This window comes from Rattus rattus, chromosome 12 (genome assembly GCF_011064425.1).
Source record: "Rattus rattus isolate New Zealand chromosome 12, Rrattus_CSIRO_v1, whole genome shotgun sequence".
NCBI lineage: Eukaryota > Metazoa > Chordata > Mammalia > Rodentia > Muridae > Rattus > Rattus rattus.
This window is the reverse complement of record NC_046165.1, coordinates 58828029-58972207: the sequence shown is the minus strand read 5'-3', so window position 1 is coordinate 58972207 and position 144179 is coordinate 58828029. Positions and strand designations below refer to the sequence as shown.

Below are 144179 nucleotides of genomic sequence, written 5' to 3'. Positions count from 1 at the left end.
TAACATAACACTAGAAATAACTCATGCATATGCCCACAGGGAGATGCACAAGCCATGGTGCCCCTACTTAGTAGTATTCTATAGCATCAGACAGCAGAAATAACAAAAACAAAAAACTAAAAAACAGAAAAGAAAAAAAAAAAAAAAAAACCAGACAAGTGAACAGATAGCCACATATATCATCCTGAAGAAATCTCATAACCATAGTGCTGAGTGTGGAAAGCCAGAGGATATGTGCATTATGCTACCATTTATAGGAAGATGATTACCATCGCTTAGGGGTTTGTGCATACGAAGTGAAGCATTAAAGATACACAGCCAAGAGTTGCCACTCCGGGAATTTAACTGATTTGTCACTCATCTGCTTGGAAGCTTTTCTGTGAATTCTCTGTGCCTTAACTTTTGCTCAGTAAATTCAAGCTTTAGAAAATGTTATTGCCCGCCAGAGACGTGCTGACCTTTCCCCGGAGTTCCGTCTCATCGGGACCAAGGGACACCAGTGCATCCCAGTGCAGAGTGGGCGTTGGGATGGCAGCATTGTGGCCATCACCCTTTGATTAATGGGTCATCTGTGACATATGGGATGCCTAGCTCTCTGCCCTCAGCGCTGACCCCTTCCCTTCTTCTAGAACTTTGTTCTGGTGCACTTCATCTTGCTGGCAGCATCGCCTGGGCTTGTGCATCTGCTTGGTTCTGTTCAAAGGGAGGGAGGAGTGTGCTGGGCAGTGGATTTCCACTGCTGGGTCATGGCACAGCTGGGGGGACTGAGGAGACAATTGGTGGCACTTTCGGTTTATATAGTGGGAGATGACTCTCCCTACTAAAATTAAGAAGGCTGAAAGCAACTCAGATGTTGGGCAAAGGCCCCCTTTTGGGGTGACCCTGAACAATGAGAATAATCTAAGAGAAACCTTAACTACTCGCGATCAGATATAACAAAATAGGTGTTTGATGTAGAAGAATTAGAAGACACGAAAGCATTGAAATGATTCTTTTTTTGAGAGCATGGGTGAGGTGGGGGAAAATAAAACTGGGTACAAGGAATGCTCTTGTGTTTGGCGTTCCTGATTATTTATTATGATGTTTTATTAAATAGAAAAGATGTCTTTTATTGGCCCACAAACTTCTCAAAGGGAGCGGCCATCCTTTTCTTGTAAAGATGCCATGTTCTTCAGCAAAGTCCAGGAGGAACAGGACTTCACTCCTGGGTTTGTTACAGCAGCTCACTAATGTGTTGTATCTGTGTGTTTGTTTGTGGCTCGCTGAGGGTTGAACTAGGACCTCGAGTTTCCCGGCGTGTGCTTTGCCATTCGGTTGCAAACCCAACCTGACCAGAAACAATTGCCAATGGCCATGTCAGGTGCCTATGGTCACATCTCTGTAAATTTGAAGTTAGAGCTGAGGTGTCCAGCAGCCATCCCCCCACCCCCACCCCAGTCTGGAAGCGCTCACTGTCCCTCACTGCCAGTTCTGAGCTCAGAAGGCATTCGCCGTGTTTGTGCTTGGATTCACTGTGTTGCCTGCAGACATCAACTTGGTCCAGCCTGCTTATTGGCAATTCTGTCAGCTTGGTGCCATCCTTGTTCACAGTCAGCCTGTAGGAGACTTTTACACGCCAGCTGGACTTCACAGTCATTAGTTTTCCACTCATAAAGCAATTTGTTGGACAAATGGAATATCAGATGTGAGCTCGCCATCAGGGTGACCGGCATGGATTCCACTGCCGCGTGCTGGCTGTTGCTAGCCGTAGGAAGAGACTTGTAACTCATCCAGGAAACCCAATGGCTGAGTGCGAATAGGCGTCTCTCCTGCTGTCTGTCCCAAGAGTGTAGCATCTGCCACTGTCGAGTTCCTAAGGCTTTCTTAACAAATGAATGATCAGGTAATGACTGCTTTCTTATTTGAATAGAACACTTTGAGGAGACGAACATTCCCTACACACAGTTCCTGACGTGGCCAAGCCATGGTTTTCTTTTGACTTTCCCTTCACCTCTTCTCAGTGGTCTTTCGAGTTAGATTAGTTAGGTCCTGTTTCAAATTTCCTGTTCCAGGTTGTTTTGAAAGCTCCCACTTTTCTCCCCTTCTTCCTACTGAGAAGGATCATGACTAACACAACTTCCACTGAGAACTAATTATGAAGATGGCAGTGAAATGACTATATCGGTAGTCTCATTAATCCAGCCACTCGGTACAAACCCTGGTGGAGATGAGTCAAGGCTGTAATGTTGCAGGGGATGGGTCCACTGGAACACCAGAGGGACCGGAGGGACTGCTGGGTCCATCTGGCTTCAAAAGCTGATGCTCAGTTCTGAGGGGGAAGAATGGAAGGAAGGAGCTGGCTTCTGGCAGTCGGAAAGAAGAGTAGACTGTAGATTAAACATCCAACGGAGGGTGGAGCTGATGGGCTGGGTGTGACAAAACTCAGCATCACAACAGAAAGAACAAAAAGCCAGCTCTAGGATGAGATTTTGAACTCTGCAAAATAACTCTGTGTGATATTTACATGTGCCACATCCAAGTACCCAAATTGCTAAGTAGGAACATACATGAAGAATTCTGAATTCAGGGTAGGGAAAAAGATAATTCAGGTTGAGGGACTCAACTATTGCAGTGTTGAACTGTAATGAAGGAGGGAATATATATGGAGAGACACATTAATAGTCAACAGATACAGCCAAGGCCATAGAGTGGAAAGAAATGGCCTGGTAGAGAAACTTCCTAGGACCGCCTGCACTATAGCTGATTATGGGGACCCTGGATAAGTCTCACTGACATTCTCTGGACTTCTCTCCATGGAACAGAGAAAATCTGGCTTATCTCTACTGCTCCTGGAGGGTTCCTGCAAACATTATTTTCTGTGAATGAATGAATACTTGATCATGTTGGGAGTTGTCCCAGTGAGGGATTCCTTTGAGTAGATAACATATAAGCTTTTTAATATGATAGAGCTATAGAAGATCTTTTGGGGTAGCCATGGTTGAACTTTGTAGGTGTGGTTGAGGCAGAGACAGAGACATAATCAAAGCTAGAAGCAGCCTCTCCGCGGTCTCTGCAGGGCCAGGGCACACATTTTCTTAGCTACCTCTCTAGCTCATCCCACCATGTTTTTTCTGCCTTTACCTATTTCCCCTTCTTCCTCCAGCCAGACTCTGCTGCTGCTGTCTGCACAAACGTCCCCCCTTCTTCTATCCTTTTCTTCTTTCCTTTAGTGACTATATTTCTTGGACTATGTCTGCCTGTTTCTCTCCTTTGCGTTTCTCCAGTGCTGCCTATGGGCTGAGGTAGACAGGAAATACCTCAGTTGCTCTGTTGCTCCTCTTCTTACTACTGCTTCTTCCCTGTCTTCCTGAAGGAACAGACTTGGCCCTGAGTGGAGTATAGCAAGAGAGAGATTCTGCTTTTTTAGGGAAGCTCAGCCACCCCAACTTCTACAAGATGACAGAGTGAGAGGCCATAGCTGGTAGTGCTGAGACACAGCTAAGAGAGTTCCTTTTAGGGAAGCAGATCCGAAAAAGGAGTCACTGGGTGAGCAAGCTGACCTTGCAGCTCAGATATGATTCTATTTTGGAAATCGAGAGAGCAGCAGTTCAGTAGAGAGAAAAATCCTCATTTCAGTCATAACTTTTTACTGTAGCATGTCTTTGCCAATGGTATCAAAAAGAAAAATAAACATCAGGAGAAAATAGCTTGCCTTTTCCCAAAAGGTCTCTGTGGTCACTTTCCGAGGCTGAGCTCCTTCTGCTGGATTGGGGAACGAGCCCTGGGTTTTCTTAAGCTGGTGGAACTATCAGCACTCCCACATGGACAGAGGCGTGGGCCAAGATGCTGAAGAGTGAAATAGATGTGTTTTGGTGCAGTTGTCCTGAGGGCCGGTCAAGGTATCGAGAAGAGCTGGTGTTTCCTGGTGGACTAAGGGATCAAAAGCATTAGAAACTGGCTTATAGGTTGTGAGTCTCTGCATAGACAGTGGGTGTGTATGTGTGTGTGTGTGTGTGTGTGTGTGTGTGTGTGTGTGTGTGTGTGTTTAGGGGGTGAGTGTGGGTACGCACGCATGTATATGTACATGTGTAGAGGCTGAAGGACAGCCTTAGGTGTTGTCCTTTGGAAGCTGTCCGCCTTGGGGTTTTTTGAGGCAAGCTCTCTCACTAGTCCACATCTCACCAAGCCCAAAGAATCTAGGATTACAAGTGTGTTGCTATGTCTTTTTTGTTTGTTTGTTTGTTTGTTTGTTTGTTTTTAAACATGAATTCTGGGGAATTGAACTCAGACCTTGTGACATGTTAACCTTTATTTTGATCCACTTGTATAAGAAGTTTTTCTTTTCCCTTCTCTCACACACATATGTATTCTATGCAGAGTGCAGACTGATTCCCTTCCCTTCCCTTCAAAAATGGCTTCACACTCATCTCGTGTGGGCACTCGGTTTGACCCTTGCTAACCCTTGCTGTTTCTGGCAGCCCTTGTCTGCCAGATTGTACTCTGGGGATCCTGACCCACAGGTCTGCTGTGCCAGTGCATTCTTGCTATTCTGCCTGAGTTCGAAGCCAGCCTGAGCTACATCATGAGACTCTGTTTTAATATAAAAAAAATTTCTTTTCGGTCTGAATATTGTATTTTCTTAACTTGTAACTATTCAAACAAGACCCAAAGTACAGAAGAGTGAGAACGGAGACTGAAGGTACAGAAGAGTGGGAACGGAGACTGAAGGTACACTTGCAATGAGCCTTGACTGTGACATCACCAGTGAGTTGGCTGTGAAGATTGCAGAGAGATAGGGTTGTGATAAAGACTATTCTGGAATGGAGAAACATAGGCTTTTGTGTGGAAATGTGTGAGGCTACAGTGCTTTGGCATCTGCATTGCAAAACATGGTGAGATTGGCTCCAAGAAAGAAGTAAAGAAAACAGCAAAGAGCCTTTTAGGTCACATTTAAGCACCATGGCTCAAAATAGGGTTGCAAGACCAGCTGTGTGAACATCACATCAGAGATGCTGACTGTGGGCACGAGGTGACTCAGCTGACGAAGGGGCTCACTGCCCAGTCTGGTGACTGGAGTTTGGAGCCTAGACCACAAATGTGGCCAGAGAGAATTATTGTCCTCTGACCTCCATATACCAGGGGGCTCATATCCATGTGTGTACATGCACCTATGGGGAGGGTTAGGGGGAACAAGAGAGGCAAACTGTCAGCATCTACACAAAACTACTAAACTAGAAGCTGAGGACAGTCCCAGTACAGCTTTTCTTTCTCCATCCAGTAGCCCTTCAGGCGTTACACACGTTACAAATTGAAAAAGAAAGTAGAAATCACCTGAAGCTCTGTCCCCATGGGATGACCACTTCATGCAGCTCTTGTATGCACAGATGTGGTGATTGAGAATCTCCTGGAAGTTTGTAAAGCATACCTCTGAGGGCATCTTCAGCGTCGTCTTCTAGATGATTAGGATGGCTTTGGTTAACGGAAGGGTCACACCTGCGATGGGTTCATGATACAATGGCCTTATTGGGTGGCAGTGGAAGGTGGGAGGGAGACTTACATGGAGGAGGTGTATCCTGGATGATCTATTTTGTTTTCAATCTTCTTGTGTTCCTTTTCTTTGCTTCCTGTCCACCATAGGTTGATCACCCTGCTCTTCCCAACCCCCCCCTCTTTTTTTTTTTGGACATGTGAAATTTTATTTATTTTTTTCCCATCTTTATTAAATTGGGTATTTCTTATTTACATTTCAAATGTTATTCCCTTTCCCGATTTCCAGGCCAACATTCTCCTAACCCCTCCCCCTCCCCTTCTATATGGGTGTTCCCCTCCCCATCCTCCCCCCCCATTACTGCCCTCCCCCAAGAATCCCATTCACTGGGGGTCCAGCCTTGGCAGGACCAAGGGCTTCCCCTTCCACTGGTGCCCTTACTAGGCTATTCATTGCTACCTATGCAGTTGGAGCCCAGGGTCAGTCCATGTATAGTCTTTCCCAACCGTCTCTTACATAAAAAATTAAGCCTCTGAAATCCTTACTTCTTGGAGTTGTTTATGTAAGGGACTCTGTGACAGGGAAGAGAAATGGAGGTAACACAGCTGCTACTATGACCAGAGGTTGGGGTAGGGTCACAAATAGCTTCCTTGTGGGGGTTGTTGTCCTGAAGCATTATAGGTCCGCTCCTAGCCCCTCCTCCAGCCCCACCCCCAAGTGCTGCATCTAACCTTGCTCTCCTGGTCCCTTCCCTGCTGTTTCTATTGTTACTGCTTAAAAAAAATGAACTTGCCTCATCCCCCTCGGCCAAAGACAAACTTTATTGATTCAAAGAATACAGCTATGAAAGGAAGAGTAATATAAGGAAAACCACCCGCAGACACATAACAGCCTTCATCGTCTCAATGTTAAGGCACTCTTGGCTTAGCACTCTTTAAAAGAAACAACACATTGCAGCTAAGCTATCTAGGCCTCCTAGTGCTCTTAGTGGATCTTCTCTGCTCCCCAATTCCCTCCCTCCCCAGAGTGGATCACATTCATGCATTCAGAGCTTATCAGTTCCATCCACATTTTAGTATAATTTTTTTAGTTACATATGCTATGTGTCCATAAAAATTCTAAAGCATTGCTTTTCCTCTCTCAAGTGTTCGTATAAAAAGCGTTTTGTTGTAAATGTCCCTTTCAGTCACCGTTGTTTGGGGGATTTCTGTAAAGCTGATGGATGCAGCTTTTGAGCTTTCATTTGTAAACGCCATAGGGTGTTCCCGAGTTGGATTGTGGTACAATGTACCCATCCATCCTCCTGTGGATGTGGGTTGGGCTACTTCTGTGGTGTGAGGAGGGAATGTGAGTTTTGCTTTTATTACATTACAACCAACATTCTGGCTCATGTCTTTTTGTGCACGAGTGCAAAAATGTTTTGTGTCTATGTGTGTTTGTGTCCATGCACATACATACGTGTAGGTGCACATGAATGTGGAGGCTACAGGACATTGGGTATTGTTCCTCAAGAGCCATCCTTCTTCTTTTCGTTATCGAGACAAAGGCTTTCATTCATTTGGAGTTTGCTGATCAGGCCAGTGAGCCCCAGGGATCCACCCATCTCTACCTCCCTGAGGCTGAAATTACATTCACACACTACCAGGCCTAGCTTTTTATGTGGGTCCCTGTCTCAGTTAAAGTTTACTGCTGTGAACTGACACCATGACCAAGGCAAGTCTTATAAGGACAACATTTAATTGGGACTGGCTTACAGGTTCAGAGGTTCAGTCCATTATCATCAAGGTGAGAGCATGGCAGCATCTAGGCAGGCATGGTGCAGGAGGAGCTGAGAGTTCTACATCTTCATCTGAGGGCTGCTAGCTGAATACTAGTTTCCAGCCAACTAGGATGAAGGTCTTAAAGCCCACGTCCACAGTGACATACCTACTCAAACAAGGCCACACATACTCCAACAGGGCCAAACTTTCTAATAGTGCCACTCCCTGGGCCAAGCATATATAAACCATCATAGTCCTGGAGGTCAAGTTCAGGTCCTTGTGTTTGTGTGATAGTTTACTGACTGATCCAGCTCTTCATCTCTATTTCCTTATGACATATGCATTTTGAACTGGCCTATAAAGAAGGCACATTTTCAGCTGAACTGGATGGAGGTTGCCTGAACACCCTCTGGTCATAACCACTTACACCCATGTTCTAGTTCTGTTCCATTTCTGTTGTTATGATAAAAATAACCTGACAAAAATCAAGGAAGAAAAGGTTTAGTTTATAATTTTATATCATAATCCATGATAGCAGAGATGTCAAGGCAATGGGAACTTCAAACTGCTGTTTACATCACATCCACAGTCAAGGGCAAAGAGAACAGAGAGCATGGAGATTCACTTTTTTGCTTGTGCTCATCTCCATTTCTCCACCTTTATGGAGTTCAGGATTCCATGACAAGGGAATGGTGCCGCCCATGGTGGATTAGTGAGAACAGCCCCACAGCCATGCCCACAAGCCAGTCTAATGACAACCCCTCATTGACACTCCCAGTTGATTCAAGATTGTGCCAAGTTGATAGAGTTGTCACAACTCATCTGCACTGTGGGGTTTCCTGCTTTGCTTCAGCCTCCCCAAGCTTTGCTTGTTCCAGTTTTCAGCATTTGTCCAGGAGAGTCTGAGATGCCTCAGTGTTGATTTCCTTTGTATTTTCCTCACTCCTGGAGACAGCACGTCTTTCATTTGTCTCTTGGCTACTTGTATTTTCTCTCCTGAGAATATTCTTCATATCTGCTCATATCCCCCATTTAATGCCCCTGGAATCATCCCCATAAGAAAGATGAACAGCTCTTGGCACCCAGGAGCTGGCGTGGCACTGCCAGGGAGGTCTGTCCTTTGAAATCCTTTGCGTTCCGTACAGTATCAGCCTCAGCCAGGACTACTCTATGACCATGAAGAATTTAGGTGTGTGTTAGTTTTCTCATTGCTGTGGCAACACACCTGATGAAAGGAAGGAAAGATTTTGGGGGGGTGGTGTCAAAGTTTGAGAGAATGCAGTCCATCACCATGGAGAAGGCGTGGTGGTGGGAGCAGGAGGCGACAGTGCATGAACACGAAACAGCATTGCACCTACAGTCAGGAATAGAGCAAGATGAATGCTGGTGCTCAACTCGATTTCTCTCTCTTTCCCCCTCAGTCTGGGGCCCCTGCCACAGGATGGTTCCACTCAAATTCAGGGTGGATCGTCTCTTCTTAGTTGAACTTTTCTAAAACCTTCAGCACAGACCTGCTAGGGATAATTTAAAACCCAGTCAAGTTGATAGTGAAGAGACAATATCACAGGATGGCTATCCAGGTGGGCTCAGTCTTACTCCATGAACCCTTTAGAAGCAGAGTTTCCTCTCTATAGTCATGGAGGAGGGACACTGTATTAGTTGCTTTTGTTGCTGTGGTGGAATATCAATATGACACATCGAGGGGAAGGGGGTTTTCTCTTGGCTTATGATTTCAGAGGATTTGCTCTATTGTGGTCATGAGGGCATAGTGGGACAGAGTAGTGTATATCCCAGCAGGCTGGGGAGTAGAGATGGGGATGTTGACATCCCGCTAGCTTCCTCCTTTCCTCACTCTTCTTCTGTTTAGCTCCCCCAGCCCATAGGATGGTATTGTATTCATTCAGGGTGAATCTCTCTGAGGACATTGTCACAAACCCAGTGATACACCTTAGCCTCCTAGGTGACTTTTTAATCCAGCCGCCCATCACAACAGACTCTGGCTGCCCTGGAAGAAAGGAAGGTACATATTGGGAAATGTCCACAGGAACCAGGTGACCTTCATGGTAACAATCTCTTGGAGATGACAGTCTCCCTTGGCTACATGGAAATGATCCCACCAGTTGTCCCTGTGCAGTCCCAGAGTCTCAGAAGAGGACTCCAGAACAGCCAGAGAGACCCTACCCCCAAAGAGTGTCAGCTGTGTTGTCCTAGGCTGCTGGCCTATAGAAATGAGAGATAATATGTTTGTGGTTATTTTATAGTTAAGTTTGTTAACTTGCTATTGATAGATTATTTCTCTGCCGCCAGTAAAATGAGCCAATTTAAGCCAGTTTAGATTATATTGAGGGCAGGTTTATTGGGAAGCTGCCTTTGGGTGGGAGAATTCACTGGCACCAAGACTGAGGCCAGGGAAGTCACCAAAGGGAAAGGGGGGAGGGGAGGGAGAGAAAAAAGAGGGAAAGGGGTCCATGCATGAGAAGGAGGAGAAGGAGGAGGAGGAAGAGAAGGAAGAAGAAGAGGAAGAGGAAGAGGAAGAAATCTGGATTATACAGAGAGGAACCTCTGGGAGAAGGACAGCCTGGAACCCTGGGCTGGAAAGTTTAAGGTTGGGGGCAGGGTATTCCAGGTAGGGATGGAGGATGCTGGGAGAACCTGGAGGCCAGGTCTGCTTTGGTTTGTAAAATATACACCTCAGTCACTTGTGCCGGGTCTGAAACCAAAGAGTTATAAAGTCATAGAAGGATAAATTCTGTTTTGCTTACAGCTTTAGCTTCATCTAGTTCTTCATTAAGACCCTCCCCACCAGGGTCTGTGCCCTGACATTATCCATCCCTAGTGTAGTGGCTATTCCTGGTTGTCAATGTGACCATGTCTGGAATGAACTACAATCCAGAATTGGAAGGCTCATCTGTGATCCTGATCGTGAGGCTGGGAGATATAAGTTTCTGACCTGGATCTTGGCACGGAGATCTTGAGGCATAGTGGCTATGAATTCCAGGAGACTAAGGCAAGGAGATCTCTGAGTTCTGAGTTCGAGGTCATCTGGGGCAAAACAAGTCCCAGATCCAGGTGTGGTGGTACACACCTTTAATCTGGGCCACACCTTCTTCTAGAATCCTACATAAGGACATTGGAAGGAGGAAGACTCTTCTTCACCTGCTTGCCTTGTAGGACTGAGTTGGATTACAGACCGTAAGTCATCAACAAATCCCCTTACTATATAGAGACTACCCATAAGTTCTTTGACTCTAGAGAACCCTGACTAATACACCTAGCAAACTAGAAAAGCTCTATTGGATTAAACCTTCCCCAGACCACCTTGTTATATGCAAAGACCTCTTCAGTTCCTAACACCAGCATGGCCCCAATTCTCTCTGTGTCTGCTTCCTCTCTGTAACATGACAAATTTATATTGTTCAGCCACAGGTTTGTCCTAGTGGTTTATGACTGGAGCACATTGACACCCAGTGTAGTGGTTTGAATATGTTTGGCCCAGGGAGTGGGACTATTTGGTGTAACCTTGGAGTGGTTGTGTCACTGTGAGTGTGGGCTTTAAGACCCTTTTCCTAGCTGCCTGGAAGCTAGTCTTTTCCTATTTGCCTTGGGATGAAGCTCTCATATATACAGAGAGGCATCTTACCATGTGGAATCCTGGCTCATAGTGCTGTAGCTTCCAGTTCTACTCATGCTGCTCTGAGCTCTCACCAATCTCATGAGGAGGTGATGCGGCTCTCATGCCTTAGTCTTGTGAAAATCTTATTTTGAATGCAAAGGAAGGCTAGTAAAAGGAGTGACTGCTGACTACTCCCTCATCATGCATCCATCTTAGTTTATCACAGATCTTCCTAGGAGGATGCAATTGATGCTAAGGTGCCTAGGTTCTTGGAGGACAAGCCACAACATCTCCTTTCTACCCTTCAAACATGCACCTGTTCTGGGTTCAGCTCATCTTCCTGAGCTGTGTTAGTAAAGTGCCATCAGAGAAGCATAACCAATATGGTATTTATTGGGATCAGCTCATGTGGTTGTAGAAGCTAAGAAGAAAACTTGGGACACAGGAGAACCAACAGCAATGGTTTTATCTTACTCTAAATCTGAGGAGCTGAGGCCCAGGAGATCCAAGGTGTAGGACATGACAAGGGGCAAGAGGGGCCTAATGAGCAGAAAGAGGGAGCAGACATGAGAAGATGGGAGAGAATGAATTCTCTCCCTGCACTAACTTGTTCTATTTAGGCTCTCAAAGGATTGCATGGTGTCCAACCACACTCGGGGAACAAACTGCTTTGTTCACATCACCAATTGAAATGTTACTCTGTCTCAGAAAAATTTGTGTCTAAGTCCATCTGTTCTGCTATAACAGCTTTGAAGGCTGTGATGCTTCAAATCAAGGTGCTAGCAGGTTCAGCATCTGGGGAGGGATGTTCACTGTTTCCAGTGTGGGCCATTCCTGCTGGATCCCACACAGTGGAAAGCTGAAGGCAAAATCAAAAACCAAACCTACCAACCAACCAACCAACCAACCAACCAACCAACCAACCAACCAACCAGTTAGCCAACCAACCAAACAACTAGCCAGCCAGCCAACCAGCCAGTCAACCAAGCAGACAACCAAGCAACCAGTTAGCCAACCAAACAGCCAGTCAGCCAGTCAGCCAGCTAACCAAATGACCAGCCAGCCAGCCAGTTGGCCAACCAACCAGCTAGCTAACTAACCAGCCAGTCAGTCATCCAATCAGCCAGCCAAACAACCAACGAGCTTAACCAACCAACTAGCCAGCCAGCCAACCAAGCAGCCAAACACACACACACACAAAACAAAGTAAGTTGCTCTCTCCTAAGAGGACCTACCTCTTTCTCTTCTCAGGGAACTGAATTTTGAAGGAATACATGTGGTTTAAACCACAGCAATTGTGGTAGTTTGAATATGCTTGACCCAAGGAGTGCCACTAACTGGAGTAGTGTAGCCTTGTTGGAGATATGTGGTGTCTTAGGGTTTTACTGCCGTGAACAGACACCATGACCAAACCAAGTCTTTTTTTTTTCTTAAGATTTCTTTATTTATTATTTTATATATGTGAGTACACTGTCTTCAGACACACCAGAAGAAGGCATTGAATCCCATTGCAGATGGTTGTGAACCACCATGTGGTTGCTGGGAATTGAACTCAGGACCTCTGGAAGAGCAATCAGTACGCTTAACCGCTGAGCCATCTCTCCAGCCCCCAAAGCAAGTCTTATAAGAACAACATTTAACTGGGGCTAGCATAGAGGTTCAGAGGTTCGGTCCATTATCATCAAGGTGGGAGCATGGCAGCATCTAGGTAGATATTAAAGCCCACACCCAAAAGGCCACAGCTACTGCAACAAGGCCACACTTCCCAACAGTGCTGCTCCTGGACCAAGCATATAGAAACCATCGCATTCCACTTCCTGGTCCTCATAGGCTTGTTCAAACATATGAGTCTATGGGGGTCAGACCTAAACATAGTGTAATGTAAAATATATTTAGTCCAGCTTCAAAAGTCCCCATAGTTTATTGCAGTTTCAACAATGTCCAAAGTTCAAAGTCTCTTCTAAGATTCATCCAATCACTTAAGTATAATCCCCAAAGCAAGACAGGAAATCAGCTGGGCAAACTCCAAACTCTGCTTCTCCATGTCTGATGTCAAAGCAGTCTTCAGATCTTTAACTTCTTTTTCATCTTTGTTAACTGCAACAAACTTCTTTCTCCTGGGCTGGTTTCACTCTGTTAGCAGCTTTCCTCTGCAGAAATCTCATGGCTCTGGCATCTCGAACATCTTGTGGCCTCCAAGGCAACTTAAATGTTACAGTTCCAATGTCTAGGATCTACATGTTGGGCTCCTCCAAAGGACTGGCATCACTTCACAGCTCTGCCCTCTGTAGCACTCTAAGTTCAGGTTGATCCACTCCACTGCTGCTGCTGTTCTTGGTGATCATCATGGTACTGGCATCTCCAATACCCTGGGGTCTTCTGCTGTAACTAGGCTTCACCAATAGCCTCTCACACACTCTCTTCATGGTGCCGAGCCTCAAATCCTTTGCATGATCCCTTCAGCCCTGGGCTGTCAACTGCAACTAAGGCTGCACTTTTCACCAATGGCCTTCCATGGTCTCTCACAGTGCCAAGCCTCAGCTGCTCTTCATGACCCCTTCATGCCTTCAAAACCAGTATCACCTGGGTGACCCTCGCACATTACCAAGTCCAGCTGCAGCATGAGGTACAACTTTGGCTACCTCTGGAACACAGCTTCTTTGTGCTCTCAGAAAACACTTCTCAGAATATTTCACCTCGATGATGCTGGTCTCTTCTCAATCACTGCTAATTTCTTAGCTCCAGTTAACCAGCATCCATTGTCCCAGTAGTTCCTTCTATTTTTTTACTGTAAAGCCTGAGCCACATGGCCAAAGCTGCAGTGTTCTGCTGCTTGCTGGGGCTGGAACTCTCCCAGCTTTCTACTCTCTGACTCCCTCTCTGCCTAAGCTTGGCTTTCCTGGATCTTGCTTTGTAGATTAACCCTGAACTCAGAGATCTGCATGGCTCTGTCTTCTGTCATGCTGGGATTAAAGGTATGTACCATCATGTCTGGATTTAAGCTTTTCTTCACCCAGAGCCTGCTTTGTCCCAGGCTGACCTTTATCAGAGATCTGTTTGGCTTTGTCTCCTGGGATTAAAGGTGTATACCACCATGCCTGGATCTAAACAGCTAGGTAGGATCTTGCCCCCAAGTCCCTTAATCTGTTATCTCCTAGAACACAGGATTTAGTTCCATTTTACTTCCTGGTGCCCCTTTAATACTCAAACCATATATTTTATATTTTTCCTTTCTCAGCTTGCTACACTTGTTTAAAATGCTCTCCATGAGACTTAACCAGAGAACAGTCTCTGCTGGGCTTTTTTGAGTCTTCCTTTGTCAATGCAATTAATATAAATCTCTTTACTTTAGAATCAGGTAGACTCTTCAAACAAGGGCAAAAAGCAGTCACATTCTTCACCAACATACTACAAAATTTCTAGGCCACGTACTGAAATTCTTCTCCACTGAACCAACTTGGGCCAGGTCTGCACAGTTCAAACCAATCTCAGATGCATAGTCTTTCATATTGTTACTAGGATGGCCCATTAAGCACCACTTAAAGCATTCCACTGCTTTCCAAATTCAAAGTCCCAAGATCACATTCTTCCAGACAAAAGCATGGTCAGGCCTATCACAGCAATACCCCAGTCCCTGGTGACAATTTCTGTCTTAGTTAGGGTTTTACTGCTGTGAACAGACACCATGACCAAGGCAACTCTTATAAGCACAACATTTAATTGGGGCTAGCATAGAGGTTCAGAGGTTCAGTCCATTATTATCAAGCATGGCAGCTTTCAGGCAGGCGTGATACAGGAGCTGAGAGTTCTACATCTTCATCTGAAGGCTGCTAGCAGAAGACTAGCTCCCAAGCAGCTAGGCAAAGGTATTAAAGCCCACTCCTACAAGGCCACACCTACTTCAACAAGGCCACACCTTCCAACAGTGCTGCTCCCTGGGCCAAGCATAAGCAAACCATCACATGTGGCCTTGTCTATAACTAAGAAACTGGGGGGGGGGGGCGGTTAAGACTTCAACATATGGACTTGGAGGAAGGGTGTTCCTCCTCAGGAACTGTTTGGATTTCTTTCTGTGTACAGCTGATCTGATTGTACAGATCGTGAAGACTAGGGGGACACAACAGAGATCACTGGCATTTATGGCTTCAAGAACACGGATGCTTATTCTCTTATGCTTTAGTTTGGGGTAGAGAAGCAGTTAGCACATTATGGCCTCGCTGAGTATGTCTAAGTTGTCCGTGCCACTCTCAAAAAGTCACCTGAGAGCTGTATGTCATTTATCCTCTATTCCCATGGAAGAATCCATCCCCAATTACCCAACCAAATATCTAAATAAGAAAGGAGAAAGTTTGGGGAGAGGCATTCACCTGGCAGAACCCCATATTTTATTTTTATTAGGCTAAAGAATACACACTTTTGTTTTTCTATGACCCCTCTGTTAATATACTTACCTCTTGCCTTAGGAGGCACCCATGACTGTAAATCTATCCTATCCTTGGAGCTAAGGCTTAGGCCGAGATATGGGAAGATTTCTTCATGAGAGGGGGCTTGCCAGGAGATCTTAGCTCAGAATCCTGGCTCAGCTACTGAGGGCTGTAAGTTAATTGAACGGAAACAATGAGTTAGTCAATTGTCATTCGAGTCAGACCTTCTGTCTGACACACTGTATCATCAAAGCCAAGGCATTCTGGGAAAGAATGATTATCCTCATTCATTATGCTCAGATTTTCCAGACAGTTGAAAAATGCTAGATTACAGAGTTGCTGGGGCAGAACCTGGGAAAGATAAAGTTATAATTGAAAGCTACGTACGTGATATATTTTCAATGAGTTTGACTTTCTACTTCTTCCGGGAATGTTAAGAAATCTCAAGTAATTGTTTTTGGCCGGAGCTAAATTTAGCACCTTGGAGATGGATGGTTCTGTCATACGCTTGGTGAAATCATGTTAATGATTTCCTGTTGTTTTGTTAAGTGCCACGACTGAGCGCCTACTGTGTGCATGTCACCGACAGAACCTTGTCTTCATTTCCTTTCATCCTCTTAACACCCCTGGATATGGTACCAGGCTGAGGGAAAAGTCAGCACATGCCCAGTTACATTTGAATTTCATGTAAATAGTAGAAATTTAAAAATGTCTTCCAAATATTACATTGTCTGGGTGCAAATATAAACCAAGCAGCCTGCACTCTCTCTGGTTATCCACCTGGGAAGAAGGAAGAGCCATCCCCAGTCTTCAGAGGAAGGGAGGGAGATGGGGAGTTGGGTCTTGCAGCCAAGGGGAACATGCATAGTCTGAAGCATTGCGAAGTTCCTGGTCTCGTTCTTTAGAGGCTCCTGTCCAACACTGGCAGATCAGTGATGCTAAGCATCTCATGCCTTTAGTTCCATGTGGAAGATACCACAGGAAGGAGAAAAAAGCATGTTTAATGCCATCTCCCATGGCACCCCCACTATGACTGACCAGCACCTGTGATGGAGGCAGAAATCTATTCATGATGGCGGAGTTCTCCATCCTTAAGCAAGTCCCCTTAGTCCCACCTCTTAATGTGGCTACAATGGCATTAAATCTCAACATGAGTTCAGGAACAGACAGACACGCAACCATGACGATTTCAAGTATTGTCTGTTGGAGCTGCTCAAGGAATTAATTTATCCTACCAGACAGTCTGCCCAAGACTGCAGAAGGCAGGGGTCATATGAGATAATCCCAATCAATCAATCAATCAACCAACCAATCAATAATCAATCAGTCAATCAAAAATCCAGACATCAAAAAGAAAGGGGGAAGAAGAGCATTCTGGGAATAGAATGTAAAACAGTGAACCATTGTGTGACCTGGGACCTGCAGAGTCCCAGGGTCCCAGTGTCACCTGGAGCTGGTATTCAATTCTGGATCATCACATAGTCCTAGGAGCGTAGGTTCACACAGGTGGGCTCTTCACTGAAACTCCCGAGAAACAACTCCAGGGCCCATTCAACCAGGGGAAAGGATCTTCATGTTCCATTGGCTTAAGTTAATATCTTATTTTAATTTAAACACAAATTTAGATGCTCTTAAGAAAAGATTAAGTCTTCCAACAATAGAGGGATTTGGGAAAGTATAATTTTGAATGACATTAGAGTCCTGTTGACAATTCAAATGGTGAGATAAGATGAGAGTATTTCATGCATAAATCTGGGACCAAGATAAAAACCGGAAGACAAATTCGTAGACAAGAAAACTGACTAGCTGGGTATGTGAGCTGGTTAACGCTCTCTCTCTCTCTCTCTCTCTCTCTCTCTCTCTCTCTCTCTCTCTCTCTCTCTGTCTCTCTCTCTGTGTGTGTGTGTGTGTGTGTGTGTGTATGTTTAGAACCCAGGACTTCATGCATGCTAGAAAGTGCTCTCTGCCTCTGAGCTACTCATCCAGCCCCTGATTGACAGACGTTTGACTTCTGTCTGTCAAAGGGTTAGAAAATACGGGGGTTTTTTTTTTTTGTTTTTTTTTTGGATGAAATACTTAGCTGATAGTGCCAGGAAACTAGTGACCGATTCTTTTAGGTCAAAGGCACCAGCCTGTGAGCCTTAGGAACTCACTGAACAGAACTCCACAAATGAGCATATTATTTCTGCTTTCTGACCTAAGCGTCTAAAAGTTAACTTTATTGCAAGTAATCAGACACTTATTTATAAAAGTTAGGAAAACATAAAGAGGTAGGAGGGAAAATAAACAGATCACGCCTGCTCTCATTTCCAAACACAATCCATTACTTTTTTGCTCTAATATAAAAGGATTTATTTTCTGATGGTAGTTCTAGTTTGGACGGACTAAAAATGCAAATAGCCCCTAGCTTATTTAAGTGACTGTCACATTTCCCTCCAACAACAGACTTGAATAATGAGCTAACTCAAATTACATTCGGCTTGAAAATTACCTGTTGAAAGTCTCCCGCGTGCATGGTGCTGAGCTGGCACGTGTGGTGGTCACACAGAGTAATAAGGCACAGCCCGTGACTTGAGAAGGCTGTAAGCCACCGATGGGGTCAGACCTGTAGAAATCAAGATGGAAGCTTGACAGAGGTGTCACCCGAGACAGTCGCTGGTGGCAGCTGAAGTGTGGGATGGAGCATGGGAGGGGGTTTCAGAAGGAGGCATCTGAGCTGGGGCAGAGAGGCTGGTTAGCAGATGTCGGTGACAATGTCAAAGTCAAGAACTGACTTACTTGGGGCCCCTCCCTCTGCCCAAGTCCCTGTGGTCATACGACTAAGAGCAGTCACTGTGGCTTCTGTGTTTGCTCCCTTCTGGCTTTTAAAACTAGAGTCTGCTCCATGAGTGTGCACCTCAGATACCACCTACTGTTTCTGAGTGGATTGCTTGTTTTGAGCTTAATCAATGATGGACAGGAGGCTCCCCTTGTGTGCCCGAGCTTCCTGATCCTGACAGTTTGCACCCATGACTTTGACTTTATTCTGGGGCAGTACTTTTTGTCTTTGAATAGCCTTGGTAAGAAGGTCTGGAGCTCAGGGCTGTTAGTGTCTCTCTCCAAAAATGTACAGTCAGGAAAGAGAGTGTGGTCCAGGGACAAGTGTCCCTGATAGCAAAGTATCAGAGGACTGGACAGGCTGGGTCTCCGTGACTGGCAGGTTTTAGCTGGGGTGACAGGACCGGCATAAGGAAGCTGAGCAGACTATCCGTGAAGAGACACACAATGGCGTAGTGAAGACTCAGTGGGAGAAGGGGTGGCCTGCACGGGCTGGGCTGCGCTGGGCTGGGGAGCCCTCCCTCCCTAAGGAGGGGTCATCTAAGTTGTCAGGCAAAGGCTATGGGAAGTGCTCTACAGACAGGTGGAAACACCTGCACAGATGCTCAGAGGCAGAGGTGAACATGGTGCAGTGTGTGAGGAGAGATCTTCAGGCCTGGAGAACAGTCATCCATGGAGAATGAGCCGTGTTCCTGTACGTGCACCTTGGAGGGCTTAGCTGGGGGAGCTCCTGATTTGCATTTTTCTAGTTCCTCTGATTGCTGTCTCCAGTGATTGTAGGGGGCTTCTTTAATCAGCAACAAATCCTTGCTTTTCTGATTGAACCCTTAATCCTTCAACTCAATCTGACATCCAGTGCACTTTGGCCTCTGCAGCCTCAGAATTAAAACCGACTTTGAAGTCGCATCACTGACGCCTGCTGCTGAATTATTGGCTTTTCCTTATCTCTTTTCTGTCCTCCTGCCGGGTTCCATGGGAGCTTATCTTATTGGGTCCACTGAGGCTCCAGACCCCAGGGCAGGGCTGCACACTCTGTAGGATAGACAGGAGGAGCAGGCGAGACTTTGAGCCCATGGAGATGTTTGAAAGCGCCTATCTCTGTGCTGTCTCCAACCGGGATGAAGCCCGTGGCGTTGATCTTTGAAAGTTAGCAGACAGCAGTGGTGAGCATGAGCCTCTGCACTTGTTCTGAAGGCCTGGTTAAGATTGAGTTCACAGGATTCGGGGGAGGGAATATGAGTTTGGATGCTTCATCACAGTGTCCAGCTCTCTCTCTCTCTCTCTCTCTCTCTCTCTCTCTCTCTCTCTCTCTCTCACACACACACACACACACACACACCTTTGAGGGTCTCACACGGAGCTCAAAGTGTGCACAGATTTTCGCATGCTGTATGGCAGCAAGGCCAAATTCTGCTTTATTATGTTTTATACATTCTTGAACATTCCTTGAAACTATCTTTTTACAAAGTAAAATTGCCTGCTTGCTGTCCTCTTTACTTACCCCCTGGTCTCAGCCCCTGGCATCTACGCCAGCCCCAGAGAAGAGCAGTTACTTTCTGATGCTGTGAGCAGGAGCTCCGGTGGAGTAAGAAGAGGTGGGCAACCTTGGCTGGACCCCAGCTCCTCTCAACAGTGGGATTTGGGCCAAGCTTCACCCTCAGGAGTCTATGTAAAGACTGAAAGAAATAGTACAGGTGGTTTAACAATGCACTGGGGTCTGTGGGAATCACATGGGTTAGTGTGTGTGAGGGGACAATGCACTGGGTCTCTGTGGGAATCACATGGGTTAGTGTGTGTGAGGGGACAATGCACTGGGGTCTGTGAGAATCACATGGTTAGTGTGTATGAGGGACAATGCACTGGGGTCTCTGAGAATCATGCACTGGGGTGAGAATCACATGGGTTGTGTGTGAGGGGACAATGCACTGGGGTCTCTGAGAATCACATGGGTTAGTGTGTATGAGGGGACAATGCACTGGGTCTCTGTGAGAATCACATGGTTAGTGTGTGTGAGGGGACAATGCACTGGGGTCTCTGAGAATCACATGGGTTAGTGTGTGTGGGGACAATGCACTGGGGTCTCTGAGAATCAACATGGGTCTCTGTAGAATCACATGGTTAGTGTGTGTGAGGGACAATGCACTGGGGTCTGTGGGAATCATGGTCAGTGTGTGTGGGGACAATGCACTGGGGTCTGTGGGAATCACATGGTTAGTGTGTGAGGGTGAGGGGACAATGCACTGGGGGGTCTCTGTGAGAATCACATGGGTTAGTGTGTGTGAGGGGACAATGCACTGGGTCTCTGGGGTCAGTGTGTGTGGGGGACAATGCACTGGGGTCATGGTCGTGGTGTGTGTGAGGGGACAATGCACTGGGGTCTGTGGGAATCACATGGTTAGTGTGTGTGAGGGGACAATGCACTGGGGTCTCTGAGAATCACATGGGTTAGTGTGTGTGAGGGGACAATGCACTGGGGTCTGTGGGAATCACATGGGTTAGTGTGTGTGAGGGGACAATGCACTGGGGTCTGTGGGAATCACGTGGTTAGTGTGTGTGGGGGACAATGCACTGGGGTCTGTGAGAATCACATGGTCAGTGTGTGTGTGGGGACAATGCACTGGGGTCTGTGAGAATCACATGGTTGTGTGTGTGAGGGACAATGCACTGGGGTCTCTGAGAATCACATGGGTTAGTGTGTGGGAGGGGAAAATGCACTGGGGTCTGTGAGAATCACATGGGTTAGTGTGTATGAGGGGACAATGCACTGGGTCTCTGTGAGAATCACATGGTTAGTGTGTGTGAGGGGACAATGCACTGGGGTCTGTGAGAATCACGTGGTTAGTGTGTGTGAGGGGACAATGCACTGGGGTCTGTGAGAATCACATGGTCAGTGTGTGTGAGGGGACAATGCACTGGGGTCTGTGAGAATCACATGGTTAGTGTGTGTGAGGGGACAATGCACTGGGGTCTGTGAGAATCACATGGTCAGTGGGTGTGAGGGGACAATGCAATGGGGTCTGTGAGAATCACTTGGTTAGTTTGTGTGAGGGGACAATGCACTGGGGTCTGTGAGAATCACATGGTCAGTGTGTGTGAGGGGACAATGCACTGGGGTCTGTGAGAATCACATGGTCAGTGTGTGTGTGTGTGAGGGGACAATGCACTGGGGTCTGTGAGAATCACATGGTTAGTGTGTGTGAGGGGACAATGCACTGGGTCTCTGTGAGAATCCCTGGTTTAGTGTGTGGGAGGGGCCAATGCACTGGGGTCTGTGGGAATCACATGGTCAGTGTGTGTGGGGACAATGCACTGGGGTCTGTGAGAATCACATGGTTCAGTGTGTGTGGGGACAATGCACTGGGGTCTGTGAGAATCACATGGGTCAGTGTGTGTGAGGGGACAATGCACTGGGGTCTGTGAGAATCACGTGGGTTGGTGGGTATGAGGGGCAAATGCTCTGGAGTCTGTGAGAATCACATGGTTGGTGTGTGTGAGGGGACAATGCACTGGGTCTCAGTGTGTGTGAGGGGACAATGCACTGGGGTCTGTGAGAATCACGTGGTTAGTGTGTGTGAGGGGACAATGCACTGGGGTCTGTGAGAATCACATGGTTAGTGTGTGTGAGGGGACAATGCACTGGGGTCTCTGTGGGAATCACATGGTTAGTGTGTGTGAGGGGACAATGCACTGGGTCTCTGTGAGAATCACATGGGTTAGTGTGTGTGGGGACAATGCACTGGGGTCTGTGAAAATCACATGGGTCAGTGTGTGTGAGGGGACAATGCACTGGGGTCTGTGAGAATCACGTGGTTAGTGTGTGTGAGGGGACAATGCACTGGGGTCTCTGAGAATCACATGGGTTAGTGTGTGTGAGGGGACAATGCACTGGGGTCTGTGAGAATCACATGGTTAGTGTGTGTGAGGGGACAATGCACTGGGGATCTCTGTGAGAATCACATGGTTAGTGTGTGTGGGGACAATGCACTGGGGATCTCTGTGAGAATCACATGGTTAGTGTGTGTGAGGGGACAATGCACTGGGGGTCTCTGTGAGAATCACGTGGTTAGTGTGTGTGAGGTGGACAATGCAGGGGGATCTCTGTGAGAATCACATGGGTTAGTGTGTGTGAGGGGACAATGCACTGGGGATCTCTGTGAGAATCACGTGGTTAGTGTGTGTGAGGTGGACAATGCAGGGGGATCTCTGTGAGAATCACATGGGTTAGTGTGTATGAGGGGACAATGCACTGGGTCTCTGTGGGAATCACATGGTTAGTGTGTGTGAGGGGACAATGCACTGGGGTCTGTGAGAATCACATGGGTTAGTGTGTGTGAGGGGACAATGCACTGGGGTCTCTGTGAGAATCACATGGGTTAGTGTGTATGAGGGGACTGCTAATGCTATTTTCTTGCAGCCTGCTGAGTCCCCCTTCTCCCACAGCTAAGGCCTGTGGGGCTTCTTGTTTGGAGGGCCTTGTGGCGATCCTCTCGATCCTCTCATTCTTCATCTGAGGGCCTTACTGATGGCCGTTGTTTGCCAGTTAGCTTTACCCCATGGGAACCTCATCTTCATAATTTGGGGGAGCCCCTATATTGTCGATCCTGTGTTGTCATAGCTAAAGGGGATGATTTTTTCCATGTGATATGACATAGGTGATGTCTTGGAAAAATGAACCCCCCCCCCAAACTAAGTTATGGTGAGTGTCTGGCTCCGGCTTCCATACCTCTGGCTTCTGGGCATTCTGTGCATTGGCATAGCAGTTCATTGGGGGAGGGGCTCAAAGTCACTCTGTCAGCCGAGAGTTGGTATTACCTCTATTCTACAGTGGAGAACAAAGACTTTTCTTGTCTCTTCTTATAACCAGAGAGGGGTGCTGCTGGACCCTGCTGAGGATTGTTCCCACCTTCCCTACAGGGTCAATAGGGCCTGAGGACGGAGCCAACTCTGAAGGTTCTCTGGATGTTCGAGGAGTGAGGTAGGTGGGGGAGACGATGCCCTCAGTCACAGCTCTAGTTTGCTGTAGCTTCTTTGCTGTGCAGACCCCTCTGCCTGTGCTTGCCTCCTCCTCAGATCTGTTGGTGCCAGAGGTGAGGAGGAATTGGGGGTCCCAGAGGGACACTCAGTAGGAAAGACAGGTCACTCTCTCTCTCTCTCTGCCTCCCTCAGACAAGTCTCCTCACCCACCTGTCTATCTTTTGTCACTGTCCCTGAGGGCCTTGGCACTGCTGGAGGCCAGTACCCAGTCACCTCTGATATAAAGAGAGAGAGCTACAGAGATCTTTCATTAAGCGTTGATCCCAAGGATCAGGTCAAACCTGTTCAGATGGGACACTTGTCTCATAAGAAGAGGTTTGTGTTTGCTTTGTGGAAGGAGCCTCAAGCTAACACGCTACACATTTTTTAAATGAAAATGAGTCTTGGAACAAATCCTCTAATTCATCTTTCAAAAAAGCCCTGCGGGTCCTTATGTCTAATGTGTTTTGAAAGAAGCTTTTCATGCAGAAAGTATACCTTACCTGGCCTCCCAAAGCCTTTCTGCTTTCTTGAGTCTTCTCAGTCCTGGGGGGAGGAGGGTAGGGAGTGGGTCAGAGACCCGAGGGGAGGGAAAAGGCCAGTTGGGCAATGGAATGGGGGCATACAGGTTTACTGTTCAGCCCAGTGTCTCTTTCCCTTTGCTAAAGAAAAAGTATCATTTGAGTGAACACAAGTGAGGCATGAGGAATTAAAAACCCGATCAGGGATGATGGAGGGGGAAGAGGGGAAGAGATGAGACTGGGCTGGGAACTGTGTCTTCTTCTCCATGGTACCAAGTACCTTCTCCATTCTTCTATACAGCAGACCCATCAGCTGGATGGCTGTCCTCGTTTGCTTGTGAAGAAATGAAATCTTCAGCTTGGAAAACCTGTCCTGTGCCTCAGGCCAAGAGAATTTAGATTCAGAGTGCAGGTTGTCATGGTCAATTATGTCTACATAAGGGGCACATTTAGGAAAATTCTTACTCTTAACTTAGCCACTCTGTGTAAACATATTCTCTTCGGATGTTTTTTTGAAGGAGTGAGATGCTTGGTCTAGAACTTTAGGTCTTGGGAATCATGGCGGAAGAGAAGGCTCAGCAGTTAAGAGCGTCTGCTGCCCTTCCTAGCACTTCTGTTGCACACCTTACACCTGTCTGTAACTTCACATCCATGGTCTCCTACTCTCTTCTCAGTGGGCACCTCTATCTGCACATACAATGGTGGTGGGGAGGGGAGAAAAATAAAATGAATTAAAGGAACGAGACCCGAAAGCAGCAACAGGAAAAAGAACATTGTCTGGATAGATGTAGCCACTGTCCGTGGGTCCATTCTTCATATCTGTTACTCTTTCCAACATATTTCCACGAGTTGACATTGCCTGTAGCTTTGGAGAGGTCTGGTGTGGTGGCTTGTCCCCACATACAGGCCATTGTGTAAAGCTGTGACATTGAAGCCTGGATTGCCTTGATGGCCAAGATGTTAGAGATGCCAGAGTCATAGGATAGCCCAAGGAGGGCTGCTCACAGAAGCAGTACCAGCCGAGGTGAGAGAAGTGTGTTGCAGTCAACAAAGCTGAAGGCAGTTGGAGACCTGGAGACTGCTTTGGCATCAGTGATGGAGATGTGGAGACTGGAGTTTGCACAGCTGGTCTTTGGTCTTACTTGGGTCCAGGATTTCCTCACTGTGTTTTCCTCCCCTTTGGAAGCTCCCTTCCAAAAGTATATCCTGTTCCCTTTCCTTTCCATATTGAAAGTATGTGACCTGCCTTTTGACTTTGATCTTACAGGGGGTAAAGTTAAGAAATTGCCATGGGTCTCAGAAGAAACTGAACTCTGGACTTTTAAATGGTGTCGAGGCTGCTCAAGACTATGGGGACTTTAAAAGTTGGACTGAATGCACGTTTTTGCTATAATAAAGTCACAAGCTTAAGGGGGCCAGGGAGTAGAATGTGGAAGCCTGAGTAAGAATGACCCCAGAGGCTCCTAGATTTGAATGCTTGGTCACCAGGGAGTGGCACTATTAGGAGGTATGGCCTTGTAGGAGGAAGTGTGTCACTAGAGGTGGGCTCTGACGTTTCAAATGCTCAAGGCCCAGTGTTTTCTCTCTTCCTACTGCCTTTGGCTTCAGGTGTAGAGCTCTCAAACTACTTCTCCAGCACCATGTCTGCCTGCATGCTGCCATACTTCCCACTAAATGGACTAAACCCCTGAATCTGTAAGCCAGCCCCAGTGAAGTGCTTTCCTTTGTAAGAGTTGCTGTGGTCATGGTGTCTCTTCACAGCAACAGAACTTTGGCCAAGACACCTAGTGTATTTATTTTCAGTTCCTTTGCCACTGTCCCTGGCTTTGGAGGGCAGAGAAGGTACATGTGCAGGGCAGTGTTTGACTTATTCTCTGTGTGAAGCTTTCTGTATAAATCAGTTTTCTTTGGATTTCCTTGGAGGTTCTTCCCCAAAGAGGAATTACTAGGTCAAATACAAACACCCGCACAGCTCTCTGTAGCTTCTAATATTTGGTCTCACTCTCTTCTTCCTTGCCCTCTCTTCATCCAAAGATAGAAAGTCTTGTCCTATAGCGGAGCAGCCTTGTTCCACACTGGGAACTTCATTAGAGAAACAGGGCAGAAACCTAGATTCTTTCCTCCTTATGGGCTCTGTATCTCATCCAGATCATTCGGATCCCCAGTCTCTTTATAAAGTGAGGTCATAATTCCCCTTCCTATAATCACTGAATATCGGTTAAGTGAAATCTCGATGGAAAGGCCAGGGGGTTTGCTCAGCACTCCTGACAAGAGCATTTTCTGCTCTTGCAGAAGATCTGGGTTGAAGGCCCAGCTCCCACGTCAGTCAGCTGACATTGCCCTGTAACATCAGTTCTAAAGGATCTACGTCCCTCTGGCCTCAGAAGATACTGCGTGCATGTGGTGCACATATAGACAAACAGGCACACACAATTTGCATAAAAATACTTTTAAAAGAGTCACACGGAAATGTGAAGATACATCAGAGTACTTAGGACTCCACGAATGAGGAGGATATCTGTCTACCTGGGAATACACAGTTATCGTGATAAGGGGTAGGAAGCTAAAGCCCAACTGCTTTGTGCACATCAGATTTGCCATGAACTTCATCTCAGTTAATTCTTCCTTGTGCAAGCCTTAGTTCACCCTAAGGGTCAGGGTCTTCCTCTGATACTGGAAGAACCTAAGGTTCTGAAGCAAAAGTCAGTTTCCAAGGCACAGCTAGGGTCTGGCAGGCACCAGTTTGTAACTCCATGGGGTTGGACTCCCAGTCCAGGTTATGTCCCATTTCAGGTCCTGGGATACCATTTGTTGGCTTCCAGACACCAACAATCCAACCTGAAGACTTTTCACTGGGCTGACACAAGGCGTTGTACTGGTTCATTAGGAACACCATTGTGAAATACCACAGCGTGGGTGGCTTAGGTGGCAACCATTTGTTTTCTCCCTGTTGTGGCCTATAAGGGTCCCAAGCTAAGGTGTCAGCAGGAATGGCTCCCCCTTGAGTCCTTGCCTTGCAGATGACCTTCATCTCAAATGTCCTTACATGGTTTCCTTTGCGTGTCTTTCCTAGTCTCTTAAGTAGAATCCGATCTTATTGGGCTAGCAGACATTCCCATGACATCATCGTACATTAGTTACCTCTGTGAAGACTCCATCTCTAATGAAAGTCCTTTCTGAGGTACTGGAGGATGTGACTTGAATATATGAGTGTGATGGAACCATAACTTAGCCCAGAGCCATAGCTAAATAATTCCCTACTCTGTCAATCTATGCCAATAAAATCCCGTAAATTGATGGCACGAAACAGAAACCATGTACAATCGCATACGACATTGGCTTTATGGTGGGTTTGTGGATTTGAGGCATCTTGCCATTTTAAACCTCATTTAACAATGTGGTGAGGCAGAGGGGAGATATGTCATAAAGTTTAGGGAGAAGTGGAGCTTTAAATGACTCATTGATGGACAGATTATCTTGGGTGTCATTGTTGCTGTCCTTCTAATACGGACTAAATCCCAGTGTTTGCATGGAATGGCAAGAAATATTGACCCATTAGCACAATGCTGCCTAAATACTGCAGGCAGATTGCTGAACACAAAGAGATGATAACAGTTTTACATTGTTCAAAAATTCAGTCTCTAGAGTCAACTCCAAACAGAAATACTTTCCTTTGTGGTCTTTGCTTGTGTTTTTGCATAGCTCTAATTGTTAGCTTGATTATTATTATTATTTTGTATTATGTGTTTCTGTTGTGGGGTTCTTTTTTACTTCTAATTTTGATATAATTTTAGATTCATATGCAGTTGTAAGTAACACAAAGAAATGCCATAGTCCATGTATAAAACTGCTCTATAATGCAACAGCCATCATATGGTCATTGATGTAGTCAGGGCACAGGGCATTTCCATTCCGACAAGAGTTGTTCTGTCTGTCTGTCAGTCTCTCTGTCAGTCTCTCTGTCTGTCTACACACATGCACACACCTCAGAGTATACCTCAGAGTATACATGTTGGTGCTTACATGTATGTATGGATACCATGCCTGGTACTCTCAGAGGCCAGAAGGGTTCCAAATTCAGATTTTCACACTTGCACAGCAAGCACTTTACCTGCTACGCCATCTCCTCAGCCACTCTATAAAGATCTCTGTTTTAATGGTAGATTTATCCAGGCTTAGTGGTGCCCTTTAACCTAGCACTCGAGATGCAGAAGCAAACAGAGTTGTGAGCTTCAGGCCAGCCTGATCTACAGAGTAAGTTTCAGGACAGCAAGAACTAAACAGAGGAACCTTGTCTCAAAAAGAATGTGTGTGTGTGTGTGTGTGTGTGTGTGTGTGTGTGTGTGTGTGTGTGTATAAATTCTTTGAGAATATTGTGTAAAATTCTTTAAAATTGTACATATACTCATCTAGTGTGGTGTGTGTGTGTGTGTGTGTGTGTGTGTGCACGTGGGGGGGCACATGTGTATCACCTGGTATAAATATGGAGCCCTTTTGGAGCCAACCTGGTCCCACTGGTCTAGCTGCACTTCCACAGTTTTATCATTCTAAGAACATTGTATAAATGGATCATGGATCATGAAACACTGAGTTTAGTTTTTTTCACACAACATAATTCATAATAGTCATCCACAGTTACCAAACTTGCTATTTTCATCGCTGAGTAGAACTACTTTGTAAGGATGTACCACAGCATGTTTAACCATTTACCTGCTGAAAGATATCCGAGATGTTTAAAGGTTTGTGTGATTGCAAATACAGCAATTATAAAGACTCCTATGCCGAGTTTTGCAGGAACGTATGCTTTATTTCCCTTAGATAACTGCTCAGGAGTGAAGCTGACGGGTTGTATGGCGCTTGAGTGTTTAGTGCTCTTTAATTGTTTCTTAAATTTTTATGTGCATTGGTGTTTTGCCTGCATGTCTGCGTGCAGGTGTCAGTGGAGTTACAGACAATTGTGATCTACCATGTGCATGCTGGGGATTGAACTTGGGTCCTGTGGAAGAGCAGTGCTCCGATCTCCTGAGCCATGTCTCTAACCTGAGTGTTGAGTGCTTTAAGAAACTGCCAAACCTGTCTTCTAGAGTAGCTGCATTGTGGTTACTCACGACGGCAGGGGTCCAGCTTCTGTGCGCTGCGGCTGGGTTTGGTGCGCTGGTTCAGTTTTATGGCTGTGATAAACACCTGAGAGAAGTGAGTGTTTGGCTTCCTTTCCAGCCCGAGGTCATCTGATCCATCGCTGTGGGTCTGAGTTGGAACTATCATGGCAAAGGGAGCACGTGGTGGGCTCAACTACTGCAACTAGGAGGGACATGGAAGGGTGGGGTAGAGAGGAAGGAAAGGGGGATGGTGGAGAGATACCGATCGCCTCCCAAAATAGCACCACTCGATGGGGGGCCAAACCTTCAATACATGAAATTGTGGGGGACATTTTGTGCTCAAATCATTAAAGTTATTGTAACTATTTTAAAGAAGTTGTTAATTTTATGTGTATGGTATCTGCCTGAACGTAAGTCTGTGCTGTGCACCACATGTATGCAGTGCCTGCCGAGGTCAGAAAAGGCCGTCAGATCCTCCAGATCTAGAGTCACAGATGGTTGTGAGCTCTCATGTGGGTTCTGGGAGCCAAAGCCCGGTGTCACGTGCTCTTATCCACTGAGCCATCTCTCCAGTCCAATAACATTGAAAAGTTTTAGTCACTTTAATAAGTATACAATGTTAGTATCATTGTGATTTTATTTAGCACTCCCCTAGTAGTTTACAATTTTGATTATCTTCTCAATTACTATATATAGCAAATGCATGTATATGACATGCATTATATAAATAAGTACATATATGCATGCAATGTATGCATATAAATATGAATAATGTATGCATATAAATATGTACATTAATGTATATAAACACACATAAACATGTATGCACAGCATAAATATGTGTATGTGTGCATGTATATACATATGCGTGTAAATATTTACATATATACAACTTAGTCTTTTTTCTTTTGTGAGTTCTGGTGTCATCCAAGACCTCATTGTCTGGAGGCTGAACATTCTCCCATGTTTTTGAAGAGCTTTATACTTCTTCCACACACTGAAGTTTGTCATCCATTGGGAATTTTATAGTTTTGTGTTGTAAGCTCCGAGGCCGAGGCCAGGGCTCAGTTTTAAACCCATGGATATCAATGGCTCCAGCCCCATATGCTGAAGAAGATACCATCCATGTTCATCAGACCCACTCACAGTTTTGTTGAAAATCAAGTGTGCCCATTTATAGGAGTTTCCTTCTGGTTTTTGGTTGGCTGGTTGATTTGGGTTTTTTGAGACGGACTCTGTAGGTCAGGCTGACAGTCACTTGTACCACAGTTGTCTTGCCTTGGCCCCGCCCCTAATGCTGCAGTGTGATCCACCCGGCTGGGCTGGCTTCTAAGTCGGTTATGCTGTGTCCATTCGTTTGTGTGTCAACCCCTTCACCAAGTACTGCAGTACTGACTGCTAACTACTGAGCAGTCTGACCCCTTCCCACTTTACTCCTGTTTTCCAAAATGGCGTCACCCACTCTGTTCCTTTGCTTTTCCCTGTGGATTTTATAATGCTGTTGGTGTCTGTGAGAAGGCTTTCTGGCATTTTTGTGGCGATTACATCAGTCTGGGGAGAACTGATATTTTATTGCTGTCCTTGGTGTAGGAACGTGGTCTGCATCTCGTTCTGTTTACATCATCTTTTCTCTTCTCAGCATTCTGAAAACTTTAGCACGCCATTTGATACATTTTATTGGATTATATATAATCTTTCATTTTTTTAAAGATTTATTTTTATGTCTCTGTGTGTTTGTGATTTTGTGCATGCGCGTGCGTGTGCCTGTGCATGTGCGTGTGTGTGTGTGCGTGTGCATGTGTGTGTACCTGCATGAGCCTATGTCACAGAACTCCTGGGAGCTAAACGCAGGAACTCTGAAAGAACAGCAAGCACTCTTGACCACCGAGCCATCACTCCAGCCGAGCATTCGCTTTTTCATGACTGTAGTGTGTAATGTGTGTGTTTCCATTGGGTGAAGGTGTAATCTATCTTTATGTCTTTATGGTGTGACCTATGACCTGACCAAACTCACGTATTTCTCCTCCATTTCTTTCTTTAAACATATCCTTTGTGGTCTGCAGCGTAGACAGTCACGCCATCTGGTTTCTCCTCTTCCTTTCTGATCTGTGTGTCTTACTTCCTTTTCTGACCTCGATGTGCTGCCAAGAGTTTCTAGAACCATTCTGAGTAAGAGTGGAGAGAGTAGGCACTGTGGCCCTTCCTGGATCCTGGGCTAGTAACGTTTACCATTAAGTGTGAAGGATGATGTCTGCTGTGGGGTTTTCTCTTCCTTAGATCTTTATGTAGTTAAGGAAACTCCCCAGTCCTGTTTTTCCGACCTCTAAATGAGTAGGTACTGCACTTTGCCAAATGCCTTTTCTAAATGGGCTTGACCTCATACATTTTCTTCATCAGTCTGTTAATTAAGATGGTTTATATTGACTTAGTTTTGAATACTGAGCCAGCCTCACATCAGCCCTGAAATAAACCACAATGTCACAGTGTCTAATTTTCTTTTACGTTGATAAATGCTATTTCTTCTTCTCTTTTTTCTTTTTTTCCTTTTCCTTCCTTCTTTCTTTTGGAGGGGAGGGGGAGAGGGCGGGGTTCTTCCGGGTAGTCCAGGCTAGCCTTGCTATGTAGCCTCTGGTAATCTCAAACACATGGTTCACTTGTCTTAGTCTTTCAAGTGCTGGAATTACATAATACCAAGCTCTATTGTGAATACTTAGGTATAAATGTTTGAACCTTCAATTGAGCAATATGGCTACTGGTTTGTCATTTTCCTCTTTTGTACTATCTTAATTAGAAATGACAACTTAACATAAGAAAATAAATTTTCTATTTATTGGAAGGATTTGTAGAAAATTGGTAAATTTATAAAACATGTTTTAGACATTTTTTTTCTCCACAAAACATTTGGGCCTGGAGATTTCTTTGTTAGAAGGTTTTAGACTATGGATTCATTTTCCATTAGTGATTCTAGAAGCATTCAAAGACCTGCTTCACATGGGACCAATTGTGGTAATTTTCTATTATTTCCTAATAGTACCACCTTGAGGACCAAACCTTCATTTCCAGGGGACCCTTGTGAGATGCTCAAATTAGGTAATGAAATGATGTCCAACCACAATGCTCCCCATCTCCTGACTTATTTTCTCCCCTCCCAAGGGAGGTGACACACACCTTTCTATCTCTATGTCCATCTGACTTTGGGGAAAAGTGCAATCCTTTAGGAGGCAGACAAGTTTGGGTTTTAATCTAGGCTTCATGATTTATTGTGACTTCAAGTCATGTGACCTCTTAGAAACCCATGTGGCCCATCCATAAATGGGGACAATAATACTTGGCCCTCAGGATGGTTTATGGGGTGAATGACATAGTAATATGCTTCTACTTAGTCACCTTCCAGCTTTTGCAATAGGTAATTTGCCCACCACTTGGGAGATTTCCCAAGGCTTTTAAAATCTATTCTTCATTCGTTTCCCTTACTCCCACCTCTACTTGTCCCCAAACATCCAGGAGAGAAGATGCTCCCACAACCCCCTGAGAAGAGCCTGAGAATCCACAGATAAGGCCGAGACTTCCTGCATGCTCCCCGGGGAGACAGAGGACAACAGGCTCCTTACACAATGTGACTGTCAGAATGCTATATTGTGAAACAAAATCTCTCCCTCCCAGGGAGAGGACAATGTCTCCTTGACTCTCTAAGTGTTCCCTTCCTATTCTCAGCCCCGCCTTCCAGGATATCAATACTTTCACAGCAGAACAGGAGTGGAGAAAAGGTCCGATTTGCCCAGCCTGGTGAGAACTAGGTGCAATGTCATCAGATAATAAATAGTTTTCGTTTTGTTTTTATTGTCACAGTGGTAGTAAGATCAATTTTTTGAATCCAAGACTGTCTGTGGGATTTAAAGTTGTTTGACCTTGAGCTCTGGTTGAAACAGGCTTCAGATGTTAAAAACGCATGAACTCCATTCTCCAGGGTAATTTACACACACACACACACACACACACTCACACACACACACTTACACACACACACTCACATACACTTACACACACACTCACACACACTTACACACACTCACACACACTTACACACACACACACTCACACATACACACACATACACACACACGGATCAATATTCCCTTGTGCTAGCCATGAGCAACATTTATGTCATGGCCTCTCTTTATTCTTGGGGTCTGCTGATCCCATGTCCTTGGCCAGTAGAGGTAGATGAGGCTATGCACCCTATAAATAATCATCTTTTCAATTTAAACATTTTTACGTGTTTATTTTTTTTTTAGATGGGGTCTTATTATATTATATGCCTGGCCTAGAACGCAATATGAAGAACAGGCTAGCCCTCAACTCCTCTGTCTCTACCTCCCAAGTGCTGGATTAAAGGTGTGCATCAGCACCCCAAGCTAGATAATCATCTTTTCCTGTCGAAGGCAGGAGGATGGGTCGGAGTCCTGTGTCTGCCACAGCAAAATATTGCAAACTTAGTGTTCTAAAACCACTCAGTATATATATATGTGTGTGTGTGTGTGTGTGTGTGTGTGTGTGTGTGTGTGTGTGTATACACACACATTTTTTTTCTGGAAACTAGAAATCTGAAATCTAGCAGGGCCCCCATCCTGTTCCAGCTTTTCCTGGCTTGTGGTAGCTGTGCCACAGCCTTGGCTTCGGTGAACCACTTCTGGCCCGGCTTCTCCTCTGTATCAGCCTTGCTCCGTCTCACATCTCCCTCTGCCTGCCTTGCAAGGACACTTGCCCTTGGATTCAGGGTCCACCTGGATAATCCTCCTCTCACTTCTGCAAAGGTCTGTTCCTAAATAAAGGCAGTCCCAGTTCCAGAGAGTTGATGTAAACATGCCTGGGCAGGGACGGACGCTCTGTCCTAGCACGGACGGTGACAGCAGGCACTGGGTGGTAACTTGTAGATGTTTCTCTTCAGCTTCCTAGCTGGGTGTTAGGTTGTTTCTGGAAAAAATGCAGAAATGCCTGTGGGGCTTTGTATGTGCTTTAAAATTCTTGCTCACTGCTGTTGGAGTCTCATTGATTCTAAGTATTTTCTAATAGGGGTGACTTCTAACATTCAAATACTCAAAGAGAACCCTCAACCCCAGTTGTCACCCTATACTGTCTGTCTCAAGTTTCATTTACCTAATAGTAAGAGTCAAATCAAGTTTTTTTGTTGTTGTTTTGCTTTGCTTTTTGTTTTTTAAGGCTCACATTATTCAGTGACTTCCCAGTCCATTGGGATTGAAAGTTAGTTGAGGGTTCCCTCTACCCCTAACCTTTCCCTTGTGCTCGTTTTAATTTTCGGCACAGATGGACAGCATTCTCAAACCTAGACACACCTGAGGAGGAGGTGTCTCCTTTGGGGAATTGCTTCCATCGGACTGGCCTGAGGGCATACCTGTGGGTTGTTGCCTTTACTGCTAACTGATGTAGGAAGACCCAGCCCTCTGTGAGTGGTTCCTTCTCTAGGCAGGTGGGCCTGGCTATACAAGAAAGGTAGCTGGGCAAGCCAGGGTGAGCAAGGCAGTAAGCAACATCCCTCAGTGGTCTGTGTCAGTTCCTGCCTCTGGGTTCCTTCCCTGAGTTTCTACCTTGGTTTCTCTTGATGACAGGCTATACTCTATAAGCTGAAATAAAACTCTCTCTGCCCAAGAGGGTTTTGGTTAGTTGTATCAAAGCAACAGAAGAGAGAAAGTAGAACATAAACTGGTACCAGAGAGTGAGAGACTGCGATAGGTCTGACTGTTACTTTGGGGAAGATTTTGGAACTTTGGGCTGGAAAATCTGCTGAATGTTCAGGGCACAGTGGGATGTTCTGTGGTATCTTAGAGATAAGAAGACTGAAAGCAGTGCAGACAGTGAGGCCTGGCCTGAAAGCTTCAGAGGGAGCAGAGACTACTGGAACAGTGTGATTTTTTTTCCACTAAAAAGCTGCTCTGAACTGGGACAATGGATGTCAGCTGGGGCTGAAGAATCACTTGTCATTAATGAGAGACCAGCATCATTGAGGCAAATCTTTGAGAAGTATTTCCTCAGGGTCAGCAGACACAGAGGGCGAAGACTGCATCTCAAGTTTACAGCTGAACTTGTTATGTGAAGATCTCCCATATGGTACTGGTTTTGAAGTCACAAAGGGGTCATGGAGAGCAGTAGAGGCTTGGCATTGTGCGGAAGTGTTGGAGTCCCAGAAAACAGGCTGGGAGAGGCCATTGGTGAAGACACAGCCTCAGTGATTGACCTCGGAGTTGAAGGGGTCATGGAGAGAATCTAAGGTTTGGCATCATGGGGAAGGATCAGAGTCCCTAAAGAGCCAGAGGAGGATGTTGGTGAAGGTGGGACCTCAGTAGCAGTGAGGACCCCTGAATGTTAGAGCTGCCAAGAGATGGTTTGACAGTCTCGGACAGCAGTAGGTGTGGGCTGGAGCTGGGCTAGAACTGGGCTGAGCCTATGAAATAAACTGGATGCTGTGGATGGCAGAGCCAAAGAAGTGGGAGCTACCTAAGCCCCTCGGAGCCTGGAAGATCATAAGTGAGTCCCAGATGCCAAATGTTGAGTTATGTTTTGATTTGCACAGCCGGATATTGCTTTTGCTATGGTCTGAATGTACCTGTACCCTGGTTCTTCCCTTTTGGAATAAGAAAGCACATAACTTGATTTTGACTTTATACGAGCCTACAGTTTGGGTTTTTAAAGAGATCTTGGACTGTTGTGTGGAAAAATTTAAAGATGGTGGGACTCTTAATAGTCTTTTATGCTGTGATCTTAGAAACAAGAAAGGGAAAGGATAGGGCTTGAAGTGATGTGGTTTTGTGTCAAAGTTGACAAGGGGTGGGATGTCACAGTGGAATTGAAGTGTTCAACTGTACTTGAGCCTGGAGATCCCTGTTTCCCATCATGCCCTGTACCTTTCCTGCCAGCTGTCCAGTTTCGTGAGGTAACTGTACTATCCTGGTTTCCATTTCTCCCAGCCTCTCACTGCCCAATCCAGTCAATGCATGTGGTTCACATTTGTGTGTGTGTTGTATGCACACATGTGCATAGGGAGATCAGAGGTCTTTGCTCAGGAACTATCTACTTGTATTTTGGAGGCAAGATCTCTCATTGGCATGGAGCTCACTGATAGTCTAGGCTGTGTAGTCAACAAGTCCTAGGGACCCAGACGTTTCTCCTTCTCAGTACTAGGTTAGTGTTGTGTGTTATCCTAGACTCAGGTCTTTGTGTTTGCTGTGCCTGACAAGCACTTAACTGACTGGGTCATCTCACTAGGCCCTGTCCAGGTATTTTTCTTATAGTTTTAGCACAAAAAGTAAATCTTGGAATGAGAATTTGGCTCAGGTTTTCTAAACTTCAAAAAGAATTTTTTTCTTCTCTAGTTTCTCCAGAATCCTTTTTCAATGCCAACCGGGGATTTTTTTTTTTTGCCTGAAAAGCAAACTCTGAAAAGGTCAGCAGGGATATTCCTCAAACCTGATATTGCTTTACAGCACCCCTGTCTGCCCAGGACGCTGCACACAGAGCGCCTCATCTTCAGGTTTATTCCTTCACCAAGGCAGAGACACAGAAGGTTGTGTCAGGGTCAAATTCATTTATCTTGGCTTTGTTTGGTGGAGGAAGTTGTCCAAACACACACACACACATGCAAGTCCTCTGAGGAAGAGAACTGCTCAATTTCAACAACTTGAAAACCAGCCCAGGAGGACCCAGCATTCTAGTGGCTCTTTTCTCTCCAGAAACACATTCACCATGCTGGATTCCATTCTGCCTGGGTTTCCGGGTCTCTGCCACCAGGCATTAATCTTTGTAACGGTGAAGAAAGATGCTCAGACTGGCTCCCCATAAATCCTGTGGCTCCTCAGGTAAATAGGCATTTAGGCTCTTTGTTCTGTCCGCAACTTCTCTGGAGTGTCGCTCCTGTTTGGAGGTAAAACCCTCAGCTGCCTTCAGTTATCACTGTCTTCATGGGTGTTTTAGTGCCGTGGACCTCATTGAGGTTTGCTGACTGCCCATGCTGCTTAAAGTGCTAAAAATCCCACTTTCTACCCAAGCTGAAGCCAAAGCCAGTCAGCAGCAGCGTGTGTGTGTGTGTGTGTATATGTGTGTGTGTGTGTGTGTTTGTGTGTGTGTGTGTGTGTGCGTGCGCGCGCGCGCGCGCGTGCGTGCTGTTTTGTTTGAGATAAGCTTTCATGTAGCCTAGGGTAGCCTCAGATTCCCTAGGTAGTCAAGAATGGCTGTGAATTGCTGATCCTCCTACCCCAGCTCTGAAATGCTGGAGTTAGTCATACCCCATCGTGCCTGCTTTATGCAGATGAGGATCAAGCGTAGTGTAGGCTGGGTAAGCACTCCTCTGCCTACTGAACAATATCCTCAGGCCCCACTGCTGTCATTAAAAGAATTTATGGGCTCTAAGAACAGGTCTGACGTTATATTGAATATTTAAGGTTTTGGCTCTTATACATGGCAGTAAACAGGCCATGATGTAAACAGGTATGAATGTCTGCAGCATGGCCATATAGAAATGCTAGCTAGGCACCTCCTTTAAACTTGCTTATACTTCCTACCTAGTTACAATTGTGTGAAACATGATTTAGTTTTGGAGAATACATTTTAAACATTCAATAAGTACTTCGTTTATGAATCGGCTTTGCTGTGGGTTTTTCGGGGTCTGATTTAGGCCTCCTGCTCGACAGTCTAAACCATAAATGAGTAATTCAGCCCACAGATGTCCACAGTTCAGCTTTTGCATTATAGTAATTCCCCTACCTCTCTCTCTCTCTTGTGTGTGTGTGTGTGTGTGTGTGTGTGTGTGTGTGTAAAAGTAAACCTACTCTAGCACTTAAGCTAGAGTGCTGTAATAGAATAAAATATTAAAATGGGACAAACACTAATTATTGTGGTTAATTTTTCTTAACCGTTTTAACCAAGTGGAATGTTAGATCACGAACAATACACCCAGACTTGTGAAATCCTCCCTAGTAGTGAGCTTGTATAGTTACAGATGCAGGTCAAAGGTCTTCAGTGAGGACAACTGTGGCCAAGTTTCCTGTGCCTGAAGCTGAATCTGGTGAAGCCGACTGGCTGCTGGCAGCCAGATATGTGTCTCAATACCACTGAGGTTGCGCCAGCCCGGGTTCTGATCGTCACAGGTCTTAGATGAATAATTCGAAAATTCCACTTCATCAGCTTTTTAAGGCTTCAAAGGGGAATTCCTTTGGCGGAATTTACTCCAACTGCACACCCCCTTCTACTCCCCAAGGTCTTAAACTCGCAATTTCTTGCATCAGCCTTCCGTAGAGCTGGGGTAGCACGCTTGTCCTACCATGCCCACCCACCTCCCTTTGCAGACATTTCTTCCTTCTCCCGGAAGGCCTTGCTACATATTTCCTCACAGCACCACAGCACATGCGCAGTGCTCTTGGCTAGGATTGCTACGGGAAGTGTTATAGTCTGCGTGGGAAGCGTCCTTCGCTGGCTGCTGTGTTTGAACAGTTGATTTTGATCAAGTGGCGTTGTTTTGAGAGTGTATTCCTGACTTTAATTGCTGTGATGAAACACCCTGACAAAAGCAACTTAAGGGAGAGAAGGTTTATTTGGGTTCATAGTTGTGGAGGAGGTCACGGTGGCAGGAGAAGCAGTGTGTGACTGTAACTACAGTCACAGAGAGCTGTGAACATCTGGAGCCAGTTCCCTGTCTCCTTTTCCCTCAGTCTGGGACTCTGGTCTGTGGCATGACACTACACACATTTAGGGTGGGCCTTGGCACTTCAGTTAACCTAATCCAGATAACCCTACGCAGAGAAGCCCAGAGGCTCTTCCCCTGGGTTATTCTGTCACATTCCAAGATTAACGGCCCCAGAGAGGTTATGGACCCTTTGGGAGGCGGGGCCGGTAGATTTAGGCCACTAGGAGTGGATGTAAAGGTTTCACGTACACTTCGCTTCCGGTCCTGTCTCTTCCTGTTCCTCCAGTCCCTAATCTTCCAAGATGTAACCAGAAGCCTCCTCAAACTGCTGACATGGAGCTGCTCCAATTTGTGACCCTACCATGATGAACCGTTTCCTCCAAAATCCTCAACTGAAATAAATTTCTCTGTCTTGCTTCTGTCATGCGTTTGTCACAGCTTTGACAAAAATAATGAATACAGAGAAGTTGTCACGGTACTTGAAAGTGGTTTTTCTCTTCAGGGGAAGAATTTTTCCAGGAACCGTGTTCATGCTGTCTGTCCATACTGTAGGTAGGTGAATCCAGAGGCTCTGAGCATGGTCAACCGGAGCTCCTAAAAGGACATGTGTAATATTCAGCTGTAAAATGCCCACACATTGACTGCATGCCTAGAGGAAGTAAGGATACTATCTTAACTAAAAGTTTATATATATATAATACATAGATATAATAAAAATAAATATATAAATATAAAAGACACATTGATGTATATAAGCTACATAAGTATAAATTTATGTTTAAGATATATATAAATATAATTTAATATGTTATAAATGTATATTTATATAATATAAAGCATAAAATTATAAATTCTGGGGTTGGTGAGATGACTGAAGGGTGTTTGTTGTCAAGCCTGATGACCTAAGTTTGATCCTAGGAACCCATGGTGGAAGGAAGGTATGAACCAAACCCCATGAATTGTCCTCTCGTCCCTCTGGCTTGCACTAGCTCAATTGCACAGGATATTTTAGTGGCCAAAGGTCCTATTTGGGGAAGGCTTACAAATGGTTAGAGTCACTGAGTGATTTCTGTAATATTGAGAACAGTAATATTGACTATACTCACTTCAGGTTAATATCCTAAGTGACCTGCAACTAACTGGGCGAGAACCAACCCGTTTTAATCCACATCCGTTAGCATCCATTTCCATTCAAGACTTGACCATCTCAGGTTGACTTTCTATGCACACTGCTTCCCCAAGGAGACAGTCGCTCATGGCTTCAGATGAGCTATCCCATAGACACCTCACGAGTCCTTTTAACACAAGTAGCTATTTTCACATTTGATGCTTAAACACAAGTTCCCTGTGGACACTGAGCTGATGACCCCAACATGTACTTTAATCAGAGGTAGCAGTAAAACCTTGACATTTTGTCTTCCACTTTGATGACAACCTCTATGGTACTGAAGTCTAGGAAGTAAACAACCATCTAGCTCCTGGATCCGATGCTCCTGGATCCGATGCTCCTGGATCCGATGCTCCTGGATTCGATGCTCCTGGATCCGATGCTCCTGGATCCGATGCATGATGCCGTCATGTACTAAAGCGGTCGCTGTAAGGCTGCTGCTGTTCACAACTGCACTGACACAGACAATTCTTGTCTTGGAATCAACAAGCCCATAGACATCTGCTAAGGATATGTTTGTGAGACTCTTGGAGGAAAATTACTTAATTACTTTGTTTTATTTTCTCTCTAATAATGATTTCAGCAAGTTGTCAAACAAACAGTTTAGTGACTGTAGGAGATATTTCATTGTAATGGGGGCTGGCTGAGGCAGTGGGTGCCCATGGCACCACGGATGTCTGTACTAAGTTTATGTATATGATCTAGGTCTTATAGGTAACTCTGTTGGATGTTCTCAAATACATTTTCAACATGGTTTCATCCCTGTGGTGGTTTGAATGAGAATGCCCTTATAAGTTCATATGTTTGAATGCTTGGTCCTCGTAGTGGAACTGTTTGGGAAGTACTAAGGGGCATGGCCTTGTTGGATCAGGTGTATGACTGGGCGTGGGCTTAAAGATTTTAAAAGCCCACGTTAGGCACAGTTGTTTTCTCTCTTCTCTCCTTCCCTCCTTCCTTCCCCCACTTTCTGTTGCTTGCAGATCAGGATATAAAGCTCTCAGTTACTTCTCTAGCACCACGCCTTTCTGCCACCATGCTGTAATGATCACAGACTGACCCTCTGAAATTGTAAGCGAGCCCCCAATTAAATGATCTTTTTAAGAAATGAGAATTGCCTTGGTCATGGTGTCTCATCACAGAAATAGAACAGCGACAAGAATAAGCTCAGAAAGCGACTTTATTTGTCTGCACCTTTAAATCATTCTTAGGAATGAAATGGAACACACTCCCACAGCTCTGCCCTGGATCAACAAATCTCTTTTAACAAATTATAGAAAATAAGAGCTGGGTATATGAGCCGCTTCTGCAGGTGCCAGATACTGACTCTGATCCTCTGCAAGAGCAGCAAGTGCCCTTAACTGCTGAGCCGTCTCTGCAGCCCCTCTCTCTTGTCTGAGCGTGACATGTTTCTAAAACCAGAATATAAGCAGGGGTTGGGGGGCGATAACTTTACAGCTGACAAAGCTGGCAGACACAGGCTTCCCCAAGGTTCAGGTTGACCTCATCAGGGAATAATCATGCCAATAGGGTAAATCTCTTGATGGAAGGTGACTAGGAGATCATCTTGCTCTATGGTCCTCTTGTAAAGTCCACCCCAGTCCACTGACCAGAGAACATCAACTGAACATGACTGGAAGGGATGCGCTCCAGGACAGATCCCTTACTGCTCTAAGAACTCTCAAAGTCACAAAGATAAGAACAGGTTGAAAAATTGTCCTCTACAAGAGGAAACCAGGGTGAGATGGTGAGTGATTTCAAAGCACAGCCCTAGACTGTAGAGCAATGTTAATGGATAAATTAGTGCAATCCACAGAGGATCTACAGTTTAATTAACTGTATTGTACCAGTGTTGATTTCTTGCTTTTGATAAATGTGCCTCAGTACGCAGTACAGTGTGACCATCGGGGGAGGGAGGGTAGGCGGAGCGTGTATAAGGGCTCTGCAAACTCTCTCTTTAAAATCTTTTTGTAAATCCACAAATCATTGGAAAATAAAATATTTATTGAAAAATATAAATAGTTTTCCTAATCAACCCAACGATCACCCCGATGACTCATTTTTCACTGGTGAAGGTGCTGTAATTTCAGGGTTCTGAGTTCATCAGAAAACCATTTATTTGCTTGCTCTTTTTAAAAATCCATTTGTTGCAGTGCTGGGGATCAAACCTGGAGCCTCAAAAGAGATCATCTACCCCTGATTATCATGTGTTTGACGTGGGTTTTCAAAAACTTTCATTAAATGATATTAAATGCTCAATATGTCTCTATCTCTGCACCAGGCTTAATAATGCAGAGTTGAACGGTACCAATGGCCCACCTCACGATGAAGGAGCAGTGCTCCTACCTCCTGGACCAGAGGTGAACAGGGTCCTGGGGCTTAACTGTTGCAGAGAGGGCCCTAGCAAGACTTCAGAAGTGTCTACACTGGAGCTACAGCCAGACCACTGTTGTTAGTTTGTTTGTTTTTTGTTTGTTTTGAGGTAGAGTTTCTTGTGAGCATGCCTGAGGAGTATGTCCAGTTGAACAGTAGAAGTATAGCTCTCCACCTTACTCCCTGGAGACAAGATCTCTCACTGACCCTGAAGCTCACCTTTCCCCTCCAGGCTCATGGCCTGCAAGCTTCAGTGAGCCTTTAGTTTCAATCCCCACTACTTCTGGGGTCATAGGCTCTCACAGACACACCTGGGTGACAGTCACACTTGGGTGCTGGGATCAAGCCTCAGGTACTCTTTCCTGCTGGGCTGTCTCCCCTGGCCCACAGAATCTTACCGTACTGGCCACACTGTGCTTGTATTCCTGGACTCCATCGATCGTTCTTCTCAAGCTTCCTGAATCGTTATCACTACTGTACTGAACCAACACACTTGGATTTCTCTTATAAGTCTTACGGTTGCAAAGGTAGAGCTGAGATTTGGCAAACACATGTGGGTGCAGGAATAGTAAGATCTCAGCACACAGAGCAGGTACACTGTCTCTTTAATTTTCACATTGCAACATTACTGCTTTGCCATATCAAGCAGTGGCTCATTGCTACTTCTGACAATATGGGCAATGGGCTGGAGAGATGGCTCGGTGGTTAGGAACATGAACTAGGACCTGGATTTAACTCCCAGAGTTGTGTCAGGTGGCTCACAACCTACCCATAACTCCGAGTTATCTAATACCCTCTGTCGCACACACACTCACCATCAGACATACATAAAAATAAGTTAAAAACTTGTCACAGATATGATAGTGTATGATTTCTGAAATTTATTTCTTTTTCAAATTAAAATTTTTAGTCCAATATGGTGGTGCATGCCTTGAATCCCAAGGACTTAGGAAGCAGAGGCAGGCAAGTCTTTTAGGTGAAGGCTAGCCTGGTCTACATGTAGAGTTCCAGGCCAGCCAGAGCTACATAGTCAGACCCTGTCTCATTTTTCATGACATTATTTATTTCTGTGTGTGCCTGTCTGTGTGTATGTGAATGGGGGCATCTCTTCTGGTCTCTGTGAGATTTTCCATGAATGTTGTACACATAAACTCACAGGGCCACACATGCACATAAAAACAAGAAAGGAAGAAAGGTTAGGCCCATATTATTTTTCTAGTGGGAATACAATCCCAAAACACTGTCATATTAACAAAAATGATGACAGCCACCATCAAATCATCAAGGGGGTGTTATCTTTCGAGCCAGGTCTCTGAAGTCTGGTGTTTATATTTTCCTGATTGTGCGTCTTAACTCCCGGGAGCCACAGTGCCGGTGCTTGGTCATCTGTGAACCGGGGGTCTCATGGTTGCGAACACAATTTTCCAGCCTGCCTTCTCCATCGCCCTCACCCTCAAGGTTTTCTGCTTTAATTTACTGAGAGCTGACTGGCAAATAGGATGTGCAAGAACCTCCCCTGAGTAATTAAGACTTGCTGGTGAATCGTGTGAACTCTCACCCTCCATCTCGCTGCTTTATCTATCTCTTTGTGTCTGTTCTCAAGCCCAGCGTTTCTGTCTTGTACTGAATTCTCTGCAACACCTGCCAAGGACAGCAAATAGGAATCGACACCCTGGCTCACGCAGTGTTTGTCAGACTGGAGTGGGCGCACAGCCTTACCTTCCAACTCACTGCAAGTGACAGTTTTACCGAATGACTTGCCAAAGGTTGGCTTGGCCTATGACATCTATTTTCTCATGGCTTGCCCCGCGACTGTCAAGTAGCCATCACGAACACTTGGTTTTTATTACTGAAGGCCCTATTTCAAACGAGCGGCTTCAGATTAAGGATAATGCTAGCTGCTGAGACAGATTCGCCCCCACTCCATGGCTTCATACAATCAGCTAGATCTTCAGGGTTTTGCTCTGTAACAATCTAGTTCGTGGTGATCAGGTACTATCTGTTTTTATGGCTCTGGGGCACATCCCACCCTCACACCTGCCACAACACACACACACACACACACACACACACACACACACACACACACACACGCACGCACGAACCGAGTGCACCCCAGAGCCTTTAGATCTCCCTATTCTGTTACGTGGACAGAGCTGGAGAAGGCAGTGGAAATAGAAGCTCACAGAAGCCTTGATCTGAGGGTTAGGGTGAAGGCTCTAGCATGAGGAGCTGAGTTTGGATCCCCAGAACCTGTGTGAAAACCAGACAGGTACTGATGACCCCAGGGTTGGAGGTTGGAGGGAAGAGACAAGGAGGACCCCTAAGACTTGCTGGCCACTTTAAAAAATAAGTGACTGCTGGGTTCAGAGAGAGACCTTGTGTTAAAACAAGGTGGAGAGCAAGAGAAACATCAGCACCAAATGCTGGACTCCACACACATGCCCAAAGGGACTCAGAGGCACAGACGTCCCCTCCACCGTCCCTGGCCTCAGGCTGCAGGCTGTATTCACACACACTGGGCAGAACACAGTCCGCCAGCCACACGAACGTGAAGGGCCAGACGAGACACACGAACGTGACTGATCAGAAAGAGAATCGGTGAACTGTGCTGCACATGTCCCTACCATCGTGTTTATAAGAGAAAGACTGGCTCTGATTTTGTTCATTATGTGTTCCTTCCCTGGGGTTTGATGTTAAGGTTAGACCAGATTACATCCTAGATAAATGTATATAAATTCAGGCGCACTTGTCCTTTTTCCCCTTTCAAGGTGTTTGGATAAGATAACATTTATCTATTTTTAAAATGCTGAGTGGATTTTTTTTTTTAAAAATTGATTCAATCTGGCTGTTTCTTCTGGAAAAGATTCTTATTCCTGTTGATTTGGTTGCCAGTCATGGGATGCTCCAGTTTCCTTCTTATCAGTTTGGTGGGCCTCAAATCTTTAGGGAATCAGTTGGTTTCAATGAAGTTTTTCTATTCCTTTACCCTTTTTATTTTTTCTGAAGTTACCCCATGGTATGTTCCAGCAAAATTAAAGGGTAAACCAGGAAAAGAAACACACAAACAACAAATTCTAAGTCTAGGTGACAGGGCAGGAGAGTTCTGAGACGGTTTCGTAGGTGAGGAACCACTCGCTGTCCAAGACTAATGACCTGAGTTGGCTTACTGGAACTCACGTGTAGAAGGAAAGGATTCCCTCCTGAAAGCTGTCCCGTGATCTCTGTGCCCGTGACATGGCATGCGCTGACACCTACACTTCACACATACAAATTGATAATGATGATGATGATGATGATGATGATGATGATGAAAACTTTAAAAATTATGCTGAAAATTCCTGTCACAAGAGAGAAGAGTAGAAGTCTCCAGAAAAAAGGAAGGGGCAATGTGACAGTTTGTGTATATGCTCAGCTCGGGGAGTGGCACTATTAGAAGGTAGGGCCCTGTTGGAGTGGGTGTGGCCCTGTTGGAGTGGGTGTGGTCATGTGTCACTGTGGGGTGGGCTTTAAGACCCTCATCCTAGCTGTCTAGAAGCCAGTATTCTATTAGCAGCCTTCAGATGAAGATGTAGAACTCTCAGCTCTGCCTGCACCATGCCTGCCTGGATGCTGCCATGCTCCCTCCTTGATGATAATGGACTGAACCTCTGAACTGTAAGCCAGCCGCAATTAAATGTTGTCATTATAAGAGTTGCCTTGGTCACGGTGTCTGTTCACAGCAGTAAAGCCCTAACTAAGACAAACGGGGAGGATGGGACCACGGAATACGGAGATAAGTAAAAGGTTGGGAAAATAGGAAATAGAATGATTGATAGTGAAGTAAAAAAGGAAAGGAAATTAGAAACGAGAACAGAAAACCTAGCCAGGAAATGAAATGTGTACGTTAACCTAAAGTGTGATGTATTTTTAAGGACCTGTCTGTCCTTCTGGAGATGCCCTCTGTCAAGGGCCTTGGAGTAATGAACTGGATCCAGAGAGAAATAAATGTCATTTTGAACATACAAGTGGCCCAACACAGGACACAATTTGGATAAAATAGCAATAATTTTTTTTGCATGAGTTTTGACTTGTAAAGGGCTCATATGCTCTGTGAAGGTTGAAGGACAGGGGTTAAGCCTGGGAACATAAACAAATAGAAAACAGGAAGTGCAGAGCATGCATCTTTGTCCATATGTCCCTCCTCCCTTTAGGAAGAATCCCCAGCTTAGTGGGCGACTGCCAATCTGTGTGTGCACACTTATAATTAATAACGTGTCATATTGCCCCTTGGGAAGTGAAGTCTGTTTAAACCCTGCTGGTCCATTTCCCTGCTCCCATCTGCTTCCGCTCCCCCAGAAGTCCTTGAGCTTCTCACCACTTACAATGTCCTCCTCCAAGGTCTGGCTCAGCTGCTGGTGCGTCCTCTGCATTGCTGCTTACAGATCATTTCAAAACCCTTTTGCTCTGGAGGGAGAAAGCACATGGCCTCAAGTTACTCTCTTGAGAGACTGGAAGAGATGGCTCAGTGGTTAGGAGCACATTCTTCTCTTGCGGAAGACCCAAATTTGGTCTCCAACACCCACGCTGGGTGCTCACAACCCTCACTATCTAAGGGATTTGACGCCCTCTTCTGGCTTCTTCAAACACCTATACTCAGATGCACACACACACACACACACACACACACACACACACACACACACACACACACACACACAGTTAAAGAAATGCTTTTAAAATATCCTCTTGAGACCAAGGGTCTCCTGACAGATGTTTTTATTTTTATGCATATGAGTCTTTTGCCTACATGTCTGTCTGTCTGTCTGTCTCTCCGTCTGCGCATCATGCACATGTGTGGTGCCCAGGAAGGATCCCTTTGAACTGGACTTATAGATGGTTGCAGGCCTCCATGTTGGTAAGGGAATGGAGTCTAGGTCCTCTGCAAGAGTAGCCAGCAATCTTCACTCCTGAGGCATCTCTCCAGCCCCTCCTGATAGATTTTTAGATTATGACTTCCTCCTGGATTATGAGAGTAATGCACCCTCCTTGCAGAAACAGTTGAAGCACAGAAAATGTGTAGCGGCTGTCAGATTTGGGGAGGGCTGAAAACCCTGGCTACATCCTTTCAGTGCCTGATCAGCCAGAACTCGGGAAGGAAAAACAACAAAAATGCGTTTCTCGTTGTTGGCTGTTTGAGAGACAAGGCTCGGGTTTGCTGTGTGATTTTTCTCAAATGGAGCCACAAGGCTTTTACCAGGGTGTGTTTGCCCTCGCTGGCACTGTTACCATGTCATTTTCTGTAACATCTTGCCCACCCTCACTTTTGCCATTGAGCATCCCGGAAGTCTCTTGGGACCCACTGTGTGCTGCTTCTTCATTGCAGTGAGGTCACTCAGCTGTTTAATTTGAAACCGTTAACGACCTAAGGATCTGTGGGGAGAGTATGCCACACTGATGCTGGGCCAGCCAGTGCCACTCCACGGCCCCCAATGTGCAGGGGTAAAAGAATGCTGCCAAGCCATCTCAAGCCAGGCTTCTAAACGCCAGATGTCACTGGGGTGCTCCCCTGTACCCCTTGAAAGCTATCTGTGTTAGGGTTTCGAATCTCTGCCCGTGCCCAGACAGAACACACCCAGCCACCATGGTTCCACGTGGAGAGGCGGCCGGCCATGGGCACGTGGAGGTGGGCGGGTATGGGGAAGGGGGCAAGAGCATCGAAGAACAAAGAGCAAGAGGGGGTAAGAGAAGAGTAAGAGAGAGTAAGAGGAGGAGGAGGGGCAAGCAGCCTCTATATAGTCAGGCACAGCTGGCTGTTGCTAGGAGACTGTGGGGCGGAGCATACCTGGCTGCTGCCAGGTAGCTGTGGGGGTGAAACTTGAGACAGAATCTGACTCTAACCCAAACTCCTGTCCATTGCCAGGGCCGCTGAGCTTCCTCCCACTATGCACCTTACTTTCCTGTCCTGTCTTGGGCATGTGCAACCACCCAGATGCATACATGCAGCCAAACTCTTACACACACACAGGAGAAATAGCTAAAATAGAAAAAATGGGGGAAAAACAAAGCCACGCCTGTCAGCTTCCAGATTAATGGCTGGCTTCCGAATTTTGAACTTGTCAGTCATACAATCAAAAGAGTCAATTCCTTAAAATAAATCTCAGCACATTCATGCATCTATACACATACAAACACATATATTAATATATCATTGATTCTCTGCACGTGCGCATGCATAGGGGTTTTTTGTGTGTGCACATGATTGCATGTATGTGTATCTCCAATTAATCCTGTTTTCCTGAGGAGGGAAACCCGTGTATTTTTTTTAATTACATTTGTATCTTGTGTATTTTTTAATTACACAAATAAAACATAATTTAGGAAACTAAAACTTACAATTTACAAGGGGTTGGAGAGATAGCTCAGCAGTTAAGAGCATTCCTGGAGGACCCAAGTTTGGTTCCCACCATCCACATCAGCTGTCTCCATGTCCTCTTCTAGTCTTTGCAGGCACCTGAATACACACACACACACACACACACACACACACACACACACACACACACACACAGTGCTCAAGAAACAGAAGTATTTATTTTCTTTAAAAAATGACAGCTGAAGCAAAAGTAAAATCTTAGAGCAATCTCACAACATTTCAGAGAGACACCCTGTAAAATTTTATAGATATTCCACTTATGTCATGAATAGCTACACAATAGGTATAGATCTGCATAATGACTATTGAATATTGATTGGGGGTTATCTCACGGTTCCTTTAACCCTTCCGTTTCTGTTGGAAGGCTCCATCATTGTGGTTTTGCTTTTGCAAACAACACTGTAGAGAACATCTTCCCTCGTACCACCTTGTGAGTTTGCCTACTGCTTATTGAGGGCACATTCTCCTGCCCTCCCCGTTGTAGTCCCCACCCCACTCCCCCATCCTCACAGATGAGGATGCCTTTGGGAAACTAGAGTGATGGCTCAGCTTTTTTTTTTTTTTTTTTTTAAGATTTATTTTATTTATGAGTACACTGTAGCTGTCTTCAGACACACCAGAAGAGGGCATCAGATCTCATTACAGATGGTTGTGAGCCACCATGTGGTTGCTGGGATTTGAACTCAGGACCTCTGGAAGAGCAGTCAGTGCTCTTAACTGCTGAGCCATCTCTCCAGCCCTTTTTTTTTTTTTTTTTTTTTTTTTTGGAGCTGGGGACCAACCCAGGACCTTGCGCTTTGCTAGGCAAGTGCTCTACTACTGAGCTAAATCCCCAACCCCGTGATGGCTCAGCTCTTTTTTTTTTTTTTTTTTTTTTTTTTTTTTTTTTTTGAGCTGGGGACCGAACCCAGGGCCTTGCGCTTCCTAGGTAAGGGCTCTACCACTGAGCTAAATCCCCAGCCCCGATGGCTCAGCTCTTAAGAGCACTTTGCTGCTCTTGCAGCGGACCTGGGTCCAGTTCCCAGCACCCATATTAGGCAGCTACAACCACCTGGAAATTCAGTTCACTGCCCTCTTCCGAATCCTGCAGGCGCTGCATGCACACGGTCCACACACAGACCAGCAGGCACACGGATGCATATAAAGTGAATAGAGCTTCTTTTAAAGAGGATGCCTTCTACACAGCAATTACTTCTGAGGCTGTCAGCCTCTTTGAATGAGGTTTGGGGCTTGTGAATGGCAGAAAGGCCTTTAGGACCGTGTTGAATTTCCTCTCTTTATAGGTAAACAGAAGCCATTCCTAGGGGAGATGATTGTTCTAACATAACACCATCAGCTGATAGAAGGGAAGGGCTCAGAACCCAATTTTCAGAACTGTGCTTTAGATGCATTGAATCTACGGCTCCATGCAGATTTCTTTTCCTGTCAAGTTCTACATTTTTATCTAGGCCATATCCTTCTGCTTGTCAAAGGCCAGCATCCAACATCCTGCCAGTGTCCCCTCCCCAGCATTTTGCCTTCTGAGGCTGACTCAGCCACACACCAAAGACGAAACTTGGAGGCTTGGATGCTTCTGTGTGTGCTTGACTTTCGGATATAGAGAACTATCCTACAGGTAGGAGAGGTAACTGCCACTAAGAAACTGAACTGTCTCAGTTCAGAGAAACTGAACTGAGAAGCAGTAGCGGTTATTAACAACAATAACATTTTATTTGAAGCAAAGATTTGGTAATATATATTGTGGCCATTTCTTCCAGGCAGACCTGACCAACACCATCTTAAATCAATGTGGCTGTAATTGCCTGCTGGAGACCTCAGGAGACCGTGAGCAGTCTTTCACAGGGGGAGGAGGGAAAGAGAAGATGGAGGGATAAAAAAGAAGAGGGAAAAAGAGGGAGGGGGAGGAAGAAGGTGAAGGGGAAGGGTAAAGAGGGGGAGGGGAAGAGGGGAAAGAGGACAAGGGGGAGGGGGAAGAAGGGAAAGAAGGGGAGGGGGAGGGAAAGAGAGGAAGGAGGAAAAAGGAGGAATGAGGGGGGAAGGGGAAGGAGGTGTAGACTCAAAGGATCCATGATACTCATAAAGCCTTCTGGAGAGCGCAGGATTGCCTCAGGTGGGACTTCTCTGCGGTAACTTGCCCCATAACACACCCAAGGGACTTTTCAGTGATGCAGTCACCCAAGAGTCACTCATGCCCCTGTAAGTAGCCCTAGTGACCTGGACTTGGCTGGAATCTTCTCTTTGGTCTGTCCATGCTTTCTCTCTTGAGAGTAAAGAGATGTTTCTTCCTTTCTTTTCTCTTTTCCTTCTTTCCTTCCTCCTCCTTCCTCCTTCCTCCTCCTTCTTCCTTCCTCCTCCTCCTCCTCCTCCTACTTCTTCCCCTCTCTCTCTCTCTCTCTCTCTCTCTCTCTCTCTCTCTCTCTCTCTCTCTCTCTCTCTCTCTCTGTTGTTTGTTAGTTTGTTTTTTAGGACAAGGTTTCTGTGTAGCCCTGGCTGTCCTGGAATTCACTCTGTAGACCAGGCTGGTCTCAAACTCAGAGATCCACCTGCCTCTGCCTCCCAAGTGCTGAGATTAAAGGCCTGTGTCACCAGCACTATTTAGCCAAACAGATCTCTACACTTCCTTAGGAAAAGCCATGCACAACACATTATGGAAATAACAAGTAGTTTTTAAAGCCAAATATTTTAAGCAGTTATGTTGTGCCCTGGCAGACACTGTGAATGCCCTTGGGAATTTCCTTCCAGGTTTTTCTAGTTCTACTTCCTTTATTACAACGTCTTGACCAGGGTTTCTGCACAATGATTTCCTTAACACCCCATTATCAACATCACATGTGCTACTGCAGTTTTCATACCTATCATTTTGGAATGTGAAATAAGCCATCATGTTAACCTGACAGCTGAAAATCACCCTATTACTGAGAGGAGTTGGCTCTGCTATTGCTACGCCACTGCCCTTCAGCAAACCACACCTCCTACAAGTGAACATTGGAGGGCAAAATTCTAGATGATGTGATTGGTGCTCACTGACGCTCTTTGCTCCTCGTAGACAGGACCAGAAAGAGAGTCCCTCAGTGGGCATATGATGTATTCGGGGAAATAGTATTTCAAGGCTGGTGGATGTTGTTAGGGTGAGCCTCACTTTAGTGGAATAGTCAGATAACACCCAGAAATAAAATGATCAGGATAATTCTAACCTGCTAGCAATCCTAAGTATCTCCAGGACTATCTGAAGGAGAGAGTCCTAACACACCTGCATTTGCTTTCTCAAAGGCGTTCAGAATGGTCACTCTTTCTGTGCACTGAATTTGCGTAATCATTCAGAGGCTATAGAAGCCTTCCTGCTCCATTTTGTCAAGGTCAGTCACCCAGTCAGTGTCAACATCCACACTCCCAGCTCCACATGCAGGTGTGTCTGATGCAAGGACAGCCTGGTGACCTGACTCCGGTGGGTACATGAGCTGCATAAATGGGGCATATGGGTGGGTGTGGACCTGGCAGTTTAATTCTGTTCTCTCCTGATGCCTTAGCATCCAGTGGTGAATCAGTTCAACCTCTCCCACAGAAACAGACGTCACAGGAGCTCATAGTTATCAAAGTTATGGGCACGTGACACTAAAAATTACTAGCTACCCCTCTGGTGGGTGCAAATTTTTAATTTCTTTTCTTTCTTTCTTTCTTTCTTCTTCTTTTTTTTTTTTTTTTTACAAAGTTTGCTCTACTGAAACGGAAGGTTTAAGACCTTTTATTTTGTAAAATTAAAGCTACTATCCCTGGCATCAGACTCTATTCATGGAGTGATTATGCAGTGACTAGTTCCACCGGTCTCTGGCACACAGGGTGATTATCTATCTGGATGCTGTTTCCAAATGACGTAAGAATGAGAGATGGTGCATGCTCACTGCACAGTCAGGGACAGCAGGGTGGCAGCCCTGATCCAAACTTGATGGGTCCATGTCACTCAGTTATGACATTAGGGCTGTGAAGTTTTAACTTTGTGCTGGCTGGTTTTATATCAACGTGACACAAGCTAAAGTCATCTGAGAGGAAGGAACCTCGATTAAGAAAACGCCTCCATAAAACAGGGCTGTAGGCAAGGCTGTGGGGCATTTTCTTACTTAGTGATTGATGGGGGAGGGCCCATTCCATTGTGGATGGTGCCACTGTTGGGCTGTGGTTTGAGGTCCTCTAAGAAAGCAGGCTGAGCAAGCCATGGGGAACAGGCCAGTAAGCAGCATTCCTCATGGCCTGGGCATCAGTTCCTGTATCCGGTTCCTCCCGTTTCTGAATTTCTTCAGTGATGAACAGCAATGTGGAAGAGTATGCCAAATAAATCCTTTCTTCCCCAATTGTTTGGCTATGGAGTTTCATCTCAGCAATAGTAACCCTAACCAGGAAAACCTGTTTGGCTGAACCCTACTAACAGACGTAAGACCATTGGGCTGAAAATCTTACTAAAGAAAAGAATAAACTCCACCAAAGAACAGCAAAGAGCCTGGCTGAAACGGGTGAAGGACCTGTATAGCCATTTCCCCGAAGAAGTCGAGAAGCACGGAAGAGATGCTCCGTGCCTTAGACTGACGCTAAAGGGAGATGCGGTCTTATATCAGCAAGATGGCTGCAGCTATCCTACCGGAAAAGGGAAGGAACAAGTATTGGTGAGGACATGGAGAACATGAATTGGTCACTGGTGGGGATGTGCCCTAATGGAAAAACTGCTTGATGATTCTTCAAAAAGCCAACTACAGAATTTCCATGTAAGGCAGTAATTCCACTCCTAGGTGCATACCCAGAATTGAAATACATACTTGTATGTCTATGTTCATGGCAACATTGTTTATAATAGCTAAATGGTGGCAAAGCCCAAATGTTCGTGGACAGGTAAATGACTAAACAATATGATATATAATGGAAACTAACCCTATGTACTGATGTATGTTCCATTGTGGATAAACCTCAGTTAAAAAAAGACCACCTGCTACCTATTCCACACAATATGTCCAGACTAGTCAAACCTATAGAGGCAGAAATTAGATCTGTGTCTGCTTAGGACTAGAGCGGACATGGGAGATGTGTGTTACTAACTCTCCACATTAATTTTTATTGTTAACTCCAACCACCTAGAGTCCACACAGAGGAAACCTCAACTGAGGATTGTCTCAACCAACTAGGTCTGTGTCTGGGAGATGTCTTGTGATTGATCTGGGAGGGCCCAGCCTACTGTGGGCGGCACCATCCTTAGGCAGGTGGGCCTGGACTGTGTAAGAAAGTCAGCTGAATATGATCCAATGAGTGAGCCAGTATGTTGTTGTAAAAATAGAAAAGTAAAAAAAATATATAGTTGTCTTTTACCTCGCTAGGTCCAGCACCGCGGTGCCCCAAGACATCTGCTAGATATCTTGGCAGAAACTCATCCCAACTGTTCGGTGGCCCAATGTCTCCTGCTGCTGCACACTTTCCTACACTCAAACCCTCACATAAAAGAACACACAACACAATAATCTTTGACCCAATTGATAAGATATAATTGCCCTCTTAAACATACAAAGCCCGGTACCATCCATCCCTTAGGAACATTGATAACAACCTGTAAATACACAGAGCGAGATCTTTACCTCAGCCTCCATTGTCCTACCACGGCTTCCCCCCGCCCCTCTCCCTCCTGTCTCTTCCTTTTTGTTCTCATCTCCTCCTCTTCCTTCAAACTTCTCTCCCGCCCATCCTTCCTTCTCCTCCAATGACAGGCCTCCTTCTATCTTGTACCTGCCTTCACCTGTATTTTACAAATTCTATGGGGAGAAGGTTCTGGTGAAGTCCCCTGCGTGACTAGGCTGCTGTCCTTGGGGCAGTGGAATTAGCATCAGAACACAGATAACTTCAGGGCAAACCACAGCACCAGTAAGCCTCCTCTTCCACGGCTTCCTTTTCCTGTTTTTCTTTCCTGACATAGTTTCCACTCCACATTTCTGCCTTCAAATGTCTGCACTGACTTCTCTCGGCGATGGATTGTGACCTGGAAATGGGAGATTAAATAAACCCTTTCCTCCCCAAGTTGCTTCTTGTCATGTATTTATCATAGCAACAGAAAGCAAACTAGGACAAGAGCTAAAGGCTACGGGTTTTCTGAACTGGATTGTGCTGAACTGGATTGTGCTGAAGGCCACACACTTGGAATATACTAAAAGCCACCGGACTGTGCAAGTCAATGACGGAATTGTATGGCAGTTAAGTGACATCCCAGCAAAGCTGTTTTTACAAAAGAAAATAAAAAAATTAATATAGACGCAGTTGTAGGTTACATTCCAGAATCTGAGTGATTTGTAGGTTCAGGCTAATTAGTCACAAGGCACTCGGTCTGATTTTACACATAGCAACAAATTCATCAAGAGAGCAGAGCAATAAAAACCTCTGCGACGGCGGCGTGCACGCAACTGTCACCCAAGAAACGGCGCTGACACTGTGCTGCATCTCTTTGCTCATAAATATTCATGTGCTGAGAACCATGGGGGAGGTGTAAGGTATTTGCATTCTGTCTGAAGGTACACACCCAGGGGGCATGTTTTCTAGTCTTCTCTGTCCCTGTGTGCCCATCAGTGTTTCAACGTGTGCTGTGTACGTGAACAGCCATGTGTATAGCCATGGCTCATACCAATGTGCACAAGAGTGTGTGACCCTGTGTGGATTTTATTCACATGCATATATCTGCCGTCAGAGGCTCTGTCTCTCTCCCATGGACACCTTGTTTGCATTGCTCACCTTGGCCGTGTGGTTGATCTCTCTGATCATAAGGATTCACACAGCTGCCCAGGCGATTCAAACATATGGTTAGAATCGGAGTCCTCGGCTCCAGGTGTCCAAGAAGACAAGACTCGTGGCCTTGGAACCAGAATTCAGCCCTTCCTACCTGTTGCAGGAGCCAATCAACGGAGACAGGAGTTGAATTTTAAAACTGCACTTTATCAGCAGGCTGGCAGTCTGAGAAGACAGTGGGTTCATTTTCTCCAGCTCTGTCTGTTATCCTAAACCGGCCAATTATCTAGGGAGGGGCTACAGAGGCTGTCAATCATCGCAGTCTAGTTTTGTCCCTCTGGCCAGGTGGTCGGTCTTGTCTCTGAGATTCATGGTGTGATGTTATGTTTTTTTTAAACCACCTTTCTCGGTGTACAGGGTTTTGGTGTACACCATAGTTACCACCTTTGAATTCCTCATGAGCCCCTGTCTAGATTACATCTAAATCAAAGGTTAACTTAAAATAGTTAAACAGTAGTAGTATATACACATTGGTTACTTAACTCTGTGTGTGTGTGTGTGTGTGTGTGTGTGTGTGTGTGTGTGTGTGTGTGTGTATGTGTGTGTGTGTGTTTGTGTGTGTGTGTGTGTGTGTTTGTGTGTGTGTGTGTATGTGTGTGTGTGTGTGTGTGTGTGTGTGTGTTTGTGTGTGTATGTGTATATGTGTGTGTATGTGTGTGTGTATGTGTGTGTATGTGTATGTGTGTGTATGTGTGTGCAAGTGCTTTTTCACAAAGTGAAGTACCAATGTGTTCTCATAACCCAGAACACGGAGTGGCTCCTACCTGCGTCTTGTGCACAGCATGTTGTGACCTCTGGGTCTTACCTTCTGCTTCCACATGGTTTCCTTAGTCTGGCCAATGCATTTGCTAATTCAATAAAAAACCTGGGGTTGAAGGTTTATACCCTGAGACCAAGAATGGGGCTCATGAGCCTGACAGAAGAGCAGGAAGAAATGTAAAGAAAGAGTCAACTTTTCAGAAACAAAGACTGTGCCCCACATTGAAGGTTTGCACCGAAAGACTGGGGTAGAACATGCACACACACACACACACACACACACACACACACACACACACACACGCACACGCACACGCACACATGCACACGCACATGCACATTCATGGGACCGAGACAGTGAGGATGCTCTATTTGCATGGTGAACAGCTGTACTGTTCCTGAGACCTATCTGTCTCCACCCCAGTACTGTGGTCCAGGCATGCACAGCTATGGCTAACTTTTTACATGGGTGCTGGGACTTGAACTCAGGTCCCACCCTGGCTCAGCAGCACTTGCTCAGGAGCATTCTTACACTGAGTCGTCCTCTAGCTTCCTGTTGCCGCTCATGCCTACCAGCAATCGTTCCTGTTCACGTTTTGGATTTGGGCCACAGTCACAAGTATGTGGTAGCATCTTGCCATTGGAAAGTTCTTTATGGCTACCCATCCCAGGGGTGGACACTTGGGATCTTTGTTGGAAAGACAAACAGGGCAGGCGAGATGGCTTAGCTGGTAAAGATGCCTGCTGCAAAACCTGATGACCTGAATTTAATTCCCAGGACCCACAGGGTGGAGTGAGAGAACCAGCTCCTTTAAATTGTTCTCTGAAAATACTCAAACACATACGCACGCGCACGCACGCACGCACGCACGCACACACACATACACACACATACACACACACACACACACACAGATGTACTTGTCCCCCTCACCTACACATACCATCCTCATCCTCATCTTCCTCCTCCTCATCAATAACAACAGCCAACTCTCTTTAATGGCCCCATTCATTCTTCCCAACCCTCACGGCTGGTAACTTTGACATCTCCTTTGACCTGTGTGCCCTTGTCAGTGTCACGGAGTCAGACTCCCACCGTATGCAGTCTCCCCGGTTCATGTGATGTTCTAACACAGAGCCTCTTCATTCCCGCCAGCCCCGAACGAGCTTCCCGTTGCTTCCCACCCGCGTGGTCGGCTACTGTCTGTGTTTTGGATTCTGGCTGTCCTCGCGGGTATGTGATGGCACCCACTGCTCTTCTCATTTGCAGTTCCCAGGGGACCCATGATGCTCAGCATTCTTTCCTGGGCTTATCTGCCATCCGTACATCCAGTCTGGCGAGGTGTCTGCTCAGGACTTCGCCTGTATTTTAATGAGGTTCTCCCTTTGCTTGCTGCTGGTAGAGTTTGGGCCTAAGTCCTTTCTTTATCTGCAAAATGTTTCCTTCCCATCTTGAATTATCATCTGGACATTATCTTTGGCAGGCCAGAAGTTTTTAATTTTAGCGAAGACCAGCTTATCAATTATTTCCTGCGTGGACTGTGTTTTTGCTGACGTACTTGGGAAGCCAGTGGCGTGGTGAAGGTTATCTGCGTTATCTCCTCAGCCTTCCTTTTGTGTCTCGTGTATAGTTCTGTGATTCATTTAGACCTCATTTTTTTGTGGGGGGTGGAAGGTCTGGATTAGTTTGTTTGCGTGTGGATTGCTGGGCATTCTTAACACTCATCTCTTCAAGGGGACTTGCGCTTCCCCTGCGTGAGCCTTTCCCAAGTCGCCGGGTTCGATTACCACTCCGAAGCAGTTTTCAGACAGTTAGAGAAAGGCTTTGCTTCTTTGCCTAGCATGTCGGTTGAAGGGACATTAACCACTCTTTCTATCTGAGGACACAGCAAGGGGCTGAGCCCACCCAAGTCTCCAGATCCGTTTTACTTTTTTTTTTTTTTAAATCTAATTTTCTTCGAATCTTGGTCAGTAGCCAGGGGAGGAGTGGCATTTATCAGTGACAGCCACATGAGTTAGAGAAAAGGTTAGCGTTGCTTTTTGGGTAGGTGACCGAACAGAACCTAAACTGCCCTGGACGGCAGCCACAACAGAGGGCACCCAGCTGCAGGAGCGGCTCTGGGTGAGTGAGTGGTTTACGGCTCCTTCCCTGTGAGTCATCTGCAGAGGCAATGGAGAGCACCTGGGAGAGAACAGGACCTGGGAGGTCAAGATGAGCCTACTTCTGCAGAGCTAATGACACCCAGAGCAGCTGAGCCAGGGCAGAGCCCCTCCCTGAGGCTTGGATGAGTGGCACCTAGAAGAGAGCTTGGGGCTGTCCCATGGTGGGCTGTGGCTAGCAAAGCAGCTTGATTTATTTAACCAAGTCCACGTTTCTCTGCAGGGTCCTTTCTCCATCTTTACCCTCTCCATCTTGACTAAGGTTTACCAGTCCTTCTTAGGCCAGACAATTGAATACCTATGCCGAGTCTGGGACCTTAGACTAGCGGCTGGGCCCTAGGGAGACAGAGAGAGAGAGAGAGAGAGAGAGAGAGAGAGAGAGAGATCTTTGTTTTTTATTTTATGGGGCTGGGAGGGAGACACACTTTTAATCAGAATGTTGCTTGGGTACGTGGCTGGGCTCTTGAGGCAGCATTTGGATATATAGCCCAGGCTGGCCTCCAACTTGAGATCTTCCAGCCTCAGCCTCCCGCGCACTGCACTGTTAGGTGTGCACCACCCGAATCAGCTATCGGGATGAGTCTCAGTCCTTAGGTGTTGATCAGCACAGTGTCCGAAAACACACGACGATTGTACACGTTACTGTTTTCCCACGAACTGAGCAGTTCTGAGAAGATGAGCAGGTCGGGGAGCAGGTCGGGGTACACAGGGCATATAGGCGAGCGTGAAGGGGACCTTCCATGATAAAACTGTGTTGTCTTTGGGATTCTGTACCATGTACATTGGTATTAACTGCTTTTTGATTGCGGAGACAAAGTACCCAACCAAAACAGCTTAGCAAGAAAGGATGTATTTTGGCTTCTGGTTTGAAGAAAAGCCTCCTGCTGGGGAGGGCGTGGCCATGGGTGAGGGCGGCTGATGATCACATTGTCAGTCAATAAGCCCACGGGTAGGACGAGTCTTCCTCCTTAGTTACTCTAATCTAGACTATGCGTCACCAACATACCCAGAGCTTTGAGTCCAAGGTGACTTGAGATCTTGCCAATTTGACAAATGACATCCACGATCACAAAATCTAAGTGAAAGAAATCGCTCAGGAAATAAAAAGACGGAGCCCTGAGGGCCACGGCCCTGTTCTATCCTGAGAACATCAGCAGTGTTCACAGCAAAGGAAGGGATGGAGACGGTTCTTGGTCACTAAGAGTAAGATAAACATAAGAAAGAACGAATGTACTACATTTTGATATGACGGCAGCCTGCCGCCCTAATGCGTCACAGTGCCGTGTGAATGGAAGAAAGGAAAGAAGGGGAGGAGGGAGGGGGAGGGAGGAAGCCAAGCAGCATGTGCGAAAGGTTCTACACGGCCAGATGACTGGACTTAGACACTACGTTAGTAGAGTGTAAATCGGAGTAAGTCATCTCGGCTACTACCCACTTCCCATCCCTGGGTCTGACATAACATTCTCACGACCATTAAAACCTTACAATGGATTCTTAGCCACGCTGGCTGGTGCCAAGTACTGACCTAGAGCAGGGTTTCCCCTGCCTCGCTGTAGCCTGCCTACCTGTGGCCTCCACCCATGTATTTGGGAAATACTTTGATTTATGACCTTTGTCGTTGTTCCATAACTGATGAAGACCTCACGTAGCCACTTCTGGAGTAAAGAACATGTTACTTAGGGGAATATTTGCTTTCAAAATAACTCTCTCTTCTTCCCTTTGAGGTGAAAGTGTGTCTGTTGTTGACAGCCATGCCTGAATGCCACTGTGCCTCAGTAGAGGAGGCTCCACGCACCCCCGAGGTTCTGGGCAACACTGAGGGTGTGGCAGCCGTTGGTGTCACTCACATATATGCAGCGGGAGAATGTGCCTCTGGGTGCGTGCTCCCAAGGAACACCCCCAAGTGTAGCCATCTTGTCAGCTAACAGGAAAGGGGCCTGACAAATGCATTAGCGGGATTCACACCCACCATTTCTAAATCGATGGGTACGAATCAACTTGAGCAGATAAGACTCCATCCCAACTCCATAGATTCTTCCCATGATCTTGAACGGCTTTATGTCTGCTCCAGTGGGACCCAGTGTTTTGGGCATGCCTGCCAAGAGGGGACAGGAAATGGAAGGGTTATTATTAAATTGCAAGACAAAACCCAATGAGAGATGGGAGGCTGCCGTCGGCAACTCAGGTATCAAATGTACTATGGAGCCAAGGTGAGATTCCATGTTTGACATAGTGAAAATTTATAACTCCAGACAGCAGCCATGTGCTACACCTTCTCTATGAGTTTCACCTGCAAAGAACAACTGTATGGTCAGGGGAGGCAGAGGTCAAGGTGAGCTCAGCTGGGACCCGAGAGGCGTGAGTGGGCTGGATTGAGTTGTCCTTACAGAGGAGGACAGGGGACTGGGAGAGCTGGGTAGGATTAGTGCAGCCTGAGTGTGAGCCTACGTGAAGACATATTCGAGGTTATACAGTTGCCATTCACTACTCTTACCAGAAGATGGATCTTAAAGGTGAGAGGAAATGGGCAACTGATCAGCGAGGAGGAGCAGAGCTAATGGAATAAAAGCTGAAGTGAGAAGCCAGAGAAAATGTGAGTTCAGGAACTGGCCACCCACTCAGGGAGGGCGAAGCAGCAGCAGAGCTGAGAAGTCTTGGAACTTGGGCACTGGGTGGTAGGAGGAAGTTAGAGCCATTAGCAGCAATGGGAGCCATAGAGGGCAGTGAGTTTGTGGGGGCGGAGGGAGCAGAGCTTAATTTTAGATGACTTTGAGGTGACAGTAGGACATTACGGTAGAAATGTCAAATGTGCAATTGGAAATGGGTGACTGACACTCGTGCTGAGGGGACAGAGCTGTCACTGACAGATGGACGACTCATCTCAGGGTGGCATCATCCAGGTAGAAAGGAAGGCAACCTCCTGATGATGTGGAAGGGAAGTGGGATAGAAGTAATGAGGAACAGGAAGAGGGGGAGGAGGGGGCAGAGGAAGAGAGGGAAGGGGAGGAGGAAAAGGAAGCCAAGGGGCAGGAGGAGAAAAGGGAGGAGGAAAAGGAAGAATAGAAAAAGGAAGAGAGGAGGGAGAAGATGAGGGGAGGAGGCAGCGGGGTGATAGCTAGTAACGTTACAGAAACCAGAAGGAGCTGGGATACTTGGGCTCAGATGCCCACGAGAACCAAAAACCAAAACCAGGAGACAGACCCTAGGGTTTTAAGCATCAGGTTGCTATCGAGTTTTAAAGTACAGAAAACTTTCTTGTTTCGACATTTAAGGTGAGGACACCAAAGGCACGCTAACAAAGTGGAGTGGGGTGGGAGGGGAGGGGCCACGGTCCACACCGCACTTCCGGTGCTCAGCGTCTACCTCCGAGTTTCTGTATCCCACCGCAGGAGAATATGGCATTTTCTCTAGAGCCTTCCGTTCTTGCTGTCTTCCTCCAAGCTTTCTCAGAGTGCCTGATGGAATCCAGAATCAGGGGGAACAGCTGAGGCCCAGGCTGGAGCAGTTGCCACAAAAGGCCAGCCCGTGGTCTGTCTTGTGTGTGCTACTCTGTGTGGCTGGCCATGCACACCCTGCCATGCCCACCCCTGTGCTGAGGTCTAGCAAACCAGGCTTCAAGACATTGCCCGCTGCGGGGTTCCCCTCTCACCACCTCCCCTTTGCCCATTTGCTTCCCTGTTTTGTACCACTTGGAGGTCCCATCGCCTCTCATATCACCATACAAAGCATCTACCCATCTAGCCACATGTCTTTGGGACATGGAAACCACAACACCGGTCTTCCCCACAGAGGGCTTCAGGTTCCTTTACCGAGGGTACCACTTCCGTTCTGTACTTTCTCTTGCTATGGTCGGTTCTGGTCATACCTGAGTGCAGTCTGAGCCTTCATGGAGCAGGTAAGTCATGTGGTTTTATCTGGAGGTGGCTAGCCTGAGATGCGTAACTGTCACCGGAGCCTACAGTGCTGGGGTTCCCAGCCTTCCTTAGGCTTGCCATGGGTTTAAGCATGCGTTAAAAAGCAGGCCCATCCTCAATGTAGTTAACAACATTTCCTTGACTGCTTCAAAGCACGCTAGTTGATTCCTTTCCCTTTATATGCATGGTCTTGTTTTTAAGCACTTGAGATGCTTGGCTGGGCTTTTATGACTTCAGTAAGCAAACTGTTTCCCAATAGTTTTTCTCAAGCCTTATAAATCAATATATCAGCATTCTAAATATGATGAAAGTCTCCTTTCTTTAACACCCAGGCATTGTTTACAGATATCAAAATCTCATGGATTTTTTTTTTTCATCATAAAAGTCCAAACTCCACTCACAATGCTTGTTCATTTTAAATTGGAATCACGGTGCATTTGTAGGAGCTCATTTGTGGGGCTCAGAACTCCATACCCAAAGCACAGTGTTCTGTAGGGTGAGGAAGGCCTCTGAAGTTGGCCTTCCCTTACTAGCCTCTCTCTATTCAGAAGCAAGTTGTAGATCACAGTGTCACCCTCCCAAGGCAGCTCATAGGTGCCAGCACCCCCCCCCCACCCCCCCAAGCAAGCCCTAAAGGCCTGTCTCTCTCACCACTTGAAGACTTTTGTTTTGAGAAATCACACTGAGGCTAAGAAGAATCTATAGACAGTGTTTCTGGGGCCCACCACCCTCCTAGCAGAATGTCACACCACTAGCCTGATTATGTCTACAGGGCCGCTCATCTCCTGTCCAGTCTAAGTGTGCGAGCCTTCCTCAGTCTGTGGATCTGCCCTTTCTGCTCAGGTGAGCTGAGCTCCTCAGGTGAAGGAAGCCCATGTCTGCCTCCCACAGGCGAATATCCAAAATGTCAAATGCCATGAACTTTATTTGTTGGTGGCATGTGTTTGTGAGTGTGGGGGTGTACCTGTGTGCGCACGCACACACATGTGAGGTACATGTGGAAGCCAGAGAACAACCTTTAGTATCTTCCGAAGCTGCCTACCTTGCTTCTGTCAGGGTTTCACTGTGGCCTGCAGCATAGCCACCCCATGGGTCCACCCGTGCTCTGCTTCAGAAGCTGGTATTGAAGACATCATCCTCGCACCGCACCTTTTAATCTAGGTCCTGAGACTTGAACTTGGATCCTGTGATTGAGCGACAGGCACTTATGGACTGAGCCGCTTCCCAGCCTTTGATGGACACTTTGAGCAGTCACACACAGATGTTCTCTGTGTCTTGTGGGAATCTCTGTGATGCTGGGAAGTTTTCCTCATTTATTCCAAACTTTCCTAGGCTGAGAACCTCACCGACTGCAATGCCAGGTGAAGGCAGACAGGAGTTTCAGCCCCTCTAGTTCCCCCAAGAAAGAAATATCAAATCCCAAATCTCATCTGCATGTGAACCTGAGCCTTCAACTGGGGTTACACACTGTTAAGACAACAAACGATTCAGTATTATGTCATTGATTCTCAGTTTAAAGTAGACCGAGTATTACTCACATGAATGCTATTCACTGCGCAGGCTGAGGGGATGGAGGGCACACAAATGTCACCATTCAGAGACTCAGCCCGTGCTAGGCTCTGGACTCCACCTGCTCCCTCACACGGAGACCAGGCCCCTGTGTACTCTGGGAGGGAGCAAAGGGAGATGTGCATTCAGTTCCTGGAAGTGTCCCTCAGCCCGAGACAACTGGTTCTCTGACGAGGCCACCTCCTCACAGCCCGGCCTTCTCCGCATCATTCCCTCCCTCCCACCTGCTGCACTCAGCTGCCTCTGTTGGTGCGAATCTTTATGGAGGAGCGTTTCAAAGGACTCATGGCACAGAGTGTGCCAAGTGGGGTTTGGGCAGGGGGAAGGGGGGCCATCTGGCAGGCCAGCGTAAACTTCAGACCAACTCCTTTCTAACTCAACCCTTGTTATTGTCAATTCTAAAGCCATCATGGATCACACGGGTGGGTGTTGCCTCCATACCAAACTCCTTTGTGACTAGTTTTGGGGTCTCAGTAACTGATTTCCTGTTGTGAGTGGCAGGTTCTCCTCTGTGAGGGAGACAATTCCTGTCGAGCAGACTCAGCTGCCCAACACACCTCCTTAGGCCCATCTCCCTCTCATTTTCTCTCTTCAGGTCAACATGGGTGGGCCAGCAGTTTGCACACCAGGTTGCTCTTCCAGGAGTAGGAGAGGGGGTCCAGGTGATGAGAGCCTGTGTCCTGCTTGCCTGGAGGTGGCTGCTAGTACTGTCAAGTCTCTCTGGAACTCAGTTTCCAATCGTGCAGACAAGGGGGCTGGGGGGCTTGAGACAGGATGAGGGCTGTCCCTTCAGGGCCTCAGTTGGTGTGGACTCTTCCTCCCTACAGCACCTTACATCAGGCTGGGAGAGGCAAGGTATGGTCACCTCCGACCTCAATAACGGATGTTCACGCTCTGGTGCCTCCAGCGAACAGGGCGCTTGACATTTTGTCTGATGGGATTGTTCACAATGGAATGTACGCTTACTGTGGAATGGAAAAGGCCAAACTCTAGACAGGCTCCCCCCATAACCTTCACAGGGTGGCTCATCGGTGGGAAAGTGTGGTGGCAGAGCCGCTGGGGGAAAACCATTCAGCCCCATGTTTAATGTCCACTTCTAGGTATTAGTGAGAATCCAAAGGATTTAAGAGGAGCATACAGAGATCATGGCACCGCGTCCCAGTTTGTTCTGTGTTCTGTAACAGAAGACCCAAGGCTGGGCAATTTATGAGCAGCAAAGGTGTATGTCAGCGATTCTCAATCCATGTGTCATGACCCCTTTGGGGGTCAAAGACACTTTCACAGGGGTGGCCCAAGACCATCAGAAACAGATATTTACAAATATGGCTCATACCAGCAAAATTGCAGTTATGAAGTAGCAACAAAATAATTTTATGCTGGGGTGTGTGGGTGGGTGGATTACAACTGTACTGAAGGTCACAGCATTAGGAAGGTTTCGGGTGGTGGTCGGGATCTAACCCAGGCCACACTTACATGCTCCAGCACTGAGTCATATCTCTGTGCCTAGAGGTATCTTATGCTTCTGTAGACTGATATGCCCGAGGTTGCTCCTGAGGGGGCTCTTTCAGGGAGTCCCATGTGAGAGAGAACCACCTGTGTCACTAGGAACCTTGTTCAGGTGCAAACCAGGGCCATCCTGCTTGTTCCCAGCATTCCCAGTGAGCAGTTCAGTTGGAGGGGAGATTTTGTCTTTAGTTTGGGTTTTACTGCTGTGAACAGACACCATGACCAAGACAACTCTTACAAAGACAACATTTAACTGGGGCTGGCTTACAGGGTCAGAGGTTCAGTCCATTACCATCAAGGCAGGAGCATGGCAGCATCCAGGCAGGCATGGTGCAGGAGGAGCTGAGAGTTCTACATCTTCATCTGAAGGTGCTAGCAGAGTACTGACTTCCAGGCAGCTAGGATGAGGGTCTTAAAGCCCACACCTATAGTGACACACCCACTCCAACAAGGCCATACCCACTCCAACAAGGCCACACCTCCAAATATTGCCACTCCCTGGGCCAAACATATTCGAACCACCACAAAGTATAACATTTTTTCAAAATGGAGACCTCAGTAGCCCCCTGCCCCACACTGCACCGAGGACCCTTGTTACTGTCCAGCTCTCTGTTCCCTGCAATGCACTCAATATGACTTGGTTTTCTTTCTACCTTGGCTTACAAAGTAAATTCATTCACAGCCACCCAACTTTTTCCCCACAACCAAAGTGGCCAGTCTACATCTACAACATAGAAATATGCATGTTCTAACCACAAAAGGCTGTCACACTCAAGGAGCTCCTCAGTGTGACACATCAGCCAGTTGCACAGCACACACCTGGCTACTTCCCCGACAGCCCTCAGAGTGACAGCTGCACTCTCAAATGCTTCTGTTGCTCCTCTAGTGTCCCCTATGGGATCATGTGAATGGAAGGGAGGGTGCATCTGGACAGCAGAGGTGGCAGCCTGGATGCTGGACACACATGTAGAAACTACTTTGTGACCTGTGGAGAACTTCCAGCAAAACACTGGAGTCTAGTGTCACGTAGGAACCTTTCTTGCTGGGGATGTAGGCATGACAGTGCTCCTTGCTAGGTATTAACAGTGCCAGCTGTTTGTCCTTGTGCCTTGTCACACGGGTGTGGTTCTAAGAGCTTGGAGAACATGGGCTCATCCGAACCTTGTAAGCACCACTGGAGAGAGGCAAATTATTCCCACTGTGGTTTCCTAGTTCAAGGCACCCATGGGGCTTCATCGGTGCAGTGACTGACCTCACGATGCCTGGCTGCTATGACAGGCAGGACCTTATCCTACACCCATGCTGTCCTGTGGCAAACGGCTGCTTATTTCATGTTACACAGGAAAAGCAAACCTCAAAAAGTGGAGGAGACTCGCTCGATCTGAGCTCTGTAAGGTCTTCAGCCATTTCCAGACCTGCCTAGCTCCTCCCAGCAACTCAGGCTCTCTGTGAGTCAAGGACAAAGTTTGTGTTTCTTATTGGGTGATAACCTTAAAAAAATACCCTGTCCACCTTGATTAAAATGCATTTTTGAGTACATTTTGCTCAGTAGGAGAAACAGCAAAGGGACTCACTTTTTCCCAAATTAAAGAAACAAGCTGTGACAATGAGCTCTGATGTGTCTCTCTGGAAAAACTCGGCATGCTTTAGGTACAGCTCGGTTTTTAAATGTGTGGTCATGTGTGTTGTGCAGTGCATGCATGCCATGAACACGTGTGGAGGTCAGAGGACAACTTGGAGTTCTCACCATCCGCTTTGTTGAGATAGGGTCTCTGATCTCGGCTGGGTTAGGTATGCCAGGCTGGCTAACCTGAGCTTCTGGGTGATTCCTGTCTGTCTCCCAACACAGTGGGAGTATGGAGTTACAGCTGAAGGACACCACAGATGACTTCATACTGTGGTTTTTTGTTTTTGTTTTTTTTACAACTCAGAGATGCCAGGTTTGTACAAGTGTTTTACTCTCTGAGCTGTGACCCTAGTCCCCAGCTTGATTCAACCCTAAAGCTGAAGTCAGGAGAGCCACCTGAGTGCACTCAAGCCATTGGCAAACTGTCCAGTCCAGATAAGAAACGAGTCACAGATCGGGCAGGCCTGTGCCAAGGTGGCAGGCGCAAGCCAGCTCATCTTCCTCAGGTGGCCTTGGCCTGAACAACGGAGGTCTCTCAAAGGCTAAACAAGTCACAGTGGCAACGTTGCCAAGTGCTACATAGGCCAGGAACCCTGGAGGTCACAAGAGAAGCTAGGTCAGGAGCTGTGACACCCGGTGAAGCTTAGCACCTTCTGTGGACTTGTGCAGCCTTCAGAGATGTGTGCCAAGGTGGGCTGATGGAGACCTGGGAATGGGAACCTTGAATTGTGAGGCCGAGTGTCCAAGTTGGGCACTGAGGGAAGGGTTGGGTGTCACAGGCCCTGGGCAGTCTTGTTTTAAATTTTTTTTTTACAGATTTATTTATTTATTATATAGAGGGTATCAGATCCCATTACAGATGGTTGTGAGCCACCATGTGGTTGCTGGGATTTGAACTCAGGACCTTGGGAAGAGCAGTCAGTGCTCTTAACCACGGAGCCATCTCTCCAGTCCCTTGTTTTAAATTCTTGCTTTAAGTGGCCACCTTTAAAAACATTGTACGTTTACCTTTTGATAGCTTCGTTATGAGATTTGACTCATTTGAAGATTATTCATCCTCTGGGTGAGAGATAAGCAAGGGAGACCCAGGAATGTGTGCTAGGCGTGCTGCGGGTAGGAGTCCTAGCCCTCTGCTGGCCCAGCACACACCGACTCCAGTAATAGGGCGTGTGCTCCATCAACTTAACACCTTTCTATTTTATGGGGGAAATATGTAACTAAGAAATAGCTAAATTCCCCGAACTACGTTTTTGGAAAGTGGCTGCAGTGCCACAGTGCACCCTCCAAGAAGCTGCTGCCACTTGCTTTCAGCAGCATAATGAGATGGGAAATGGCACCTGGGGGAGACAGCCAGTGTCACAGGCCGGGGAGCGAAACCTGTAAATTCCTGATAAATGCCATCACATTTACAGGACGAGGGAAAAAAAGCACCACATAACGACTCTTCTTTTGTGCCAACGACTTTATTTTTCAGACCTTTTAGAGAACAGCTTTCACTAAACACTGCTGGAAATGACAGATGCCCAGGCGAGGCAGGCTGTCTCAGAGCCTGGTCTCCTCAGTGGACAAGCTGGATGGTGAAGAAGCCTCTGAAGAGCCCACTGGCCCTCCATGCTCAGACAGGCCCACTTTCACACACTAGCCTAACTCCTACCTTCTTCATGCAGCACCATCACCACTACCAACCTCACAGAATTAACATGCAGAGACGTGTCTAGGATGGACTAGTCCTGACCAGGGCCATGAGGCTCTAGCTATGCACCCTGGACCATGATGCGCAGGACAGATGAACTGGCTGGCACAAGCTAGCCCAGCACACATGAGATAGTGCACACTGCCCTGCAGTGTCAGGGGTATGGACGCACAGACTTTCACAGATATGAGACAAAGGAAAGGCTCTGAGAGGCCTGGCTCAGGGCAGGTGAGACAGCCGGCATCAAGCTTAACACTACCCACTACCATAGCTCTTCCTTCCCCAAACACGGCCATTTCAAGACGTGGCAGGGCCACGGAGACTCCCACTGCAAAGCTCATCTTCTCCGTCTCCGGGTGAATGTGCACGTGGTTAAAGGGCAGAGAGTCACGTCTGACAGCTTGTCTGCGCTACAGTCCGGCTTTTGTCTGTGGATATATAACTAATCTTCTCCCGAGCCTGCCCCTCAGATGACAATCACAAGTGATGATGGCCTAAGGAGTTGATTTGCTCTGGTTACATAGCATCTGAGCCCAAATGGGTCACCTGCAGCCTTCATGCAGAATTTAAAATCCTTTAAGCCTCAAAACCAGAAGTGGCTCCACGGACACATAAAGAGGGTGAATTTGGCCTCTGTCACAGGGGTCAGAGTTGTGAGTGGCAGCCGTAGGGGAGGGCAGAGTACTGTCCAGGGGCGTGCAGACCATTTACCTCTCAGCCTCCGCTGCGTATTCAGGAGACCCCACCTGAATTTCTGTCAGAGGACGCTGCATGAAGGTAGACTGTAGTGGTCTTATTTTAGCTTCTTTACCATGTACGGGCCTTGCAACCTGTAGCCCATCTTTCGGTAGTAATTTCTTGTGCCGACTCCTGCAAGGGAAACAAAGTACCAGAGCTCTAGTCAGCTCAATCTTAGTAGCCCTCAGAAGTCAGCCACGAACCCCTCAACCTCGTGCCCTCTTATTCAGACTGTACCACTGTCCAAACTGAATTTCACATTGAAACTTGACCCACTTCTATTACGCTGGCTTCTATGAACACAGACTCTTCTGTGTGGGAGAAATGCCCTTTCCTGACTGCTAACACAGGACCAGGATATGTGGCACACGTATTCATGTAGGCACAACAGATGTACCAATGTTCAGCACTGCAGTAGGGCACACAGGACAAGAAGAGGAGATTCCACATCTGAGAGGCATGTATTCCAACGGGTTTTGTGGAGAATGAGAGGGCAGATGGGAAATGGGATTGACACGTAGCCTGTAAGGTAAAAGCAAGCACAGCTAACCATGGCTACGGTCTGAGGCGCTGGGAGCACACAAAGGGTCACAGGAAAAAGCTTTCTTTCATTAGATGTCGCCAGGAAGTAGGTTTGATGGGATGGCCCTGGCTCACAGGAACACATAGTTTGTGAAGAGAAAGGTCTGGTGGGGTCTCCGGTTCTCTGTGGATGCCAGCTTGGTATCCTTCAGCTCAGCTCAGTTCTGGCACTACTGGGAGTTACGACATGATGCAGGGTAAGGACTCAGCCCCACGAGGCGGCCTCAACCTCAGATATCAGTTGTAAGTACACCAGCTTCAACCCAAACTCTCAGGAACACTGTCTGTTTCTACCCACTTCAGAATCTTGTAAGCATTAGGACAGAAGGACAGATGGATGGATGCAGCTCACTAGGACTGTCTTGCACATGTCTGTGAGTCATGCTAGTATTACGACTTCTGTCTGACATGGGCAGGCACAGGACAAGGAGATGATGGACATGAACATCGGGCATGGACAACAGCTCAGATTCAGCAAGAACAGGAAGGCTCAGACCTCCAAAAGGACAATTTTCCCAAGTTCTAGATCGCAGACATACTCCAAGATCTAGCTCAGTGAAAAGAGAAATGCCATGTCCAACAAGTGATTATAAGATTCTAACACTTCAAGACGAGAGAGAACTCAAGTATCTATCGACTGTAGCTGGATATACTCACAGGGGAATATAACACAGCAGTGAAAAAGCAGCTATGGTATATGAATCCATGGGGAGACATTTCTCTCAGAACTGTGCAGATGAAGCCAGATCTAAAACATTCCATTTACACAAAAGTCAGCATAGGAAAGACTCCAAAATTTAGTCAGATAATGGTTGCAGTTGGAAGGTGCTAAGGGGTTTAGGGCCCGTGGTGCTGAGAATGCTGTTACTGATCTAGGCAATGGTTACACTTGTTAATGAAGCCACCTTCTTGGTACCTCACTTTACCACATACGTGTCACACCTCATTACAAAACCTCAGGGGCACAGCTATTTTAATACATACATTAAAGTGTTTCAAGAGCTCAAACTGTCTGAAGGAGTCAGGAAACTAAGGCCGAGTGGAGGCAGCTAAGAAGCTGGGATCAGGACAACCTAGTGTGATCCAGGTACAGACGAGGTCACCTGTGCCCAGTTCCTTCTAGAACACTGTTCACCAGAAACTGAACAGCAAATTCTATGCCTCACTCACTCTCACTAGACAAAAGACCTTTTTATAGGTGGCACCACTTTTGGTGAAAGCCAGAGCAGGTAAGACCTATGCAGGAAGTCAGTGTTCTTCCCTGTGACCCACATGCGTTTGTGAGGACAAGAGGAAACAATTCCACCTACCTGTCAGGCCATCAGAAAGAAACCTGAACTCAGAGCCTAGGATTACTAATGGCAGGTAGGTCCTAAAAATTGAGTTCCTGCCTGAAATGTAATGTAAGGACTTTTATACCCTAACACTTTGGCTTTACCTCCTGCCTATATGGTCCTTCTATTAAAGGATAGAACTGGCTGAACAGGCTAACCCTACTGACCTGCCATGCTGCCTACCAGCCACCCCTCTGCAGCCCTTGCTCATTGCCCTCCAGTTCCAGCTCAGGTACTGGAGACCCTGTGGGTTTCTTTCAGAGGCTACTCCCAGTTATGAGGACTAAAACCTCTCCCCTCTGGCTAGAAGAACAGACGTTAATCACTGTGACGTTGTTTCAGTACTGAATGCTCTACACCGCTGTCTCTGCCTCCCCTCCTGGAGTGTCAGGTCTTCAAGCCAATGGCTTCTGTCACTGGGGTTATTACAGTGACTAGCACATAATCAAGATGTGGTAATGTATGGGGACCTATTATACACTTGTTATTTTCAGGCTGTATACACACAGAGCAGTGTGTTCCTGCAGGACACTGTAGAAAATGAGAACTGGGTTGGCACTGTGAGCCAGATAGTGGGAGGACTACACACAGAAGGTGGGAGGACTACACACAGAAGGTGGGAGGACTACACACAGAAGGTGGGAGGACTACACACAGATGGTGGGAGGACTACACACAGAAGGTGGGAGGACTACACACAGATGGTGGGAGGACTACACACAGAAGGTGGGAGGACTACACACAGAAGGTGGGAGGACTACACACAGATGGTGGGAGGACTACACACAGAAGGTGGGAGGACTACACACAGATGGTGGGAGGACTACACACAGATGGTGGGAGGACTACACACAGAAGGTGGGAGGTCTACACACAGAAGGTGGGAGGACTACACACAGATGGTGGGAGGACTACACACAGATGGTGGGAGGACTACACACAGAAGGTGGGAGGACTACACACAGATGGTGGGAGGACTACACACAGAAGGTGGGAGGACTACACACAGAAGGTGGGAGGACTACACACAGATGGTGGGAGGACTACACACAGGTGAGAAGGGCAACTCTTTGGAACCTTACAGATCCCCACTTTGCTGGCTGAGAGGAGCCATTTCCCATGGATTTATCTACACTGTAAGGGTCTCAAGCATCCAGAAGTGGAGGCACAGGTCTACTGACCCTGCAAGCAATCATACAGCTCCCATAGTGGCTGACTCACCCTGAGGCTTGGCTCCTTACTTTCTGCTTGGGGGTATCCCAAATGATCCCCTAGATCTACTTACGTTCAGGCCCAGACGCACATAATTCTGCTTCTGTGTATGTTCCCCATAAAGCAAGATGGTGGCCTAGTTTTAAGGTCTGCGGCTGCACAGTGTTTTCACATAACCCAGGCCTAGATAAGCCTGGGTAACCAGGAAGGTGAGTGGTGGGGAGGGCTGTGAGTTCCCAAGTGTGTGGTTAACATTCGGACTTTCCTGGAGCTCACGGGAGCATTTCTCAGCAATGATTTCAAGTGAGCCTCTTGCTCCTGGGGACTCTACTCCTTCAAATAGAACTGGGTTCTTGAGACCAGGTCGGGAGAGGCATTGGCTGCATTGGGACCATCTTTGGTCAGCTTAGCTTTGTTCTAAGGAACACACAGCAGCCCCAGACAGCTCCTGGACTCTGAGAAGCTTCGAGTCCTAGGAGAGCCTAGCTGCCGTCTGGTCCAAACTCCACCTTCCCCTGCATTTCTTATGCACCCTGATTCCTACAGTTAAGACATGACCACTTCTCCAATCTGAAGGACAAACTGGCACAGTACTGTGCCTGTTCTTGGCCAGCTGGAAAGAGAATGTGGTGTCACCTGGCTGGGTGAAGGCCCTATCTGCCTCCCTCTGCCTTTGTGGAGCCCCATCTCAGGCAAAGTCCTCCGTCACGGTAACTTTCCTTGTGTTAGTCAGCCAGGAGAAAGCAATTACCCTTTGGAGCTGACGTCAGTAGCCTCCTGGACCGTGCTGACGTGCTAGGCTTAGGCTGTCTTGGTCCCAGATCAGCCTGACTGCTGCTGCCTCTCCCCTGCAGAAGAAACACAGCTGTGCAAGTAGGAGCTCCCCACTCCATTGCTCTGTGGGCTGCTGCCAAACCCCCAGGCTGGGAACGAGCAGGATCAAGTGCTCTCAGCTGTGGTCATTGGGGTACTCACTGTGGAGCCCCCAGTTATCAGAACAGTATCAAAGGTGGGGAGGGACACAGCCTAAAGCCTAGTTTTGCTTATCTTCAGAGTCACTTAGTCCACCATCAGAGCTTATCTACGTCACGGGGGCCTTATTTTTATTGTAGGCAGAGCAAAAATTTTTATGTTCACTACGTTGCCAGCTATGACAATGCCAAACTGAGACAAGAGGGAAAGGAACGCCCTAAAACTGCCAGAGCAATGTCCTCAGATGTTACTCGATGGCCTCTAGCAACCCGCCTCCTGCTATTCCTCGGCCTCCATTTCTGCCCTACATCTTCTGGGAGAAGAAAAGTACATTTGCATAGCCTGAACTGTGTACACGACAAGCAGTTATTAAATGGTTTCTGCAGTCTTCTTTCAAGGGAATGCTGACCCAGGCAAAGTGGAAATTAAAGGGAGGTTGCTAAGGGGTGGAAATCCCATAAATGGAACTTGGGTCATTCATCTGAGGGGACACCTCTGTGTCTTCACATGGCTGAAGGGCAGAAAGACAAACAGGCTTCCTCCATCCTCTTTAAGGACCCCAGCTCACAGCAGCCTGGCAGACTGAGAGACACAGGCAAGGCCAAACAGCTCACAGTCCCTCTCTATCTGGTATAGTTGATAGTCAAGCTTTTTAAAACAAAACTTAAAAGGGGACAGCTTCAACTACATGAATGTTACTCCAACTGGAAAGTCAATCAATCAATCCTTCACACAGATGAAAACTGAAACAAACCCAGGCTGGGATTTCAACAGGAAAAAGACATGAGACTGACGTGTAAGCAACAAGAGGAAGGAATCATGCTAGATCTCAAACGAACGTGCACTTACACGGCACAGCCTGAGATTCTTCAAGGAAAGAACACTTTCCTACATGAGCCGGACATTGTCCTGCTGACAGGAAAGGATTAGGAACCTGGAGGTGTATTCCTGCTCACTGACATTTCTTTTCTTGGGGTACACGGCTGCCCTTTATCATTAGCAATGTTAACTGGATTGAATGAAGAGTGAGCCCACATCATCACACTTGAAATGAGGAAGACAAAACATGCTAATCCTTCCCATGAAGCTGAAATCAAGAGTTTTGGAAAATAGATATGTCTGAGGTGATGATTTGTGTCACTTAATAAAAAAAAAGACAGACAAATGAAAAGAAGCTGTATTTTAGTTACTTTTGGTTCCATTAGTCAGGTGTGTGTGGAAGGCTTGCTATATGCTGGAATGTTAACAGGGAAACAGTCGTTAGCTTCACCTTTACTACTGCATCTCACTGATCCACAAGGACGGCAACAGTCACTCAGAGCCACACTGACACGGAAGAGGGGAGAGGCTTTTAAGCTCAACAGCTGAAAAAGAATCAGTTAACTCAATGACCTAAAGCCTTCAGACAATCTTCTGTGAGTGTGTGTGTGTGTGTGTGGGGGGGGAGAAACCTTACAGAATGGATGAAGGTTAGCCACGCAGACCTGAGCGCCTCAAGGTTGCTAGTTATGACAAGTCACCAACATCCTATTCTCAGCCGGAAAGAGGGTACCCGCAGCCTAACTGTCCTCTGTACATTGCGAGGGCTCCTTGAAGATTACTGTTAAAGGAACAAAGACCCAAAGCAGGCAACTTAGAAATTCTATTTGGATTCCCCACATCCTGTCCTCTCCCACAGTGATGTCCACAAGGGTAATGTTGGCATCCTACAGGCTTTTTTTTTTTTTTTTTTTAATTTTTCCACTTTACATCTTACTCACTGCCTCCCTTCCCAGTCACCCCCCTCCCACAATCCTTCCCACATTTCCCCTCCCCTTCTCTTCTGATGGGGTAGGGATCTCCCTGGGTATCGCTCTACCCTGCCACAACTGTGTGATCATATACTAAACCACTGAAAGAAAATGACCAGCCAACTAAGAATTCTACATTTGACAAGGACAGAGAAGGGAGGAGACATTCTCGGATAAACAAAAGCTAAGGTGTTTTGTTACCAGACTTGCCTCATGAGAAAGGCTGACGGAACCTGGCGCAACAAGAACTACAGGGCACTGGTGAAGGGACACACACAGCAAACATGAAAGCCCCTGGAGTCTGAAGGTACAATCTGTGGTAAAATAGCACACAGTGGGGACAGACTGGCCAGGGCCCTGCGCTTGCATGGCTGTGCACGGCCAGCAGCAGAGCAAGCAGCTTTAGAGGTGCATGTGTCAAGTCTGTGGGGGAAATCATGTCAGGCCAGAAAACACTCAAAGCATCCTTCTCTACCACAGTGGAGCAGCCAGAAATCATTACCAGGTGGAGGGAGAGGCTGGAGTTCACAGGTGCGAAGGGAAACCAAAGGCAGGGAGGGCCTCGAGCTGCAGCATGCACAGGTGGCTGGCTGTGATGTGTGGGACTCTGGTGATGCAGCCCTCTGGGGCCACCCACTCTTCATATCCACCCCAGGAGACCTCGGCACCAGGAGACGCACTTATGAGGCGTGCGGCCAAGTTGGAAGGTTCTTCTGTAGATGCGGAGAAGGATCCGCACCGGTGCACGCTGATGTAAAGGATTCAGGGAAATGTATCACGAAGGCAGAGTGCTGGCTCTGCCCATCTTTAATTCTCCAGGAATTCTCTCTGCCTCAGTCATCCTAGGACTTGGTACTAAGGTTTAGACCTAGACAATTACTTGTGAAGCTGAGGCAATTTACACACACACACACACACACACACACAATGAAAACTGCAGAACTCGTAATAAACATGTGGAAATTAGGCAGTATGCTCGTACATGACCAATGTGCCAAAGAAGTAACATCAGAGCACTGAAGACAGCATGGGCACCAAGGGTGAGCGCAGAGCAGGCTGGCGGCTAACTCCCATAATCCTAGCACTCAAGAGGGCAACAGTAACGCTTAAGACAAGCCTGGGGTACCCAGTGAGTTCTAGGCCAATCTGGGCCTCAGAGAAAGACCCAAGCCTTTTTTGTTAAATAACTGAATGCATTTTATTCTCAAAATCACCGAGTCCAGCAAAGGTGGCATTCAGAGGGAAATGTTTAGCTGAAAACAGTTACACTAAAAAGAGGAAATTTCTGGGGTTGGGGATTTAGCTCAGTGGTAGAGCCGCTTGCCTAAGGGCGCAAGGCCCTGGGTTAGGTCCCCCCAAAAAAAAAAAAAAAAAAAAAAAAAAAAAGGAAATTTCTCAAAAATCGCAAATGGGAGGAGATAAAAAGTGAGAAGATTAAACTCAAAGCTAGCACAAGAAAGGCAATGATATAAACTAGGGAGCAAATACTGAACAGAAAATAAACCAAATCAAAGTGCATTCTTAAAACTGCCCAACCTTACCTCAGAGAAAATGCCTTTAAAACAGAAATAGGTAGGGACACTGCTTATGCTCACACACAGGTAAGCAAGCAAACACATGAATATAAAACAAGTGACAAAAGGGGCTGGTGAGATGGCGCAAAGGTGAAGATGCTGACCACCAGGACTGGTGATCTCAGTTCCATCCCTGGATCTCACATGAGGGAGAAGGAAAGGTGTCCTTGGACCTCCACACATGCGCTGTGATTCACACAATGCCTCCCCTGCTAAATAAATGTACTGAAACATTTTAATAAAAGACGAGGCATTACTCCCGTGTTCATAGGAAGAAATGTAATTCTAAGAGCAGACTATGAAAAACTGTAAACAAGCACACTGGGCAACCCAGATAAAATGGACGAATTCTTCAGAAACAGAGACACTGACGCGGATGGAGAACCAGGTCCAGACTACATAAGGAGAATCAGGCTCCTGGTCAGTAACATTTCCCTCTATTCCTTAAATAAATATATGGCTGGGAAGTCAGGATCAAATGGCTTTAGGTAAACTCTATCAAACAGATTTAAAAAGCGTTAGTATCAATTCTTCCCAAGTACTTTCAGAGGCAGAACGGGGCAGAAGGACTCTTTTCTTCGGTGTCAGAACCAAGGCGCTCATGTTGACAGTCTTGTCCAGGATACCCAAGCTCTGAAGCCATTCCAGCTAAGGTCTGTCACAGCACAGAGCAGAGGAAAACCAGCTCTATGTCCTGCTGAAGTTCTCACAAAGCATCATGAAGCAAATAATTTATTTCTGTTTTAAACCACTAGGTTTGAGCAAGAAGAAACCAGTTCTTGTCTGCGAGTCACAGGAAGAAGGAGTGGCCCTCACAGGTACAGATCTAGGCCCTGGATTGGTGCCAAGCATTTCTAAGGCAGGGTGCAAACTACACAGCCATTTGCTCAGGGAGGCAGAACGGGGTGGGCATAAACAAACTATCTACCACCTTAAATGTTAAAATCAAACTCTCCTTTCCAACAGAGGAGAACGTCTGTCAGAGTCCAGAGCTCAGACCAGGATGCCAGAAGAGTGAAAATTGGAAGCCCAATTCCTCCAACCGGAAGGCTCTAAGAACTCTTGACTGGAGAGTGGCAGCAATATTTAGCAGTATCTATTCACCTTAAGGAGAAGAACCTTGCCTGTAATAGATATAAGATAATAAAGCCTTATTAAATTAAATGAGTTAAGACAGTGTCAAATGTTTATAGAGAAAAGGCCCAACAGTCTTCCTAGGAGAGTTGATGAGGAGTTAAGATTGCAATAAAGCACTAAGAAAGGCAGTCTCCAGGCTTCCCCAGCAAGAAGCCTGCGAAGTGCCCACCTTTACAATAAAGGCAGCCAGCCAGTGATCTCAAAGCTCTTAGACCTTTTAGGGAGATCAGCACAGACCACATATTATGACCCATTCTTTATTCTAAACTGAAAATATATAACCCTCACTGCCAAAATTCACAAACCAGGAGGTACAGGACTGAGAAGTAGACAGTACGGCCATAGGAGCAAGGCTCGCCTTAGATGGTGACATAGACATTTCTCAAACAAAGAAGGCTAAAGGTAAATGCCAAAGTGTGGTTCTTCCACTGCTGACAGACCATTACAACCAGTGCTACTGCTCTGCTGAGGAAATGTCTCCAAGATCCAAATGGTAGCCTATTGCAAAATACGGCAACTACAAGCACTAAGGACAGTCATGTGACACATACTGTGGGATGGTCTAATGCAAATGCTGCAAACTGGTATCTTATTCATCCACAATAAACTGGTACCTGATTCATCTATAAGGGACACTGTCAAGCCAGGAGGAAGTAAACACTCCCGAGATGAGGTGGGCAACAGTGCTCCCACAGCTGAGCTACGACAGACATCAATTAGCAAACATGCAGTCAACTTGTTATCTGGCAGAATAGCATTCTATGCCATCAATGCTAGTCTGACTGACTAATAATGAATGATGCTGAATTTAATAGAGGACCTGTAATGGTACAAGATTTTATGCTGCATCTATTGTCTTTAAAAGCAAGATGATAGTAATGGGGACAATCCCATTGGAGCATACATCAAAAGGCAACATGTATGATCACTGTTAGACTACCAAAGTGGAAGACACATGGAAGCCAGTAAACGTGCATATAATTAGGGATGCCGAGGAGTAATTTACTTACAAGAAAATTATATGAAGGGTGAAGGAGAGAGCACAAAAGAGGAAATCTTTCCCTTCCTTTCTGTTAAGTCCTGTATTAACACAAATGCACATGTGGCACAAACTGGTTTGCATTTGGCAGGCTTCCTGACCCATTAGCAAACAGTCCGCCATAATAAAGAGAAGCTCTTCTGGGGACTCTGGTGGATTATGAATCCATTATCAGGCAGAAGTGGCTACAAATAGACCCTGCTTTTCAACTGGATTATAATGCAAAAAATAAAATAACCTTCACCCAAAATGGAGGGAGCTGTGCAGGAGCCTGGGATACAGGTGAGGTTTCTCAGGTCCAGGAAGAAAATCTCAGCTGGTCAAAGCCTAAGAAACAACTGCTATTTTCTGCCTACACAGGGCATTATTAATCAGGGGCTCTGGGGTACAAGACCATTAATTTCTGTCCTAAGAAGCCATATTGGATTATATAAGGCACAGACACATTGATTTTTGACTACTGGGGACTGTAGTCTCAGCTTTAGGGCACATGGCTTTGAGTAACACGATTAAGAATGACCTCATATCCATAGTGCCTGTTTTACTCACCCTGTATTTTACATTTCCCCTCCCTCATCACTGGCACTGTAACAGATTTAAACAGAATGGTTATCACGCTCTGACTTGGAAGACTTCTGACATCAACCTCTCAGACCTTTGCTCGTCTCTCACCATCACTGTGTGATCTATCAAGCTTGTACAGCTCTTGGCCAATGGCCATATTAATTTTCTACTTGAAAGACCACAAATAGAATACTGCTTATGACGAAGGTAGTCAGGGAGCTTGGGGAATAGCTGTCTATCTTACCACATAGCAATTAGCTTGGCAAACTGAAACAGTAACATGATTAAACCTGATACCTAGCCAAAATTGCCTGAGGGGGGAGAAAATCCCTCATTCTGTTGAAGGTGTTAAGTGGCTTTTTAAACAGTGGCTATTGATAGTTATATTTGCCCTTGTAGAAACCGTATGGACATCGTGACATCAGAATCCTGGTTTCCATGCTGATTATTAGTGATGGCATTTTAAAGATTATAGCTAGCTTCCACAGTAGAGGTCCTTGCACCTTACAGCATATATGAAGGAATGACACAAACCACTTCTTGATGTTAGAAGGACAGACTGCTGATCACCAGGAAGGCAAACACCACATTTTAACAGTAAATACAATTGTACGTACCCACAGAAACTCTTCAGGTAAACCACTAAGACGGTAAAGCCCTCAAATATAGCTGGGGCTAACTGCTTTGTAATTCACCAACAGCTACCAGTTACTTCCTACATATACATTATTTTATAAACTAGCTGTTTTTAGAACATTGATTTCTATATTCGGGAAAAAGCGATTAATTCTGGTGGAAAAGTGGCTTGGATCTAAGGAGGGAGCTTAACTCCCTTGGTAGTGATCCTCCTTTGCAGATGGGGTCAGTGGTGGAGATCCAGTTTCCTGCCCATCTGATAATGCATTCCCAGAAGGCAGCTCAACATTACACCTCTTCCTGAGGTAAGAGTCTCACTATGTATCCCATGTTGGCCTCAAACTCACAGCAATCCTCCTGGTTCAGGCTTTCAAGTATTGAGATTATATTTTTATTGTTCCCCTCAACATGCCAAGTGATTTTGACGGCAATGAAACAGAATATTTAATTTTTGCTTTTAAATAATTTTCACAGTTAAAGATGACAGCTAACTTTAAAACTACTAAGCCAATTACACACTTTAAAAAGTGAGTGAACGTGAATGCCTCTAAATAAGTACTTCACCTGACTGACTGCTTAAAGCAGTTTGGTTTTCCTCCAGCTATAGCTGTAGGCTGGTTCATTAAGCACATGTGTACACTTTTCCATATACATGGAGGCAACAGATGAAAGAAATGTTTAAATATGGGAAATGAGAAGACACAGAAGCTCTCTGTCTACGGTGAGGTCAATAATACTGCCTAGAGGTAGATCATAAATCTAAGTAGCAGGGAAAACCTGCTGTCAAGATGAGGAGAAGTCGGAATGAATCAGTGCAGAATTTTCGGATTTCTACTAAATGCGTTCGTTACTTTTACAGCCAGTACAACAGAATGATGAGTGGTTCTGTCTTCCTCTCCTCACAAATCATGCCAAGACAGAAAGTCATGCCACCAGTGTGTGTGACTTAGAGAGCACAGAGTTATGAGTTGAGAACAACACCAGAAAGAAGAGTGTCAGCTGTCACCAAAGTTATGCATCCATAATCAATGGCTGGAATCAACAGCCTATGAAAACTCTAGCATCACCAATTTCATCATCAAATACCTCGCTGAGATCAAGAATGGAAGAAATAATTTTAATTAAAGGATCATCTATGGAATCAGACACACACACACACACACACACACACACACACACACACACACACACACACACACACACACACACACACACACAGAGGACTAAAAAAAAATGCACCTGCCACATAGCAGCAAACGTGTTCGGTGTTTTCTTGTGAAGGCTGGTCAGGGCCAAAGAGAAGTCAAGGAATCTAAATGCAGCTTTCCTTAGGACAATGGTGGGGCTTCCAGACCAGAGGGCAGGAAACAATGCTAACCAACTTTTCTCCCAAAGAACTCTCCTCAGTTCCAAGAAGCCTTTCAGGGCTGTTCCTATAGAAACCCATTCTAGCTGGAGAAGCCTCTGCAGGGTGCCAGGGAGGAGACCCAGCCTTACAGCTGAGAGAAAGGTTCTCTTGCCTGCTCTGAGTAAGTCACTTCTTGTTATTTTAGAAACTCACCATGCAGATGACATGAGATTGGGCTATCATTTAGATTATGATGGAAAGCTGGTGAGGATAGATGCTGACTCCCACTCACAAAGACGCCCTGCTCAGAAAAGCACAGGCAGAGGCTCTTATGTGCAATTAGATTTGACCTCAGGCAAGTCAGGGGCCTTGGGTGGATACTTTTGAGGGAAAACTGATGTCGGGAAGGCAGTGATGGAAAATGGAAACCTGATTAGGTTCCCAAAGACACTAGAAAGTCACAAGACTCAATGCCATCCGGGGTGTAAGGCTATGGGCCAGAGAGCTACAACCTTAATGACCGGGAAGAAAGGATAGCATCTGGAGAATACTAAAGTCTAGCTTCTCATATATGGACTGAGAGCAATCAGAGACAGCACACTGGCTGGTTAGCAATTGTGGGCTCTCAGTTCCCAACTAGACCTAAAGAGCCAGAATGCGCTAAAATGATTTTAGCAAGCTCTGTGGGTGATCCCTGGTATACCCAGATGTACAGGCAGCAGGCATTCGGAAGCAGGCTGCCCTTTCTTGGTACTTCTGGCCCACTACAGGGTAAGCTGGAAGAGGAAACACCAGGGCCAGCCGGTAGTCTGAGCCAAGCACTTGGTTGTGGGATTAAAGTAATGGAGAAAAGCTAGACATGCTATGAAATACATTATCAATCTGGGAAATATCAAACACCCACGCTAGACTAAATGATTGAGCTGTGTGACTATATTTCGGTAACTGTAATCATGAAGACCTGGCCACCAGTATTGATTTATTGACTGGCAACTTATTGACTTTTCTTTTAAAAACCTCATTTCGGCTTTAATTTTCAGAAAAAAATTTTTTTCTTAGGTCACAGGTAAACTTTGGAATGTGGTGACCAAATAGGAAAATGAACTAATTCAAATATATATATATATATATATATGTATATATATATATATATATATATATATATATATATATATATATAAATATATCCTAAATCTGGATTCTGTGTTTTTCCGTCTTAGGTTCCCTGCAGTAATTAGTAATTTTTCTTCTAGGGACATCACACTGAAGAATGTGAATGAACGTGGTATCCCTCATCTCTTGTTTCCCCCCAAATGTTTCCTCCCCAACCATTAGCTATCCTTGTCAGTGTGGGGAAAGCTCCTATGGGATTTAGAAAACACAGGGCCACACAGTTGACTTAGTAAAAGCTGAAGGAATTGAGAACATAGCAGGTTCAGACCTCTCCCCCCTGCACTCTCTTCCCAAGACTCCTCTGTGAAGGCTGCCAGGCATGCCGGGGGGAGGAGCACCCTGCTTCTAATAATGAACTAACGGGCCCGCCCAGTCTTCCCCGTCTGTTTATCACCCTTGGCCACACTCAGCCCCTTAGCGTATTTTCCCATGACTTTCCACTCTGTTCTCAAACACATAGGTTTACATGCATTTCCCAGTCTTCATTTTCTCATGAATGCTCTTACTCATTTTATATTAATTTGTATTAATCTTCATCCTGCTCATTCGTTTTTGCCTATTAAATTTTTGGATCTATCCTAGGTCCTAAGAGGGCAGAGGAAATCTCCTTCCTCCCATCCCGTCCCAAATGAAGATGCTGACATTTAGGACAACAGCAAGAGCAGCAGGCAAAGGGGCGAGACCTACATCCTGACGTCAGTCATCCGGAACCAGCAGCTGGGTCTCCACCACTCACAGCAGCTGGCACAAAGCACAAGAGAGCCGCTGACCACAAGTCAGACCGGAGTCAGACAGGCAGAGAACTCGCACTGGTCACCGTCCTGCTGCTCTGAGGAAGAGTGCTTCTAGAAGCACTAACCCGAACTGCTCTCAGACATTTCCCTCTCACTTGTCAGCCTGGACCAACGTTCCCACGGTAATCATGGAGAGGCAAGAGATGAAATCTCAGTGTGAGAGGCTGAGTGAGAAGCCCATCTCCCCGTCACCTGATATAACTGCGATTTTCCCAGACCCGTGCTCTTCCAGAGCGATTCTTTCTGCTTCTTCCATCAGCAGCATGCCGAACCCCTAGAGGAGTGCAAAGGAGTACATGGATTAAGAGAAGGAATCCCATTAAGAAAGGTCCACAAAACGCCTTTTAAGATGTGATAAAAATCTACTGATGAGTCAGGAAGAAGAGTGCACGGCGCCTGCCCAGAGCAGACTCCTGACTTAGAAAAGAAGTCAGGAGCCAGCATGGCATTCCGGGTGACGTGCCTGAGGGTCTAGGCAAGCCCCGCCGACAGGGCCTGGGGTAATAGGTCTTATTTATTCCACTCACTTCCACTTTTGAAACGGTTTGAAATGTAGCAAAATTGTTGCAGCATTCCATTTGGTGTTTACCCTAAAACTATTATTACTACTTTTAACAAATTTTCCAGAAACTTAAAAATACAGATTTTTAACTTTAGGTTGCAGGGGGTTAGAACAGAATGGTTTTATTTATACAATATAACTTACACCTGTGAATCACTTTCCTGTCATTTGGTTCCACAGGAAGTGAACCACTTTTATTTGAATCTGATACACGGAGTCTATCTGTCTATGGTCCCTTGGGACCATGAGGAAGCAAACAACTGAAAAGAATCCTTTTCTTATGCGTCCCTTTCTCATACATCTCTCCTTTCCTTCTTCACCAGCTGTTTAACTTTTCCTATTTCAGGCAACTTCTTAAGTATAACCCAATTAAAGCAGGATGCAGGATACCTGATGCTGAAATTTAGTGGGGTCCCGGCTGCTCACAGGGACCACACTTCCATACACATGTAGCTCTCGGACTATGGAAACGCCTCCACCCAGTTCAAATCGGAAGGTTTCCTCGGAGCATTTCCGTAGCCTTAGGAGGCCAATTAGAATGTCCTGATCAGGATCTTCGTAGGAAAGGAAGGTCTCCCAGCCGCCATTGGCAACATAATCTCTCCGTACCAACTCAACCTGTTGGGTAAGGAGCCAAGAAAAATCTCATTCAGAACTAGAGAACCAAGTTCATTTTTATAATTGCGTGAATGTGTTTAGGCTAATGTGCAGCTAGGAACAAAGTGTGAATCATCACTAATTATGGCTTTTATTTGCCTCCTCTCAAGCAGCACAGGATTAAAAAAGTTTATGGCTGTTCATGAACTATTCTAAACAGAGAACAATTTTACAAATATTTGAACTTAATTAACCTTGAGATTCTTACAGATATCCAGCTCAGTGAATGCTTCTATGCAAATTTATGATGTCCCACCAACTGTCTCTAAGATAAAACTACAGATTGAATCACACATGGCTTTTAGGAATCCTTCCCCCACTTTGCCTTCAAACTGTCAAATAGTTAATGGTTTCCTTGTCTAGTTCTTCTACCAAAACCTCCTTTGTGTGTGTGAGTGAGTGTGTGTGTGTGTGTGTTCCTCCTCTCCTTTCTCAGTTAGATTTGAAAGTGTAACATTGGGCGGGACTTGTGAAATGGGCTCAGCGAAAGGATAAACATGTTAAGGTCAATTGCTAGAGCACAGTCACACAGAGGGATGGCTGGGAGACTTGAGTGGTAGGAATTTACGGATTCTGACTCTCAGCCTGCTGTGCAGATGAGTCTATGAGTCGTATGGAAGAGGTGGACATTCAGAATTCTACATATTTAGAAAGGCTGTGTACTGGATGGTTTTACGTGTCAACTTGACACAAGCTGAAGTTATCACAGAGAAAGGAGCCTCAGTTGAGAAAACGCCTCCATGAGATCCAGCTGTAAGGCATTTTCTTAATTAGTGATCAAGGGGAGAGGAACCAACCCATTATGGGTGGTGCCGTCCCTAGGTTGGTGGTCTTGGGATCTATAAGAAAGCAAGCTGAGTAAGCCAGGGGAAGCAAGCCAGTAAGCAGTATTCCTCCATGACCCCTGCATCAGCTCCTGCCTCCAAGTTCCTGCCCTGTGTGAGTTCCTGTCCTGACTTCCTTTGGTGATGAACAGCAATGTGGAAGTGTAAGCTGAATAAACCCTTTCCTCCCCAACTTGCTTCTTAGTCATGATGTTTGTGCAGGAAAAGAAACCCTGACTAAGACAGGCTGTAACAGGCATACCCTGTGTATGGGTATATTATACTCAAAGCAAAATAAACCACCCCTCAGCTTGATATCTGGTATATAATTAGCTTAAAAATGTGCCAAAATGATTAACTGTGTCAGATCTACTTTTTTCCTTGAAAGGCCCTTTTACAACAAACAGTTTATGCTAAGAACAGAAACACTGTTGTAGATAGAGTGCCCTTTCCAGTCTTTCTCACACAGGATTCCCCAGAATTGTGCTCCATGGCCTCAGGGCACTGTGCTCAGGGGTAGTTAGGACAAGGACTTGCAGGCTACATAGAAGAGCAGCAAGGCTGTCCACAGACATAAGCAGCTACTTACACTTGAATGCATTCAAATCAAATGACTGGAACTCTTGAGTCCCTACAGTGTCCCCAGAGTCAGTGCAGACTGACTGGGGTAAAGTAGAGCAGGTTCACCCCAGAACGTTTCCCACACTGCATAGCTGGTGAAAACCTGCGGCCCAGCCTTGGTTTTCCTAACCTGGCTCTTCCGTAACCCAGTGACACTCATGGCTCACTTCCCTGACTCCCTACTTTCTGCCCCGAGGGGTACTTTCTCACTCAGGGGTAAGCAGGTCCAGGCTCGGGTAGATTTAAAGGAGACTGACCTGGTATGGCCGCACTCTGTGATGAATTTCTTGGATTCCAACCTCCCTGGTTCTCACATCTCGGCACTGCCAAAAAAATCAAAGTAGTGACTCATTCACTGTTCATTTACAACAAATCCTGGGCTCAAAATCAAGTCTGACCATAACTTATACTGAAACAGAGAAATGAAAACTTTAAAACGCCATCTTTATGAACTTCCATGATGGGAATTTGTGAAGGGGTACAGTTTCCCTTTCAAAATGAATTAAGAATTCATATAATTTTGGGAAATAAACAACATCAAGTTAGAAAGTTAGAGAATAGTTTTACCCAAGAGACTTAACTGTGAAACAACTCCAGAACATGACTGAAAATACAGTCCCAAGATATAATCACAGGAAGAGTAAAGACAAGTCCTTATGTTTTAAAAATCTATATGACATTACTATTTTTAGTGTTATATCATTTTAAGTATGTTGAACGACGCATATCAAAGATATTTCCTTTCAAAGAAAGGCACTGTGGAGGAAAGAAGGAAGGGAAGACATAAACGGAACCTTAAAACCATAGAAGACTCAATGTGACAGAAGGTGAACTCCAGCTGCCTGTGCACAGCTGCTGGAGACAGTGTCAACACAGCGCAGGGTCAGGACCTTAGCAGCACGGGCTCCCATTCCTCAGCCCAGTGTGTACCCCATACAGCCTGACACCGCCACTGGGGAATCCCTGCATTATCCAATGAGATGCCGTCCTCCAGCATAGTTCTCCATTACAGAATAAACCGTAAATGTATTTTCAGGATTCTAACACTTTCTACCAGCAAGACAGGATTATGCTAAAAAACATGTATCATGCAAGAAATTTCACGAACAATGAAGAGTTCATCATTCAGTTTTGCAAAAACAAAGTTATTTCTGTGTTTCAGGAAACTCACCCAACAAGATATTCTGTGATGTGGCTACAGGCTTCTACGTTTATCTGCTAAGAGCAGATGCATCTTCTAGCCCAGTTCTGTCTATATAGGAGACTACGTGTGTGTGGCTATAGGTCACCTGCCTCTCAGTACCTCAACAGGTACCTGCTGCTGCTTCCTCTTTGTTCTTTCCTGGAGCACGGTTTTTTTAAGGCAGAGATGATATCTACTTACTTTCTGGTAAGGACACTGCCTATGGGACTTGGCTCTTTGTATTGATTTCTGGGCCACTTAAAGAAGTGGCCAATAGACAGGGCCAATAGACAGGGAGGCTGCCGGGAACCAGGTCTGCTAGACCCCTAGAAGCAGGTCCTTAGGAGGCCAGAATGGAGGCCAGCTGGAGAGTGGAGATCAGAGCAGGCACACAGTCTTGTGTGGTGCTGTTACTCAGCCTCATGTACTCACTTATTTCTAAGCGTTATCTATTATATTTAATTATTATATTATTTGTGTTGAGTAATCGAGTCTTTCAATAATATTAAAAAATTTTATTTTGGACAATGTTCTAAAATGTTCTAAATGAGTAAGTGAAAGTAAGTCATGGGTCCATGCTTGAAAATGCAGCCAACAGATCCCCTGCCCTCTCCTGATTGACTGCACTGGTTTCTGAGGGAAGAGTCTAATCCCTGGTGCCCTGGCCAGACACTGCTTCCAGCTCATCTCTTCAGAAGTCCCAAGGAGTTTCTAGAATACTTCATTTCAGACTTACCGCCAGAAACTGTGAAATTAATAGCTTCCTTCATTCTATTAGGGTTAAGAGAGAAAAGTTGCTTAGTAAATATAAAACAACAAACAGATTATAGAAGTCAGAAGACAAAAGGACAAGGGGACAGCGGCAGTGTTTGTCACTACTCATGCAGCTTCTGCAAGCTGCCCAGAACACCTCTAACATACTTTCTGAGCCAGCTGGTACCCGTATATCTGGCTGGGAGCCACATTTACTCATACCTGTATCCCAAGATCTTTCATTCTTGCAAATGCCAGCTCTCGAAGGTTGCCATGGTCTACTCCTGAGCTGACGAGGGGCATTGGAATGTCTCTGTAGAGAAAAACATCAGCTGTGTTGAAATGTAAACTCTTCTCCAGAGCAGTGTGGCAGTGAGATTTTGAAGATGAAAAACAACGAGAAACCACAAAGCTACAGAGCAGAAGGCAGAGGCTGAGCACGCTAGGGATGAGAGGAGGTGAGGTTGGGAGCACCCCTGTTCCCCAGATTCCCATCTGTAAAGCTCACTTCTACCCACCTCTGGGGAGTTGTGAAGCACATATAATGGAAATCAGTGCAGAGAACAAAGCACAGAATCTGCCCAAATGCTGGGAGCCACTGGGAAAAACTTGGGGCTCATGAGACACTGTACTAAATGAAACAAGAACTGAAAGAAATAAACCTCAACTCAGTGGAGAGAAAAACCAATTGTGAGTCAGAAACCACTTTGCAAACACTTTCCCTTCCACACAGTAGCTAAAAGTCACCAACAAGGAAGGTCAAAAGCCTAGTTTGACTGCTCCCACAGTCCTACCCGTCTCCCCAAAGAAGGCCCTCTGCTGTAGAAGAGCCCCTTGCCTAAGAAGGAGGAAACGAGACTTATTGTCTGCACTGGCATAGCGCAGAGTGCCCGACATGAAGGAAATGCCCGTCAGAAGCTGAAGTCAGGGGCTGTACTGTACTCGCTCCAGAAGGCTGATCAGTGAGCACAAACATTTCACAAGTCTACCAGGCACTGGAACCCAGCCGTTTCCATGGTGATACTATAACGAGAGGCACACTAGGAGGCTTAAAGTGAGAGTGACCTAAGAAATTTGTTCCACCTTGTGACTATGTTTTGATGTGTTAGCATACATGGCTTAGAGTTTTTAGTACAATGATTCCTAACTTTCAAATTTTAGTCTTTTAAAAATCAATATATGCATCAAAGTTAATAACACAATGGTTATTAAAGTAAAATTATTTAGCAAGGAATATATACATTGCTTAATCTTTCTGCTTCTATAAGCCAAATATAAGTCTTCTAAGTGCCCCTTTTAAATGTTGAACTATTTTATAGTAATCTGATAGTAATATATGATTATCTTCATGAACATACTAAATATTTTAGAACTTAAAATATATTTCCAAACACAGTTATACATGGTCTGAAATTAAGCTGTGATGATCAGTGGAGGCCATACTTAACGCTTGACAAATACACTTCGTGTCTTAACTCATGGGAGTCCTATAAGGTTGCTCTGAACAGCGAACTAGACAAAGCTAGAGTACTCGCTCCTAGGAAAATCAGGGCTAAGCTTCAACTGGTCAGGTTGTAACCTCGCTCTGTCTGTGTTTGTGTTAAAATAACTATATGATAATTTACCAGGAGGCTGCTCTGTAATTGGTGGGACCTATAACAAAGAACATATAGCCTCTTACAAAACTATTAACAATTTCAAGATATGACAGCTGGGTAGCAAGACAGGAGCTAGGCCTGAGAGACCACACAGACACGCAGGACCTTACAAGGATGCTAACAGTTCATAAATGTCCTAAGTTTATTTCTGTCACTATAAAAATGAAACACTGCTTCAATGGTCTTTGGTAGTGGCATGCCTGGAACATGGCAGATGGAGGCTCTTGGTCATTAAAGAACAGAAAATGTGGCAACTGCAACTCTCAGAGATAGTCTCCTTCACTGCGTCTGAGGGACACATGTCTGCACGGGCTAGGCATTTCTACCACAGAGATCTACTGTACGATGGATCTCAACTCCCCACTCAGACAGGTTAGAACTCTCTGGATGTTCAGAACCTGGGCCAGGCCGCTAAGAGGTTGACCTTGCTGCCTCACGGTGGCAGAAGTTAAGATTCCTTTTAGGTTTCTCTAAGTCATTTAGTCTAGACTCCTTCCTGGTATGAAGAGAGATTATACATGCGAATATTGGCTCAATGGGTACTATTTCAAGATTAGAGGTACTAATATTTACAATTTGCTCATCAAAAACCTTTCCAAGCTGTTTAGAGTCGTTTCTGTCTGAAGTTTCTCATGCGTCAGAAGCATGCTTTGGTTGCAAATTGGTATTCCTAGTCTGACGCCTCATAGTGATTTAATATCACATCAAGGCAGACAGCTGTCAAATGGCCCAAGGGCAGCAGCGCTCTAATGTGGAGCTCATCATGGCCTGGACAGAATTTTACATTTAATCACTGACTACACTCCTCAGGGGTAGAATAGAGAACCTTCCAGCAGGATGTGCCTCATAAAAACACCCAGGAAGATGTTTCTGACTCAATTGTCAGAAGGCTAAGAAGTATACAATAGTTTAGAAGCAGGGAGGGGCAGGATGGAGGAAATAACCAATGGAAACATCAAGTAATCTCTTAGAAAGACAAAAGCAGAAGAAAGACCAGAAAATGGAGCTTTCACTTGCATTATCTCCTCTAACCTAGACCCTCTTAGAGAGGCCAAAACAGTGTCTAAGCCTTCTCACCATGCGTAGACAGTGTCTAAGCCTTCTCACCACGCGTAGAGAGTGTCTAAGCCTTTTCACCATGCGTAGAGAGTATGTCAGGGAGGCTTTTCTTCCTCACTAGGGCTCCCCCCCATCAGCCCTACCCACGACCTCACATCAGAGTGAGGTGCTTAAGATATGCCTGGGCCAGCAGTAGTCTTCTGACCTGCAGAACTGGCCTAAAACTTTAAGACAATCCCTGAGTGAAATACCATTTTGTCTTGGCCGCCAAGTACTGTTAAACACCTAGCCTTCCCTCTGTACCTTTATACATTTAAAAAATATTTAGTTTATTTTAAATTATGTATACAGGTGTATTTCTGTGTATCTCTGAGTACAGGTGCCCATGGAGGCCAAATAGGGCATGGGGTTCCCTGGAATTGGAGTGCTGGCTCATAGGTGACTGGCTGCTGGCGTCAGAACTCTGGTCCCCCACAACAGCAGCGCTTTTGCTTAGTGGCTGAGCCATCTCTTCGGCACATCCTCTGGATCTCTGTAATAAGGTTTACATCGCTCATTTACATTTTCATTTAAAGTTTTATCATTCAGCTCTTGATACAAGTTCTTGAGGTTCAGACATGGCAAATTCTACCTCAATCTGAGTATAAATTTTAATACCCCTCAAAATGTAATTTCAGGGTTCTAAACACCCTCGATGCCACTTCATACCTGGAACAATGCTGCCCGAATGTTCTGGTACTGAGTGTCCCACTCTGGCTGGAACTATCAGTTCCCTAGTTTCCTGTCTGCCCAGGTAAGAGGATTCAAAATGAGTTAACGGTTATGAATTCCCTTTGACGGGTTATCTCCAAAAGAAGCACCATTTTGTAATCCGGGCCCCATGATTTGCAAATTTGATACAAACAAGTCACATGAGACTACGTAAGTGATGATCAGGTAGAAGGCACGAGCAATCTCCACTAATGGGAAATGCAAATCATACCCTCGCACAGAGTCAGTGACAGCATCGACGTTATAGAGGATGTGATAAAATTAGCCACAATTTACATGAACTGCCACCATCTCTTTAGAAAGCCTTGTTAATTTATCCACAGGCCCTGCGTATCCCATCACGTTCATAGCTCTTTCTTCAAAAGGAACTTAAAACATTAAAATAATGATAAAAGAAACACAGATCCACTCATTGCCATAGGTCACTCTTTGCACAGATTGTACTATGATAGAAGTGGAAATTTCAATATAGATAGATTTTAGCTATACTAGAGACTAGGATAATAAAGGGGGCTAGGCATGGTAGATACCCACTTAATCATAGCCCTTGAGAAGCAGAGGCAGGGGGATCTTTGTGAGTTCTAGGGCAGCCAGGGTTATATAGAGACCCTGTCTTAAAAAAAAAAAGGTGGTGGGAGTGGGGAGGGGTGGGGATGAAAAGGGACCTGAGTGGTGGTTAATCTCAACTGTCAACCTGAGGAGGTCTAGACTCGAAGCCCTGGGAGACAGGTCTGGGAATGCCTGTGTGAGATGATCTTCATTAGGTAAGTTGAGGCCGTGAGACTCTCCCGCCGTAAGTGGCACCATTCCCTGTGGAGGCCCTGGACTATAGGAAAAGGAGAAAGTGAGCTGAGCATAAGCCTTTGTCCCTTTCTGCTTGACACCCCAAACTTCTGCAGCTATGATTTCCTGGTCATGACAGACTATAGCCTGGAACTGAGAAGCTCAAATCACCTTTTCCTTTAAGTCTCCCTCCAACCCCTGTCCCTTTCAGGGCATTTTATCAAAACGACAGAAAAGTAAAACAATCTGGAAGCAACCTAAATGTCTGCTTAACGATGAGACCGATCACTGTGTAAGATAAATAGAAACGAAGCTGTTATGCTGCCTGTAAAGTGTAAGGTAAGTGCTGGGGAGTCACTGCTGAACGCTTTGGTTACAGAATAACGGCAAGGAGCAAAGGGTGTGCTCAGCGTGTAGCTCTAAAAATGATCCTACTCAGTTTTGATATCTAAAATATTTTAATTATGTTTAACTTTCAATAAGCATATATAAATAGGTCCCAGCGTGAGGTTCTGATATAGCAATACCATAGAAGGTTTACCATATTGCTTAGCAATCTATCCTCCATAATATCAATTCTTTGTGACAAGAACACTCAAAATCCTTTCTTTTTATCATCACTGCTTTTTGGGGAACAGTAGGGCTAGAACTAGACGCAGGTCCCCACTTGCTGGGCAAGGGCTATAGGTTTCACCTCACTTCCTTGACGTATATGACTCCACTACATCACAGAGAAGCCACCCCACTCCTTACTGGCATTGGTTTTAACTGATGAACAAAGCCCCTGTGAACCACTGCTGTGTAGGTCAGTCTGTATAGTGCCACGCGCTAATGAGACAGTGTGCATCTGGTTCTTCATTAAACACTGTCATGGTTACCAGCTCTGTAAAGATGAATTCCCACCAAACAAGGGCATTTTGTAAACAGTGCTTGTTAACACACACTTAAGACATTTTAAGTAAGTTCTAAAACATTATCATTTTTCTGTGGACAGAGTACTGTGTGGCTAGATATGAAGGGATCCTCGCTGTGACTAAAGCATATCATTACATGGTTGCAGAGCAATGTAAACACAAACCAGCACCCACAACCTTACAAAGTACCTCAGTAGTGTACAAGTGGAGGCTAAATTTCTAGTGATTATTGTGGAAAAATGGTAACTTATATTAAGTTTGAGTCATTTTAAATCAGTATATAACTCCCTCAGTACCTGGGAGAGGCTAGTTCCAGAATTACCTGCAGGTACCACAAAGTGCTTGTTTCCATGAAGGTAATGATATATACATATATATATATGTGTGTGTGTGTGTGTGTGTGTGTATGTATATATATATGTGTGTGTGTATGTATGTATATATATATATATGTGTGTGTGTGTGTGTGTGTATGTATATATATGTGTGTGTGTGTGTGTGTGTGTGTGTGTGCTTTAAATCATCTTCAGATGGCCCATGGTCCCTGGTGTAAGGTAAATGCTGGGGAGTCACTGCTATACACTTCGGTTACAGAATAGGGAGCAAAGGGTGTGCTCAGCGTGTAGCTTCCACCTGGGACGTTTTTATCTGGGCTTGGTTGAGGCCACGAATGTAGAACTCAGAGATATAGAAAGCCCAATGTACATAGAAGATCTGGAAACAGAGACGGGCACAAACCAAACAGTTGGATGGTGAGAGACTTGGTGGTGGAGGGCCTGATGACTTGAGTTGGAGTCCTGGAAAGGGAACTGACTCCTGAAAGCTGTCCTCTGACCTCCACCTGTTCACACAGAAGTGTATGTGTGTAGAAAGCATGCGCGCGCGCGCGCGCGCACACACACACACACACACACACACACACACACAAGTAGCAAAATATAAAAAATACAAATTTCAACGCATATAATCACACTAACATTTCACTAATATCTAACTAAAAACAAAAATATCTTGAAGAAATCCAATATTTATCCCATATTTACCCAAACCATGGTAAGCTATACAATCCAAAACCTCTATTAATAAAAACTTGTATAATTATTATAGTTATATTTTAAAACCAGATAAATAAAAAATAATTTTTAAAGAAAAATGGAAAGCATCATAGAAAACACAGTTTTTGAGTTAAACTTATCAAAAGATTATCTTCAAAGTCAGGCAAGGTATCAGCCTCAAAGCATAGAAACCTGACCCCACAAGGGTACTGAGGTAAAACCAAGCAAGTACTCTGTTTGGACCCTTGCTCTCTTCAAACAGCTGTACTTGGACTCACCAGGGCATCATAACTCTACTGCTTGTGAAGACCTAGCCATCCCGTGTTTGGGACACAGAAGGCAGTCTTCAAAGCCTGCTGCCTGCACATTCCATGCCCCTCTCCCTCAGATGGGGGTTGCTGTCACCCCTCAGTCCTTACTGTCTTATTGGTGCAGGCAGGATAATGGCCCACAACACTACTCCCTAAGGCCCCTGACCTGAAGCTTGCAAGTGTCTCTGCTGCCTCTCACTCACTGTCTATAGGAATAAGAAAGCAGAGGATTCTTCCTCATGAGCTCCTTTACATTAGAAGACCATGGTTCCTGGGGGTGGGCCTGGCCTCTTCTGGGATTGGGGGGTCCAAGTCAGACACACACACCCTTGGTCTCTGCTAATGCTCTTGTGCTTTCTTCCTTTCTCTTGTACTAATTCACATTTTGGGAAACAATCTCTAAGCCACAGAAAAAAGTTTGGGTAACTATGGTTCTTGACCCACTGGACGGTAAAAAGTGAGTAAGATATGGCAGGACTCAGTGTCCAAATGAGCAGATTTTATCATGATCATAGAACTGCCACCTAACAAACACCCGGATGTTGCTCTTTGAGCCCAACTGAGTTGCACCAGTGTCTTAACAAAGTCTTTCAAGCAAAAGGACCTGGTTTCTAATCTTCTATTTAGCTGCCACGTTTCTTTGAATGACAAGGTGCTAGTTGTTTTCTAGAATGTGCATCTACTTGGGGTTGCCTAGTGTTGGCTCATGATTAAACTTAGTTACAGATGTTGGGTAGAAAACACAGAGGTAACCCTGTGGTGTCAGTCAGTCCCAACAGGTGGCCACAACCCATTTCATCAGCTTCTGACAATAGTTACTCCAGCTCGCCCAGGCTTCTTCTGCACTGCATAACTTTCCTGCGTTGTAGTAACTAGATTGTGGAGAAAGCTTCAACTACATCTAGTCAGTTCTAGATCTTTCGTAGGTAAGCAGTCAGTAGGTAACTATATTCTTTCAGGTCCCAGCTGACAATGAAGCAGTGTGCCACACCACTGCTCCTACAGAAGAACCCTCAGGGTTAGCTTCCCATGAGCCTCTCTTGGCCACATTTTTTGTCAACCATCAGTAAGTAAGTGCCTTGTATTCCGAGATTCTATTTAAAGACACCTTATTTAATATATATAATTGATTCACCTGAACTCACGGCCAACAGTTCTCTCTTGGGCCTTCTCAATAAAGGCTTCCGACCACATGCTACCCCCTCCATAAGCTACTTCACAGCCTTCCAGCACTGAGGAGCAATAGACAGCACTTAAGCACTGTGTCTGGAGGTCATTTTAAAGAGCCAATTATTAACCAGCTCACAAAAATCTGAAAAATGCAGCATTAAGTAGAGTGCAAAGAGAACACTTGTTTACAGCGTGAGGGCTGAAAGAGGCGGAGAGGCACTGTTTTGACCTCAGCTAAGAGTGTATGCATGAGTGACCCAAAGTGTTCACCATTCTGAGAATGATTTATGGCAAATGTACTGCCAGGATAGATTTTAAGTCACAGTATTTTCTAGTAGGTAAATTTGCAAATATAGAAGCAGCATGTACTAAAGACGGCTGATATGCTTCTGAGGCATACAAATTACTGATCTAACTACGAGTAGCAACATGGACGGCAGGATTCCTGCTTTATTCATTTGCTTATAATGTGTTAACATACATATGTTCGTACATACATGCACACACACACACATGCCTACCTGTCTGTAGTGTATGTGTATACTTGTGCATGCATGTGTGTGCATGCACGTGGAGGGCAGAGGACAACCTCTAGTGTGGTTCTTCTTTGTGGTACCACCTCTTTTTGAGACAGAGACTCTCCCTGGTCTGGACCTCATCAAGTAGGCTAGGTTAGCTGGTCACTGAGCCCCAGGGCTTGCCTGTTTCTCTCCCCAGTGCTGGGATGACAAGCATATGTGACCACACTGGGCTTTCTTTATCCAGGTTTTAAGGCTCACAGTCAGGCCTCATGCTCACACTGTACTGATCGACCATCTCCCCAGCCCCTCAGTACGTATATTTTGATGTTCAAATTGTCCTAGATTTTGCCTATGGGACCCTTTGAGTTGTTCTTTCTTTCCTGGCTCATGGATAAATGGACGATGAATGAATATGAGATACTGGCAAAGAGGCCCGGGCACACTGTCCTTAGCATCCATTTTCCTACACATGGCATCCCGATATTCTACTTTTAATTTAAAAAGAGTTCAAAATATTAGATATCAAACAAGACTACCCCTTTGAAGTGCTATCTGGGGGACTTAAGCTAACACATACCTCTGCACTCGGTACACACGAGTCCAGGGGGGCACGAGGGCTAGGATCCGAGCCACCAACTCAATCAGATCACTGGGAGAATAGCTCCTGTATCTCCCTGATTTCCACAGCTCATACAGACCAGTTCCACGGATCACCAGGGTAGGGTAGAGCTTCAAACCATCAGGACGAAAAGCAGGGTTCTCAAAAAATTCCTACAGACAGAGAACCAAAAATTACCACTCAATTAGTTCTGTTCCTACAGAGGACTCCTAAGCCAGCTTCTCTCCACCGGTAGCAGGCCTGGAGCTGTCTGTTCCTTCCGTCAAGAAGTGTGTATGGGAACAAGGTGACACTGTTCAGTAGCCCCAGCCTATCCTGTGCTGTGCAGCTCTGTCCAGCCCTGTCTGCACCTGCCAGACTCACATTTAGAATGGCTACCCTACTTCCTTCCAGACTACAACATCTTTTAATAATAGACACAATTGTTTAAAAACTTTGGAAAAACTGTGGGTGAAAACGCCATTTAAATAAGTACCATCAAATCTTATAACGTAAACAAAGGGACAACAAACAAACAAATCCCTACAATGTTTACAATAGGGCCCTTTACAGAGAAAGCTTGCTGGTCTCAGGATGTCACCACTTCCTTGGGCCAACTGGCACCACTTTTGACATGGGCTACACAATCCCATTTGTTGTCTGGACACTGAGGGATTCACCTAGCTCACCTCTTCTGGTACAGACCTTGTCTATCTTACACTCCCAAGGCTGCTTCTTTATTTGGAAGGCAGCAGGGAGACACGAGGAGATGTCCTTTCTAGGACTTTGCATGGTGCCGACTCTAATCTTGACTTGTGTACCACTGTCCTGGTCAGAGGTGGGCTCACCAAGTGCTGTCCTTCCCACCCCTGCACCCCTATGAGGATCTAGCCAGCCAGCAGTGCTCTACCTCAGGAAATTCTAAGTAATGCTTTAAAATCTCTGGCTACATTATTCTCACAAACTTTCCATTGTTTAACTTGCTTTTCAAACAAATGTAACTGTAGGTTTTAGATTTCATTGACTGTCACCTTCTTGAACGCTGTATTCTTTTTTTTTTTCTTTTTTCTTTTTTTTTTTTTTTTTTTCCGGAGCTGGGGACTGAACCCAGGGCCTTGCGCTTGCTAGGCAAGCACTCTACCACTGAGCTAAATCCCCAACCCTAACGCTGTATTCTTGTTGCACTATGTGGTCTGAAAGACATTCTTTTGTAATTGTATGATTTCCTTTGTAACATTTATAGAGTTATTAGGTCTTTAATAAATATTCTAGGCACCCACAAAGATCATGTAGGCAAGCTCTTCTCTGCGTGGCCTGAATCTACACTGAATACACGATGTCAGGAAAGTTCTGGTTTCAGGAGACACAGGGGCTGATACACGCCTTTTGTAAGGATGAAGCTAGACTGAACCTGGTCCTGGACCCATGATTAAACGTGGAGAATTAAAACATGGGTTTGTCTCCTTTTCCTCTAAAATCAGGAGGCAAACAGGACATTTTCAAAGCAGTATAAATTTAAGAGAATAAAGAACAAGAAAGGAGATGTGGGGGTGTGGGATGGCAACAACGACTGGAAAACAGAGAACAGATGCAGACTGGCACCCAGCATTGAGAGGGAAAAAAGACCACCAGACCACACTCTCCTAAAGCTCATACATCACAAGGCCCAGGAACCAGGCAAAGCATTACAGATATGGAGTAACAATGGACACGGGATCCAGGTCTGCATGAGTAGGAACTCGCCTTTACTCCCTGGCTGGCTTTTCTCTGGGACATGGGACTATAGAATTCTGGCCACCAAGGTTGAGACCAGGAAAAGCCAGCATCCCAATTGGTGGGCCCTGTGCCTAATCTAGGCCACCTGCCACCATGTGGAGATACCTGTTATACTATAAATACTTGGTACAATACTAAGTTAAAAAGCTGCATCAACCACACTGGAACGTGAATGTGCCTGCACTACATGTGCAAACACAGCCTCCATTCCTCAAAGCCTAAGTGTGGTGGTTTGAACATGCTTGGCCCAGGGAGTGGCACTATTCGGAGGTATATACTTGTTGGAGAAGGTGTGTCACTCTGGGGGTGGGCTTTGAGACCCTTCTCCTAGCTGCCTGGAAGAGTTTTCCCCAGTTTGCCTTTGGAACAAGATGTAGAACTCTCAGCTCCACCAGCACCATGCCTGCCTGGACACTGCCATGTTTCCAGCCTTGATGATAATGGACTGAACCTGTAAGCCAGGCCTAATTAAATGTTGTCCTTTATAAGAGTTGCCTTGGTCATGGTGTCTGATCACAGCAAAGGAAACCCTAAGACACTAAGCATTTCCTAATTTTAAATTTATTTATTTGTATACATGTTTGCCCACATGTTTGCCCAGTGCCCAGCAAGGCCAAAAGGTGGTGCATCCCCTGGAGCTAGAGAAGTGGATGGCTGTGAGCCGCCATGTGGGTGCTGGCAGCAGAACCCAGGCCCTTGGGAAGAGCAGCTACTGCTCTTAAACACTGAGCTACCTCTCCAGCCCCAAGCCTAGGAATTTTAAAGCCTAAAAAGAATGAATTAAAATATAGTTTTTATCTGACAATGGGGAGGTGGGTGACTACTCTTTACTGTGTTTCAAGTATTTTGAAACAAGGCTTTACAGCTTTAAGAATGGAAAACACAAGAGTGAACACGCAGGAGCAGGGAGGTGGGGGAAGTGTGCAGAGGTGCTGGGGTCCACAGGCTCAAGGCTGTACTTACTATAAACTGCTCAATGTCTCTCTCTAGTCCCACATTCGGCAGGTCAGGCATCATGTGCGCCACCACTTTGAACCCAGAATCTTTGGCCAGGTGGAATGATTCACATACTGCCTTCACGGTGTGGCCCCTGAGGGAGAAAATGCATTACCTGTTAGACACATAAATGGACAATCAACCTAACAAATGGGAGGAAGACGAGGAAGAAGAGGGACACAACCTCTGAGACCAAGACTACTTGGCTAGGAACAGAAGTCACTTTCACACAGCTCTGGGGAGGCCTGGAGGAAAATCATAGCTTTGAAGACACTGTTCAGAAATCTCTTATGAACCTGCTCAAAGGCCTGGAAGTAACAAGGAACACTGTGTACACACACGACAGGGCTCAGCACCATCAGTAACCTCAGCTGACTGCTGTAGAACCTGTTAGACAGGGCCATGCAGAAGCCAGGCATGCTGAGATCGACTGACAGTCTGGGCACTTGGGAGGTGGAGGCAGGAAGATTAAGAATTAAAGATCCTCCTTGGTCCTTACCAGGTCTGGGGCTAAACTGGGCAGTAACACGATGACAATGACAACAACGACGATGATGACGACGACAATGACAACGACAACAACAACAGCAGCAGCAACAACAGAAGATCATGAAGGAGCGCTGATGTGAGTATCACTTCTTTTACAACTATGAAATACTGGTAGAGAAGGAAGAAACTACAACAGAAAGCAGATGTAACTAGTGTGACAAAGGGTCTGTCAGAAAAAGGTTGGCAGATTTGATCAAGTTCCCTAACATTCACTGTCCTGCCACACCTGAGCAGAAAGCAGGCCTTGATAAGTGGGGCAACTAAAAACTGAAGCCTTGTGACAATTCCTTCTACCACCAAGACGCTCCACGCAGCACAGGAGACTCGCAGAAGCCATGGGCTGGCTCCACCATATTCCCCCTGGATGCCCCACATACTCCCAGGGGCATCCTTTTTCTAACTAGTTTTCACCAGTGACACCTAAGTTCTGGTTGAGGCTTGGCCTTTCTTCTGAATTCTGCACTCAATTATTCTACTTCAAAGTTACTGTACAATATGCTCACAACTATGCACATATAGCCATACAAATTAAATTACAAAGACATACACATTTCCTCGGCTGTACTGCCATATGGACAGTGCAGCTCTGGAACATTCTACTGGCTAGGTGTGCTCTAAACCATACCTTTATTTCCACAAGTTTGTAACATTTAGTGTCTACAAAGCAAAGCCTCTCTCTCCTCCAAGGCTCCCACTTCCCATTCTCTCCCATCCCTTGCTTCCCTTGCTTCCCAGGAGTCAGCAAACAACACTCACTGCTTTCTAGGACTCAAGGGTTTGCTGCTTAAATTAAATTACTCCAACAGCTGTGGGCCGAGGTTGTCTCCTTTTAGCCCCTTTTAAACCGTGCCCCTTATTGGAACAAAGGGGCTCTTCCTTTTTATATGCAGGCATGCTCCAATCTTAGCTCCCAGACTGCCTCTTGATCAAAGCCCAGGATCCTGTGGCTGACTTCCTGGGCCCCTCCTAATCCAACCTTCTGCTTGTCATGTGCTCCCATCCTCAAACAGCTTTCCTCCAGTGCACACAAGTAACTCAGAGTCTCTTTTCAGCCTCAGCTTAGCTGATGTTTTCTCAGGAAGTATCCCTGAACATCCCCACAGGGATACTCTCCAAGCAGTCTCCTTGTGTGAGACTTTCCTACCAGAATTTGCTTTGCTATAAGATTCCTCTTTTGTAGGTACGACACTTCTTAGATTTTCCCTGTGCTTAAAAATATTCAACAGATCTCTGTTAAGTCCTGGGCCTGCCATTCTACTAGGCTGCTTTTAAGAATGGACCCATGAGTTTCCTTAGCTCCCCTTCAAAATCCTGGTGATGGGAAGTGGCCTCTGCCACTCAGGGTCAGTGGTGTCTGCGCTAATGAAATCCTCGTTTCTCTGCTTGTCAGTTGAGGGGCAGTTATTTACAGGTTCTCTTTCTCTGACTCAGGGATACACTTCTAGATAGAAGAGCCTGTCCGATGACAATACCGAAAATGAAGGTCTGGGCTGATGGCCTGAGAGCATGGGTGGAAGAAGAGAGTTAAAAAGCTAAGATCGAGTCAGGCCGCTCGGCTTCTAGGGAGGCTCTCTGCAATAGGTGCCCAGCCCAGCTTTTTTTCAAAATGTCTACTGTCCACGAAATCCTGTGCAAGCTCAGCTTGGAGGGTGATCATTCTACACCCCCAAGTGCCTATGGGTCGGTCAAACCCTACACCAACTTCGACGCCAAGAGGGATGCTTTGAACATTGAAACAGCAATCAAGACCAAAGGAGTGGACGAGGTCACCACTGTCAACATTCTGACTAAGTGCAGTAAAGTGCAGAGGTAGGACACCTTCGCCTACCAGAGAAGGACCAAAAAGGAACTGCCATCGGCGATGAAGTTGGCCTTGTCTGGTCACCTGGAGACAGTGATGTTAGGCCTATTGAAGACACCTGCTCAGTACGATGCCTCTGAACTCAAAGCCTCCATGAAGGGCCTGGGAACTGATGAGGACTCCCTCATCGAGATCATCTGCTAAAGAACCAACCGGGAGCTGCAGGATGGTTATATAATGGAGTATATAAGGAAATGTACAAGACCGATCTGGAGAAGGACATCGTCTCTGACACAGCAGAGGATGGTTCTGTTATCGACTACGAGCTGATTGACCAGGATGCCCAGGAGCTCTATGATGCTGAGGTGAAGAGGAAAGGAACCGATGTGCCCAAGTGGATCAGCATCATGACTGAGCGCACTGTGTGCCACCTCCAAAAAGTGTTCGAAAGGTACAAGAGCTACAGTCCTTATGACATGCTGGAGAGCATCAAGAAAGAGGTCAAAGGAGGGAGAACACCTTCCTGAACCTGGTTCAGTGCATTCAGAACAAGCCCCTGTACTTTGCTGACCGGCTGTATGGCTCCATGAAGGGCAAGGGGACTCAAGACAAAGTCCTGATTAGAATCATGGTCTCTCGCAGTGAAGTGGACATGTTGAAAATCAGATCTGAATTCAAGAGGAAATATGGCAAATCCCTGTACTACTTCATCCAGCAAGACACTAAGGGTGACTAACAGAAGGCGCTGCTGTACCTGTGTGGTGGGGACGACTGAAGGGCTTGGCACAGTGGATTGCCCAGAAGTGGCCCTACCTGTGCCCCAACCTAATGTTCTAGAGAATCAGCCTGCCATTATGGACCCCTGAGCTCCTCCCTGTGAAGATAGAGCTGCCGACCCATCCCCCATCTTAGCTGCCTTTGCCAGGCTTTCCCCTCATTCTCTCCTTTATGCCAAAGAAATGAACATTCCAGGGAGTTGGATGTACCGTCTGTGACATGAGACACTTCCTCATATGTACTGTGTCATGAATAAACCATTTTTACTTTAGAAAAAAAAAAAGCCAAGATCACACACCTTTCTCTGAGACTGGGCTCAAAGAAGAAAGAAGGACCATTGGGGACAGAGGAGCCACCAGCCACCACTCACCTGTTGGTATCTCTGGCCACATCTTCATAGACACTTTGCACTCCGATCTCCAGCCTTGTGCAGCCGTAAGTCAACATGTCACTTAGGTGCCGCTTCATGCAGTAATCAGGTCTGGTCTCAATGGTAATCCCTATGCACTTTGTGAGGCTTCTCTCGGAATACCTGCGGAGCAGAAGTAAAATCACACACCCGGGGCACTTCTTCCTAGCCTGCCTTCTCTGGTCTTCCCAGGGTGAGACAGTTAGCTAAGATAGTGTAAGTTCAAGTCTCAGCTCTCCTACTTCCTCGCCAGGCAGGAAGTAATTCTATTAACCTCTTTGGACTTGGCATCTCCATTTGCCAATGACGACGGTAACAACGGTATCCACACTTCACAGAGCCGACACAACCTCATGGGCACACCCGCATCTCATTCCCGTTATCATTATCATTCACAGTTGGCTGCAGCCATAATCTTCTTGAAAACAGTGATTTCAACTGTGAAAAGCTATTTCTCAATTCTTAGCAACCGATTTCACATAAGCAAAACCCATCTGCATTATTTATTTCTCTCTGCATCACAGAAACATTTTAAATACAACAAGGGGTGGGGGAGATAAGGGGAGCACTGCAGGTGGCGGGGAGCATTCAGGTGAAACATCGTCTATGCACCCAGAAGCCTAGCTTCTAGGAATATGCAAAACTAGACAGCATTTTTGGTCATTTACTAAGTCAAGACCCAGGATAGTGAGGACCACCTTGGTTTAAGTCCTCTAAGATGATGGCCTTACTGTTGGCCCAAGGTCATATCATCTGTCAGGCCGCTGGTGAGGTGGGTGGCAGGAACTCAGTGATGGAGGACACTGTGACTGACACTGGGTCACTGACTGTCAACAGAGCAGTGTCCTATCATTTCACCTACCACATGAAGACACTGATGCTCACTGGGAACAGGCATTTTGCTCTGGGACACAGGGAGCTAAAGCTGGGTCTATTATCTCCCATGCTATTTAGACTCTCAGCCCTCTGCACATCTCTAACCTAACTGTAACCATTCTTTTTTGCACCTTTCCATAATGTTCTCATGGAGGACAGGAAGTCACACGATAAACATCTGCTTCTAACAGCAATTATTGGATACCAAAGACCTTTCTAAAATTAAAAGAAAAAAAGAAATCACTGTGGACAAAGCAAATTAGATAAAGATGCATGAAGGACAGAAGGGCCCTCTGAGTATAGCTCAAAAAGTACCTGAAAACATCCTAGAATCCAGATTCTAACATGTACCACAAGCCGTGCTATTAACTGATATTTCTCAAAGGCAGTGGCCTTAGGCAAGAGAGCCTGGGCACAGTGACAGCTCTGTCATTGGGGAAAACAAGAGAGTTGGCAACAGCAGCAATGGGAATCTGCCCAGAGGAGAGGGAAAACCTATGAGCTGATCTGTCTATAACAGAGCATCCATCACAGCCCATGGAGGCACACGGAGGAGGCTGCCATAAGCACTATACCATCACCTTATAAATCAAAACAAAGTACAGGACAGAGGCAAATCTTACTCTCAAAAATTTAACTCTGGGTTGGGGATTTAGCTCAGTGGTAGAGCGCTTGCCTAGGAAGCGCAAGGCCCTGGGTTCGGTCCCCAGCTCCGAAAAAAAAAAATTTAACTCCACCTGAAACATGTCTTTCCTCTGGGCAAAAGTGGAGAAGGAGAAAATAACTCACAGTTTAAAAAGCCATTGGTGGCATATGCTTTTAATCCAAGCACTTGGGAGGCAGAGGCAGTTGGGTCTCTGAGTTCCAGGACAGCCAGGGCGACAGAGAAACCCTGTTTTGAAAAGCAAAAGAAGGGGTTGGGGATTTAGCTCAGTGGAAGAGCGCTTTTAGCAAGTGCAAGGTCGGTTAGGTCCCAGCTCGAAAAAAAAAAAAAAAAAAAAAAAGCAAAAGAAAAGAGTCAGTATTTTTGATTTCCTTTCAGAACTGTATTTCCATCTGAGAAGCAATGAAGTAGAAAAATTTATCAAATCTGAACATTAAAAAAACAACTGAGTATTGGATCTTTGGTGAGCTACAATGATTTTGTTGTTGCTATGTGTAGTCCAGTGTCTTTTTTTTTTTTTTTTTTTTTTTTTTTCGAGCTGGGGACCCAACTCAGGGCCTTTGCCCACTAGGCAAGCTTTTACCACTGAGCCAAATCCCCAACCCCTGTAGTCCAGTATCTTAATAAATCTGCTGTCTTGTTTAAGAGATGTAAAGATATCTACATAACTATTCTTTTTCAATGCTAATACATGTATACAAAATGCTACTTAATCTAAGCATTTTAGGGTCTGCTCCATACCTCCCTCTATCCTTTAAACAGCCACTTAGCAAGTGTGCCTCTCTTCCGGTACCACAATTGACATTGTACCTTCTGGGATTTCAGTCTTTTAGGTTCTGGGGCAGAGAGGAGTTGCTTTGACTTCTAATAGACAGAGGCAGGGCTTGGACTCCTGTCTCTGGTTCTCCTGCCACAGCTAGAGGAATGCCTTAGGAAGGCGGCAGGGACGCTGCCACCCAGTCTTCAACTCTGTTCAAAGCCATCTCTCCTTCAGTGACATGTTCCCAGAGTCCTTGGTACGAGCTCTGTGCGCATCCACACTACAAAGTTTATCTGTTATTTATGGATATGCCTGTCCCTCCTTTTAAACAGGGCACTCCCAGCAGGTCCAACAACATTTAGTGTCTAATAGCTTAGGAGGTCAGCACTAACTCTTCCAATCAAACTGAAGAAATGAGCATGAAGAATGAATAAATGAATCAGGTGTAGCAGGATAAAGGAGGACTCTCTCCCTTCCCATAGCCTCTAGTGATCTTCCCACCTACCGTCCCTCTTGGAAATAGAAAAGGTGATTTGCATTAGGTTAGAGATTCCGTAAGAACTAAAAATCTAATGGGTTGGGGATTTAGCTCAGTGGTAGAGCGCTTGCCTAGCAAGGGCAAGGCCCTGGGTTCGGTCCCCAGCTCCGAAAAACAAAAAACAAACAAACAAAAACCCAAAAAAACTAAAAATCTAGTTTTTATCCCAGAGCTGCTTCAGTCAAGCTACAGGAACAAAGAATTGATAAACTCCAAATGGGAAAGGTGAGTTTTTAAAGAAATCATCTTAAAACAATTCAGCCTCCATACTGGAAAAAATAAGCCTTGACTCCTACCTCACACAGTATATGGAAATTAATTTAAAGGGGATCAGAAAGTGAAATGTAAAACCTGAAATTTTAATTACAAGACAACACAGGAGACTAACCCTGTGCCCTGGGACTATGTGATGGTTTAATAGTTACAATACAGAAAGCATTGGTAAGAAAGAAAAAGTTTGGTCATCTTAATTCTGCCCTAAGAGATCATCAATAGAATAAATAGCCAAGGTACAGACTGGGTTCTCGAATCAAGGACATGTAACAGCCCAACAAAAAAATAGAAAAAAAATCACAAAGGAAATACAATCAGAGGGCACAAGCATACACTCAAGTGTTCAATGACATTAGTCATCAGGAAAATGCAAATTAAAACCACAATAGATGCCGTCACACACCCACCAGAATGGCTAAAATTAAAAGGACTGACAGCAGCGTGCTCTGGGAGGGATGCAGAAGCACCAAGCGCTCACCCATGAGTGCTAGGAGTACAGACAGCACAATCATCCCAGAAAAATGGCTAGCCATTTCTCATGGAAACACTAACAAGCCTAGCAATTCCGCTTACTACCCAAGAGCAATACATACACTTAATCACGAAAAGACTTGTACAAAAATGGTCAGGGTTGTATTAATAAAAAGCTGCAAGCAGCCCATGTCCAGACAGAAGAATGGATACAGAATGTGGTCCATACACAACTGTGGTCCATGTACCCAGTAGAACACTGCTTAGCATTAAAAATGAACAACCCTGGAGTCACCGAACAACACTAGTGAACCTCAAGCAGCAGTCACTGAAAGACCCCTCCCTCCACAGGAGACTAGATGATTAACAGCTCCATTATGTAAAGTTCTACAGTGGGTTTAATTCATGTATGGTGGGTTAAAAAACACAAACACTGGGCTGGAGAGATGGCTCAGTGGTTAAGAGCACTGACTGCTCTTTTAAAGGTCCTGAGTTCAAGTCCCAGCAACCACGTGGTGGCTCACAACCATTGTTAATGGGATTCGAAGCCCTCTTCTGGTGTGCTTGACTGAAGAAAGTAACAGTGTACTCACATTAAATAAATAAATTAAAAAAAAAAAACAAAAAAACCCACAAAAACTACCAGAATTGCCAATACTAGGAAGAGAAAGAGGATTTTCTGGAGGAAAAGAAAGTAACTCCGGTGACAGAAATCCTCTCCATCATTTATCTGCTTTCACAGGCTCTTACTAGGAAGCCCAGGTTGGCCTCAAATTTGAGCTCCTTCTGTTTCTGCCTCCTGTTTGTTGGATTGCACTGCAGCTGTTCATGTTCTGAATCTTTTTTTTTCTTTTTTTTCGGAGCTGGGGACCGAACCCAGGGCCCACTGAACTAAATCCCCAACCCCTCATGTTCTGAATCTTAACAGTGGTTTTGTTACATACGTTTGTCGAATTCAATCAAGGGTATGTTAAGTATGTGTGTGTTCTGCTCATCTAAAGGGAAAACACTAAGCAAATGCTAGTTTACACAATGCATGGCAATGCACGTGGGGAAGACCGTGGAAACTGCCAGTTGCTTCCAGACCTCTGGAGGCTGCTTTTTGCTTCCTTCACAGCCTAGGCGAGAACATGGAATTCACTTTGGGGTTTGGTACCCAGCATTGCCTTGCGTCCTAGCTTTCCCAAGATGTGTAAGGACACAGGAAATTTACAGCCAGTGATGGGGGGGGACAGGACATGGAAATGAGTTTAAAATTCCACAGGGAAAAGTGTGACTCATGCCTCCTGGATGGGTAACTACCCTTTTAAATTGCACCTTGTGAAAACAGCCAAGGAGCACTGAATATAAAACTGCTTCTGGGCAGAGCTGATTAAAAAGGAATAAAACTCCATTAAGAGCTTGCTCTGAGTTATCTGGCAACAGTCGCACTCTGGTGAATGGGTGACTCAGATCCCACTGTGGTCTTTCTCCAAAGTGGTGGTTTTATGGGATGACAGTCATTGGTAATTGGTGCTCTCTGGAGACCTGAAAAGGCTCCGTCTGGCTGATGGGCTGAGTGATCAGTACTGGCTTCCTTCAACAGCCTTCACAGTGGCAGGCCTGTGCTGTCCTTGAGCAGCCTCCTGTTCCTTCACTTTCTGTCTGCAAAGATTTCAGACTTCCTGCTATCAACAGGCCACAAATAATAACCAGGCTCACACTGGTTTAAAATCTAGTCCTGAACTTGTAAGTAAAAATAAACCAAACCTTTTTTTTCTTTTTCCTTTTTTTTCTTTTCTTTTTTTCTTTTTTTCCTTTTTTTCGGAGCTGGGCACCGAACAACAAACCAAACCTTTAATCACTTGGGTTAGACACAGGAAGACCAAGAAAGGACAGATGAACTAATTAAAGTGTGGCCCTTTATGTTTAACCTTCAACAATGGTGGCTCACCTGCTACCTCAAGATGTTGGCCTAGTTTAAAATGGCCCCTTGACAAACAGACATCCTACCATCCTGAGCAAATAGGTTTCAGTGCCACAGCTGAGTGGGGAGGCGACACCTGCCAGGCTCTGCAGTGAACCAGCCTCCATCAGAGTAGGTGGCTCTTCTGCAAAACATCTATTTTCCAAACATCCTCTCACAAGGTAACAGACAGGAAAGGCTGCCTACAGGCTCTGAAAAGAACACATCAGACCAAAACCAGTTTTCCTGGGCTGTTCTTTAATTCACAACGATGCTAACATCTGAAAAATCATTTTGTTTCTAGTTTAGTTCAGAAACTGCTACTTCAAATGACATAAAATTTCCCCTGAACACTTTATTATAGGGAGTCATACAAAGAATTTACCTCAACAAAGCAAACGAAAGCTCACAAAGCGGCATTTTTCACACTGCCTCACAAAGTACAGAGACGGGGAGACCGACAGCAGCGACAGCAGCCGAGCGGGCTGCAGAGTGGAGCACCATGTTGTGGTGGCCCCCTCCACTTTTATTACTTCCTAAGAGCCACTCAGGAAATTTGCTGCAATGAAGGCTCAAGTCAGAGGAACCATTCTTAAACTAAAAGCAGAGTGCCCTCTTGAGGCAAAGAACAGAAACAAGCCCACGCTGGCCCTGGCCAGACATCTGCAGTAGAGACTTTCTTCCCTTGGGGACTTTTTTGGGCAAAGACATCGTGATCCGAATTGAGTAAGTTCTAACAAAAATAGATGACTTATGGTCAAATACTATGGGGCACCAGAACTGCAGCAAGACTGTGGGCACTTGGACTGATGACAAAGCCGTACCACAGAAACTCTCCATATGCTCATCCAGCCTGCTCCACAGAGGCCCAGGACTCAAACCCTACATGGAAAAGCTCAGAGCAAACTTATAGAGGAGGTATGCTGAAGATAGCTATAGCTGAACTCCACATGTGTAAACACACACACACCTTCAACATATGAAACCTGTGTTGAGAAAAGGGGTCTATATGTACATAAGCTTGGGAAGATTTATTTACCTAAATTATTTACAGTCTTTTACTTATTTTTAAATTTGTTATTGTGCATGATGAACATGTGTATGTGATGGCACTTGTGTGAGGCAAAGGCCCTCTAACCTGGGCTGCTGAGCCACACACACTAGGCTAGCTGGCCCTTGAGCTTCCACGTGACCCTTATCTATCTCTACAGCAGAAGAGCTGGGATTACAGGTACACGGCACGGATAACCCAGCCACGTTTACAATGTTGGTGTGCATGTGTGCATGCCTGCAGGTGAGTGAGCAGAGGACAACCTCAAGCTCATTCTTAAGTGGGATTCAATGGTATTGAAGACAACAGTGCTAGGAGTTTTAGAGGTGAAGGAGGTCATCTGGGAACCCTGAGTTGCTGCTGCCATTACATCTTGGAGCTGTAATGAAGGGTACTTCCCCCAAATCATACTTTATCTAAGGTATAATTTGACTCATGAGTGAGTTGGGTCACATCATTTCTCCTCTCGAGTTTGGAAACTTTGGGGCTTTACTAAGCATGACTCATACTCAAGAATGATCAGGGTTTTGAATGAACAGTAAAAATAGATGCCATCTTTTCTGGTCACCGAGGTCCCTGTGGGGACAAGACACACCTCCTAAGTCTAGATTCAGGAACAGAGGTAATTTACCTGTCATTTATCAGTCAAACAAAAGTATTTGCTCGCCACATGTTGTTCCAGAGGATAAGTCCTTTCTGCAGCTCCTCAGGCTACTCCGGACATTTATTTAAATTTAGGAAATATCTTTAGACAAATAGAGAGGCATGACCTCAGCTCCAGGAGGTAACCCTACCAAGGTCATCCCTGGTCGTCTTTGATGCTATAGACTGACTGCTCAAAGTCCAGTCCAGTGTTTACTCAGGTTTCAGCTCAGGTATGAAACTGCACTCAGGTTTATTCCAGACCTGATCTACTTATCACCACATAAACGTATAAGAGGAACTATTTCACCCACCGTGTAATCAGATGCATGACATTCTCCTCCTCCTTCAGAAAAGAGAGGCCAAAGTCTGACAGTGCTAAGGTGTCAGAAAGAGACTAGATGTCTTTCAACATTCTGATGGTTCACAGGTACAGATGTGCGTGAGCACGTATGCATGCATGCACGCACGCACACACATACACATTCACTCTTTTACACCTAGCCATTTCTAGCATTATAGCAAAGCTCAGGCTCTGAACATTGCCTGGGTCTCTATTCCCACTCTGCCAACAACTCTTTGTGTTAAGTCTAGGCAAGCTGCTTTACCTCTCTGGCCTTGGAGCCTCCTATGTCAGACAGGTGATTTGACCGTACAATCAAAGGCTTACTGTGTGTGGTGAATCACTGTGCACACAGCAAACGTAGGCCTCCTTTACTCCCAGCTCTTCTTCCTCAGTGCTAACCTTGGCCAATAATGACCACAACACACAGAGAGTCATGGAGAGACATACACATAATGGAACCTATGGTAAAATTCTGAACATTGCTTTTTGCCTGAGCATACCTAGAAGACGAAAAATTCTCCCACTAGATAATTTATCCATCCATGGGGCTGTGAATGTCGCCTATGACTGAAAATCGCCATTGTGTACCTACAGCACCCTACCAGTCATCTCTACACGAATCATGGACACTTGAAACATAACAAACCCAAATTTCCTCCCTCAAACCTTAACTTCCCCATGGCTTTTCTGTCTTAGCATATGATATTCCCACCCAACTCCTCAGGTGTCATGCTTGGCCTTCCTTCCCCTAACCAGCCTGTTCTCCACACCTGTGCCAGCACCCTTGCCTGAGCCACAGTGAGGAGGACGCTCACAGGTCTCTCACATTCCCTCCTATAAGACTCTAGCCTGCTGTCAGAGGCAGTCAAATGCTCTCACCTGTCAGTGAGGATCGACCACCACCCACTGGGATAGAAACAATCTACTTCTGCATTTCACACGAATTCAGCTCCTTTGAAAGGGCACACCATCTGGCCCACGTTCAGCCTTTCAGCATCACCTGAGGATGTGCCCTTGGTCACTGGAGTGTAACCCGATGGCCTGTGGAAAGCGTGAGCTGTGTTGTTTCTTGCACCCTTACTCTGCCCTCTGCAGAAGTCTCAGACTCCTCTTCCTACAACAACCTCTGTCACATCAGTCCTTTCAAATCATAGCTTTTACTGTAAGACACTTAACTACGAAAGGACAGTGCCAGAAAGACACAAACAGTTGTGCCCAGGACCTGTAACTGCATAGACAGCACAGTGTTTGAATAAGAACTCCCACGGGCATTTATATCCCAAATGCTTGGTCAACAGAGTTGAACTCCTTTAAAGGATTAGAAAGGTTTAGGAGGTGCCTTGTTGGAGGAAGGGTGTCACTGGGGGTGAGCATGCCAGGGCCAGTCTCTCTCTGTGCTTGTGGATCAGGATGTAGCTCTCTACTACTTCTCCATAGCACCCCAACATGCTGGTAAGCTCTCTGCCATGTTGATAACACACAAAGCCTCTGAAACTATAAACAAGGCACCAATTAAATGCTTTCTTTCATAGGAGTTGCCTTGCTCATGGTGTTTCTTCACAGCAACAGAACAGTGACTAAGACACTAATGGGACTGTAAATAATAATTAAAAATGTGCATAAGTAGTAGCTGCCCAGATATCCTCAAATTCCTGAAAACAAGCATATTTTAAGACTTTCTATATCCACTGACCTTATATGAAAGCTTAGCACTCTCCGGCTAAAGTGTGACGCCCTCGCTAACAAAGCTCAGGCATCTTCTTCTTTATCAGTGGGAATTCAGAATGAGTGTACGATCACGGGGTGTGCTGTCTGCTCCTTCAGGCTCCATGTGAAAACTCACAATGTAATAGTGCTGAGTAGTAACTTTGAGAGGTGAGCAGGCAGAGGTCTCTGTCCCCAGGAGTGGAACAATGTTGTTATGAAAGTGAGGCAGGCCCCCTTGTGCTTCACCCTCTGGTCATGCCCCATGAGGTTATGACAGAGGCTCTTGCAAATGCTGAACCCATGATACTGAACCTCCCAACCTCCACAAACACCAGACAGCTGTTCATTTCAAATTACCCAGGATGGGGTATTCTGTTCTTGCAGTGGAAACAGACTAAGACAAGGACCATTCTTGAAGAGCAAATACTTGATAGTCAAGGATCAATTACTTAATAAATGAATGCTTAAGCAATAGTCATTTGCCCCAGTGTTTCCTATAGCAGTGAGATGCTTCTGACAAAAACCACGCAGTCCTGGGCTGGGTTCAATCCCTGCACCCCACAGTGGAAAGAAGCCTCCCAAAATGTCCTCTGATCTCCACAGGTACACGTGATAGGTGCTGTTCTCTCCCTCTCCCTTCTCTCTCCTCCACTAATAAATTAAAAAAAAGAAAGAAGGAAGGAAGGCGGATGGATGAATGGATAGCCTGTCCTTTGTGGGTAGACTGAAACTCAAATAGGCCAATCTAAAACTAGTTTGAGTTTGGACAGCTCAATCAGCCTGTGTCTGGAAAGATCTATGGACAAGTCAGTCTATGAAAACGTGACTTTGACAACGAACCACACTTTTTTTTTTTTTTTTTTTTTTTTTTTTGTTAAAGGATTAGCTCAATGAAAATAATTTTTTCCCACAAAAAAAGAAAGTATGAGAAATTCAGAATATATACACAGAACAAATCAAATCACCATGGGTGGCTGCTAGGAGGGTGAACAGACAGGTAATGGCTTCGCAGAGTGAGAAATAGGGCTTCTTACTTGATTGCCTCGTGAATATTGTTTGAAGTATGTCCTGATAAAGCATCGTGTAAATTTCGGATAAAATAATCTCTGTATTCCTCCGGAAGGGCCATGAACGTTCCGCCCATCACGATGAACTCCACCTTATCCACACTGTGGCCAAGCTGCTTTAGCTGGAAGAAGCACACATCCATCAGAGCACTGCTCCAGGGCTACAGAACTCCCGATTTCATTTCATAGTCTCTCCAGCACAGTTTATAAATGAAATGCCGTAAAACACACTTTGCTAATTCTGAGCATTTAAAAAAGAAATGTCTAAAAGAAAAATAATTCCTGCTCAAATAAGATGGGAAATTAAGAATTAAAACTAAATCAGAAGCAAGACCAATGCTGACAGCTGAGTAGCAATTTAACAACAGGAAGAATTTAAGACATATAAAACAGGTAACACAGAATGTAATAAATAAAAAGAAATCAACATAATGTAGTATCAAATACTGCAAATATTTACTACACAAAAAGACACAATTGTGACTGAAATATAACCTGGACTTCATGTACAGGGAGAAAGACAAACATTAGCCTGAGCCTTCAAGATGCAATTTAAAGCTGACTGTGGGCACAGGCCCTCGAACTCCTTCTAGAAGACTCAAGTGTGTAACTGACTATCTCAAAATGAAATACCCCATCTCTTCTACCACAGGGCAGAATGGCACTGTGCCAACTACAATAAGCCAGGATCCAAGTTTTAAAATTTCTTGCTGTGTTGTAAGCATGAAGAAGCTAGGATCAAATATGAACTAGAATATACTACTTAATGAATACCCATATAGACCTTTAAAAATAGGTGTTTCTATAAGTAGCAAATTGCAGGAGCTGCTACTCTATGTCTGTGCATCTGAGTGAGAATGTGTAGGGCTACCCATCAATACTACAGGGTTACGTCTCTGCCTATGGATGCATACAAAGGGGAACATCGGACTTATTCTGGCAGCATCTATAAAAACTGCTAGGACTCCAAGCCAAACTCCACCCCACCTGAAGAGGTGGGGATCCCTGTGTCACTGTATCACTAAGTTCCCCAGATGACTCTACTGCACTTACTCAGAAAAGAACTGTTACCGTATGTGACTATCCTAATAGCTAAACCTAGGATCTTTAAACATTTTTAGTGAATAAAATATTTCATACTCTGTCAAAAACAGTTTTTCTCATGTGATGGTTATTCTTGGTTGTCAACCTGATGACAACTGAAACTAAAATCCAAATAGCTAGGCACACCTGTGAGAGATTTTTTTTTTAATTAAATAATCTAAAGTATATAATCCTATTAAAAAATGGGGTACAGAGCTAAATAAAAAATTCTCAACTGAGGAATATCGAATGGCCAAGAAGCACCTAAAGAAATGTTCAACATCCTTAGTCATCAGCAAAATCCAAATCAAAACAATCTGAGATTCCACCTCACACCAATCAGAATGGCTAAGGTTAAAAAACTCAGGTGACAGCAGATGCTGTTGAGGATATGGAAAAAAAGGAACACTCCTCCATTGTTGATGGGATTGCAAGCTGGTACAACCACTCTGGAAATCAGTCTGGAGGTTCCTTAGAAAATTGGACACAGTACTACCTGAGGACCCAGCTATACCACACCTGGGTATATACCCAAAAGATGCTCCAACATATAACAAAGACACATGCTCCACTATGTTCATAGTAGCCTTATTTATAATAGCCAGAAGCTGGAAAGAACCCAGATGCCCTTCAACAGAGGAATGGATACAGAAAATGTGGTACATCTGCACAATGGAATACTACTCAGCTGTTAAAAAACAATGACTTCGGGGTTGGGGATTTAGCTCAGGGGTAGAGCGCTTGTCTAGCAAGCACAAGGCCCTGAGTTCGGTCCCCAGCACCAAAAAAAAGAAAACATGAAAAAAAGAAGAAAAAAAAAAAAAAACCAAAACAATGACTTCATGAAATTCACAGGCAAATGGATGGAACTAGAAAATGAACCCAAACACAAAAACACAAACATGGTATGCACTCACTGATAAGTGGATATTACCCTAAAAGCTCGAATTACCCAAGATACAATCCACAGACCACATGAAGCTCAAGAAGAAGGACGACCAAAGTGCAGATGCTTCAGCCCTTCTTAAAAGGGGGAACAAAAATATTCATAGGAGGGGATATGGAGACAAGATTTGGAGCAGAGACTGAAGGAAAAGGCCATCCAGAGACTGCCCATATACATACAGCCACCGAACCCAGACAATATTGCTGATGCCAAGAAGTGCAAGCTGACAGGAGCCTGATATAGCTGTCTCCTGAGAGGCTCTGCCAGAGCACGACAGATACAGACCCGAATGCTCACAGCCAACCACTGAACTGCGAACGGGGTCCCCAGTGGAGGAGTTATAGAAAGGGTTGAAGGAGCTGAAGGGGCTTGCAAGCCCATAAGAACAACAATACCAAGCTCCCAGGGACTAAACCACCATCCAACAAGTACACATGGACATACCCATGGCTCCAGCTGCATATGTAGCAGAGGATGGCCTTGTTGGGCATCAATGGGAGGAGAAGCCCTTGGTCCTGCCAAAGCTTGACACCCCCCCACCCCCCAGCCCCCCGCCCCCCCCATCCTCCAGATCTTTACTCTGGGCCATGACTTCTAAGGGAAGCCTATACTAAGGACATACCAGAAGGAAGCAGTCTCTCTCTTCATCTGCTTGCCCCTCCCTCTTCACTGCTAAGTCCATTCCTTCACTGACATTAGAGCCTACTTCTTGGGGATTCCAGAGTATACTGAAGACCAGCTGAGGTATCCAGCCACATGGACTGAACAATTACTGGACTCTTAGACCTTCCATTCATTGGCAGTGATTGTTGGATTAATTGAACCACAACCTATAAGCCATTCTAATAAATTCCTTTCTCTCTCTCTCTCTCTCTCTCTCTCTCTCTCTCTCTCTCTCTATATATATATATATATATATATATATATATATATATAGATGTGTGTGTGTGTGTGTGTGTGTGTGTGTATGTGTACTCTTTTCATTCATTCATTCTATAAGTTCTGTTTCTCTAAAGAAGCCTGACTAATATACATCTTAAATGAATAGAGTACCATGCCTGAAAAACAAAATCAAAGTCAAAATCAGTTTAGAACTTGTGATGGTTTGTATATGCTTGGTACAGGGACTGGAGTATTGCTGTGATAGGCCTGACCAAGGCAAGTCTCACAAAGGACAACATTTAATTGGGGCTGGCTTTCAGATTCAGAGGCTCAGTCCATTATCATCAAGTGGGGAGCGTGGCAGCATCCAGGCAGGCATGGTGTGGGAGGAGCTAAGAGTTCTACATCTTCAATATGAAGGCTGCTAGTAGAAGACTGGCTCCCAGGCAGCTAGGATGAGGGTCTTAAAGCCCACGCCCACAGTGGTCTTAAAGCCCACCTCCTCCAACAAGGCCACACCTTCTAACAGTGCCACTCCCTGGCCCCAGCACATAGAAACCATCACAGAACATGTTTTCCTAAGCTCCGTGGGCTCCCTGTGTGGGGTCCTCTGACTGCTGACTCTCCCCACTGTGCTTGCATCATTAGAGCTGGGTGGTGTGCATAATGAACTGCCACACAGGCCCAGAAGTGTGTACTGCACATTCCCTCCCATTTTAGACCTTCTATTTGCCTTACTATGTCGATTACTACAACAAGTTTACATTTTAGCACTTGCAAAGTCATGTTTAGACTCCTTGAGAGTTCAAGGTCACCTGTATAGTACTAGTTTTTAACCAGCTATGTTAATGTCTAATTTTTATGCCATAAAATCCACCCCTTTAAGACACAACTGGGGAGTTTTGATGGAGTTACGCACCACCACACTCATGACACAGAACAAGTCCACAATCCCCAGTCAGCTGCTAAAATCACTCTAAATTCCCTGCTCCCCCTGAGCACAGTGTCACACTTCTTGATCTGGCTCTGGAAGCTCAACCCCTTGCCAGCTGTAAAAGAACTTTTACACACTTTCATAAGTGACTTCCATCAAAGGGAGAGGACGCAACAGTCTCTAAGCAGCATAAGTCTGACCACGCATGGCACGCCGCTTTAAGTCTCTCCTTCAGAAGAGTACAAACCTCGCCCTTTCTATCGTACTTCACAATGACTCCAAATTAAGCAACTGCACCACCTTTGAAGCACAGAAAACAATTTACAAAGCTTCTTTACCTGCTCTATCCGGTGTCTTGTCTGCAGATAAGGGTCGTATCTAGCACGGATAGCTCGCATGGAAGTTGGCTAAGTAAACAAGGAGAAAATGTTATGTAACAGTTATATAAAATTTAAAAAAATGCAAAGTAGTGAAGGGCTATGTTAAGGGTTTAAGACTAAAACCACACCTCATGTCCCACTTTCTAGTCTCAGAGCATCTGGCTACTCCCTGCCCACACTGAGCTTGCCTCAATAGCAGGGCATCACGTTCTCCTGCTGTGGAAATGTGAAGAACCCAAAGTGCAGTGTGCACATACAGATGGGCACACGGGCGCACGGGCGCGCGCGCGCGCGCGCACACACACACACACACACACACACACACACACACACACACACACACACACGAGAGTCATGTAGCAGAATGTTCTTTGCACGAGGCCTTTAACAATACATGTTTTCTAAAGGCTCAGTGATTGATCTTGATGCCACTGTCATACAGCAGAACACTCTCCAGTGATGATGGTATAGTTCCCTAGCACAAAAGGTTCTTTTCCCAGAAGGTGGAGACTAAGATGGTGATCCGCAGCTGTTCAGAACACAGAGATTAAGTGACAGTGGGATGCCTAACTGATACAGCTACAGCACAGCCGCTACACCTATGGCTCAGGGAAAGTGGACAGAGGACCAGGCAGTGTCTTCTAGACACGACCGGGATAGGACACTCACATGATCTCAACAGATGACTGTATAAACAGATCTGCACAATGACCCACCAGCTGACATGCCAAAACAGATGGGCATTTCCTAAGGCCCTAAACCTAGACCATGAGCTCCAGCCAATCAATGGTGCTGAGACAGGGAGAATCAGTGTTCTCCAGGGATGAGCTCTCTGACAGACTATCCAATTCCCAGTGGTCAAACCTAAACACCTATAACCCTTGTGCTTTCCACGTGAGACAGGAAGACTATCAAAAGGTTGAAGCTGATCTGAGTTATAATGAGACATGTCTAGGAAAAGACCACATACATACACATACATACATATACACATACACACACATATATATACACACATATATGTACATATTAGGCAAGAGCAAAATAGTATTTTGCCACATCATTTAAAATGTAAAAACGAAAAACAAGAGTAAAAAATTGGAACCATGGAATGCACGAGTGGCTGCTTGCTAATTTTATCTCCCTGTCAGCTGTTTGAGGCTCTATGCCTCAGATTCCTCACGGTAATACAGAGAGAGTTATAGCATCTACCTTCCAAACACAGATGAGCGGCTTGGGGTTGCAAACTGTTTGGGACGGTAGTTGGAGGTAACAGTTAAGAGATGTGCAAGTCACCACTCCTCCTGTGACTTGGCACATACGCAGCACTCGAAGACACAGTGCAAATATTTGGCAAAAGCTTTTCTAGTCATGAAAAAAAAAAAAGCCCAAACTTCACACCACACTCTGGACCACAGCACTCTGTCAGGACCAAGTCAAGGCTTTACCTCATAGCCCGTGTAAGACTGGGTTGAGTACTCAAAATCTGAGTCAGGTCCTCCAGGGCAGTATCTGGACAACGACAGAACGGGAAGGGCAGATGAAAGCTCAGTCCAACAGGAAACCCTGCTGTCAATTCAAACCGCAGTTGACCTCGCAGGGTTGTTCACCAACAAGCAAACAAGACAGCTCAGTGAGGGAAGGTGACAACACTCATGTCCAGGACACTGCAGTCACATCTTTTTCAGGCCTGACATGGGAGCCCAGCTGTCCGGCCTGGGTGACTCGATGCTTCCCCAGGACTAGGCTTTCCCCAGGAAAGTTTCCTCCCATTCAATCCTCCTGCCTCCGACACACATTTGCACCCATGAACTCTTTCTTCCCAATTCCTCAGTTAGAGAAACCCAATGGCTATTTATAGGAACAACTTTAAAGTTTTAGATATCTTTCTGGTCTGAATTAATTTTGAATTTAATGCTGGAATTGAAGGAGATTTAATTTACTGAGGTATCAGGTGTCTACCGTCCCAAGATGTCCCAATACCTATAAGTTTTTCAGACCCACAGCACTATCTGTTCAGTTTCAACAAGCTGGAATGCCCCACCAGAGGCTGAGCTCTGTATCTTTCAGTCAAAGTTTTAACTATCATTAGCCTGTACTGACTAAGGCATCCGGGAATTCACTTACTAGTCTAAGTGAAACACACATATGCTGACTCATCAAAACCATACTTACACACATATATTCCCTGTAAAACTGATGTGTGGACATCTGTGGGGTTTGCACATCACAGCCACAACAGCAATCTACAAAAGAAAGATTAGTTTAAAAGCTATCATTGAAAAATTAATCAAAATTTTAGGGTGGTTACCCCTAAGAGGAAGAAGAGGAAAGCAATTGGAGTGGGACATATGGATAATGAAGGGCACATAAAGGTACATAAAGGTTTTCAAGGTACTGAAGGGGCAGGCTGATGCCATCTGAGATGAAACCTGAGTATCTATCTCCCTCGAGACACAGATGAAGCCACTTCATGAAGCCGTACTTTTTTTTTACTGCTAATAAAGTGTTTCTGTGAAGTGCATGAGTTTTGTACTCAGTTCTACAGCAAGTATGAAATAAGGAACTATTACTACTGACCCTGCACCCAGGGGCTTGAGCACCCTACCTCCAAGCTACAAGCCCAGCCGTGGGAATTAACTTTTAAGGTCATCATAATTTTTATTCTCTAAATATTTTGCTAAAATAGCCTATAAAGATCACTTTATATGATATCATAAATAAACCTAATCATTCTTACTCAAATTCTACAGACACCCTAGATTTCAACATCTACAGCAGGAAGCTGGAAGTCAGGGGCCAGACTGATTCAGAGTTTATGTGTAAACCCTAGAGGACTGACAGTCCAGGCAGGGTGGGGAAGGTGCCTGCTTGACAACAGGGCTGGCAGCAGAGATATCAAAGCTGCAAGATAGTGACATGGGAGGTAGGTGGCCAGACAGAGCCACACTAAGCCTAACATAAGCTGGGTTTCTTATGGACAGAGAGGAAGTTGTAGACAGAGGGCATGTAGACAGAGAAAACCAGATGAAGCCAGGGCTGAAGAAACTGGGCTCCTGTTTTCCAAATAGTTGCCACAAACCAGATGGAAATGTGTTTATGTAACTACACACGTGTGTAGAGAACCAAAGAAATATAACAAATACAGAAGCATTGTTAAACCAAACTGAAAAACAATGGACACCTTTCAGTGTGAAGGTAAAGAAATGAAGGAAAGTGTGGTCTGAGGAGCTGTGGCACCCGGTGAGCAGTGACTCTGAACTGAGACATTATTGCAATAGCAGGTAGTGACTAGATGACACCAGGTGCACATGTTAGATTCCTATTTTTGCTTTTTAAGGTTTTATGTGGTGTAAGTACCTGTTAATAACGTATGTGTATCAGGCTTAGCGCACAATGTGTGTAAAAGTTGTGAGGTTCAACTGTCCACAAGAATCAGAATCCAGTGGGTCAGGCCCCAGGGAGAGCCAGCCAAGCTCTAGAAATGTTACATCCTGATCCAGAGAGCAGAGCAAACATGCTAGATCACACCAGGAACACAGATTTCAGTTCTGGAACCCCTTTCCCAAAGGATCCTGATCCCGCCCATTTCCCCTGGTCTCTCACTCAGTCTTTGGTTCTCAGAGCCTCAACCCCAATTCATTCCCCTCAATGCATCGGAGAGCTCAGAACAAGAGTGTACAACATGGCCTCTATGCTTCTAAACTACTGAGCATGCCGTACCTAGAATAACTTTCTGAAAGTCTATTCTGCTCATACCACCACTCTGCAGGCACCTGAAATAGCTCCCTGCTGTTTGGCTTCTCTGCCAGCTGCACATGGTTGTTTATAAGCTGATCCTTGGTTTTCTCAAATGAACTCAGCATGCAGGAAGCCGAGACAGTGCGAGTTCAAGGCCAGTGGGGCCTACACAATGAGTCTGTCTCAAAAGAATCATTAGCCAAATGAACTGTTGCCAGTCTGTTGCACTTTCTGTCTGCACAAGCTGTGCCCTTCCTGCCCTTCCTCCCCCAACCCCCCTTCCTAGTCTTTTCTTGCTCCCAGCACCCTCTGAGCCAGATCCTCCCTGATCATAAGCCACTCACAGGTCAGGAAAGCTTTCTGATGGCTCTTTACTTTTTCCTTTTGCTGAGGGCGCCAGTCTCTGGACACCCATAGTGCTCCTTATCAGGAGATTTGCTCCCCCATCAGCACATATAAAACTACCCTGCGTCCATCGTTGTATGTCTTTCAGAAGTACCAACTGGAAGCTCCACATAAGACAGTCAATGGACTTGTCATATTGTAAGTGACCAGGCCTCGATCTATAAAGACTGTACAAAACCATGTATCCCTTTAAGTACCTAGCTGGTGCACCTCTCAGCTTCGTAGGCACACCTCCGTCACTCAAGCACACAGCATGACTGTAGGACTTTAGGAGTCCGAGTCCTCCACCGCTGTCTCACTACCTGTATCACCATCTCACCAGTTCAATCACTCACCCCACTGGCAGTCCTGACCGGCTTTGCCTTTAGCTTGGGAATCAAGATCTTTCGATAGTGAGGAGGGACTGCAGCAATGATATCCACCAGGCGAGGCTGGGACGACAGGCCATACTTGGAAGCTGTTTTGGTTTTCAGCCTGAAAACAAAGAATTTAGCACTATCATTATTATCTCCCGCCCCTCTACCCCTTCGCCAGGTGACAAGAGAGGCCTAACAATCTGTGAATACTAGAAATAAAGGACTAAATCTGCTAGTAAGCATCTTGCTGTTCTTAACCCTAAACACCAGGAAGTAAACCAGGGCTGTGGGGCCCAGGATGATGGCACAGTGAGGGTCTCATTCCAAACTGCAACTGAGCTTCCATCCTAAAGAACTGCTCTGCCCTTACCCCTCTCAGCCTCGTTACTGACATTTGGGACTGAGCGGAAGGCTGACTAGACATTGCCACCTGTCTCCTGGGAAGGAATAACCCTGATTGAGAACTACTTTCTTATAGAAAATTCTATACAAAAGCCACAACAATCAATCAAAAACCAGGATACAAATAGTAGAATCCACTTAACAAAACATCATGTTGCCTCCCAATTTTAACACTATCTGTAGCCCCAAGAGTACTACTTGAATAATGACTTTAATTCCTAAACCTCACTCCCATTTCTACCTTCTGTACAGATAGAATCCTCCTATCTCCACCCCTGAATGCTGAGATTACAGGTATGCGCCACCATGCCCAGATTATTCCTTTAATTTTCTCTAAGATTTGAACAGCTTTCTTTCTCTATGCCCACTAGCCAAATCCTTCTGATCAGTGTCTAATAATTAGCCCACCCAGAAGTATCTGTGAGTTGCTCACATTGTTCTCAACAAATGCTAACTGAATAGCCAGCACACACAGGCTACTACCCATGCATGTAGCATGTCAGGTGTTAGTAGTCCTTTCATGCCCTGTGTCATGGCTATGGCGCCCCCCCTTTTCCCCAAATACACACATGTAAGCGATGCTTCCAGAATGCAGAAAGGACTTCTGTGAACACATGCTAGGGAAATTATTAGGGAAGGCAGATGCAGAAGAGCACTTAGTCTCAGACATACAGTACAGTCACAGCGATGACACTGTAAGACACTGTAGGAAAAGCTATACAATACTCTCACAGCCAAAAGAACAATTGCTGACACACTCATTCCTTTACAAATGTTTTACAAAAGGGAAGGTTGGGTAGAGGCATCTTAAGAAACAGAACTTGGTCTATAAGAGGTCATGACTATGTAGACTACATGACACAGTGAGGAGATATTCTCTTTCTCTCTGTCTCTCTCTGTCTCTCTCTCCCTCCCTCCCTCCCTCCCTTCTTCCCTCCCTCCCTCCATCCCTGAACATATATAAAGAGCAAATACAGTTAAGAAATAAGGAACAGATGAGTGGCCACTCACACAGGCTGTAACAGACTAGTGTGAACATGAACGTGTGGAAGAGGTCCTGCAGTAGAGACTGCTCTGATTAGATTAAGGGCACCAGAGTGCTCCTGGCAGAGAGGTGCTTCCAAGGGGACAGGAGAACCCCCACTCTGTCATGACTACACTCCCTGGAGACTTACTTAGCCTCTCTACTTCTCAGACCACCCATGTGTTAGGAGAGACCACCAGTATCTACCCATTACTGTTTCTTGTTTTTTTTTTTTTTTCTCGGAGCTGGGGACCGAACCCAGGGCCTTGCGCTTCCTAGGCAAGTGCTCTACCACTGAGCTAAATCCCCAACCCCTGTTTCTTGTTAAATATGTGGGCAGGTGCCACTGTAGCAGTGTAAATAGAGATCAGAGGACACCTTTGAGAGTTGGTTTTCTCCATCCACTACACTTTTACCCACTTGACCATCTTGTCAGACCCTTGTGCTGAATAGTTTTATGTCAATTTGACACAAACTAGAGTCCTGTGGGAGGAGGGAACCCCAGCTGAGAAACTGCCTCCATACTCTGGGTCTATAGGCAAGCCTATAGGGCATTTTCTTAATTAATGGTTGATGTGGAAGGGCCCAGCTCATTGTGAGCTGGGTCACACCTAGGCTGATGGTCCTGGGTTCTAGAAGAAAGCAGGAAGAGCAAAACATGGGGAGCAAGCTAGTAAGCCACACCTCTCCAAGACATCAACTCCTGCCTCCAGGTTCCTGCTTTATGCTTCTGCCCTGGCTTCCTTCAGTGATGGGAGTGTAACCTGAGAGTTGCAAGACAAAGTAAACCCTTTCCTCAATAAGTTGTCATGGCATTTCATCATAGCTACAGAAACCCAAAGTAAGAGAAGCTGGTACCAGAATCATGGAGTATTTCTGTGACCGATCTGACCATGTTGCTTTGGGGAGGACTGTGGAAAGGCTTTGGAACTTTGGCCAAGAAAAGCCATTGAGCCAATGGGATGTTCTGTGAAAGCTTAAAAGGTCAGAGTGTTGAAAGCGGTGCAGATGAAGGAGACCTGGCTTGTGAAATTTCAGGGGAAGCAAAGACCCTACCAGGCCCATTTGTATGATAAATCTGTGATGTCTGATCAGCTGGAGAAGTAGCTGTGATTAGAAAGAGGCCAACATTACTGAGGTGAAATCTTCTGGGGATAATTTCCTCAGATTACCATATGCAAGCTGTCTTTTGAGGTGGTCAAGGTTGTACCTTGTGCTGGCAGCCAAACCTAGTCATCTGTCTCGAAAGAAGAACTGGTTTTGAAGCCATGGAGGCATCATGGAGAGCAACTGAGGCTTGGCACTGTAAGAGGCTGTCTTAGTTAGGGTTTTACTACTGTGAACAGACACCATGACCAAGGCAAGTCTAATAAAGGACATCATTCAGTTGGGGCTGGCTTACAGGTCCAGAGGTTCAGTCCATTATTATCAAGGTGGGAACCAGGCAGCATCCAGGCAGGCATGATACAGAGCTGAGAGTTCTACATCTTCATCTGAAGGCTACTAGCAGAATACTGGCTTCCAGGCAGCTAGGGTGAGGGTCCTAAAGCCCATGCCCACAGTGACACACCTACTCCAACAAGGCCACACCTCCAAATAGTGCCACTCCCCGGGCCAAGCATATTCAAACCATGACAGAGGTCAAGAGAGGCCATTGGAGAAGGTGCACCAAGAATAGCAATGGAAATCCCATGATTGAAGGGGTCGTGCAGAGAAGATGAAGCTTCGCCATGAAGAGAGCCCAGGCGAGGCTACTGGTGAAAGTCCAGCCTAGCTCCAACATTTTGGAGATGCCAATGACTGCAAAAAACACCAGCAGCTGTGGAGTGGGGCCAGTAAGAACCTAGACCTGTGTGTACTGGAGAGGGCAGAGCTGGAAAAGAGGCCCAAGCATCTTGGAGGAGCTCAGATAATTGTGAGTAAATCCCAGACATTGGACATTTAATTTTTTAAACTGTAGGAGTTTGGTTTTGCTTTATTCAGACTGTGACTGTGCCCTGGTTCTTCCTTCTTGAAATAAGAAAACATTTAACTCAATTTTCATTTTTACAGAAGCCCACAGTTGAGAGACTGTGAACTCTTAAAAGGAATTTTGGAGTTTTAAGAGACTGGATATTTTAAAGAGACTGTACTCTAATTAACCTGTTTGAATTATAAAGACTACAGGACTTTAAAGTTATTTGTTTTATATTGTGATGTTAATATTAATGTGCCCTGTTGAGAATAAATGAGAAAAAAAAAAAGGTTCTAACTGAAAAGTGTTGTGTTTGTGTGTCCAGTTGACAAGGGGTCAGTTGTGCAGGCTAGTTTTATGTCAATTAGACACAAACTGTAAGTATTGGAGCAGAGGAAGGCCTCAAGAGAGAAAACGCCTCCATAAGATAAGGCGGTAAACAAGCCTGTAGGGCATTTTTTTAATGGCCCACATCCTGTGTGGTACCATCCCTGGGCTGGTGATCCTAGGTTCTATCAGAAGGTAGGCTGAGCAAGCCACATGGAGCACGCGGTGCTCTTCCATTGCCTCCGCATCAGCTCCTGCCTCTAGGTTCCTTCCCTGTTTGGGTTCCTGCTTTGACTTCTGTCTATGACAGACTGTTACCTGGAAGTCTAAACAGAAATAAACCCTTTCCTCCCCAAGTTGCTTTAGTGTTTCATCAGAGTAGTAACCCTAACTAGGACACTTTCGTTCAGTTTCTGAAAAGATTAACTCATCTGTTTCCTGCAGTGCACTCTGGACAGAGCCTGAGATACTGAAAGTGCTAATTAAGGCCGGAGGCAATTAGAGTTAGCATAATTGTACTAACATGAAGTATGGGACAGGACAAGGCAGAAAACTACAATTCTTAACCACTATACAGAAAACAGTTCACAGAACAGCTCTACTGCCAGGCACAGTGGGGCATGACAGAAATTCCAGTACGTGGGAGGCTTAGGAATGTCTTCAGTTTGAGGCCAGCTTGGGATATAAAATGAGACCATATCAGACAGACAGACAGACAAACCCTTACTTAAGAACACAACTGCAAGACTGCCCTTTTATAGATCCACTTACTTATTTAGATCGACGTCTTTGCCTTGCTCATGAGCTTCAACCAGCTGCTTGATAACGTCTCCTATAGTCAGCATCATCAGCTCAGCCGCGCTGAGATCCCCTGCAAAGATACACTTCACATCAGAAGTCTCACCACTCAGCTTTTTAAACATTTGTGTGTGTGTGTGTGTGTGTGTGTGCACTTGCACATACATAAGTGTGGCCTGACCTATCTAAGGATCTAGCTGCATTTCTAAGATACCATATGTTGACTTGCATGACCCTGTCTTGGCAGTTCCCTTTCATGGTCAGACACAGGAGATGCTGCTGTGATTGCCACACCATCCTACTGTTGATCACAAATGACTCACCCAAGCATGGGCACCCAACCGACCTGAAAAATCTAAGCTCTTTTCATCAAGGGTCAGGGGAACCCATCTTTTACCAGCTGACAACAGTGGTGTGCTGTGTTAGCTTGGGTGATGGCAACACACATGCCTCCTGCCTGCTGGTGTGAAAACATAGTCATCATAGAAGTGTGGATAAGGCCATGGGAGTCACAGGGACCTTTCATTCAGTCCCATTTGAAACTCGCAATGTCACTATAGAGTTGGTACTGCCGTCCTATTTTATACATGTAGAACTGGATCAAAGCGAAGTCAGATGTCATCATAAACGGCAGAGTTAGCTCTCAAGTCCAGGTCTTTTCACCATATTGTGCACTGTGTACTCCACTGACTTCATGAGGCAAAGCTAATTCATACCAAACAATGAGAGAGACTCCATGGACAATCAAGAGACTAAATGCTACCCCAGCATTCTCAGTTCTACAAAGGTGCCTCAAAGGCCATGAACAGAGGTGAACTTGGGGTATGGGGTGAGCACAAAAGATGAGTCAGCACCCTGTCTACTTGCATATTCATAAATCCCCATTTGTGTGTGTGTGTGTGTGTGTGTGTGTGTGTGTGTGTGTGTGTGCTAAAACCACTGTAACTCTGCTTTCATCTTTCTACATAAAAGACTTCTGCATAAGACTTCATTTAGAGAGTAAGAGGCTTAGCTGACAAAAGTAAAGATTTGAAATATTACTTGAATTATACGGGAGCAAACTAGTAAGAAGTGTTTAATAGAGGAGATAGAATAAACATCATTAAATATAGGGCAGGCTGTGAACAAGGGAACAACAGGACGGAACAAGACTAGGCATGAGAACTACTTATTCTGGTGAAAGGAGATCTGTCTAACTAACCCCAGGCTGCCTGAACAGGGTTCAGTGAGAAGGTAGCACACTGACCACTAGGTAAAGGCATTAACAGTAACAGTAGAATTATACATTCTCAACTCTGCAACTTAAAATGCCAAAGTAGGATTTTTTTTTTTTTAAAAAAAGATTTTCAATATAACAAATGTGTCAGAAAATTAAAAAAAGATACAATCAATTTAGATGCTAAATGAAAGCCAGATCTACACACAAAAAGACTTCGGTTCAAATCCCTGCCTCCATGTTCAAAGCTAGGCGTAGCCACCACATTCGTGCCCATGAAGTGGGGGCCATGGAGGACACAGCATGGGACTATGATGCGATTGCTGGGGCTTGCTGATTGCCAGCCTAAGAGGGAACACGTTATAGTAAGGTAAGATCAAACTAATCTAGTGCATGTTGTGCTTGATGTGACAAGAACATAGAGCATGTCTACAAAGGCAATTCCAGTTAGTGCCAAGAGTAGTGACCAACACCACACTGAATTTTCATTTGATGCTTCCAGGCATCACAGGAACACCACGACCAGTCAGTTACGCACACTAAGTATAAACTTAAGGCTGGAAAAGTTAACCAAGCCTCAGCCTTTCCAAGCGTGAAATGACAACATGTCTTCAAAATGACCAGCAAAGGCTCAATACCCAGCTGTTATTCTGACAACCAACAGCATTATTATCAGATCAACTGCTCAAGGACAGTACTGAATTATGAAAGGAATCTATTGCAAATACCATTTTTCCAAAAAACCGACTTCATTCTGTTGAAAAAGAGAAAAAAAAAAAAAACCTGTACAGAATTGCTCCAGGCTACTCCGGAGGTAAAATAAATGGGAGTAAGTTCACGTAAAGCTGTTGCACAAACTGCACTCCTACTTTAAGATTTAAAAACAACCTAAATAAACACGTCCAATAAGTTACTACAAATTAAGCTGCAACTCACCACCTTATCTCCTCTGAGACCCCTCTTGGAATAATGCTACCATTTACCCATCTACACAAAAGACACCAAGTAGTCTCTTCCAAAGGGGAAGAGAGAAAGGGGCTGTTTTACAAAGCGCATAGATAAAGAAGGGAGGCCTGCCGACCCCAGGTCGTGCGGGCCCGGACCAGGCATCAGATTTCCATGGAAAAGTAAGCTTCAACCTGTGATATCAGAGCATCCACCGCCTCCCTTGTGCCCTTGTCCCGCGTATTTTGCACCTTTCCTCTTTTGCTTCATCTCTGCGCTGGCGTAGTAGGGTGGCACCACGTTATGGAGGTTCAGACGGAGGAGAAATTTGGCAGCCGTAAAGCACGCCGCGACTGTCGTGAAAACACAGCACTGTACCGTAAAGCTCTCCCCAGAAGGCGGAGCTTGGAGCCCCGCCCTGTTTAGGTGGCGGCTCTTAGCTCTCCTAGACTGGGAAGGGGATGTGCACTGTGATTTTGTGGGACCATGGAGAATTCTTGGGGACCAGAAAGCTGGCTCTGGCTAGTAGCGACAGGACAGTTTATCTAAAGAAGCTGCTCTGAGAAGCTGGGATGAGAGTGGAATGTAACCAGAGTTCCTTAAGCAAAAGCCTAGACTTTGACAACTAATGCAAGAAAGGCTGGGCCACTTGTCACTAGTATAGCCAACCATGTTGAGATGAAGGAGACCAGATTTCCCCTCCCCCTCCCCCTGATACCTGAGGTGTTGATATACACTTTTTTTTTTTTTTTAAAGTTATGGGAGAATTGAGGGTAGGAGACAAGACGTCTGTTTAAACAGTCATGGGTTAAGGTATGGTCTGGTTGATCATTGTCTCAGTTCTGTTTCTCAAGGTGGTCAAAGACTTTATCGCTGCTATCCCTTCAGGAGATCCATCTGGCTTCCTAAAAGGTGATGGGTCATTCAATGCTCCAAGGTGCAGCCCTGACTAATAATAGTCCTTATATGGGCAGAAGCTTGGCCTTTGAGACTTTGTTTCCTCTGAACTCAAGGTTGACTGCAGGTTTAGTATGATTCATCTTTTTTGTACCTTCAGCCAAAATAAAGGAGACAAAGATACAAAATGAAGACAGATACCAGACCTTTTTCTTGCATTTAGTTACTTGTCTAAGTGCCTATTTCAAGAATCTTGGAAGTGAGTAGTTCTTGTGTGAGCACTTGGGATCTCAGGTACACATTGAGGAGACTGGATAGAAGTCCCACATACTATGAACATTAAACCTTCAATGTGATAAAGCTAAGCTCTGATTTGCCTTAAAGGCAAAAAAACAAGAAGCAAGTATCAGCTCTATCTTTCTGGCTTTGCAGCCCAGAGTTTCCCTGGATTGCAGATTTTTCTTGATGGCGATCATGAAAACACTAGGTAAGATGCCTTTGTAATGTAATTTTGTAAAATTTTTCAACACCTGGAAATGGGACTTGGAATAACTTTTTCTTGAAACCCTTTCGTAATCTCCTTTGCCCATAGACCAAAGATTAACAATCCTTGGTATAAATAAAGGATGGAAAATGTGATTTTCAAGTGTCTATTACTACCCAGTAGAATTGAGGTAGCTCTGACTTGGGTGTCACCATACACTGACACTGTCCTGGTCAAGACTGAGATTTTACAGTGTACCAAATTATCTTAATACCACCCTCCTGTCAACAAAACTAAGTTAACTTCCCTGGAAATATTTTTGGATAAGGGTCCCCACTCTAGAATTTTCTATCATCATTATTATTTCAGTCCCATACATATTTCTGTCTTACTTCAAGATATTGGTCTTCTTGACCCTGTCTCTTTCTAGTGATTCCTGAATTCCCTAGTCTTTAGATATCATCTTTCTGCTCTCAGATTCATAGTTCAACTCTAACCTCTTCTCTATTTCACATCTTGGTAGATTTTGATGACTTATATGTATCTCAAAATTAGCACATAAAACAGAAATCCTCTATGACTCTGTGCTGGCTAGTCTTATGTCAACTTGACACACAGACTATGTCCCCGCCAGCGGGGACCCAGTTATTCAGGGTCCCGAAGGGGCGCTACCCTTGGGCCTAAATGGGGGGCGAGAGAAGAAGGAGACCAAGCAAGATTCTATTGTCAAGGTCTCGTTTATTGGAGTGAATGTTACAACTTTTAAGGCTTTCAGGTAGGGGGCGTGTCCTTTGTGAAACACAGAGGAGGGGGAAATGAAGATATAGACAGTGATAGCTGGAGGCAAAGAGGTCAGGCGGTAGACGATGATGAGGTCAGGCAATAGAGACACCGGGTGTTGACTCAGGAGATAACTGGTATCTGCTCGAGCTGAGGCATCCCTTGAATGTTATCTTCCTGTGCCGTAAATTCATGGGAGAGGCCTCTGTCCAACAATCTTAAGACTTATGGCAGTCATCTTAGGGGTGAATATCTGTGGCCAAACAGCCCAGAGTCACCTAGTCACTTTGAGCCATGCAGTCAAAAAGCGGCTAGGCCCAAATCCAATATGGCTCTGTACAAGACTAGAGTTATCTGAAAGGGGGAACCTCAATTGAGAAGAGCATGCGTAAGCTCCGGGGTAAGGCATTTTCCTATGTAGTGAATGAAGTTGGAGGGCCCAGCCCATTGTGGGAGGTGACTTCTGGGGGTGATAGTAGTTCTGGGTTCTATAGGAAAGTAGGCCAAACAAACCAGGGTCTTCTACATTCGTTCTTGACTCCAGGTTCTGGCTCTGTTTGAGTTCCTGTCCTGGTTTCCTTCAGTGATAAACTATGATGTAGAAGTATAAGCCCAATAAACCCTTTCCTCTCCAAGTTTCTTTTGGTCATGGTGTTTTGTCTCAAAGGCAGAAAAAAAAATACAGCAAAAGCAGACTACAAAGTCATCAAAGTTTGGGAACCACTGAGGAAGGCAAGAGATTGTTGCATCTCAAATCAGGATAGAAAGCCATAGAAGTGATAAGACTTGTTCAGATTCCGATAATGTTTTTGATGATTTCAACACATCTTCCACTCATTGGGGGGAGGGGTAATGGCAAAAACAAAAGGGACTCCACACCCAGTATGAGATCTCAGCTTTAGGATCAAGGAGTGGGGATAATGTAGTTGTCGTTATCAAATATTAAGTGTTTCAGAGGCTTTGGATCTGATGTATTTGAGAAGCCTGGTGAGTGGCAAACCATGAGAGGTATGCTTGAGGGTCCCAGATGAGAGCTTTAGATGTATGTTGGAGTTTTAAATTGTGAAACAGGGTAAAATAAGTGACGGAAGTCCAAGCCTCAGGATATCCCATCATTAACAGATCAGAGACAATAGTAGTAACTAAGAAGAGTGGCCAGACATCTAGGGAGGTGGAAGGAAAACCAGCGAGAGTGGGAGACCTAGAAGCCAAGAGAACAATGTCAAGAAGCAGAGAGTTATCAACTGGGTCGTATAGTGCTGATTAGTCAAGGAAAATGAAAATGGAATTGATCAGAAGCATTGGGAGACCCAGATGAGAACAGTTTTGGGGGAAGGAGAGGGTCCCAGCTCCACTGAAGCAGGTTTATGTAATAGCCAATCTTAGTTATCAACTTGACACAGTGGGAAGAGGGAACTTCAACTGAAGCATTGCCTCTATCATACTGGCCTGTGGGGCATTTTCTCGATTGCTAATTGATGGAGTGGGGCCTAGGTCACTTGCATAGTTGCATCTCCGAGCAGATGGATCTCGGCTGTCTAAGAAAGATGGCTGAAAAGGAACCGAGGAGCAAGCCAGCAAACGGTGTCCCTTCACACTGTCTGCTTTACTTCCTGCTCGAACTCCCACCCTGACTTTTCTCAAGTCTGGACTGAGATCTGAAGTGCAAGCCAAGCAAACCCTTTCCTCCTGAATTTGCTCTCTGGTTAGGATATTTATTACAGCACCCGAACACAAACTAGGAGAGTTTATAAAAGATACGTAGGAGAGGGTTGGATGAGTTCAGATAATTTTGAGATTGGTCATAAGGAATTACAGATAAATGGTGCAGTAGCTGGTAAAGAATGTGCGGACAAGTGGGTGATGCAAAATGGCTGTGGCTTTGCATGTGGATCCAGTGGGGGGTCGGGGAGTGGAGGTTCCGGTGTGGGGGGAGGGGATGGGAGGGTTGATGGATTAAGAGGAGGAAGTGTTCTGCTTAATTATATGATTGGAGAGACTCATGGGGTCTGATGCAGACGAGAAGACATGTTATCTGGACACTTGGACGGCTCGTCTACGAACATGCTGGAATGCAGAGTGGTGATGGAGTAGAGAGTGATGGTGCTGTATGCAAATTTTCTCACTGGCGTCGATGCTTTCATTGAGTTCCATGGGAATCCAGCCTGGCATAGTGACCAGATTTTCTAACCAACCTGGCATTAGTGTCCATGGCAGTTTCAGGTGCTAAGGACCTCCATAAGGAACCCAGGTATCTTTAACAGCTCCCCAGCCTATTTTAAAGTGATTTAATAGCACTTCTGAATATAGTTAGCCATTGAGGCTTGAAAGTCACCAGGAGAGGGCAGGCTAAGCTTGTGCTGTATGACTGTATGTGGAGATCTTGTGCTACTCATGTTGGGTTTCTCTGTTTTGACATTTATATTGGCAAAAGTATAAAAAGAAAATGCAAAACACATAAGGGGGGAGAGTAAGTCTCTGAAGTTCATATGATATTTCAGTATCTCGCTTATGGAGGGAGGACCCGTTCTGTTAAAAGGTCAGAGCACGGTTTCCTCTTTTACCGAGACCCGTCAACATGGGCCGAGTTCGCACCAAGACCGTGAAGAAGGCGGCCCGAGTCATCATCGAGAAGTACTACACATGCCTGGGTAATGACTTCCACACCAACAAGCACGTGTGCAAGGAGATCGCCATCATCCCCAGCAAAAACCTTCGGAACAAGATAGCCAGCTATGTCACGCATCTGATGAAGCGGGTTCAGAGAGGTCCTGTGAGAGGCATCTCCATCAAGTTGCAGGAAGAAGAGAGGGAGAGGAGAGATAACTATGTTCCTGAGGTCTCAGCCCTAGATCAGGAGATCATTGAGGTAGATCCCGGCACCAAGGAAATGCTGAAGCTTCTGGACTTTGGCAGTCTCTCCAACCTCCAGGTCACTCAGCCTACGGTTGGGATGAATTTCAAAACACCACTTGGAGCTGTTTAATCCGTTATGCCATATTTTCAATAAACCTGAAAACAAGAAAATAAAAAGTCAGAGCAGTTTTTGAGATACTGTAAATGTTTATCTTTAATTCTGCCCACCTTTTGATTTTGTTACTTCCTGACCCACTTTCTGACCACACACGCACCTGGAGTCCCCGAGAATTGTGCTGGTAATAATCAAATTGACATCCGGAGGTAACAGTCCGCAGCTGGATGGTGAGAGAATTCAGTTTCCCCTGTACTCAGTCTGATCAACGGGGTGGCCAAGCTTTGCAAGGAAGAGGTTATATTTTCTACTCTCTGATACTGGGTGGCGCTCTAAAAATTTTGTTTGTTTGTTTTTAAATATGGATTTTGTGAGTTTAACACCAGGCTCAGCTGCATACTGAAACCCTGTCTTAAAGAAAACAAAATACATTTTTAAAAATCAATAAATAGGGGTTGGAGATTTAGCTCAGTGGTAGAGCGCTTGCCTAGGAAGCGCAAGGCCCTGGGTTCGATCCCCAGCTCTGAAAAAAAAAAAAAAAAGAACCAAAAAAATCAATAAATAAATGAACGAATGAATAAATCAGGCTGGAGAGATGATTCAGTGGTTAGGAGCACCAGCCATTCTTCCAGAGGTTCAATTCTCAGCAACCATATGGTGGTGGCTCACAACCATCTGTAATGAGTTCAGATACCCTCTTCTGGCATATAGGTATACAGGTGTACATGCAGATAGAGCACACATATACATTAAATAAATAAATAAATAATTTAAATTTTTAAAAAATATATGAAGTTTAACTTCTCAAAAGAGTTATTTGAACCTGGCTTTCTACTTTTTTTTCCTGTATCAAAATCCAAGTATTTGGGGGTAACATTGAGTTTATGTCAAATTGGTTTATATTGACCGTTCCAAGTCCTCCACCTCCCTCACGCACATGTGGGTATCTGGGAACCAGCCCTTTGTTTCACCTGCTCCACATCCATCTGCATAGCAGTCTTCCTCAGAGGAAATGCATCAGCTGTGGCAGGATGCTGAAGACTGGGAAGGAAAAATGGCCCAGTCCCGCCCAACTGTGGGAAGACAGCAGGGAGGGGCACACAATCCCCAGTTCATGTGTGATTGAAGTTTAAATGAAAACGAAACGTAGAGCATCTGCATACTGGGGGGTAAATCACCTACTGTGGTTAGTTTCACTTCCGGTGTGTTTATAAGCGCAGCTATGTGAATGTGACCACCAAGGGCCCTATCTAGTCCTTGATGTCTGCACCGGCTGTGTAGACCTGGCTCTATTCACTCCTGGAACTGAAGCAAAAACTGGGAATTTGGGGGAGCCTTTTGCTTTTCAAGTTCTGTTCAGCAACATTTGGTAAGTTGTTTCTCTTATGTATTTTGTGCTATGGTTTGCGGAATTGTTTTTATTAATAGAGGCTTAAAATGAATAGTTTTAGGTTTATAGAAAACTTGAGAAAATAGTTCCTGTAACCTGCACTCAGTTCCCTTGGTTCTACTGGAGTAGCACGTTGTTAGTTGTGAACGAGTCAATGTTGCTGCACCAGTGCTGAGTAATGTCTGTGTCTTGGTGAATGGTGGCTCTGAGTGCGTATTCGGGGTCCATGATCTACTGTAAGGTCCTATCCAGGATACCATATTACACTTGGATGTTCCATCTCCACAGGTTCTTCTTGGCTGTCACCTGAGGCCTTCTGCTTTTGATGGTATTGACAATTTGGAAGGGTGTAGGATTCTTTGTAGCTATTGGCATTTGCTGGTATTTTTCTCATTCTTAGATTAGAATTAGGGGTTGGGGGAAGAAGACCACAGCGCTGAAATCATTCTTGACACACCTCAGGGAGAATTAACAGCATCTCCTTGAGCTGGTACTGTTGGTGCTGACCTGGATCTCCTGGCTGTGGTGGTACTGGGCAAACTATTCCTTTCCTGTTGGCTTCCATATTGTATTCCTCAGGAAGAGGCTGGTACACAAAAAGTGCCCAAAGAGTGGGAACTGTGCTTCTGGGCATGAGGATGGGATAGCCACATAAAATACTGGAATGCTCTATGGGAGACTCATCTCTTCTTTCTGGGCTGACTTTTGAAGAGTGAGTTACAGGTTTCTTGCTCTCCACCTTGTTAAGGCAGGGTGTGTTGTTTCTTTGCTGGATTGCTCAGCACACTTCAGGCAGCTGACTCTCCTGTCTCTGCCTCCTGCCTCTCTAAGAAAGCCAGGAGAGATGTCCTCCTGCCTCCTGCTCACCGTTCACAGCCTTCAAGAATTTGAAGGCTTGGCTTGAGAGTAGATATAGAATAATTGCTCTTGACCTTGCTGTCAAGTGACAATTACCTCACTGTGTGACTGTGGACCAAGTCCCTTGCCCTCTCTGTGCTTCAGAGTCCATGTCTGTAAAATAAGGACCCTGACGTTCCTTCTTCAATTCACTCTCCACAGCTGTTCTCTTGGAGGGGTGATGAGTTCGTTTCACCTTCCTTACTGTCCGTTAATGAGGTCATAAGCAAAGACAATTGAAAGAAAGGTTAAAAAAAAGACAAGAATAACTGTCAGAAGTCAGTTACTTAACAGGAAGTCGGCACTGGGCACCCATCCCAAGTCTAGCATAACCTGCATAGCATCATATAAAGATGCTATTCTTAGGCTCAGGGCATGCAAATGTAAATAAGCCCTGAAAGCAAAACTAGAGGGTTGGCCATGCAGCCGAAATGCGAGCGAAATGACCTGAGTGTGAAGAAGCTGGTCTGTGCAGCGTAAGTTTGGGTTAGTTCTTCCTCCCACCATCCTCCACCATTATGACCTCGCTTTGCGGGGAAGCAGATTCCGGCACGGGCTTCGGAAGGTTGTTTTCTCTTTAAGACCATGAACTTGGCCCAGGAAACTGTTTCAGCCACGCTGCTCCGCCCCTTGGGAGCCCTAGTCACAGGTAAGCTGCTGGTGGCATTTCAAAATGAGATGCTTTTCAGCATCTGTTACACCAGGGAACATACCTTTGGCTTACAGATGGGAAGCCCAAGGCCCAGAGTGGCAAGGTGACTTGTGGAAAGTCCCACAGCTCTGCAGCTCCATGGTTGGTAGCAGAATGAGAAGCAAAATGGCCTTTGCTACTAAGGCGCTCAGTTCCATCCTGACCGTCTTTCCCCTTAGAGGTTTCGGTTGGCTTTCTTTATGGAGGATTCCTGTCTACTTTCTAGTGTCTTAGTTTGCCAACCAAGTTGCCCCTTCCTCACAGTCTTTGAACTTGGCATAAAGAAACTGAAACCTGAATTCCTATAACTCCATTTCAAGTAATTCCCATTTATTTCCACGTGTCAGTTAAAGGTCACAGGTTCCTTGTGTACTGGTACCGTGGCTGATGTTTTGGTGAGAGGCTCACGATTTGGTGTCTGCATTGATGCGGCTAAACTCAGTCTAACCCTGCATGATATGTGCCAACAGATTTTTCTGGCCATCATGTGCTGTTGATGTAGTAAATGAAGTCAGTTGAACTTGCTGCTGACCCTGAAAGAAGCCCAAACCACTGCTGGTATCCAGACTCCAGCGAGCATGCTTACTTCTTCCCTAAACTGTGCGTACTTTTAAAAATGGGCTTTTATCCACGTCCCTCTGAAGCCAGAGGACCTTAGCCTCAAGATGACTCTCAAGACATGAGAGACAATGGTGCTTTTGCTCAATGGTCAATTTGTTCTTTGGATTTTGTTTGGACTCATTATTCCTTCTGCCTTGGTATTGAATTCTAGAGCACAGCTTGTCCTGGTATAACAGTAGGACCATATATTTTCTTTGGTCTCCAGTGTCCACAGTGGGGACATGATGGCTAACATTCTGGGTGATGGCTCACCAAGCCACTGTGCTATAGAATGTAGCAAAGTTCTCTGTGACTTCCCCATTTTATACCCGAAGTCACTGACAGGCCTTACTGTAGAGTGGCCATATGTGGTTTAGTGTTTGGAATGGTGATCTTTAAACTATTGATTGATTGATTGGTATTTTGCCTGCACATATTCTGTACTGTGTGTGTGTGTGTGTGTGTGTGTGTGTGTGTGTATGTGTATGTGTATGTGTGACTGTTATGCACAAAGGCCAGAAGAGAGCATTGGATCCCATGGGACCAGAGTTATGGATAGTTGGGAACCACTATGTGGGTGCTGAAAATTGACCCTGGACCCTCTGCAAGAACACCCAGGGCTCTTAACTGCTGAGCCATCTCTCAGGCCCCAAGTATTTCAAGTCAGAAGTCCCCATGCCTCTCATGAAATGTGACTTCGAGATTTCCCCTTCCAGCATTTTTGCTAAGCATTCAAATAAGAACCTAGAATCTTGGCATTTGTAGATGCCTTAAGGTTTATCCAGTCCATTACCAGGTAGTCATACATACAGGTGCCATTTCCCAGATTTCTGTAGTATCAGAAAACCTTGAAGAACTCATGGTTCAACAAGGAGGAGAAAATAAACCATGGTTAATGAGCTAGGCACAGTGCTACATACATACCTATAATCCCAGCACTCCAGAGTTTGAGGCAAGAGTCATGAGTTGGAGGCCAATCTGGGCAGAAGATGCATAGAGAGAAATAGGAGAGAGAGAAAAGAAAGGTCACCATGACTGGACCATTTACAGAACAGTAGGTGCCCGTGAAGGGAATGATTGACTAGCAATTCAGGACGTAAAAATTCTGAAAACAAAATCTTGAATAAAGGCTTGGAGTTTACAAGGAAGAAAAGGGGGCAGGCCTTCCCAATGTGCCAGGTTCATGGACACTCACCAGAACTCCCTTCCCTGGAGAACCATGAAGGATGTGGTAGCCTGAGAGTGAACTGCAGGAGACGGACTAGACAGGCAAAGGCTTCTGACCTTGCACACAGTCAGCATCCCACCACATTCACCCAGTATGTACCACGCACAAAAGTCATTTAGTCAGGTCAGATCTACAAGTTGAACTAAGAATAGATCGTTTCAACCGATGAGCTGTGGTTTTAACTTGGGGGTCATATGTAAATAAGGCATAGCCTGCCTTATTCAGTAAATCTGTCTCACTAGACCTCTGAGACTAGTGCAGGTTGACACATCAGGAAGGTTTTGCATATTTCAGAAGGGCTGGTGGCTCTGTTTTTGAAGTGCACAGATGAGTGCTCCCCCACAGAAATAATGGCTATGGACAGTACCCAGGACTCTGGATAACCCTTTTGTGTTCCCCATACTACTGTCTATGTGGGTAGAGGAAGAGGCTCCAGGGTAGTGTGTATCCATCTGCTCTGTGTAGCGTCTTCTAGTCCAAGCCTCCATAGCACCCTGGACCTTCTTCATATGCATGCCCTGCCTTGTCTCCCAGTGACCTGGACACAGGCCAGCTTTTACACTTCCTTTGGAAGCTTACATACTACTGTCCCCGTTGCAGATGCTGCATGCCTCAGGGCTGCAGACAACCAAACCCCCAGGAAGGCACCTTCCCACTGAAGTGTGTTGAGGAAGGCCCATGGACTTCATGGCTGCACTGCTCCTTCCATGCTCGGTATTCAGCAACAAAACCCTGAGAAATGGCATGTAGACATCCCAGCTTCCAGACGACACTTGCTGGGAATAAATGTCATTGGCACAGGTTCAAGTTCACCTGACTAGGGCACTGATCTTGCCCATAATGACCAACGTGTAGAACTTGACCTCCACAGCATTGGTCACCAGAGACTTATTCTCATTTCAGAATGAGTTAGAGATCTCGGGCATTATCAGAGTAAACCTAATAGATACATGTGTGTGGAGACCCGATGGTCACGTATTGACCTTTGTCACGTGTAATGTGGTGCATGAGGTAACATTGTGCAGGTTTATTGTGTGAGACTGCTCCCTGATCTCTGGAACATTGATCTGTGCACAAAACACCAAGCATTATTTATGTATTCTCACTTTAGGAGGTTTGTATTTTTGTTTTTTTAATGAGACACTGGATCCTGCTGTGTAGCCCAGGCTGGCCTTGAACTTGTGATTCTCTTGCTTCAGTCTTAAGTAGTGGAATTGATACTCCTCCTGGTTGCTTTTTGTACTTTAAACATACATATTCATGCTTCCTCTTTGTTTTCTCAGGCTGGTTTTCCTAAGGTGGAAAAGGAGCAGCTGAGGCAGCCAGAAATGGAAGAAACAGAGGCTTTAGAGGGTGGGATACCACACTCAGGTAAAACCCCGGAAATGACCTTAAGTGGGACCTGGCTACTGTTGTCTGATCAAAGGCTGAGACTCCTTTCACAGCTGTCATTCCTGGCTCTTTTAGTTGGATGCTGTTTTCTAATAGCAAGTTAGTAAGAAATGGATGCCAAGCTTTAAAAACAACAAAGTAGTCTATTCGTAATGAAGTGACCTGTTCAACTATCAGTTATGTATGGGAGTATTCCAACCTTAAAAATAAGGTTTCTAGAACATGGGTTTGGACTCTATCAAATCCAAGGAGGTGAGGTGAGGCCCTTGGAATAGTAGCAGGTAGCTTTTCTTAGAAGGGAAGAGACAGGCCTAAGAAGAGTCTCATTGAAGGATGAATCCCTTTGGAGTCAGTGCAGGCAAAACTCCTCCCTCAGTGGCCTAATGAAAGGTCTCTTGGGCCACAGCAAGAGCCTCTTTGGGGAAGCCTCAAGGAGGTAGTTCCCAGGTACAGGAATAGGGGTGCACCAAATCACCCTTTTTCTGGAACTGGTAAGGGAAGTATTCCTATCACTATAGAAACTCCCTTAGGGGAAATGAAATCAACACTTCTGGGAATATGCGGGTACCATCCATCACCTGAAGCCTTGCCTGCATATACAGAAAACAGCTACAACTTCCAGGTCCCCTTGGGCTGAGCTCAGAACTAAAGAGGGGACCCTTTGCTTTAGCAATGGTCCAAATGGACCATAGAGCTACATCTGTTGAGGATCAGTTTTCAAAAGTGACACCTCCTGCTTCTATCCATCCCTCCTGATAAGTTCAGGCCAGTTCATTCATCCCGGCTACAGTTTAATAATACCCATTCATGGTGTAAATCCAAGATGGAATATTTTATCCTTTCCAGGTGGGTTTTCTTTTTCTTTTTTCTTTTTTTTGGAGCATTTTGGGGACTGAGAAAAGAATGGCCAACCTGTTATTTTATCTAAATTCTTACCCCAAGCTCGTACTCACATCAGATTGATTGATGAATAACACAAAGTTGAAGCGAGAGCTCTGGGTAGACGGTCTCCTTCCTTCTCTTGTGTATATGACCAAGAGACTGTGGGGGCAAGGGAGCATTATTCACACAAGAGTCTCAAAGTAACAAAAGTCTCAAGAGTTACAAAGTAGACATCCATGTGTACTATTTCGCAGGTGACTGTGTATGCATCCTGGCATGTTGAGCTGCTTCCTGGAGCAAGGTCTTCTGCGTTTGGCATACAGCTGATCCAGGTCTTCCAGTAGCATACTCTTTTCTTCTCTGCCTCTTCCTCTCTGGTTGGAGCCACAGAGCCAGCAAACACTTGGTGTTTAGTTCTAATTCAGTCCTGAAGTTGAGCCAGGATGGATTCCTCTAGTTGAGATCAATCATTTCTTGAGGCGGAAAGATAGAGCGGACGAGACTTTCCATCTGTGAGAGCAGAAGCACGAGGTGTGACTCTGCACTGGAATCTTCTATGGTGTATAAGCTGGCTCCAGAAGGCAGCCAAATCTGTGCTAGAAGAAGCAAGACTGAAGAGGTGGTGGGAGTGGTGTGTGTGTGTGTGTGTGTGTGTGTGTGTGTGTGTGTGTGTGTGTGTGTGCGCGCGCGCGCGCATGATGCGTGCAAAACCCACATCTAGAGCCCAGTAATGTAGTCTGGGGCTTCTGCATAGGCTGCTACCCTGGGTCCCCACTGAAATGCCTCATTAATCCATTAAAGAATATAACCTTCTTAGGCCACCCACACTAAGCTTTGGGGCTTTATACCCTCTTTACATGAGCTCAGAGTGGCACCTCCTGGGACCAGCTGGTCCAGTTCACTCTGAGGCTTTTCCCCGGTAAACAACAAATAGGCACTGGGTTAGGGTAATATCCAGCACTTCTGCCCCAGAAACCAACCCATTACCTCCTGCTAGCCAGGCAGCATCAATAAGGTGTATCTTATAAATCTAAAGCACAGCTTTCCCTAAGTATACAGCTTCTACCAGCCTTTCATCTCTTAAGTCGTCACACAAGCAAACGACTAATGCAGATTTCAAACATCTACTGCTCCTGATTTCCATTTTTTCCCCGCTTAAGGAAGTAACTGCTAATGTCTGTTGGTGAAGAAGTATGGGGCAGGGGTGGTTTCCACAATTTAATCTCCAAAAAAAGCATTCTGTCTATCTGTCTGTCTGTCTGCTCATCCGTCCATCCGTCCATCCATCCATCCATCCATCTACCTATCTACATCCCAACCGCAGGCAGTTTCCCCTCCCTCTTCTCCCAGTCTCCCCCTAACCCCAACTCCATCCACTCCTCCTCTGTTCCTCCATAGAAAAGGGCAGGCCTCCCATGGCTATCAGCCAGCCAAGGCATATCAACTTGCAGTAAGTGAAAGATCCCCGGAGCGGGGAGACCCTCACTCAAGTCTCGGGATGATGCGACCCCCCAAGAACTCATGTAATTTACACGAGGTTTATTGATAGGAACCAGTGCACTGGGGTTGAGACTCGTATCCCATGCAGGGGCAGAGGAGTTCGACCATGAGTGGCTGGGAGAAGAGGTATTTAAAGGAAGAAACCACAACTCAAGGGGGTAGGAAGGGAGTCATTGGAAAGTGTCGAGAATACCAGTGAAAAATCACAAGGAGGAGCTTCCTGTTTCTCAAGATTGTTTAACTTTATGGTCCATCAGTTCCTGGGAGAAGCTTCCTGCTTTTCAAGATTGTTCTCTAAGATTTTAATCTAACTTTATGGTCAGCTAGTTCCTGGGAGAGAGTTGCCCAACAGCTGATGTAATTACCCATTCTATGGTCCTAGGAGAAGCTTCCTGGAACATACAATTCCAGGGCCTAACCGGTTTTTTTTTTCTTCTACTCTGAACCTTTGTTTGGGGGGGAGGGGAGGCAACCTTAAAACGTCTACCTTTCATAAGATTAGGCATCTCCTCTCCTATTAATAGACAAGGCAACCCAGTAGGAGGAAAGGCGAGCCACCAAGTCAGAGACAGCCCTTGCTCTGCTGTTAGGAGTCCCACAAGAAGACCAAGCTACACATCTGTTGTCGATGCCCACACCAACACAGCACCGAGAACCGCAGCTCAGTGGATTAAAACACACACACACATACACACACACACACACACACACACACACACACACATGCACGCACTGCACCTTGACGCACGCACGCTTGCCAAGACAAGTTATTCATGTTAAGAAAGAATGCCCTTCTATAGCTTTATTCACTGAATATATACCCCAAGTTGACCAGGTGGAAAAACCTGGGAAGCATAGTGGGAAACCCTGGCTTAAGGCTGTAACCTTAAGACCGAATACATGCCCCAAATTTACAGGGGAGAAATCCAGGAAGACCAACCTAAATCCCAAAAATCCCCAAAACAAAAGACTGGGAAGACAAAAGGCAGGAACGAATTGACCATTGCCCAGGTGTGTCACTGCAGGGCCAGGCTGTTCTTTTGTTAGGAACAAAAGGCTTCCACATGCATCAGCAGGGCTCAGCAGGGGTCAAACCCTGCAAGGGACCCAGAAGGGTCTGACAAGGGGGTGAAACACTTCAGGGGACCCAGGAGATTGTGACAATCTGTAACATGTGCAGAGGGCCCAGGTCAGTCCCATGTAGGCTCCCTGGTTGGTGGTTCAGTCTCTGTGAGCCCCTCCGAGTCCAGGCTGGTTTTCTTGTGGTGTCCTTGACCCTTCTGTCTCCTGCAATCTTTATTAATTATTTTTGTGGTATTAGAGACTGAGCCCAGGACCTCATGCATGCTAGTTAAATACTCTACCACTGAGCTATACCCCCATTCCTTTATTTTTACCTTACGTATGTATGCATGATGTATGCATTTGCATGTGTTCATGTGTGTATGTGTGTGTTTGTAGGTGTGCAAACATGTGTGTGTGTAGATGTGTACATGTGTGCATGTACATGTGGAAGCTAGAGGTAAATGTATGCTGTTTCCTCCATTGCTGTGAACCTTATTTTTATTTTTAAGTGTTATATCTTTATTGATAAACATTCCACATAGTATACAATTTGCCTGTTTGCACAGTTGACAGATTTTTAGTCCAGCATCCTCATACCTCTCTATTTTAGGACATTGTTTTGATCATAGGTG

General features: G+C 45.5%; 2 protein-coding genes and 1 pseudogene across 4 annotated transcripts; 2 read left to right on the top strand and 1 right to left on the bottom strand.

Moving 5' to 3' along the window:
• Positions 1–68147: 68147 nt before the first annotated feature.
• Elp3 (elongator acetyltransferase complex subunit 3) lies at positions 68148–129127 on the bottom strand. 2 transcript variants are annotated; one of them, XM_032918286.1, is made up of 15 exons: positions 128965–129127; positions 126583–126682; positions 122084–122222; positions 119778–119848; positions 119051–119114; positions 117561–117629; positions 113345–113499; positions 102999–103160; positions 99469–99595; positions 96709–96902; positions 88112–88202; positions 86211–86276; positions 84242–84469; positions 83482–83563; positions 68148–69266 (listed from the first exon to the last, which is right to left on the bottom strand). In XM_032918286.1, the coding sequence occupies exons 1-15, from the start codon at positions 129038–129040 to the stop codon at positions 69190–69192; spliced, it is 1701 nt and encodes a 566-aa protein (XP_032774177.1). In that variant the 5' UTR covers positions 129041–129127; the 3' UTR covers positions 68148–69189. The 2 variants fall into 2 exon arrangements, with proteins under 2 accessions (XP_032774177.1, XP_032774176.1); XM_032918285.1 differs by lacking the exon at positions 128965–129127 and having other exon boundaries at positions 126583–127141.
• On the top strand, positions 101603–102899 carry LOC116914015 (annotated as a pseudogene). Its single transcript, XR_004389652.1, has one exon. The product of XR_004389652.1 is annotated as an annexin A2-like (transcript).
• A 4382-nt stretch (positions 129128–133509) lies between the features above and the next one.
• Positions 133510–133952, top strand: LOC116913750 (40S ribosomal protein S17-like). The gene has a single exon (XM_032918057.1). The coding sequence runs from the start codon at positions 133510–133512 to the stop codon at positions 133915–133917; it is 408 nt and encodes a 135-aa protein (XP_032773948.1). The 3' UTR covers positions 133918–133952.
• The last annotated feature ends 10227 nt before the right edge of the window (positions 133953–144179 follow it).

Bases quoted from the DNA above. Each gene is read 5' to 3' on its own strand.
- Elp3 (XM_032918285.1), bottom strand. From the start codon at position 126,776: ATGTATGTGCAAGTGCACACACACACACACACACACACACAAATGTTT. The intron at 117,630-119,050 runs GTAAAGCCTTGA...TTGTTTACTTAG, and splicing joins AGTCTTACACGGGCTATGAG to CCAACTTCCATGCGAGCTAT. The intron at 83,564-84,241 runs GTATCCTGCATC...GCACTCCTCTAG, and splicing joins CCACTAAATTTCAGCATCAG to GGGTTCGGCATGCTGCTGAT.
- LOC116913750 (XM_032918057.1), top strand. From the start codon at position 133,510: ATGGGCCGAGTTCGCACCAAGACCGTGAAGAAGGCGGCCCGAGTCATC.